At 37.1% G+C, this 144179-nt stretch overlaps 1 protein-coding gene across 3 annotated transcripts; it reads left to right on the top strand.

Annotated features, from left to right (window-relative positions):
• The first annotated feature begins 31586 nt into the window (after positions 1-31586).
• On the top strand, positions 31587-90434 carry AHR (aryl hydrocarbon receptor). 3 transcript variants are annotated; one of them, XR_016513025.1, is made up of 12 exons: positions 31587-32276; positions 42626-42813; positions 58102-58205; positions 58484-58573; positions 60734-60857; positions 61832-61962; positions 63747-63949; positions 64656-64765; positions 65349-65490; positions 67196-68438; positions 73026-75638; positions 76397-76564. XR_016513025.1 is itself a non-coding variant. In XM_090287136.1 (11 exons), exons 1-11 carry the CDS (start codon positions 32212-32214, stop codon positions 90352-90354), a joined length of 2514 nt encoding a protein of 837 aa, XP_090143262.1. In that variant the 5' UTR covers positions 31587-32211; the 3' UTR covers positions 90355-90434. The 3 variants fall into 3 exon arrangements, 2 of the variants coding, with proteins under 2 accessions (XP_090143262.1, XP_090143261.1); XM_090287136.1 differs by lacking the exons at positions 73026-75638; positions 76397-76564 and adding an exon at positions 90241-90434; XM_090287135.1 differs by having other exon boundaries at positions 73026-76564.
• The last annotated feature ends 53745 nt before the right edge of the window (positions 90435-144179 follow it).

Genomic DNA, 144179 nt, shown 5'->3' with positions numbered 1-144179 from the left:
GGCTAAAGGACAGTGTGGAGGGGGACCTTACTTTCCAGTACACCTTTTGTAGATTTTGGAGTTTGTCCCATACACTGCCTTTTCAAAAATAAATACATTAAGGAAATAAACACTCAAAGTAATAAAAAATAAAATGAAACTATTATAAATAATCTTATAAAGATATAAGCTATTGTTTTGTCACTAGAAACTGCATAGCTATATCATATAATCCAAACCTATCTGAAATTGTTTTATAGAATTACACTTCAGTGTTATGCCATAGACTTTAACTGAGAAATAATTTCAGCAATAAACAAAAGTTCCTGTACATGCCTCTGTATTCTTCTGAAAACTTGGTATTTTTAAAAATATCCCATAGCTTAAAAATTACTCCCAGGATCCTGAACCAGGAAAAATATATTATTATTTTTTAATTATATGATTTCTCAAATGAGTCATTTATCATATTAAACCTAATAAGTCATGCAGATTGGTCAATCTAAAGCCCATGCCTTATCCCAATATGAAAAACGGGTATCTATGGAGCTGCTCTGGTTGACTCAGAGCTAAAAGAGGCTCAGGCTCTGGCTAGTTACTTGTCTTTAACCTTCCTTAGAGAGTACTAATTTGCGAGTCGCCATTCCAAACAATGAAAGTGAAGTAATCAGCGTGTGTCTTTTTCCCTTGTGAAGCAGGAACCTCAGAGCTAAGGTTTGTGTGTTATAGTTTCTGTGTGGGATGTTGAGATAGCGTTTCTCCTCTCCCCTTTGTTTCCCGTTACTATTTCAAATTAGTGTATCTGTGCCTAGAAGTGACAACAGTCTCAAATCCGTTAAGTCGATTGTATATACATTAATAAATCAATCATTTGTTCTTTCAATTCGATGGAAACAGACTCAGTTACACTGTCCCCAACAGTCAGAAGCTTTCCCATCCTCCCCAGGAGCTTTCCACAGAGCACATGCGCCGGGGCAACTAGGGGCTGATACGGGGCACACAGACCCCTCCACGCTTCTAATAGTATCAGCTGGACTCTGGGATCCAAAATGAAAACAATGCGATGAATTAGGGAGTTAAAATACAAAATCCTTGCTGAATTCTGCATTTGTGGAACAAAACAGATTGATCATTGTGTGTTTTTTTTAAAAACACCCCTTGAGAAAAACATTTGTCCATACCAGTTACTACACCCAAAAGACAACAAATGATACATATAACCTGAAGCCAGTAAAACTGGTGACAGATATATCTATTTAAGACTATGGATTGTGACTCCCAGAGAGCTGGAGAATGATTTACTGGAACACTTGCTAAATACAGTAGCTGCCTTGATCAACATTATAACAATTGGCAATAACTATGTCCATAGTGAAGCATGAGCTCAGGAAACTGGCAATGTCATGTCTCAAAGCTAGGTTTGTAAAGGGGGCCTACGTGATGTTCAATCAAATAAACATCAGCTTGAAAAGTCATCAATGTGACAGCTAACCCTGGAACTTTACAATTCTTTTTTAAAAGATCTGCAATTTTGCAATAGGTACTGATCTGAAAGGAGAAAAAATGGAATATTAAAAAGATCTCTTCAGTTGTAATGAGTATTCAATTCAATATATTTTTTATGTTTTGGTGAGAACCTAACATTTGCTAGACATTTGATTGAAGATAAGATGTTCAAGATTTACAAGATGAACAGACATTTCAATAATATGTAGACCTCCCAAGAAAAGAATAAGAAGAAAAATAGAAAATAAGCAAGAATGCTAGAATTCGGGCATTTAGTTCAGTATCGTTCCTCATTTTCTACCTAGTATGACGCCACTGCTCTTAGCACTAGCTAAGAATCTTATTAGCGGTTCTTCTCTCGCCTTCAACTTTTCCCTCTTAAAGCTACTGTTATTTAAGCACCTATTAAAGCACAAGTGCTAAATTCTGTCCTTTTAACCTAGTTTAAAAAGTAGTAGAATTGAACTGGAAGGCTACATATTTAACAAGACTTAGAAGGCAGCTTTCCTGTGAAACTAGTTCAGATGTTCCTGAGGAGCCAGGCATTACTCCGTGGCCTTCTGCTGTGGGATGTAAACACTAAGAACAATTCAAAATTCAAGAACCCCAAATTAGATCTATCACAATCCTTGATTCATCACCACCTTCATCATTGGTCCTGTGATTTAGCTGGTAGAAAACAGTATCAGTCATCCCTGTATCAGATCAACGGTGTCATGAAAACAAGGGGACAATCCCCATGGGCCTACATACTGCCTTCTGTATAACTCATATGTGAATTTAGACTCAGTATAACCAACTGTCCTGTTTGCCTGGGACTGTCCGTGAGCGCTGAAAGCCTTAGGTTAGTAAAACCCAGCCTCTGGCAAACCAGGTGAGCTGGTCACGCTATATCATATGCTACATGGCCTCAGATAGTTCATTTTTCTCTATTTAAACTTAGCCAGAGCCTGCAGTTAACATTTAATCATTAGTAGGTTCTCAATATGGGTCATATTGTATTCTAACCATTTGAGAAAGATACTATTCTTAAACCCACTTTACTCATGAAGACATCTGGCACTAGGTCTCACAACTAAGACAGATATCAGTGTCCACATCCTTAAGGACTTTGCACGATGCCTGGAAACAAATTAAGTGATGCATCAGTGTCTTTATTCCTTGATGTGCCTACTTTTCTTCACTGGCAAAACAAACATGTATGCTGTGGATTACATTGTGAGAGTATTCAGCCTAAGTAACAGTCTGAAGAATATGACCCTATTTAAATTGTCATTGTATAGCATAGCCCATTTTAAAATAGTAACAAATAGTATTTTTGTCAGTTACCTCACAGAGCAAGGAAGCAGAAGGTAATTGGAAACACAATATTCTGGGTTTTAAGATTGATATGTATTAGGATCTGGGGCTCTTAAAGAAAGCGTAATAACATTGGCATGATATTGGGACCATTCTTCTTTTCAGTTTCATAGCCTGAATTTTGTTTGCCTTTGTTCTAATGAAAGACCATTGTCTTATCTTTAAATGTATTTAGGCACACACTGAGACAGTTTGTTATCCTGTACTTCTTCACAAGTGATTTGTTTAGTGCCCATCTCTCTGAGGAGAGTATAAGCTTCGTCAGAGCAAGGATGCTATTGGTTGTGCTCAGTATTTTATTATTAGTGTCTGACACAGGGCCTGGTTTAGAGTGGGCACCGGTAAATATTTGTTGAGTAAAAGAATGTTGGAGTAATTCAACAAATGGACATTTAGAAGAGTTATAAGCACTGAGTCAGAAATGAAAAAAAAAAATATGGCTGTTGAGAACTAATAAAAAATAATTTAAAGTTGTAGAAATGAAAATGAACACCGTAAGATGGTGTTGTAACATAAAATTTATGTTATTTTATTATGGTAGTTAACATTTATTGGGTGCTTATTATGTGATAAACACTGTACTGAGTGCTTTTTTAAAAAAAACTAATCCTCATAACAAACCTGTGAAGCAGGGTATTATTATTGGCTAGTTTTACGTAAGAGGAAATGAGCCTTTGAGAGCTTAAGCAACATTATTTCGATCTCACTGCCAACAGGTAGTGGACGCAACTGAGATGGTAATATTAATACCATATGCAGCCACAGAACGCTCTCCTTCCCTTTCATGATACTCCTCAAGCTTCTTTGTAATCGCTGGTTTAGTATCTGTCTTTCCCACTCCAGGAAGGCAGTGTGTGTGTCTAGCATATGTAATATTTTATTCTCAGAACCAAAGGACCTGGTATCCTGTAGTGGCAGCTCAATATTTCTCAGATGAATGAATCCATTAAGTTGGAGAATCAATGTGCTTATGAAACAACAGAACTTAAAAACTATATAAAAATAATAAATTACTAACATTTTTCTCAGGTTACAATATAAATGCCTATTCCCTGAAATGATTACCCACACTTGGCTTTTTAAAAAAGATTGCAGCTATAAATTCCACAGCACAATGCATAGATTTGGCACGGAAGCTAGCCTCTCCAAGCAGTGCAGCCAATGACATGTTGTTTGAAGCAGTACTATGTAGAGGGAAGTAACTCTGGCCAAATCTAGAATTGAAAACTAGAGACTATAAATTAATAGTTTTTATGAATGAGTGTGACCTTGATATCAGAACACTATTAAATAAACTAGCATTGTAAGGGGATATTTTTCTCCACTTTTTTTATTCTTCACTGAGTTGCTCCCAACCCAATTAAGAACAAAGGACAGGCTGGTCTCTACTGTACTGATCTCACCCCTTTGTAACAGAAAAGTTGAGTATGTGTTGCTTAATTTAGAATAAAGTCAGGCTAAAAGCAGGTGAGGACTTGCAATACTACCAAGTATAACTACTTAATAAACTCAGGAAGACTTAATATACTTAATCCAGTAAAACCTAGCAATGAGGGTTTCTTTCATAGATCATTTATAAGTAGGTTTGTCTGGAGGAATATTAACCAGGGGATGATAGTGGGTCAGTGGATGGATGGATAGATTCTACATTCTACATCTGATGACAGCAGGTCCAGAAATAAAGACATTCACTAAGAAAACATAGGAAAAAAATAAAACATTTTACACTTCTTCAAATATGCTTTTTAAAGTAGGAGCAAAATTGGTTGAATTGCAAACAATTAGTAATTTGTAGTTCATTTATTCTAAACAGTATATTAGAAAGGGGCATGGCTTAGTGGAATGGTGATTTTAGTTTTAGGTATGTTAAATTAAGATATGGCAAGAGATTAAGAGAACAACTGGAATTACAAGATTAGAATATTCATTAGAGATCAGCACAAGAGACCAAGATTTTGGGAACATCAACATGGACATTATTATTCAAACTATCAGCATTGGCAAATTTGTTGAAAGAGAAGGTGAGAAAACCAGTGAGCCTTAGAAATATTTACAGAAAAGGAACAGAAGGATGGTGTGTAATTGGAGGAGAGGTCAGGAGGTTGTGGTTTAGCATTATAGAATTCAAGTGATGAAAGAGATTCAAGAAGGGTTACAGTAAAATATGACAAAGGAATCAAGAAGGAGAAAATTAAGAAAAGACATTTGAATTTGTCTAGCAGACAAGTCCCTGACAGTCAGAATATTGTTTTATGGAAATCAGCCAAAAAGCAAACTAAGGAGTGAAAGGTAAAGTGAAGGGAGGTGGTAAGCATATAAGAGTCATTTAAGGACTTTGGGTATAAAAGGAAGGAAAGAAGTATAATGGCAGGAAATGTTGGGGGCATTAGGTTAACAAAATAAAGGGACACTGTTATAATAAAGAAGAAGCTAATCTTCCTGAATTCTGAGCTACTCCCTCATAGTAAATTAGTAGCCTTGGGAGGTTCATTAACTCCTTGAGGGCACTAAAGCATTATTCAATGCATTGCATTTACAATGTGTGACAGGCATAGAGGCTATTATTCATAGCTTTAGGAAAAGCACTTCCTGTCACATTGGAGAGACTCCCTAGGTAATAAGAAACAGAAGCATATGTATCTGATTTTCCAGAAGAAAGATATATTTGAAGATAACTGCAAAAGCAAAAAGTTAATCTGCCAATATCAGGTTTTAAACCACTAGGCCATTCCTGCCTCATCTTTATGTCTCAGTTTCTACATCTGTGAAATAAGGAGTTTAGAGTGGATGATCTATAAGAAAACTTTTAGCTTTCAAAATCTATGTTTCCTCATCCTTTTCCTTCTCAGACACCATTACATTTAAAGAACAGAAGGGTATTCATAATATAAAATGCAATGATAAAATTAAGAATGAACAGAGGAAGCTTCTCTTATTTTTCTTTTCCCTTTCTTTACATTATTCTTTATTTTACCTGTTTAGGTTTTAAAAAATGCATCTTAAAAATTTCATGCATTATGGATTTTATGAATGCTAAAGAATATAAAATATTATTCAAAGCAGTCATTGATTTTTAAAATATATTTTATATATTATGTAGCTCCTAGGATTCTTGAAAATAGTACTATTATTAGCTACAATATCAGAAGAGTAGTAATAAGTCACAGTAGTTACGTACAGGAGCTAAACTAATGTGGGATGCAAATGTCCATGTTTCTAACAACTTTTATATAGCTTAAAATATGCATAAGTATGCACCTGATCCCTCTGTATCTCATGCCTGGTAGCCCCAGGGCAGAGGACAGGAGATAGGTTACCTTGGTCTACACCTCCCAGGAGGCCCCAGAGTCAGCACACCAGGTGGCCAGCTTCGGACCACCCTGAAGCACCAATCACCTCTACCATCAATACACTCCAGAGGCAGACGCAGAGGGCATCAGAGCCGTGATGAAGTAAGTCCTGCTCTGTGGGGTGGGGCCCTGTACAGCTCATCCTCCACAGTGGTCCGTGGTTGTAGCCAGTCCTTGCAGAAAATCAGCCTGAGGGTAAATCCCTCCCCCTGATGTGCCAACAGCAACCAAAACTTAACTACAAAAAACAACAACAACAACAAAAAAAAACCAGTGTACACAGCCCACAAAGAGGAGGGGGCACAACTTGACTACCCAGATTGGGTGATCAGGGGCTGTACACTATACAACTACAGAACACCTACTACATAAGGCCACTCTATTAAGACCAGGAGATGTAGCAGACCTACCTAATACATAGAAGCAAACACAGGGAGGCTGCCAAAATGAGGAGACAAAGAAATATTTCCCAAATGAAAGAACAGAACAAAAGTCCAGGAAAATAACTAAATAAAACTGAGATAAATAATCTAGATGCAGAATTCAATGATAGTTATAAGGATGCTCAATAAACTTAGCGAGAACTTCAACAGCATAAAAAATGATATAGAAACCATAAGAAAGAACCAGTCATAAATTCAGCATACACTAACTGAACTGAATAATTTACAGAAAATCAACAGCACTGTAGATTAAGCTGAGAATCAAATCAGCATTTTAGAATATAAGGAAGCAAAAAACACCCAATCAGATTGACAAAAAGAAAAAAGAATCCAAAAAAGGAGAATAGGGTATGGAGCCTCTGGAACAACTGCAAGCATACCAACATTCACATCTCAGGGGTGCTAGAAGGAGAAGAGCAACAGCAAAAAATTGAAAATCTATTTGAAAAAAAAATGATGGAAAATGTTCCTAACTTGATAAAGAAAATAGATATACAAGTCTAAGATGTGCAGAGTACCGAACAAGATGAACTGAAAGAGCCCCACACCAAGACACGTCATAATTAAAATGCAAAAGTTTAAAGATAAAGAAAGAATTTTAAAAGCAGCAAAAAAAAAGCAGTTAGTTACCTACAAGGGAGCTCCCATAAGACTGTCAGCTGATTTCCTCAACAGAAACTTTGTGGGCCAGAAGAGATTACAAGGAATATTCAAAATGATGAAAAGCAAGGACCTACAACCAAGATCACTCTACCTTGTTTAGAATCAAAGGACAGAAAAAGAGCTTCCCATATAAGAAAAAGCTAAAAGAGTTTATCACCACCAATGTAGTATAGGATGAAATGTTAAAGGGTATTTTTTAAGTAGTAGTAGTAGTAGAAGAGCCCTGGCTGGTTTGGCTCAGTGGATTGAGCGTCGGCCTGCGAGCTAAGTGTCGCTGGTTCGATCTTCCAGTCAGGGCACATCAGAGAAGGAAAACTCTGACTCCAAAAAACCTCCGCTGCCTTGCGGCATACCTCTTCAGGGGAAAGGCTAGGGGAGTAAACCCCGACAGAAAATCCGGAGCTGGAGTCCCTAAGGCGGTTTGACGTTGTAGTCAACACCGGCAACTCCTGCGGCGCACCTGAACCCAAGCTGTATCGACTCCGTCTTTCCCTTGGACCCTTCAGCTGCGAAGAGAGGGGGGGTCTGCTGCATGGGCAACAGCAGACCCTCCATATTACCCTGCCCAGGCTCTGTAGCTTCAGCGTCATCGCGGGATGTCGATTCAACACGGGAGGAGACAGATGCCGTGTCGCTCCCAAGTCGGACTGCACGGCCCATTCTCGGCGGTGCAGATGGACTCTTAAGAAGCTACACCATCGTCTCTCGAGACGGACGGCTGCCGACGAGTAGTAGAAGAAGAAGAAGAAGAAGAAGAAGAAGAAGAAGAAGAAGAAGAAGAAGAAGAAGAAGAAGAAGAAGAAGAAGAAGAAGAAAGATCTAAAATATGAACAATATACTGGCAATAAATATTACATAGTCATCAATGATTGACTCTAAAAAACAAAATGAACAAGCAGAACAGACCCAGTCTTGTAGATACAAGAACATTTTGACAGTTGCCAGAGGGCATGAATGAAAAAGATGAAGGGATTAAAAAATACAAATTGTAAAAGTAAAGGGTGGAGATCCAAGATGGTGGAAGAGTAAATGGAAGCTATACTAACCTCCTCTCAGGATCGATCTGAAACTAAATTGTAGAGGAATCATCCAGAATAACCAACTGAACACTAGCTGGAGAGAAACCTTTAAACCAAGGACAGAAAAAACAACTTCATCACATCAAGACTGGTAGGCAGTGCAGAAGAGGCATGAGAGGGATGGTTGGGTTCCCACAAATTTTGGAGGGATATTTCGGTGGCTGGGTTGTTCCCCTGAGAAGTGTGGTGTCTAAACCCGAAGCTGGGCTCCCAGTCGACAGCATCAGAGCTGGAAGAAATCCTGATAATATCTAGCTGTAAAAATCAGCAGGGTTTCTGTCTGCCAGGAAGAGACAGCTGGAGATAGAGAGAGCCTCTTAAAGGGCCAATGCACAGAATTTCATTTGTAGCCTCTTACCCTGGGCTCAAGCAGAGGCATGGCCGAGTGTATTAGAGATGCTTGAGAAGAGTCTAGGACTGGTGGCTCTGGAGAGATGAGTAAAGGAACAGTGACCAGCATTCCTATGCTGAGTCATTCCCCATACTGCAGAAGTCATCTTTCTCAGGCAAAGCACTCTTCTCCAAGTGGCATCAGCATGAGGGGAAGCAACAGCCCTGCCCACAGAAATTACTCTGCCCCATCCTATGGTTCATAAGCCTGAATGCCATTAAAGCTCGATTAAATAACAATTGATTAGTTTAACACCTAAGGCAGAAAATATAAAGAAGCAGCCAAAATGGGAAGACAAAGAGACAGACCCCAAATGAATGAACAAGAGAACTCTCCAGAAAAACTAGGTGAAATGGAGGCAAGCAGTTTATCAGATAGAGAGTTTAGAATAATGATTATAAGGATATTCAACAGTGTGAAAAAGACATAGAAACCATAAAAAAGGACCAGTCAGAAATAAAGAGTGTAATATCTGAGATAAATAATACACTGAAGGAATAAACAGTAGGTTAGATGAAGCAGAAGACAGAATCAGTGTTTTGGAAGAAGACAAGGTAGGAAAAAACACTCAGGCAGAGCAACAACAAAAAAAAAAAGAAGAATTTTTAAAAATTAGGAGAACTAAGAAACATTTTGGACAACACAAAACATAACATCTGCATTATGGGAATACCAGAAGAAGAAGAGAATGAGCATGGGATGAAGAACCTATTTGAAGAAATAATGACCAAAAACTTCCCTAATCTGGTGAAGGAAAAGGCCACACACGTGCAGGAAGCTCAGAGTCCCAAACAAGTAGGACCAAAGAGACCTACATTGAGACACATCATAATTAAAATGACAAGGCTTAAAGACAAAGAGACAACCCTAAAAGCCACAAGAAAAAAGCAGGTAATTACCTACAAGGGAGGACCAATTAGTCTGGCATCTGATTACTCAACAGAAACATTGCAGGCCAGAACAGAGTAGCATGGAATATTCAAGGTGATGAAAAGCAAGGATCTGCAACTGAGGTTACTTTACCCAGCAAAGCCATCATTTAATACCGAAGGAGAAATAAGGAACTTCCCAGACAAGAAAAAGCTAAAGGAGTTGGTAGTGCCACAAATGTTAAAGTGCTTGCTTTAAGAAAAGGAAGAAAAAGAGAAAGAAAAAAACAACAGAGAAAAAGTCTAACAATAAAATGGCACTATATATGTGTCTAAGGTGATAATAATCACCTTAAATGTAAATAGCTTAAATGCTCCAACCAAAAGACATAGGATATTTGAATGTATAAGAAAACAAGACCCACATATGCTGCCTTCAAGAGAACTATCTCAGATCAAAAGATACACACAGAGTAAAAGTAAGGTGTTAGGAAAAGATATTTCATGCAAATGGAAAAGAAAAAAAAAGCTGGAGTAGCAGTACTTATATCTGACAAAATACACTTTAAAACCAAGGCTATAGTAAGAGACAAAGGTGGACACTACCTAATGATAAAGGGAACAATCCACCAAGAGGATACGATGCCAGTAAACATTTATGCACCCAATATAGGAGCACCTAAATGCGTGAAGCAAATCCTGATGGATATAAATGGAGAGATTGACAGAAATACAGTCATAGTTGGGGATTTTAACACTCCATTGGCTTCAATGGAACTACCTTCCAGGCAGAAAATCAACAAGGAGACAGTGGCCTTAAATAACACACTAGATCAAACTGATTTATGATGTCTTCAGAGCATTTTACCCCAAAGCAGCAAAATATACATACTTTTCAAGTGCACGTGGAATGCTTTCTAGGATAGACCATATGTTAGAACACAAAACAAATCTCAGTAAATTTAAAAAGATTGAAATCATATCAAGCATCTTCTCTCACTATAATGCTATGAAAGTAGAAATCAATCACAAGAACATTGAAAAATACACAAAGGCATGGAAGCTAAATAACAAGTTATTAAACAATGAATGGGTTAACAATGAGATCAAGAACGAAATCAAAATATACCTTGAAACAAATGAAAATGAGGACACAACAATCCAAAATCTGTGGGACACTGGGAAAGCAATCATAAGAGGGAAATTCATAACATTACAGGCCTATCTCAGAAAAAACAAAAAACAAACAAACAAAAAAAACAAAAAGAAAACAGGAAAAAGCTCAGGTAAACCCACTAACTTCACACTTAAAGGAACTTGAAGAAGAACAACAAACAAAGCCCAACATGGATTAAAAAAGAAAATAATACAGATCAGAGCAGAAATAAATGAAGTAGAGTCTAAAAAAAAAACAAAAAAAAAAAAAACAAAAAAACCATACAAAAGATCAATGAATCCAAGAGCTGGCTCTTTGAAAACAGAAATGAGATTGACAAATCTTTAACCAGATGCATCAAGAAAAAAAGGGAAAGGACCCAAATAAATAAAAGCAGAAGTGAAAGAGAAGAAATAACAACTGACACCAAAGAAATACAAAGGACTGTAAGAAAATATTTGTAAAAATTATATGCCAACAAACTGGACAACCTAGGTGAAATGGATAAATTCCCAGAAACATACCATATTCCAAAAATAAATCAGGAAGAATAAAAGAATCTAAATAGACAGAATTACACCTAATAAAATTGAATCAGTAATAAAATAAAACTCTCCCCAAAACAAATGCCTTGGACCAGATGGCTTCACAGGTGAATTTTACCAAACATTCTGAGAGAAACTAACACTTCTCCTTCTCAAGCTACTTCATAAAATTTAAGAGGAGGGAAGGCTCCCACACTCATTCTATGAGGCCAGCATTATTCTCATTCCAAAGCCAGATAAAGTCACTACAAAGAAAGGAAATTATAGGCCAATATCCTTGATGAACATAGATGCTAAAATCCTCAACAAAATATTCGTCGTCGGCGTCGGCAGCCGTCCGTCTCGAGAGACGATGGCGTAGCTTCTTGAGAGTCTATCTGCACCGCCGAGAATGGCTGTGCAGTCCGACTCGGGAGTGACAATCCCTGCCGCACTTGTTACAGGTGAAGGCAGATGGCCGTTGTTGCTGCTGTTGATGCTGCTTCCGCCTCGATCTTTTCTGGACCGCCTCCTCGTTGCGCGCAGCCTCTGCCCGTGACGTACCTTGCCTGACCGCGAGCCTCCAGGCTAGGCGGTCGTCTGCTTGAACTTCCCATGTGTTGAGATTGATGGAGCATTGTGCCATGTCCTTTTTGCAGATGTCTTTGAACCGCAGTTTTGGGCGCCCTGTCATCCTCTGGCCTTCTGCTAGCTCGCCGTAGAGGAGGTCTTTGGGAATACGGCCTGCATCCATTCTTTTGACGTGGCCGAGCCACCTGAGGCGTCTCTCACTAAGAACTGCATGCAAACTGCTCATGTTGGCTCGCTTCAGCACCTCGGTGTTGGGGACCTTATCCTGCCAGGCGACATGCAGGACGCGTCGCAGGCACCTCATGTGGAAGCTGTTGAGTTTCCTTTCGTGCCTTGCGTAGGTGGTCCACGTCTCGCTGCCATAGAGGAGAGTGCTGAGTACGCAGGCTTGGTAGATGCGCAGTCTGGTTTTCTCAGTGAGGCTGGAATTGTTCCACGCTCGCCGGTTCAGTTTGGCCATAACTGACCCCCCCCTCTCTTCGCAGCTGAAGGGTCCAAGGGAAAGACGGAGTCAATACAGCTTGGCTTCAGGTGCGCCGCAGGAGTTGCCGGTGTTGACTACAACGTCAAACCGCCTTAGGGACTCCGGCTCCGGATTTTCTGTTGGGGTTTACTCCCTTAGCCTTTCCCCTGAAGAGGTATGCCGCAAGGCAGCGGAGGTTTTTTGGAATCAGAGTTTTCCTTCTCTGCAACAAAATATTAGTAAACTGAATATAGCAATGCATCCAAAAGCTCATGCATCATAATCAAGTGGGATTTATTTGGGAAATGCAAATTTGATACACCATTTGCAAATCAATAATGTGATTCACCTCATAAACAAAATGAAGGATAAAGACCACATGATCATATCAATAGATACAAAAAAAACTTTTGATAAAATCCAGCATCGACTTATGATAAAAAAAGCTCTCAGCAAAGAAAGAACAGAGGGAACATATCTAAACATAATAAAGGCCATATATGACAAACTCACTACCAACATCACACTCCATAGGCAAAAACTTCAAGTGTTTCCCCTTCAGTTTGGAAACATGACAGGGATGTCTGCTTTTACCTCTTTTATTCAACATCATACTGGAAGTTTTAGCCATACCAATTAGACAATAAGAAGAAATAAAAGGCATTCAAGTTGAAAAGAAGAAGTAAAACTGTCTTTATTTCCAGATGACATGATACTGTGCATAGAGAACCCCAAAGATTCCACCAAGAAAGTGCTAGAACTGCTAAATGAAATCAGCAAAGTAGCAGGATACAAAAGTAATATCCAGAAATCAGTATCATTTTTGTATAACAATAATGAACTAAGAAAAAGGGAAATTAAGAAAACAATCCCATTCACAATTGCTTTGAAAAGAATAAAATACCTAGGAATAAACCTAACCAAGGATGTAAAAGACCTGTATTTGGAAAATTATGAGGCACTAGACTTCTGGCCAAGATGCAGGTGTAGGTATACATGCTTTGCCTTCTTGTGCAACCACTAAAAAGAATTACAACTAAATCTCAAAAGAAATTACACCCAGAACTGTCAGAAAATCAATCTGTATGGAAGTCTGATAACAAGGATTTAAAGAAGACACATTCATCCCGACAGGTAAGGAGGGCAGAGACATGGAGATGGGGCACAGAGGCGAGGAGACACAGTGTGGTGCAATGAGGCAGTAGAAGTGGCACAACAGGCATGGGCAGTCCCACGTTCACATAGGGTGGATAAAAATCGGGAGGGGTACCTTGGGAGTGAGTGATCCCAGCCCCAGGCCAGATCACACCGCCCAGTATTTCAGCACTGAGAAGATAAATCCCCATATCTTCTAGCTGTAAAAGCCAGTGGGGGTTGGGGTGGCAGAATAAACAGCTGTGTTTTCAGAAAACTTCACTTAAAGGGCACACATAGTCTTAAAAGGTATGCAAAGCCGCCCACTCTGGGATTTAACACCAGGGCAACAGCTGGAAGACACCAGTGGCATATGGGGAGTGGGTGAAATGACTGGAAATGGGGCAAGTGTTGGACAAACCCCTAGAAGCCAGTCAGTGGCACAGTCCCCTGTCTAAGCCCACCCCCCACACAGAGGCACAAAGTGGTGAAGTGGTGAAGTGGGTTTCCCCACCATGGCAATTACGTAAGTCTCTGCCCCACACAATTCACAGGTGCCTTTTACAGGGAGTCAAAGCAGCTCTATCTAATACACAGAAACAAACTCAGGGAGGCAGCCAAAATGAGGGGACAAAGAAACATGTCCAAATGAAAGAACAGGACAAAGTGAAGGCAATCTACCAGATACAGAGTTTAAAACACTGGTTATAAGGATGCTCGATGAACTTAGGGGAAAAGTAGATTAATTTATTGAGGACTTCCACAAAGAGATGGGAAATATAAAAAAGAACCAGTCAGAAATGAAGAATACAATAACTGAAATAAAGAATTCATTATAGGGATTCAACAGTGCAATAAATGAAGCAGATGATTTGGAAGATGGGGATGCAGAAAACACCCAATCAGAATAGTGAAAAAAAATTTTTTTTTTTTAAATGTGGATAGTTTAAGGAGTCACTAGGGCAACTGTAAGCTTACCAACATTTGCATTATGGGGGTGCCTGGTGGAGAAGATAGAAAGCAAAGAATCAAAAACCTATTTGAAAAAATAATGATGGGAAACTTCCCTAACCTCATAAAGGAAACAGACATACAAGTCCAGGAAGCACAGAGAGTCCCAAACAAGATGAACCCAATGAAGCCCACACCAAGACATATCATAATTAAAATGGCAAAGGTTAAAAACAAAGGAAAAATATTTTAATCAGATATACTTGAATGATATTGGTAAATAAAATTATATAGGTCTCAAATGTACAATACTTTTTTTTGCATGATAAAAGTCTCATAGTCAAAATATATAAAGAACTCTTATAACACAATAATAAAATTGGGCATAGAATTTGAACAGTCATTTCTCCAAAGAAGATATACAAAAAGCCAATGAACACACGAAAAGATGATCAACATCATTATTTATTAGGGAAATGAAAATCAAATCCACAATGAAATATCCGCCCCCCCACTTCTTATTAAGATGGCTGTAGTAAAAAGAACAATAATAACATGCATTGACAAGGTTGGAACTATCATAAATTGCTGGTGGGAATGTAAAATGGTACCATTACTTGAAAAACAGTTTGGCAGTTTCTCATGAAGTTATACACAGAATTAGCATATGACCCAGCAATTTTACTTCTAGATATAGATCCAAGAGAAATGAAAACATATGTCCACACAAAAATTTGTACATGAATGTTCATAGTAATAGTATTCAAATTAGCCAGAAAGTGAAAACAATTTGATTGTCCATTAGCTGATAATTGGAATGAAATACTGACAAATGCAACAATGTGGGTGAAAACATTATGCCACATAAAAAAAAGTTAATTCAAAAGGCCATGTATATGAAATGTATATAAATGATTTATCCAGAATAAGACAGTGGTTTTGTAAGAGCCGGTGGGAATGGGAATAGAGACGGCTAATGAGTATGGGGTTTCTTTCGGGGGTGGTAAAAATGTTCAGGAATAACATAGCATTGATGGTTTTATAAGCTTGCAAATACACTAAAATCCACTCAGTTGTAGACTTTAACGTGATGAATTTTATTTCAGGTCTTTTTAAAAGGTACCTGTTTCATAGCGTTGTTGTAAGACTAAATGAAGATATGTAAAATGCACAGGGCTATATTAAATAAATACTAATTCTTATTTTTTAAAAAAGGATTGAATGGGAAAGATAGTTGTATTCATTTTTGAAAATTGATAACAATTGCAGTTTACATTAGCTATGTGAAAAGTAAATGCAAATACATTAAAACTTTTTTTTTATTTCTCTCTTTTTTTTGTAAAGTTAGTTATTCACATAATCATTTATTTATTTATTTATTTATTTATTTATTTATTTACTTACTTACTTACTTACTTACTTATTTTTAGAGAGAGGGGAAGGGAGAAAGAGAGGGAGAGAAACTTCACTGTGTGGTTGCCTCTCACTCGCGCCCCCAACTGGGGACCTGACGTGCAACCTAGTCATGTGCCCTGACTGGGAATCAAACCAGTGGCACTTGGTTCGCAGGCTGACGTTCAATCCACTGAGCCACAGCAGCCAGGACATGTTAAAACTTCTTTATCGAAAACATTTACAGAGGTAATGAATCACAGGAAGACAAAGGACCACTTTAACCATATTTTTCTGATTAGTGCACTTGGTGCTAACATAAGTGCACCGAGTTGTTTGTGCTCCTTAAAAAAAAATCTCCACAATAACAAACACAGGTCATTGGTCTAGGGATGGACACCGCACCCAATCCAACAAGTGAGTAAGCCAATTACTGAATTACCACTATGAATAATATTTTGATTGCATCATCACACAACAGATATTTTTAAAATACAATACAATTGTAATAATTATGTTAGAGCTTCATATCATCAATGGAGCCACTGTCTGTAACAAGAAAGTTTAAAATTACTAGCTAAATTATGCCAGCCTATACTTTTCATGGGTGCAATGTGTAGTGTTGCGCATGTAATTTTAAAGAGTAGCACAGCACCTTGTAAAAGATACCTTATGTCATAAGAGGTGTGTGCAACTAATTGTTTATGGTTCTGCATTCCTGAAAGATGTGCCTGTGACATGAAATGTTTAATGTGTCCTTGCCCAAAGGAGAATGCAATATATTTGATGGCAAGCTGACTCCATACAAAAATTGGTAAGTAACTTAGCTAAGTATAACAATTTTAGGAAATCCTGTTCCCTACTTTGTGAGACCTCTAAGGAACTTATCTCTCTAATAAATGTCATTTCAAAGAACATTTTATAAACTCATCAAAGTTTAATGATGAAGAAACATGATAAATGTTATTCAGTTTACTGGACAGGGAAGGATACCTTGGAAGTGAATGCCAAAGACTAAAATCCAGAGCAGGCCACAGTCATGAAATGGCCTACAAACTTTTAGGTGAATGAAAAAAATTAAAGCATATCCAATTTCCTGCAACACTTTGATTCTTCTGGGTTTCAGGTTTAGCTTTGGTTATCTTATGACAGAAGAGTGACAATACTGGGGAAAGAAAGAAGGAAAGACGAGAAAGGAAAGGATGAAGGGAGCGAGGGAAAGAAGAGAGAGAAATGAAAGTAAAAAGAGAAAAACAGAAGTAAAAAAAAAAAAAAAAACATAGGAAGAAAAACTAAAGGAAATAAACCGAACCTTTGTCTAAAAAAGAAAGAAAGAAATTAAGAAAGAAGGAAAGAAAGAAAGAAAGAAGAGAGAGAGAGAAAACAAAAAACTATAAAACAGTTTATCACAATGTGCCTTTCTAACCTAATGGCTAATATCTGCTTTGGCAGGTTTCATGTATATAATAAAACTGAGAAAATATGACTCCAATCACACCAAAACAGAAATTATGTCACATAGATGTAGTTTAGGCTAAATATACAGTATGTCCTCATTTAATGTTGTTAATAGATTCTAGAACTTGAAGTAATGTTATAACAAAACCAATTTTATTATGGGTTCATTGATATAAACATGAGTTAAGTTCCTATATCAGTGTTATAACAAAATGACATTGAATGCAACAATGTCGTTCAAGGATCTGATGTATAGTATATAACGCCTTTATTCTCTAAATTACTTTTCTAAAATCACCAAAACCAATGAAATCTCATGACACACAAAAGTACACTAGACATTAGCACAAGTATGTTTTTGTTAGAACTCAAACTCCCTAAAATGTAAGAAATAAGGTTCGCCGGGGCCTGTTATTTTTCTCTCCAGAGCCCCTTTGCCAGCGGCTACACACAGCTGTACCTGCTTCCCAGATGCTCTGAGTGCTGCTGGCTGACAAGGCTCACTGCTTCCCTTTCTCCTTAAATTGTTCCTGTGCTCTACAGAAACCACAGCAGCCCGCATCCAGGAGGCTATCCTCCCTATTGTCCTCCCTAATAAGCAGCCAGACTTCTTGCCTCCACGTGGGACCAACTCTGTCATGCAACGCATGCTCCAAAGTCACCCACAGGACCAGTGGGCTCTAGCTGAAGCACATTCCTGCTTAGCTCCCTCCCCTGTCCTGTTCTACTTCCCATAACCCCTCCTCCTGAGAGTGCTCCCCAATAAAAACTCTTAGCAATGTGACCTAATGCAGAAGGAAAAATAGTTTTTTTCCCCTTGCAAATATTTTAGGAATAATAATTTATGAGATATTATTTTAAAAATATTCTTAGCATATTCTTTTGGTTTGAGTTAATTTTTCTAGATTTTAAAATATGAACTGGAATCATAGAAAATGTGAATCAGAACTAAATAGGCCAGCAGGCAATTTTAAGTAATTAACTTAACTTTTCCTATGTCTCTAAGTGTTTTGCATGTCAAACAAGACTTTCTTTCACTGCCTTCCGATCTTGCCCAGGTTTCCTCTAACCTTCTCAAGCCTTGTTTGCTGAGGTGATGCCTACTCTTCAGGGGCCAGCTTGTCACTTCAGACTCCCTGAGGTTAGATTAGGCAGCAGTTCTATGTGCTATCAGGGTACCTTGCGCTAAACCATAATCCTCAAACTCAACATACTCCATGATGATTTCCTGCTCACTCCCCTCACCCTGCATGCCTTGTAGGTTTTCTGAATGTGAGGCAAGAATCCTGTTGTGTTCTTTATGCTGTCCGTGCGACTCAGTATTTATTTATTGCATGAATGCATCCTGTATGCCTATCAAATGAATATTATACTCTACCATCAGTGAAACGATCTGGCTTCAGCATATAAACTAAATTACATAGTTCATCTTGAGTTACAACTAATATAGAAGACTTGTTATGGACATCTGAACAAAGAGACACTGTAGCTGAGGAAACTTATGAGTGACCGAACCAACAATTAAACATAACATGAATGTAATTTTTAGAATGTTTAATTCCAACAAGGAAATGTTCAGGTTATGTTGAATTAAATTATATATATATATATATATATATATATATATATATATATATATATATTCAACTCAATTAAAGACATATTGATTAAGCCCTTACTATTGCACCAGCATCTTCTTCAATTAGATTGGAACTATGGTTTATTAATGAAATCATAACTAATAAAGATAAAATGTAAGTTAATGTGAAGAAGACAAAGCACAAGGAAGTACTTAATGGGATCAATGGGTTCAATTTGATGTGAGTAAATGGAGAGCAGGGTTTTTAACTAAACACAATGAAGAGGAAAGTATGAATTTGACAGAGTCAGGAAATCCTAAGAAAATTGGTCTGATTGACATAGAGGGCATGTGTTAGGGAACAGGGAAGATACAATTATATAGGATAGTAAAGTTAGATGAGTTGATGCAATATGTTTGGATGGCTATTTAAAATTGATTTAATGGAGAAAGAAGAATTATGGGTTATTGAAAAGGGAAGTGACATGTATTCAGAACAAAACTTGTGTTAGCATTTCAGATGGGATGAGAAAATTCAAGGCAAATCTGAAAATTAAGAACTATTGTATTAAGGTTAGAATTGGCCTATAGAGAAATGATAAATGGCATCATGAAAGTAGGGTTATATGATGGAATTTATATATATGTGCAAGTAAATAAATAAGCTTTTATCCACAGAACACTAGAAAATTTGATATATCCAATGGTTTATTCTGTTAAATATTTAAAACTAGGTAAGAAAGTAATGGGGGCTCAGTGTAATTCTCTTGTTTTCTGAATTCTCTTCCTGAAGACATCTGGAAGGTGTTTATCATAACTGAGGTCAAAATGAATTTAAATCCTAAGGCCCTAGACTAGGAAAACAAGAGTCTCAAGGAAAAAAAAATAAGCGAGTGGAACAAGTTCTTTTCGGAGAAGCAGAACAGCACTAATTACAAGTCCAAAGTGCACAGAAGACACAAACAGAGATAGAGACACTCAGGAGCCAGGCTGAGGACAGAGAGAAACAAACCCTGCCAGGAAATCACTGATCTGGTGCCTTAGCTGGTGTTGGGCATGTGGACTGGTTTAGAGGCAAAAAGTCTCTTGGTTCCACAGATTTAACAACAAATGTTTCTGAAAACACACACACACACACACACACACGGTGATTAAAAAGGATTATTTCTTCCTTTAGTATAATAAGTATGAGGTCAGAGAACACAGAGCAACATTTTTCCAAATCTGCTAAAAATTTTGACAGACATGGAGTCATGTACATCTGTCTATTTCCACTTAGAAAATTAGCCTTAGTGGTTCTAATTATTACCATTCTAAAAATGTGACAATAATAAGAAAATATAAAATTGAAATGAAAACTATTTTAATTATTAAAAAGGTATCATTCTAACTCATGGACAGTCTTAGGAACTAGAGATTTATAATATCTAGATACCTATTGATATGCAGTGGCTTCTTCTTGTGTCATTTGCCCAATGTAACCAATACATGCTTCACAAAATGTTTTTAGACCAATACTATCTAAATAAAATTAATGACAGAAAAATACCATGAATCAAGTTTAACAGCTGCTTGTGTCAGGAATACCCGTCTTTTTTAAAAAGAGGAAATTATATTAAACAGATAGTGCAGTTTGGTCTTTTCAATGACCCTATGAGGTATGAATACAATTTGCACATGTATGTACCACCTAGAGTTTAGTACAGGAAACTCTGGGTACTTTAAGTAGACAGAAACTTAATACAGGGAATTAAAAGCTTACAAAATAATTGGAAAGGCTAGATATTGAGGCTCTAGGGTGGGCATCCAGGAATGTTTCCAGACCACTGCAGAAATGACCTTTTGAGGAACAACAACTTCTGCTTCAGTCATAAAGGTGAGGAATCCAGAAGTCACTATTACAGAATTTATTAAGTTCAAAAACACACCACTGTCACTACAAGGGATAAGAAAACCACTACTGCTGCCACCACAATACCCTCTCGAAACCCTTGAACTTGGATGCTGGAACCTATCACACAATCTCACTTATTGGCAGAAAACAATGCAAACAGCAGGAAGAAGACCTCAACTTGACTTCTGCTTTCCAAATCTCAAGAAGTGCATCTAATTGGCTGAACCTAATTTGCATCTGCTGCTTTGATAGCTCAGGGATGTGGAAATGCAGTGTTTTAGCTTTCCAGCTTCTGCAGTGCAGAAAAACATACTCTACAGGGGAAAATGGTTGCCAACGGGCCACATCCACCATACTGCCCTTCAGAGACTAGAATTTGACACCTGAGGTCACAGAACTAGTGGGTTCGAGAGCAACAAACTTGAATTCAGAGATTTTGGCCCCTTGCCCAGTGCTCTTTCCACTACATCAGTCTACAGCACTGATTACGCTCTGAAGACATTTGCCAAAGGAGACTTATTTTCAAATCTTGTGTTAATTATATTTTTCACTGACCCATTAATTAAAACATCTGAATATTGTTACCTTTTAGTCTTATGTCAATTCTCATTCTTCTTCCAAACTCAGACTTAATCTTATTTTACAGTACTTACAGTTAAACCAACACCGCAAGGGTTTAATGCCTTTGAGTATTTTTCTCAGCCGGCTTGCTGCTTAATCCATTTAATGTCAGAACAACACAAACCTTCTTATTAAAATGAGGGAAAGGACATTATTGGAGATGGCATTAGTGGCTCTCTTTCTGCTGGATTAAAGCTGCCAATATGGCAATATTTTTACCTTATCTTAGTTTGTGTTTTCTGCTAAACATATACAGAAAAACATTAAAAAGAAAAGAAGCTGGGATGTCAAATCCTGTTGAATTTTAGTCGTGCATAGAAGAAAAATAGAAGGATGAAAATTCTCTTAGGAAAATCTTCCTAAATTTGAACTTCAATATTAAAAATACAAAATATGCAAATAAAATATTTGGATAAATGGAAACATTTTAATGCATCAGTAATTTCATTAATATCAATTAAATCATAACTTTAATTACAAATGCTTTTTAAAGTTGTCCTATGAACACATTGTTATATGCACATACAATGGATCTAACTACAGACATTCCTTATCTGTACATTAACAGATGAATATAAATTACTGGATACATTTCTATTTAGACTTGCCAATGATACTATGTTACAATTAAAGGAAAAGTTAAATTTGTATTTTGTGTTACTGCATAAAAAAATCAGTTCCTACTTAAGTTAACATTTGATTCTGAGCTGTTCAAGAATCACTAAAAAGAGTTTCAGTTTGCCTTTAAATCTTTCATATACTTTCTATATACCATCTAATGCACTCCAGCAGGATTCGGATTGCTGTTTTTTTCTTAATATAGGTATATGTTGACTTTTTTTTTTGGTGGTGGTGGTGGTAGTGGTGATGACTTGCTTCTAAGGATCACATAAAAAGTTGGCATGAATCTGTGTGCTCATAAAATCTTATTTTATACAAGTATGAAAAAATAAGGTATCTAACTATTATCTGAAAATCCTGATTTCTAGGGAATTTAGATATAATTATTTACATTATAAAATAAATCTATTTAATATGTACTCTAAAATAGTAATTTGATTTCCTTCTTTTTTTTTTTTTTTTTTTCAGAAACACATTTACTTTTTCTGAGTCTTTATTTATAGATTCAGATAACCAGAATGGATTCAACCTAAAGCAGGGATTGAAAGAATGTAAGAAATTTGTCCCAAATTGGGAATTGTTTTCACTCATTTCCATCAGGACATCTTGCCTCTGTAAAGGCAGATGGGAAGTCAATCTATGTTCAGGCAGGAAAGCAGCTCAAGTGAAGTTTAAAGTTTTACAAGGGAAATTCTTCTACCCTGCCTTAGGAGGGAAGGGTGGAGAACAGGACACTCCACCCTCAGCTACATCCCCTTGATTAATTATGTAACCAGATCTCCTTTATCATTATCAACTTACCAATCAGGTAATGGCAGATTTTCCGAATGCTTAGTATAGAGTTTAAGGGGGGCCCTGAGACCATTATTTATTATAATTGTTTTACGTTGCATTAATGTGAACAGATTTAACTTGGGGTGTAAGTTAACACTTTTCCCCAAACATTCTCAGAAAGCTACTACTTTAGCATGTATGCCTTACAGATACAAATCCTGGTTACTGATGCATGGCAAAGTCTTACATAAGTCAAGGAGTATATGCAAGAAAGTGGATAGAAAAGAAATTGCAAATTTATAGTATAAGAATAAGTGAAAATTATTTGTAAGGTATTAGAAACTATTAGCATTCTAGTATATATAACTGACTGGTGAATATAACAAAATGAATAATTTGTGGTTAGTATAAACCAGCTAAATTCTTGAAATGGACTATTAACTACACATATATTCCTTAGTCCCCAGTTGCTGCAAAATGGGGATTTGGGCTTCTAAGTTTGTTTTCAACCCAGAGGAGTGCAGGAGTTTCATTTGAGCCTTTCACTTATCTTCCATCTGTTTCCTGGAATCTCAAGGGTTAGAGCAAGTTTGAAAGCTTTATCTTATTTAAGAGCTGCATGATTAGTATATCAGTTCTGGCCTCACCTCTCAGTGAAACAGTTATGAGGCTTGAGATAATTATTTTGTCTCTGAATTTTAAACTTGAAGATAAATGGCTATTTGTTTTCATTCTTTTATTTCTCTCTTTTTATTGGGAAAATTTTAAACATATGGAAAAGTTGAAAGAACAATATAACTTGTAAACCCTTCACAGCTGTGTACGAATGAGGTCTGTCCAGAAAATACCTAGCCATGTAATATGAAAAAGAGACATTTATTGAACAAGATACAAGAAACATCTTACACAGGACAAGGACGCCTCAATTCCCTTCAAAATAAGCACCTTGTGACCTCATACAGTTCTGCCAGCATCATTGATAACTGTAGCATGATGTTCCTTCTACTCTGGTAGCAGAAGCAGTGGAACAAATTTTGCCATGACACGTTTCATGCCAAGATCTTGCATCAAAATCTTGGCAGATTTTGGAATCCCCAGATCAGCTTCTAGTTCTCACACTGCCAGTTGCCAATTTTGGTTGATTGCAGTGCAAACACGTTCAACATTCTCAGGTGTTCTGCTTGTCCTAGGCCTTCCAGAACATGGATCACTTTGAATAGATTCTCAACCATCTTTGTAGTGTCTGTGCCACACCTTTATTTGTCCTGTACTCATTGCATCATCCTTAAAGCTTTCTGAATCATCCGAATAGTTTCCACAGAGGAATGTTCAAGCTGAACGCAAAAGTCGATGCAGATTTGTTGCTCTACTCTCTGTCATTTTGTTGTTGTTTTGTTTTAGACTTAATTATACTACTTCCATTACCATTTAGTCCCCTTATACCACCCCCAGCAATCACACACTGTTGTTCATGTCCATGAGTCCTTTTTCCCTCCAGCCCCTCACCTCCTGCTCCCACTAACTGTCATCCTGTTCTCCATCTATGAGTCTGTTCCTATTTTTCTTGCTAGTTCAGTTTGTTCATTTGATTCCACATATGAATGACTCATAGAGTTTTTATCTTTGTCTGACTGTCTTATTTCACTTGGCATAATGTTCTCTAGGCATTTTGAATGCGACAGCCACACAGTACAAATGCTCACTCAACAGTGTCTACCACCCCCACTGACTACAGTGAAGTCATCATTGTTCACACATGCCCATTCCAGTTCACTCTCCTTGGCTATCAGGTTACATCAAAGTCGTGCAAACCGTTCTTGTTATATTAATAATGGCTGGACTTTTTCTGGACAGACTTTGTATGCATAAATATGTGTGTGTGTGTGTGTGTGTTGCTAGACCATTTTTCAATTAAATTTACTGGGGCAACACTGACCAATAGGGTCAGAGAGGTGTCATGTGTACATTTCTATGATACATCATTTGTATATTGCATTGTGTGCCCACCACCTAAAGTCAAATCACCTTCAATCACAATATATTTGGCCCTCTTGAACCTTTATTCCCTCCCCAGCCCCTTCCTTCTGGTAACAAGCATACTGTTGTCTGTGTCTGAATTTTAGTTTTATATTTGACATCAGTGACCATTTTTAGTAAGCCGCCAACACCAGGTATTTCACACTTAAATGTTGCTAGCATGCACTTCCTGAAAGTGAGGATTTTTCTTTTGCATGACTATAGTATAATTATTACCCCCCAAAATCCTGATACCCTGGCCACAACCTTTACCAACTAAACCAAAATTTCTAGTAGGCATCAATATTTCTTATAGCTCCCAGGTGATTACAATATACAGTAGAAGTTGAGAACCACTGTTTATAGACTGATTAAATTTAAGTTAAACATTTTCAAGAAGAATATGTTGTTTTTATTTTTTAATAAGCATAAGAATGTGCAGCTTTCTAAAGTTTAACAGATCTAAATTATAGATTTTAAGTCAGGTGTTACAATAATTTACATTTCCTTAAGTTTTTCTTATTATGTTAATGCAATTTAAAAAAATATTTATTTAATAAAATGTATTTGATCTTTATTTCTTCTACATCATGATTCAAAATGCATAAAATATGTGTTGTTATGTATATCCCAAATATATATATATAAAGCTAAGTGACTTTTAACAAATATTTTATTCATATGTTATTTGTTAAAATGTTTAACAAATCATTTAATCATAGCATATGAAACATAAAGTTTCTTCATAGAATTTCCCATAATTACATTTCACATTTATAAGAATAAAAGGTCCAGTAAGCAAAAATCAAAATCTAAGCCTGATACATATTAATATTTTGACAGATTAGGTTCTCTCATGTGTTAAAAATCTTTGTTTCTTATAAAAAAACTGTAATAAAAATAATTTTGACTAATCACAAGTTATTCCTATATTTTATTATAGTTTCCTGCATTAGCCTAAAAAATTTTTCCAAAATTCTTCAACACCTATTACTTTTTTTTTTGGCTTCTATTACATTGTTATAAAATATCCAAGAAAGAAGGTCTTAAACATTTATAAATAGCACTTAGATATGGATGTCTGTTCTTTAAGATTAGAGTCAAGGTCAGCAATGCGTAAACTGATTACAGAAACGAATCAAACTAGTCATTGTGAGAGAAATCGTGTTTTTGACTGGACTAGAAGGCACAAGACCTGAATTCCAGGCTGTGATGAGCAAGCCGCCTTGTTTCTCTGGGCCTGAGGTACTTCAGCTGTTAAGTGAATTATGCCTGAGATTCCCAGACTGGGCCAGCTAGCTCATGGCACTCTTAGCGTCTCAGTCACTTTCCGTGGTGCCGCATGCTGAAAGAAAACACCTAACAATTTCATATATTAACTAGTTATGTCCAAACTTATGACGCACGTCTGTTCAAACAACTTAGTAGCTGTTTTAAAAAATAATATACAAAAATTTTTAAAAATTATTTCATTCTTCATAGGATGTACATATCTGGTAGACACTTCATAACTTCTCAGACCCTGGAATTGAACTGGAAACCAATACCCTCATTTCGTGTCCTTGTGTTTCATAACAGCAACTTACAAAAACCCAGCTTCCCAAAGGTAAGGTGACATCAAAAGGAATGAGTATGATTTAATGGTGACGTTCTGAGCTAACCAAAGCTAGTGGTTGTCATGGTGTTCAACTGAGGTCATTGGGTTGGCCTTGAAAATTTTAAATATTCTATGCTGATGCCCCTTTGTTTGTTGTGGTGCCCTTCGTCTGCCTCAGTACACAGTTTGTGTGCTCTCTAAAATATTTGCTATGCCCTGGCCTGGTGGCTCATTTGATTGGCGCATCATCCCATACACCATACGGCTGCAGGTTCACTCCCTGGTCAGGGCACATGCCCAGGTTGTGGGATTGATTCCTGGTTGGAGCTCAAACAGGAGGTAACCAATCTATCTTTCTCTCTCATATCGATGTTTCTCTCTCAATGTATCTCTCTCTCTCTCACTCCCTCCCTCTTCCTCGCTCTCTAAAATCAACAGAAACATAATCCTTCTGTGAGGATTAAAAAATTTTAAAAAATAAAATATTTGCTATAATTATATTGTGTGTTCTAAGATGTAAAACAGAATATGAGTGAAGTAAATCATTTTAAGTGCCTGGGGTAAGGAACTGCAAGATTGAAGAGGAAATAAAAATTGTGATAAATGTTCTATTGCCATGGAATGCCCTTCTCTCCCACTTCACCTACAAAATGCCTACCCATGATGTAGAATTCAGCCCAAGCCTGTTCAGGCCAACCTCCCACAACCAAGTAAAATTCACCTGTTATATATGCTCAGAGTACTCATTTTCTAGCACTTATCACAGTTGCAAATATACATATGTTTATATAACTACTTGATTAATTCTTGGGTCTCCTATTGGAATGTAAGTTCTAAGAGGGTAGGAATATGTCTGATACCACCAATGTTCCCACAGTGACTGGTATATTACAGGAGCTAAAACACCTTGCTGAGTGAAATGAATGAATGTATGTACTATGACAAAATAAGTTTAACATTCATTTTGATTACTTTTCTTTATTCTAGAACAATTCTTATTTATAATAGCATTCTTAAGATATTTATTTTTTCTCATAATATTTATCAGAAAAAAGGAACCCATAGACAGATATACAGCTGCATCTGAAGCTTCAGAAAGTAATCTTACCTTAACTAAATTAAAGGATAACATTGCTTTGGATAAGGCAATCAAATATCCATAAATTCTGATAGGCAAATTAATTGTTACAAAAAAAACCATGTTACCACATAAAAATTGCTAAAAGAACATTTAAAAGCCTTAGCAGTGACCACAAATCACACTTTGAGAGCCATGCTCTATAATGGTGATATTAGGAGTAGAAAGTGATAGTTTCCAGAAAGTGACAACTCATTCTTTTTTTTTTTTTTTTTGTCTTAAATGACATTACACTAGAAAGACTGATTTGATTGACATACTAAGCAAAATATGTTAAGGGAAGTTTATGGTGTCACTATTAAAATGAATTCTAAAAATCTTATTGATATTTTTATCTTGACTATTCAAAGATCCATTATATAACTAAGTCTGGACTGTAACAAAGCAGGATATCACTGCTGGGTAATGAAAATAACCCTAAAGTCAAACAGAAAATAAGGGTATGGAAGTAGGACAAAATGAGACAGAAAGTGATTGTTCCAAATCACTGATTTAAGAGCAATTCATGGGAATCGGTACATTTAGTATATCCTTTTTCTGAAAAGGAAGTTTAAACTACAGAATTGACAAGTCATGTTTTGACATGCATTTTTCATTCTTCAAGCTTCTATGCTAGAAGGAAATTATTTGTCCATACTTTATACCTTTTAGGTAGAATGGCTATGGATGTGAAAAAATGAAAGGGAAGGTAAGAGAGATGGTTGACTCTGTGGCCCTGGAGTAGCTTATCCATATACAGCAAATTGCCCTACATGCACTGCCTTCTGTGGGAAGTGGCTCTATGTTTTTTTGCCTTAAACTGAAAGTTGGCTCTCTCTGAGGCTCTCATCTTCCTGACAGTTGGGAAGTTCTCCAAAATGGTGCCTAATTATTTTCTTTCATCAACCATTGAAGATACAGGGTTATGTCCACCTAGTTTCCTGTTGCCACTTCCCAGATGCCTTTTACTTTGTAGTCTTGTAAAGTTGAAATGTAAAACAAAACCATCAATCACAAAACACACCTGTTTCTTTGTAGCTCATGCTGTAATACCCTTCCCACGTTTCCTTCATCTTTCTGATCCTACATGACTAGCCTGCTACATTCACCTACCACCCTCCTTTTCTCCAGCTTCTGTAAAGCAGTGCACCTCAAACTTTACGTATATTTGAATTATCTGGGAGATCTTATTAAAATTTGACTCAGAAAGGAAACTGAGAGATTCTTATAACTCCTGTGAGAAGCCGTGGAACACTTTGAAAAGTAAAGCAGTAGATGAGCTATTTCTGCTATTTGGTAATCTACTATAATCTTAATTCCCTGTTTGTGCTTTGGCACTTATTCCTTCCTGTTTCTAAATATCTATGGTTCCTTTACTTCTTTTCTTTCTTACACAGTCAATCTCCATCTCTCTCTCTCTCTCTCTCTCTCTCTCTCTCTCTCTCTCAACTGCTTAACTATCAGCTGTTAAAAAACAAAACAAAACAAACAAACAAAAAAAGAAGTTAACTCTTTACGCCCCCTAGCTACCATCCTAGGTGTCTCTCTTTCACAGCCAAACTTAAAAATATATATATTGTTTGCCAATGTCATTTCTTCTCCAATCTGAATTGCAGGTCTATTAGCCCACCAACGTAGTGTCCCCAAAAGTGGCCAATGGCCCCATGCTGAGAAGTCAGAAAAGACATTTTTTAGTTCTCATCTTATTTGAACCTCTCAACAGTATTTGTTAACTGCTCCTGACATTTCTCTGTGACATGACAGTCCCCTTATTTTCCTCTTAGCATTCTAGCAACTCTTTTCCAATTGGTTCTGCAGGACCATCATCTAACCAGTTGTTAGATATTACATATTAAAGTTCTTCAGAGTCCATTCCTTCTTTTCTAGTATATACTCACACCCTACAACCTCCATGCTCTGGTCACCTAAATGCCAATGACTTCTGAACTTGTCTCCAGTTTATACATCTTCTTAGAGATACAAACCCAAATATCCTATGGCCTACTTGACATCTTCTTTTAGATGTCTCAAAGGTAACTCAAACAGGAGAATCCAAAGCTAAATTAATAATTTTCCACCAGCACATGCCATTACCAAATAGCCAGATACATAGTCCATAAACCTATTATGTTTTTGACACATTCTTTTTCCTCACTCTCACATATCCATTCCATCTTCTGATACCTGCCAAATATCTTTGGAATCTATCCAATTTTCTTCATTTCCACAATCACCTCCACAGTAGTATCAATAATTGCCATCTCTTGGCTGGGCTACTGCAGATGATTTCCTAAGGACTGCTACTTACATCCATTCCATTCTGCTCCTACCTCCTTATTCTGTTCTACACCCAGACATGGTGTTTTTTTTTGAAACACAAATTTAATAATTTGTGCCTTTCTCCCCTGATTATACTGAACTGGTTTTAGTCCCTCATACCTGCCAGGTTCCTTCCCCCTATAGGGATATTGCTTGTACTGACTCATTGGAATTACTGTCCAACGCATCTCTTGATTTAATTGATGTGTAGAGGAGAAAATATCAGTTGAGGAATCCCTAATGGTATGGCATTTAGCTGGACAGGTTCTCTCTGATATTATTAAAGAATAAGTTGGAGGGAGATGAATTATAAACAATGCAAAGAACAAAATTTAATAGTATTTGCTAGAATATTTACATATAAGTGGTAGGGCTAGTTGAAGATGATTCATAGGTTGATCTGGAGAATGGCAGAATCAACGAAAAAGTTTCAGCAAAGGAAAACGATAAGTTTAATTTACTGATGAACTGAATTTGAAGTAACATACTAAGTAGAAATGGCTTCAAGGTATTTTGAACTTTAGGAACAGGCGTGGCTCAGTTGTTTGGAGTGTCATCCGAAACCAAAAGGTTGTAGGTTCCATCCCAGTGGGGGCAGATGCCTTGGTGGCGGCTTTGACCCCTGGTCCGGGTGCATTTGGGAGGCGTTGATGTTTCTCTCTCTCCCTTCCCCTCACCCTGAAAACAATGAAATAAAAAACAATTTGGCAATGGATATGGTGTGAGATGTCATCCGTATGCCTTTCTGTTCCTGACAGACGAAACATACTCCCCTGTGTTCACTATCTTGGTTAACAGCACCGAAAGTCAAAAATTTTGGAGACATTTAAGATTGCTCTCTCTTCCTCTATTTCCTTATTCTTTTATATTGTCTTTCGTCCATCCCTGCCACTTCCCTGCAGTATTTCAACCCTAACTACTCTTTCTTCAACCAGTTTTGATTTCCTGTTATCTAGTTTCCACTTTCCTCCCAGAGAAACTTTTCCAAGACACCAGAATGTCACTTTCCTGCTAAATATCTTTAAAAGCTTTTCTTTGCCTACAGAATAAAATCCAAACCCTTTATCAAGGCTTTATGATTTGATCCTAAAGTTCCTCAACGCCACTTCCAGCCCCTCCCGTCCGGCCGTATCAGACTACTTATTATCCCCCAACGTCTCCTGCTTCTTCCCTCTTCCTTATTTTCAACCTAATTGAAATGTGACTATAGAACGGCAAAGTTATTCTGGCTGGGGAAAAGATATTATCTAGTATAAAGACACAAAAAAAAAAAAAAAAAAAAAAAGCCAAGGAAACGCCTAGCTTTTCAATTCCTCCTCAGATATAGCCTTCTGAAGCCTTCCCCTGTAGAAAAATGTGGAGTCCCACTGGTTATCTGTCAGCTCACTGCAATTCTTAGCCAACAGTTAGGTGAGTCACTCTGTTTCATATAGGTGACGTTAAGCTCATTATTTAGCATGTCTACCCTTTAAGTCTAGCTACAAAGAGTTCAGCTACACAGATCTTGTTGTCACACCTCTTTCAGAGCTGGAACTGCAGCCACAGAACCCGCCCCTTGACCTCAAGAAGATGGCTACTGCGGGACGTCGTTACGTTTTTCGTCATCACGGGCCGGGAAGGTGGGGCCCTCAAGGGAGTTGGTGAGGGGCGGGGCCAAGTCTGACGGGGCGGAGCTATAAGGGGCTGGGCGGGGCCGGAGACGGGTAGGGGCGCTTCTGCAATTCAGCTGGTTCGCGCGGCGGCGCGAGCCATTGCCGGGAGGGTCCACTTGACGCTTAGTCCAGGAGCGTGCCCTGGACCACCAGCTCAGAGCAGGGACAGTTGCATAGCCAAACGAAAGCCGGTGGCACCGGAGTGGCGTCCAGAGCCCGACTTGCACGGGCGGGAAGCACCCAGGATTGGGGAAGACCCGGGAGTAGCGCTGCTGCGCCTCCCTTACCCAAGGGGCCGCGGCGGCGGTCACAGGGCGCGGCACCACAGCGCACGACCCAGGCCGGGATTCCAAACGGGCGGCTCAGGCTCCTCCTCCGCCCTGGACGCCTCACCTGCGGGCTGTGCCGCACCGCCTCCGCCGGGGTAGACGGCACCTGCGCCGCCTCGCTCACAGGTCTCCGCCCGTCGCCGCCCCCCTCCCACCCACTTTGGCGCCAGGCCCCGGCAGCGCACCTAGAACCAAGGGGCTGTGGGAGCCTAGGCTCGGAGGACCCGGTGTCTTCCCACCGTTCGGGAGGACGCAGGTGGAGCGAGCGCAACTTCGTGGAACCCGGCGCCCGCTGCCGCTATCGTCGTCCCAGCAGCGGACGAGTCCCGGAGACCTGGCGGTCGGTGTCCGCGCCTGGGGAGGAGGCACCGGCGGCTGGGCACCATGAATGGTAGCAGCGCCAACATCACCTACGCAAGTCGTAAGCGGCGGAAACCCGTGCAGAAAACGTGAGTGTCCGGAGCGAATCTTCGGCGCGGGGGCAGCGCGCTCAGGCACGCGGGTGCGGGAGGCAACCCCACCCCGCCCCCAGTTTCCCGCGGTCTGGGGATTAGGTCCCTTTCCGACACAGTGGAATAAGAATTCGGGGCCGAGTCGAGACACCCAAACTTTGGATTTTCCCATTTTTAATCATTGTAGTTTAAAAATTGTCACCCTGTCCCCAGTGCACACGCACCCCCTCACACTCCCACCCACTTGCAGCTGTTTTCTCTGGTCCTAATTTGTTGACAGCTCTGGTGTGCCTGTAGGGCTGGTGGCCAAGTTATCATAAACCCGTCTTGAAATCCCCTTCCACGTTTAATATCCTCTTAGATTAGGTAGGAGGACGGTCATAACTCTCATTCCTGGCAGGGCGAGGTGTTTCAAAGAGCTAAACACGCGCCACCTGCAAGAAAGGGGCTTAGTGCCTCTAAAGGTACTTTTTGGTCAGGTACAACTGGCTTTCTGTTGTGTTCTTATTTACTTATTTGGAAGTAATTTTGTAGTGCCCACCGTCACCATATCGGTAAAATATATAGAGATGGCAACAGGTATGAGTGAGTTTAGTGGGCAAGGTACAGTGGGAGATTTGTTTTTTTGAACTGCCTTTTTGGGGAACTTATCACTTGCTCTGGTTGTAGGGTATGTAAAGTAACAGATTTGAAACTGGGAATTAGCAAAACAGAGGTTTTCATTCTTGGTATCTTTCTCTAGTTCCCTTTTCCTCCTACCAAAGTTTTGTCAATAATAATAGAGTGATTACAAACAGATTTTTGTTTGTTTGTTTTGGTGGGTATTTGCATGAAATGGCAAATACTTTAAAATAATTTTTTTCAGAAACAAATTCGTGTTTGAGACAGATTTACTTCTGTGAGTCACTGTATTCATGTGTTTATTCCTATTATCTCCGAGTTAGTTTGCTTCACATTTTTCAAATTTTCGAAAAGAATTTTAAGAGCACATTAAAGTCTTAATCAATGCCAGTTAGATATATTCTGCTTAAAACTTAATATAGGTTTCAAGTCAGCACTTATATTTAAAACCACTAACTGGTTTGAAAGTTTCATTATTCTGGAATTTTAATTTCCTTTTAGAATTTCAGTTTGAAAATCATGGTTCTCAGATCTAGACTTGGCATTAACAAAAGCTATTTATCTATATATAAATAGACTGATTAAAATTTGCAAGTCTTATCCTTCAATGTGACTGACATTAGGAATACTGCCGAGTCAGCAGTTTTCTGTCATGGCAGTTCTGTGACATTGATTTACAAACTTGCATTTTGTAGAGTGATTTTTTTATATGAAAATGTATTTGTCTAGTTTGACTTTGTTCTTCATGGGTAAAATTGATAGGCATCCCAAATGCCTGTTTTATGTATTTACTGTACACTTAGGATAATTTTTAATACAGGTATTATGGGTTTTATATGTATAGTCATAAAATTTGAAGATCTCCCTAATGGATTTTTAAATTACTGTGTAGTCAGAGTGTTACATAAAAACCTGGATGACTTAAAATAAAAAGTCAAGTGCCTTATTTTTGTATTTATTATAAAGTTTAACATTTTGGGCTTTTAGTTAGCATTTTTAAAAGATCTTCCTTTTAAATGTATTATATTTTTCTTCTCTTTATGTAAGCTGTACCTTGTATAATTTTATCTTAAATTTAAAATACTTCCTAATATTTTGTTATATTTGCATTTATTAATCTCTTGTAATACAGTGTCACTAAAGCTTTACCATATTACCTTTATTTTATTTAGTTCACATAGATGTTTTTCAGCTCTTTATTGAGCACCATGTATTGCTTCTAGTCCCATAAATGCCTTAAAATGTCACTACAGTGCACCATAAGAAAAGCCTAGTGCTGGTTGGCATTTCCAGAATCACGTGAAATTGTTTATAAATTATTTTTACTGGAATAAAAAATGTTTAGCTTCATAATGCAGTAAATCAAAATTCATTTTAGGAATGTGGCCATTAAACCTAATATTAAGTTTAATGTCGATTTTTTAAAAGTTAAATTACTTCTTTGTAGCTGAGGTCTGAAATACATCAACAATGTCAGAAAAATATATCTTGTTTAATAAGCTGAAAATGCTGTTGCGATTTAACGTTGATCCTGTAAGTGAAAGCCATTTTATTTTACTTAAAGAGAAAATATGCTGTAGCATAAGTATAGGGCTGTTGATAAGATGCCCATTTAAATATGCAATTCCCTAAAATTTTGGAATCAAGTATGTGACAGAATTTTAACCTGAATCTCTTCCCAACCTTCAATTGAATTAATTAAACAAGATAAGCTCCCTCTAGTGGCAAGTCTAATATTGAAAATTATCTTTATTTGTAATATATTGTAAATGTGTTAATTTTAATCCCACTGAGGTATGTTGTACACAGTAGATGCTCAGTAAATGTTTCCTTCCTTTTCTGAGTAATGAAAGTTAGGAAATTAAAGGAGCTGGAGCAGCCTTGCATGTAATCCATGTTCCTTCCTACCTCAGGAAGACATTTTCATGATAACTTTAGGCATAGATTCTACTGTAACTTTCCTTAAAATGTTGTTCCATATTTAACCCTCCTCAAACCAAAACACAAATTATTTTTTATTTAAATATTTTTCTTGTTTTATTTTCTTCGGAGATGATAGCATTTTTTGTCTATTTGTTGAGTTATGTGGTCTCATGAAGATAGGTGAAAAGTGTACCATTGAATTAAGTAGAATCTCTTTGTTTTTTCCTCTAGTGGTAATAATTTCGGATATGCTTTTGAAGTTTTATTAATACAGAAAAAGTTTTAATGGTATTTCATTGACTGTATTGCTAGTACTGTTGACAAATAACAGGTGCTGCATAAATGACTTCTACCCTTAAAAGTGGCATGAGCAGTAGTGATGAAGCCAACCTTCAAGTGTCAGGACCGGAAATAACTTGTGAGCCTTAGCTGATCCTTTTCACTTTGTTAAAATACTCACAATGCATTGTGTTCCTTACTGCTTTTGCTCAGTTGCTGTTCATTCTAGTTAAATCTCAGAAATGTCGTTATATAATACCTATTTAGTAGAATAAAATTATGCAATGTTTTCCTGAAAATGTTTCATATAACTGTAGTATGATACCATTTTCCAAATAGCCTGTAAAATAAAAGGATAGGCTTTTTTTTCAGTTATAATTATTTCTCCACCATCTTTTTCTTCAGATAGCTTTATTTAGATAACTTATATGTAGAGACTGTGGAGGCTCTTACATATTGAAACTATAAAATGAGTAAGTGAAAATGTTCAATTATTGGTAATATTTATTAAAAATGGCAAAAAAGAGGAAACAGTGAGATATAAATGGAAATAGTACTATGTCTGAACTAAAAGATAATGTCTAGTTTTCTTGTTTTTGTAGCTCTGGGCAAATTCTTGACCAACATAGCAGGATAGTCAACACCTACAACTAAAATGCCACTCTCACAGCTAAACTTAGCAGAACAAAAGCATTTTATATACGGTAAAGACCGCTAAAGATATAAATGGAACAGAGACATAAATTCTATTCTTTAAATAATTTTAGCTTACATTATCCCAGAACAATCAGTTCTTTTGTGAAACAGTAAGAGGCAGTATATGATTATGTTCTCAATTCTGGGTATGGCAGAAATGTGCTACTTTACTGGTGAATAAACTTACATAGTACATGCTTATTTATGTAAGTAATTAAGACACGTAGGAATAAGTATCATGTAAACCTTTAAAAACAGTACTTTTTTTTACTTTCACACTTACGTAAAAACATTTTTTTGTAGTGGTTTAATATAACAAAAAAAAACCCACTTCTGTTCATTAGCACTTCCTATGATATAAACATGTATGGTGCTTTGTATATATATATCATTTTTTTCAGCTTAGTACTATGAAAAGGTAATTTTTCAGTTTTATAGACAGGGACCTGAGGTTCAGATTCAGAATTGTCAGGTAGCAAATGAAAAAGCTGAGTTTGAATACTGGGTTCCAAAACTTAGGTTTTTACCAACTTCACACTACTTACTACCCAGGCAAGGAAGTTCAGTAGTACATATGGTACATCTGTATCCTAGGTATGGCCTTATTGTTCACTGTTCTCAAATAGTTAACTTTCTGAAATAAGTTATTTACTATTTCCTGTAGATAATTTGATACTTAAATTCATATTTGTATTCATACCCTTTTTTAAGAGTCTTCTTTCCCCCTCCTTCTTACTGATTTGCTCCCTCCCTCCCCTCCTTTGAAACATTGCTCTTAATGGCTGCATAGTACTCTGTTCTTTTGGTGTTCCATAATTTACCTATTTTTCTTTTAGGGGGAGTATGTGTGTGGAGTTCTGTTTTTTCCAACCTTTAAATATTTTAACTAGTTTTTCAGAGAATACATTTGAGTTATGTGAATTTCTATGCAAATTCTTAGTTATTTTCTTAGAAAAAATTATACTTTTAAAGTTGAGGCACATATTAAGCTCTGAGACATAGTGTCACATTGCTCTGCAAAAAGTTTATGTTCTCTTTGGTTGTCTGTCCCTTGCATTTTTGCTTAAAAAGATTAACTTTGACAATTGACTTTCATAGACAAAAATGGTGGGGTAGGTAATTGAACTTATCGTTGGGGGTGTGTGGGGGGCGGGTAGTGAGGTGTTTGAAGATATTTCTATTTGAGATGTCCTTTACATATTGATTTGCTTTGTCTTATATTTTTTAGTCATTTTTACTTTGCTCCTTTCTTCCTTTTTGGTTGTTTAAAAACTTTCCTATTCAATAATTACATGCACATTAAAAATTCAATAATATGTATATGCTGTCTACATTTTAGCATGTTAGGTGAGATCTGTTGATGTTTATTGTGATAATTAAGGTTATTAGCGCTATTTTATCTCTCCTTCACCTTGCTTCATCCTTCCAATATAATGTCATCACTTTTTAAAATAAATCCATTTTCACTGTTTCATAATTTTTTAAACGATCAGCCTTATTTACTCTTCCACTAAGTAATATACTATGATTGCACGTCCCTTCCTGTTCTGTGTTGTCATTCATTTCTTTTCTACCTGTTTTTCATCTTCATAGTTATTTGCATCTGGGTCTGGCTGGAGACAGACTTTGTATTTCTGTCTCTTGTTTTCCTTGTTTGGTGTGATTTTAAAAGAGAAGGGTACTTGCAGAAAGCTGTGCACCCTGACATCATGAAATCAAAAGTGACTTATCTGTCTTTTAAGACCTGATTTAGATGCCACATCTCCACGAAACCCTCTTTTATTATTCTACCTGAGCTAATCTTACTTTCCTGAACTCTTGACCACACTTTTATAGCACCTACAACATTGAGTAATACATTATGCTTGATTTTGTCTTGTTACAGAATGTATCTCCCCCTAGTACAAAAGATATGCTACTTAGAGAAAGGCCTATCTTTTGTGTTTGCATCTACCAGAGCTTTCTAGTACCATGCATATAGTAGGTATTGGAGAGTTATTCATTCATTTAACAATTGACCTCTACTTAAGACGTTCCTGCTAATGTTTTAGTGATTTTGGTGTAGTAGGTACTTTTTAGGTGGGTTTAAAGGGAAATACTGGGGAAAAAATTGCATATTAATACAAGATGAAAAAGGGAACATTTTTAGATTTTTTTTTCAGGATTATGGAAGTAACAGTGATTTCTAGGGCATATTTCATGTTGTAGGTTTTCACTAAAGTCGGTACTAGATACTTACTATATGCTGTTTGTACCTCATCGCCTCTCCTTAGGTTAAAAGATAAATAAATAAGGAAAAGGACTAACCCATCTTAACTCTAGAGCCAGTGGCAGGAGAGGGGCCATAGAATTCTGACTCATTGCAAGTGACATCCAGCCACGATTCTTAGACGATGTTATAAATGTTTCTGTCTCATATGGGGAAGCAAAATATCCAGATGTATTAAGCCTAACAATGAAATTTAACATTATTTGAGCCACAGATCACCTTTGTGTATGACTATAAGTATTCAACATTTATATTGAGAGGAAATGAAGAATGTGTAGGTTTAAAAGCTTCATTGGGTGTAGTTGGTCTGGTAGAGAGATTTCCTGGATGTTGGATGCCGAGTAGTATCACAGTACACGCAGAGCAAGAGGGAGCCCAAGTTCAGGGAGACAGAATGAGAGGACATTCAGGTGCAGGACAGGACCTGAGATAAAGATAAACAAGTTACTTGTAAGTAGCCTGAAGCAGTGAGAGTGGATCAAATCACCTAGAGGAAAAAGCTGAGAAAGCAAACCCGGTGCTGGGATAGGTAATCTAACTATATCTTTGCCTGTCATTTGCGATTTTATGGTAAATGTCATATAAAAATATGAACACAAGCACAGTAACTTAAACTGGGTGGCTAAATTTTTCAGCTTTGTTCAAACACTGGGCAAAAGTGATGGGCCTACCAAACATTTTAGACTGGGATATGAAAAATGAAGGCTTTGAAGATAACATTCAAACTGGCACTGGGCATGCCAGTGGGCCTGTCACCACCAGTACTTAGAGCGTGCAGGGCTTCTAACACAGAAGCATGGCATGCAGTCAGCTGGAGTCTTGATTTCACAACAGTTTGGTTACAGGTTGGAACAAGATTTTTGAGGTTAAGGTTTAAAAAATAATAATTTTTTTTCTTTGCCTGATCAACATCTTACAGTCTATTTCAGCAGACTTCTGAATTCCAGATGCCCCAAATCCAATCTCAATGGAACATTTATTTATATTTCAAATAGGCCTTTTATTTAAATAGATGCTTCCAAGTATATTTTGGCATAGATGTAAAGACAAAAGTAAAAGTACTAGCATAACTGAGGTCAGGTGTAATTGATGTAAACTTACTATTTTTAATTCTGTACATCTTCAATATGTATGGATAAGCATGAAATATTTTCACAAGATGGTTCTGAATATTTCTCACGAAATCGGGGAACAAGTATGTCAAAGCTATTACTTTAGTTTTAACAGCATTGGGTTTGAAAATGTCAAGCCCAGTGCATACTTCTCAATCCTGAACTTATTTAATGCCTCTGTGCATTTAACTTCATTCTGTCATCTCCAAAATAGTCTACGCTGTTTCTTTTCCTTTCTGTCTTATTCCTCCTCTGTCATCTTGGCCTGTGCCTCCTCCTCAGCTTTACAGGTCTGTGCTCAAGTCTCTTTTATCTTGTTTGATATACCTTGCATTGGGAAATACATTTGTTATCCTTAGCTACAAACTCCTATAGTCATTGGCAACCTCCCTTTCCTCAATGTTTTCCTCTCCCTTACTTCCTATACCTAGTTGGTCAGCAGTTGAGTTTAATTCAGTGAACATCTGAGCTTGGCTATGTACCCAGCTTTGTCATAGGCACCAAGTGCTATGTTTATATATCTCAAGCTAGTCTATACTTACTATCCATACCATTACTGCCATTGGTCAGGCTCGTATCATTTGTTTTCTCGACATTTCTGATCAAACATTGAGAGTCCACTCTCTGTGAAGTACTGTGCTGAGCAGTGAGGATACAGAAATGATTAAGCTTTTATAGTAATAAGAGCAACAAACTAGTATTGCAATATAGATTACATAACACTTGACTTAGGAAATGTAAGCTCATAGTAAATATTCCGTCATGGGCATAATAATACAGTAGCGCTGTGGACAGGTTTGCACTGTGTAAAGAGGCGGTCTCATCTAGTGCAGGGTTGAATACTGCGAAGAGCCCCCACAAGATAGGCAGCAGGGCTACCTGTCCGTCTCATTCTTCCACTGTTACTGTTCCTCCCTGTGTCCCATCAGCTTGTCTTCAATTTTGTTTCACTGTTTTCTCCCCCGTGTTTTGACTGGAAAGCTACCAAGACTGCAGGGCTGGATTTCATTTGTAATTTATGGGAAATCTTATCTGCACAGAATATTCCTTAATGGAATGGTTGTGTAAGACGTCTGCATAAGATGTGTAAGGTACAGAAGTAGTACGGTAGGAAACCATTGTGAGTAGGTCAGGGAAGACTTTACGGAAGTGATCAAATTGAGTAGGGCTTTGAAGTTGGTGACAGAGAGCAGGTGAGTAGCCTATATGAAAGCACCAAAGTACATATTAGTAGCTGTAAGTAATTTCCTAGCTCTGAATTATAATGGACAAGAAAGGCTTTGGCTGGAAACAGTGAGGGGCAGAGGAATAGTTAGGGGCCATAGAAAGATCAAAAAGCATTTTGTTTTCTAGGCCAAGGAATATGGGCCATGGGGGCTACTGAAAGGTTTGAATCAGAAGAGGGAGCTGGGTTTACACTTTAGAAAGAAACGCCACCCTCCGTGAGATCTGCCCTGAATACAGTCCTCTCCATTACCAGTGTCGGCTTAGTAAAAACACAAGACTGGTCATGTAAATCCCAGCTGAAAGCTTAGGATGACTCCCAGATTCCACAGTCCAATTGTGTATCATTTTTAAGGAGAGTGGCTGCATCCTCTGCCTCAAACATCTTTTCATCAGACACCCACATGGCTCACTCCTTTGTCGTGTTCATGTCTGTGCTGAAAGATTGCACAGGAGGGACCTTGCCTGGCTGTCAGAACCAGGACGCCTGTCACTCCTTAGTTCCTTTCCTTGCTTTGTTTTTCTTCTAGCCTGAAAGTTACATGTTTAAGTCTGTATGTATCCTCCCACTGGAAAGGAGCTTTGTGAAAAGAAGAGTTTTAGTGTGTTTTGTTCGCTGCTGAAAGTTCTGTGCTTGGCACGTGGTGGGTGGTCCATATTGGTTGAAAGAATGTGGTCCCAACCAGCTTCCCTTCTCCTCTCTGGAACCCTGTGCTTTACACTTTAGACAGGGGACTCCCACCACAGTTCACCACTCCTCAGCCATGTTTCCTCCTGAGATCCTGTTCATATTTCAAAATTCATTTCATATACCACCTTTTCTGTAAAATCTTTTTTCAAGTAGTTGCTCCCAGTAGTTAGCTCCCACAGCACTTTTCAAATGTGTAGGAGGAGTGTTTTCATGGACTGCCCAGGACATGAAAATAGGTCCAAGTAAATATTTGTGTTAACAAGTGATTGATTGGTAGGGAATTAGTAGATATGCATTATAGGTAAAAGCTGAAATTCAGTTGATTAACTGGAGAAATGTAGTAATTAGGTGTGACTCGAATTTGATTATAAATGCAATATAATTAAGTGAAGATAGAGAAACGGTAACCAATTTCTATTAATTATACAATTACACAAAGTCTGGCGATAGCTTTACTGGCTTATTTTGTATGTATGCCATTTTACCAATTTAGTATTCTTTTTTTCTGTAGAAATAACAAACTATAGTAGGAAAAAATAGAAATAGGCAAGTTCCAAAGAAATTACTTGTTAGGGACAGTGTAAAAAATGTTAAAATTTCATACTTTTTGCATAAAGTATTATTTCTCCACAGATAACATGGAAAACAAATTAGGAATATTTTGATTGCATCAAATTAATAGCACTATACTCAAGACAACTTCTGCTTTTTAAAGATACTATCATTTGAATTGTCAAAAATGTCTTTATCGTTAAAACTGGAAAAAAAGTCTTTGTGATATGAATACTTCAGATAAGCCTTTATCTGTCAAATGAAAATGTACAGAGGCATGATCTAAAACTTACTTTGTTTGCTTTGTACTAGTTTCTCTATTTCTGTTTCAGCATGGATGTCTGATGATCTGTCAGTTCACTTCACATAGTGAATTTCTGCTGTGAATTCCTGGCTAAGGCCTTTGTGTGAAGTAGCCCAACTTCTCATTGCTAAACTCCTGTTCTACTCCTCACCATTAAATGTCTTTTTCCTCACCTGGAAATCATACCAAGTGTTGTGAGTTTCATTGACTTTTCTAATTGAGGCACAAACTGTGGATGCTGCTAATAAAGTAGCAGTCATAAAAACAAAATTGTTCAATAACCACAGTTAACCTCTCATACATGTCATTCAACAAATATAAATATCTGAAGTCAAATGTTTTCTTGTTTTACTATTGGAGGATCCCATTAGATAGATGGTGGTAGAAAAATCTGGAGGTTTCAAAAGGCCTTGACAAATTGTCACTGACAGGATGAAATTGTTAAATACAGGAAGCTGGGATGATGAATATAAGTTATTTAGGGTTGTGCTCATTTATCTGCAACACAGATGACGCCAAGATGCTTCTTGTGGAAGATTGCGAAGCATGATTTTTTAAAGTAGATTTCAGATGTTCATTTTATGAGAGAAATGTTTGAGGAGGTACTATAAGGCAATAGAAATGTTTGCTTTATATGTATTTAGAGTATTCTGTGGTATTTTATTTGTTTTTCAGTGTCAAGCCAATCCCACCTGAAGGAATCAAGTCAAATCCTTCCAAGCGACACAGAGATCGGCTCAACACGGAGCTGGACCGTTTGGCGAGCCTGCTGCCTTTCCCACAGGACGTTATTAATAAGCTGGACAAACTTTCCGTTCTTAGGCTCAGTGTCAGTTACCTAAGAGCCAAGAGCTTCTTTGATGGTAAGACAAAAAGGTTTAATTTTTCTGTAATCACTTATGAAACACTCACATTGAATTTGGCTGTTTCTGCTTCCGTGTTGAAAACTGCAAAAATCAGCCATATGTGAAAAAGTTTTGTGTATTGCTGTATAGTAAAAGCGAAATTTTGGATATTTCCGAAAGCCAGTTTTCTAGATTTATTCACTAAACAGATGCTGCCATTAAATGATAATATGGCGTCATTCTTTGAAAAATGATGTATTTGGAAATTATGCTCATATTAAGTATGTCAGTTCGCATTTCCACTTCTTTTTCCAGTTTACTTTTTAAAAGTTTTTTTTAATGGAAAGAGTAAAACATTAATTATTATCGATTTCCTTCAGTATGTTTTATAGATATGTCATTTTCATTTATTCTTTCATAATTAGGTCTACTTCTGCTTTGTATTAACTATATGCTTATCTAGGGAAATGTAATTAAATTTTTTCTTTTTCCCTGAAAAGTCCATTTAATTATAGGAGTTAGTAGAATTGGATTTCATTATCCACTGTGCTACTATTTGACTTAGCAAACCAGATTTCATCCTGGTACCTCAGTTTACTCAGCTGTAAAGTTAGGGACTTGAGCTAGGTGATATTTGTTACCTTTAATCATACAGTGTTCCCTAGTCATGGAACATTTTAAGTGGAAGTTTTTGTTTCAAAATGTCTCCATGTGTCTTCTCATTTAAAATCATTTCTTGGTTTCTCTTTTTAACTGTTTCTATGCAAACAGATTTTTCTTTTCAGGAAATGCTCAGTCTTATATCATGTTATTTTACAAATTGTGGTCAAGAACTAATGATAAAATCTCACCTATATCAGTGCTGCCTCTCAGACTTCAATGTGCTTACAGATCACATAGGGATCTTGTGAAGATGAAGGGTTTTATGCGGTAGGTTTAGGTGTGGCCAGATATTGATATTTCTAGTGTGTTCTCAATGATGCTGATTCTGCTGACCTAGACACATTTACAGACACTTGAATTTGTAATTTATGTTTAGAATATTGCAAAACAGTTATTTCCCTTTAGGTTTATATTTAGATGGTTTGGTGTGTTTAGTCTGAACCTCTTTTTAAAATTTTTTCTTTGTTTCCTGTATGTTCCTTATTTTGGATAAAAGCTATAAGGTTTAATAGTTATGACCTGGGTAGTAAACACTGATTTGAGGGTAATAATTTCAGGGATTCATAGTAGATGCTTAAATTTTCTCTTATCTTTATAGTCCTTGAATTTTCAGTTTCCAGCTATATCAAACCCTTCATCTTCTAGATGAATTATGTGATATTCATGAGTGTGTGTGTGTATGAGCTATATAGCCATTTTATGATAGAGCTGAAACTAAGACCCAGGTTTCCAGATTTCCTATATTGTCTTTCCTGACCATGTCTCAGTTACTTCTTTTTTCTGAGGGCCATTTATATAGCAAAACCCTGAGAAATTTTTTCTAGATCCTCCGTTCTCAAACTGTAGTCTGCAGACAAGCAGCATTGGCATCTCCTAGGAGCTGTGGGAAATGCCAGATCTTGGGCCCCATCCCGTCCCATAAACTCTGGTGGCGGGGCTAGATCCGCATGTGGAAGTCTAGGAGTCCTGTGGTTGACTGTAACGCAAGGCCACTTCCAGCATTATCCAGTGTTGTCCCGATCGCCAGCACTTACTCTCCTTGCTGTGCTTACTGCTTGACCTTGTGGTCGGGGTTCCATGACGTGCCAGGTGTGGTCTCTGCACTTAGAGTTAACAATTTAGAAGCCAGGGAGGCATTATTCCTTGATTCTCGGAAAGATGTGTTGATGTGAGTCATTTGCCTTTTCATTTCCTGCTGCTCTATAATGAGAAGTCAAACTGTATGTGAAAAAGAGAAAAAAATACATACGTTGTTCCCTGTTCAGAAGTAGCGGAGCAGAACCAAAGCTGCTTAGTGAGTATGCAGCCAGCATGCCATTTAATACTAACATAATTACTGCTTTTCTAGGCTGTTTGTATGCGTACACACATACATACATATACAGACATTAATGTGCTTGTATATTTAGTGTATACATTTATACATTTTTTTTCATGATTAGACCTGTAGGCCCTGTTCAGTAACTCAAATAGTTTCCAAAGAATTCCATAGTTTAGTTGGAGTTCTTACTTGTTACCAAATATTTTCTTAGCTCTTCATTAATAAGTTTTTTTTTTAATTTTATTCTGGTTTGGTGTATTTTATAGTAGGCTCTTATTCCCTTATTTGCACCATTACTTTATCAATTATATTATCTTGAATTTTAGGTCCTTTGCAATACTGGTGTTCATGTTATCAGAATAACCTGAAGAGCTTCTTACGCATGCGCATTCTGAAGCATCCCCTTTTATGCTAATTCTACATAGATTCTATGTAGAACCCAGGAATCTGTATTTTTAATAAGCACCCTACATGAGTCTGAGGCAGTGCTATAACCTGGCCTTAAATACACCCTGAATTGTTTTTTAAAAACATGGTTTGCATTTGCCTTCTCAAAGACAAATCCAAATGTACAAAATATAGGAAGACTATAAATGTGTTTGCTTGGGTTTCAGCGGGACGCGTTCCCTAAGGGGTTTCTTAGGCTGTTCAGATACAAGAACAGAGTTGGATGGGAGGTGAGGGCAATAATCAATAAAAAGATCCCAAAGTCATGTTCAGACCACTGGTGGTCTAGGGTGGGAATGCAGTCTTTAAGAGAACACAGAGTAGAAGTTTTAAGGTAATCCTCACGCCCTGGAGAAACACTAAAGGCAAACACAGAAACTTGGAGCACACTGACCGTGATGAGGACTTTTGTGTGCTAAAGCGACTGTTAGGGAAACAGTATAGCGAAGTGAAGGGAAGCTCTAAGTGAATAACAGGATGCAAACAGGGGGTGTGTGAATTCCTGCGGAAAGAACAATATAAACGAGTAATCATACAATCTTGTTAGAAAGGAAGCTCAAGTTTTACTGTAACAATAGATATTTTTCCAAGAAAATACATCTATTTATTGCAAGTTTAAATAATCCAACTTGGATGAATCTTCTTAAACATTGGAGCCAGGACTATCCTGCTTAAGCAATACTGAAAAGTTTTTAAGTACAACACTAATATTTATCCATATGTAATTATTAATTAAAACATCCTAAAATATACCTTTGAAGTGCTTGAAAAAGACAGCCATTTTTCAGTTATGGTAAGGTTAGAAGCAGTTTGTTTACAATATTAAGTTAAAATTAATTTATAATAAATTGTGTAATTCAAGATTATGCTTCATTCTAAGCACTGTGCAGATTCTGAATTAACAAAGAAGAAAGAGGGAAAAAGCATTTCTGCCCTCTAATAGCTCAAGGTCTAGTATCTCAGAAACTGACATATGGTATGTGAAAACTTTTAAAGATGTACATATTAAATATTTGTAATGGAACATTGAAGAAGCATTCTCAAGGGAAATAAAATGCTACTTAAATGATACTTAATAAATGTTAGTTATTAGTTTGGATTTAAACTAAAGAAACAATTGAAGGAAACTTCAAATGTTGAATCTTTGAAAACTCTTGAACTATATATATTCCAGACAGTAAAGCTCAGAGAATTTTTCAGTTTGTACTCTCTGTTTATGCTACAGATGAAGTAATCATTATAAAATGTTTTATAATATAGTGCTTGATTTTTGGGGGTGCACTTCAACAGGCCATATATTGCCTATTTCTCTTGCTAGAATGGAAGTGCCTTGAGAATGTTGTGTTTACTGCTGTATGTTAAACTCTTAAAACAGTGCCTGCCACATAGTAGGCATTTGATAAACATTTATCAACTTAATTTCACTAACTTATGTCTGAAAAACAATGTAAAGTCCATATTGAATATTCTGGATGACGTATTTAGAAACATATTTCTGAGACTTGGTTTAAGATATTAATTTTTTATCATTTCCAGATAATCTTTCTGTGAGTAGCCCATCTGTGATTATTGGTTGCATCAGTTATTTTATTCATGCTCTATAATTATCCAGATGCAAGAAATCATTTGTTTTATTGAATTGTTGCAGTTAGACATTTTTTGCATGATCTCTGATTGGCTGGATCAGAGAGGGAAGCATGTCCGAATGTTGGAGAACTCCAGTGTGAAGGCCCTGTCATCCTCTTGAACCGACTGGTATCATTTGTGTCCTTTCTCGGTTCTTTCAGCACAGCACAGCCCTTCGCGTTCTTAGCTGTAGTCTTTACTCCTTTGCCATCACTTTATGTTCATCATCCTGTTCCTGGGCCACTGCACCTCTTCTTCTTTGCTGGATATTCCTTTTGTAGTTCCCAGCAGTCTGGCAATCTTGTTACTCTTTTTATTCTTGTCAGAGGCAGTGGGATGTACAAATAGGACTCTAGGTTAAAAAAAAAAAAAAATCACCCCCTTTGTGAATTTGGGATATGAAAAATTCCAGAATAAGGTAATAGTGTATTGCTTATTTCTGCATAATGGACACAGACATGTTTTAGGATTAATAATATATTAATAACAAATAATAAATTAATTAAAATAGTAGAATCTGTTTACGTTCTATTCACTTTCCTCAGGGCACTGCCCTTCTGTGTTACCTCCTATTCTTCCTTGCTTATTTTTATTTTTTAAAGACTTCTCTTGATTATTGACTTCTCTAAATTATTTTATCTTTGAAGTGATTCTGGAGAGTCTTTTTTGTTTTTAGCAAATAACAAGAATCTAAAATTGCTGTTTCCTGATGCTGGCAATTAAACACGGTCAAGTGCAGTTTTTCACCTCTCAAGACAGATTAAATCAAATTAGCCGGGAGTCTGAGGACAGCTAAGTGACCAGTTGGAGCTGGGACTTGACAAGTCAGTGTACACTTAGTGTCCTGGAAGTACAGACTGGAAGAGGTTCCCCAATCCTCAACATCATGTTCACCAAATCTCAGAATGTTAAGATGTCATTAACTTTTTTTAATATAAAAAGAAAAAAGGGGAACATAAAAGGAAGAAACAACTCACAAAATGAGTATTAAACTCAAATAACATGTTACCTCTGAGATGGAAGACATTTACTAAGCTTAAATAACTTAATAATTGTGATCAACAAAAGTGTATTAAGGGAGGCTAGGATTTGAGTGGTTACAACCCAGCCTTTGAAATTGGTTGATCCTAAGAGAAAGGACTGTTTCCTTCTATACTGTGTCTCTCAGTGCCAGAATCAAACAGTGGGTATTGGGCTTGTTGGTCATCTGATAGGTATGGTAATGTTTTATTCTTAGTAAGAGTAACTTCAGCTGGCTGGTTTGGCTCAGTGGATTGAGCGTCGGCCTGCGAGCTAAGTGTCGCTGGTTCGATCTTCCAGTCAGGGCACATCAGAGAAGGAAAACTCTGATTCCAAAAAACCTCCGCTGCCTTGCGGCATACCTCTTCAGGGGAAAGGCTAAGGGAGTAAACCCCGACAGAAAATCCGGAGCCGGAGTCCCTAAGGCGGTTTGACGTTGTAGTCAACACCGGCAACTCCTGCGGCGCACCTGAAGCCAAGCTGTATTGACTTCGTCTTTCCCTTGGACCCTTCAGCTGCGAAGAGAGGGGGGGGGTCTGCTGCATGGGCAACAGCAGACCCTCCATATCACCCTGCCCAGGCTCTGTAGCTTCAGCTTCACTGGAGAGGACACCCCAGCGTCATCGCAAGATGTCGATTCAACACGGGAGGAGACAGATACCGTGTCACTCCCGAGTCGGACTGCACAACCATTCTCGGCGGTGCAGATAGACTCTTAAGAAGCTACACCATCGTCTCTCAAGACGCACGGCTGCCGAAAAGAGTAACTTCAGCATATAAAAATTTGAATTAGATTTCATTACCACCTTTTAAAATACTCATCATCATATAAGTATTGTGTTTAAATTATTCTCCTTTTTGACAGCAACCCCAGAATGAAAGAATTGGGAATGACTAATCCATGTTCTCTGTTGAGACACAAATATCTAATGAGGTAAAAAGGCAGAAAAGTTTTCTTTCTATGAGACAGTAGTAGGGGTCAATGGCATGTAATATGTGATAATTCAGTAAAATATTCATAGTATTGCATCATTTAAAATATAATTATTAACTGTGAAATCTTCTACATTCCCCATGCTGAGTCATGGGTTATTCTGTATGACTTTTTAAATATTGAGATGTATAAATTTACTTTGTGGAAAGTTTTCCTTTCCATAGGAAGCAAAAAGATGCTTTTGTTTGGTGTAAGTTACATTAGGCCCGACAAAAGTAAGTTTGGGGATCTGAGTTTCTAATTCCAAAATCCTGCAATTGCAAATGTCATAGGGAAAGCTCTTCTGGTTATTAAAAAAACTAGGTAATGTAGGGGAATATCTATGTCTTTAGTCATTATACATGCTTAAAATGATCACCATTTTTTAAAGTGTAGTTAGTATTATTTACATGCAGGAATCTCATGAAGTCTAAACATGCTCTATGAAGGGAGGATGACCGCAGTTAACAACACATGACGATTTAACAGTTATTTGATCTCATTGTTTACTGTGGATCTTTGTTGACTTTTATTTTAAATTAAAAATTATATGTGCTCTCTTCTTAGTCTTCCTTTGGTAGATGCTTTAACAGTTCATTCCCAGTTCATTAGGGTTTTTAAAGAGAGCTATTGTGTTTATTCATTTGTAGCTTGTGTGTTTCTCTGGATTTCAATCCCGTTCTAGTATCTGTGTAACAAGAACATTATCTTGAAAAACAAACATATATGCCTGTATAAATGCCAAGAATGAGCTTGAACAAGCAGTAAAACTGAATGAAGTAAAAAGCCTTTTTAAGGGTTGATGTTTTATAACGTTTAATGGGTCTGTATCTGTCACTGTACAAAGTTATTACCAAATTATTGACTGTTGCCCCTGCTGTACATTACATCCCCATAACTTATTTATTTTATAATTGCAAGTTTTTATTTCTTATTCTCCTAATTCTAGAAATGTTCATTGTGGATTTGTTTGATTAAAAGACCAGCACATCTGAAATCATCAAATAGTAGACAGTTTCATTCACCCATGGTATTATCCATCTTAGATTGTAATTCAGCTATGTATTGTTCTCCCAGAAGTCACACTCTAAAACATGAAAAACTATAGCATTTGTGACACTTTCCATAACTAAAATTTAGAGTCTTTTGAATTTTAATTTATGAACTTTAGACAATCAAATCCATGCAAATTGAAACATGAACGAATAAAAAGAATAGTATTCTTACTGAATCAGTTTGAAGTGGTAGTCAAATCTTGGCTCTTACATTTAATAACACAACCTCTTTGGATCAGGAATTTAAATTTTTTTTCATCATATATTCTAACTTACAGTTTGAGATTCATTAGACTCTATGAATAAATTTAATGTTTTATGATTTTATAGGACACTTTCATTTCATCTCTGAGTGTTTATGACAAGTTTTTTTTATTTTAAACAATAGTAACAAATACATATTAAAGATTTATACAGTAATTAAAACTAATTACATCTTTTATTTTATGTTTTGCTTCTTTCCTTTAAAATTGACTGCTTTAATGGGTTTTTCTCTTTAATCATTACTAAGTGTTCTATGACTCTAGGATCCTTAATTGCTTGGCCATGAACAGGTCCAGCAGATCATAAATGTGCTCCTATTTTGGGGGGGGTGGGGGTATGTAATATTAAAGCCAGCCAACTTTTGGAAATTTTTCCTTTTTTTTTTTTCCCAAAATATAGGTTTTAAATGTCTTGAATTAAGTCATTTGATGCTTTTTTTAGTATTTTCTCTTTTATTGTATTTTTTTCTATTACCATTTATCCCACTTAAACCCTCTCCCATCCCTCCCCCACCACAGTCACCACACCGTTGCCCATGTCCGTGAGTCCTTTTTCCTTTTTGCAAAATCATTTGATTTCTTGTGATGCTCTGTGACCTGGTTAGTGGAAAATTATATCTTCATGTTACAGTGTTTTAGAAACTACGTTCACGTAATATGAAATTAATCACTTTAAGGTCTGTAATGAAACACATTATGACTAATCATTATTTACTAATCATTTTATGTGTTATTTTTAAATCTTTCACTTACAGCCTTTTGACTTTTTGATGAATCAGTTTTAGTCAGTAGCTCAAATTCATGTATTTCTTCATAGCTGAGATTTAGATTTTAGAGTCATTATAATAGAGTTGGGATAATATTTTAAAGCATGGAAGTGAATAAAATTTTCCAGTAGAAAATATATAGAATAAGAGGGAAAATACCGAAGGCGAAATGTTTTAAGGATGGACAGAGGTGGAAGAAAGCAAATTTGTGTGTGTGTGGAATATGAAACCATGGTAAGGTAATAAATGAATACGCTTCAAGACACCTTCACTGGGTGTTTCAAGTTCTTAAATTAGAGGGCCAAAGAGAAAATGGCACATGAAAGTGTAAACAAAAATGAAATTAAAGTCCATAAAGAAAAATAACACCAGAGGTTCTAGGCTGCCTGCAGTAGTCATAAAACCACTCAGGTCTCAGCAGTGGGTGGTAAGAGGGAGATACGCAGTCAGATTGGGCTGACTTAACCTAGATTTGTTCGTACTGAATTCATTCAGTTTCTTCTAGCTTTACATTTGTCCACATGATGTGGGGGTGCCTTTTGTGGTGAGTTTTACAGAATATTTTTGTGTCAACTGGATTCGTGACAGTGTCTAGTTTCAGGTACCGAGTCTGTGTTACAGAGACAGCATTCCCTCTATGTATCTCGCACGGTACAGGGAGAGTGTGGACTGGACCCAAAGCACCGGCAGGCAGGCAGGGGACATGGCGGCCAGTTCAGCCAACTCATCTAGTAGCCTCACGAAGACCTTTAACCTCCTGTCCACATTGTCTTCCTCATCCCCTCAGCATGGGCAGTAAGAAGGCTTGCCTGCCTGATGTTTGAAGTTGGTAGTGGATTTGTCCTAAAAATAAGAGATTTGTGAAGGAAATTTTACAGTTGAAATTGTTTTATAAATGGTAATGATTTCCTGTAGGATACTGATATTTAACTTTATTTAATGGTGAATTTTGCTGTTGAATATACATAGAGGCCTCTTTGGACCTGTTGCTAATACCATCTGAGAATCCCTTGGCTGAATTAATTTTGTATTTTGAGTTAACAATTGAAATTTGCTAATAAACTTTTCAGCCTTTTGATAGAATACCTTTTTCAGAAGTGGCACACACTCAACTCTGGACACTTAGGGAGAAGTGACGTAGTTTGCTTGAGTGAGAATATAAACTGGATACAGTGTGCTTGCTACTGGTTCTCTGTGTGTACCTACAGAGGTTTTTGTTATTGCCCTGTGTTTCAACCTTACGTGGTGTGCTTCTGTTTTCATCTTTATAAAGATGGGATTAGAGTTATTTCCTGAAGACATTCATTTTAATAAGTGCACGCTAAGCAAGGAATGGTCCTTTTAGAAGATATGAGACAGTGAGATCCAGAACATTTTAAGTTATTTCTAAATCCTGATGTTTTAAGTCACTAGTTCTCAAAATGGAACCTTGGAAGCAGCACAAACTGGGGGCCCTATCTTAGACCCACTGAATCGGAAACTCCAGAGGGTGAGGTCCAGCATCGTGTTTCAATAGCCTTCCAGATGATTCTCACGTCTACAGAAGATGGAGAAGTACTGTTCCAGCCAATTAAGTTCTGCCTAGAATGCAATTTGAATTCCACTCTTGTATGTGTGGAAAGCTCAATGCAACTCATTCCCCACTGAAAAGATAAGTTAACTGCTCGTGTTGATTTCATTAATCCAGAAACCTAACATATAGTTATAGTAGAATCACATAACTACATGTAAAACTAGAAAAATGTTAAGTAACATATCTGGAAGTCAGTTTTCACTTAATTGATGGTAGGAATAGATCTAAATTTAAGGACTTTTTTTTTCCAGATTCAGGATGATTTTTTTTTTTTTTTTTAGATTTGCTAAGAAAGACAGTAGCCACCAATTACACAACCTACATTTATCCATAAAGATATAAATTTACATTCACATTTAAAAATGAATTTATTTTGCCTTAGGGATTTTTTGCCTAGAAATTTATAACCTGTCAATATCATCAAAAAGTACAGAACTGTGTAGACCTAATCTTTGTCTCCTAAAAACTTAGAATATAAGGTTTCTTTAATTTCAGTTTGTTTCTTCTTTCCCTCAAAAGAAGAATACTTCATTTACAAAAGAAAACTTCATGTATTGAAATGAAGTATCTATCTTTTGCCCCAAGGTATGTAGAAGAAACACTCTATAGGTACACTTAATATATTATTTTGAAAATTATTTATATAAGTACTCATCCGTACCAGACTATACTAAAAATATTTTCCTTGTAGTTACAAAATTCATTACTTAACCCTATCTAATTTATGAAAGTTTATGTATTTGGTTGAATTTTGTAATAAGTGATAGCTTTGCTCTCTTTTATGCTTATATCAATGTGGGAATGAAATTTCCTTGCAGAAGTAATAAAGGATAAGTTTTTTTTTTTTTTAAATTGAATTTATATCAACAATCAGATTTAAAAGGCTTATGCTTTTCCCTGGGAAGACATTTATGATGTCATCATTCTGTTTAAATACAAACTATATAGCAACAAAATACAGTTTACTACATGCCAGTATTTCTTCCTCATGACTTTCTTTAACAAATCAGAGCATGTGTTTTTGAAGAGGGACTATTTGGCTTGTAGGGAGCAATGGAAATCTGAGCTTAGATGTATAAGGAAAAAAAGTGCCATGTTAGGAAATACAGATACAGGTAAATGCATGTGGGAAGAAGACTTGAATCAGCCTGTAACGGGACAGTCTGACAATGCTGTAAATATATTTACACTTAAATTCCATCACCAATTAAATTTTTACTTGTGTCATTGCTTCTTGAGTCTCTCAATGAAGAAACACAGCAGTCCCTGTCTGTATCGTGGTTCACTTACCACGGCCTCACTGTATCGCGGGACTTTAAAAAATATTCTATTTAATTATATATCGTGGATTTTTCGCTATATCGCGGATTTTGTGGTACTGTATACGTATGTTGTTAAAGTTACGTAGGTTTAAGAGTGTAGAATATGTTTAAGAACATAAGTAGTGTTTATAAAAGTGTCAAAAAGGTTAATAAGGGAGTGGGAAAGGTTAATAAGGGACTGGGAACGGTTTATAAGTGTGTGGGAAGGTTTATAAAGCCTTAAAATATAAATAAATACTAAAATAAATGTAAGGTTCCTACTTCACGGATTTTCACCTATCACGGGGGGTCTAGAATGTAATACCTGCAATAAGTGAGGGAATACTGTAGTTGAAATACTTTGACAGTTGATAATATCTTACCATTCCCCAGAATGTTCAGTGTCACACCTCCACGCTTTGGGAGGTGTGCTATTCCCACAGAAGGGATTTGTAACAAATGTCCAGTACACGAAATGCTCCCCCAGTAGCAGAAGCAGTTGGTGACTTTTTTTTCAGAGATTACATTTTGTTTCTGTGAACTGTCGTGTATTTCATTCTAGTGGTGTGATGTTAAAAGTGTCCAGTGCATCTGGTTAGGCATATACTTTTTTATAACAATTGACTGTCTTGAAGTACTTTCAGATCTTTGTTGTAGATACACTGTAGGCATCACAGCAGTCCTGCTGGATGCTCATTAGTGCTCTCTGTTTAGCGATGAGGAAAGACTCAATGGTTCCTGCTGTGCGCTTTGTGTCAGCTAAACTCAGCATATAGCCCATTATCTCCTTCACTGGCAGTTGTAGATTCCAGGTACTATTACTCAGATACGCTACACGTTATTTTAGCCCTCACAGGAATTTATCTCCAGAGGTATCATCATCCTCATTTAAAGATAGAGAAACTAAAGGTCAAAGGTAGTTAGCATAGGGGCAGAAGTCTGGTCCGTGGTTAATAACAGCACACACACTGAGGGTCAGGCTACCCGGGTGCTATCTGGGCTCTGCCACTTAAAGCTCTACGACCTTGGGAAAGTTTCTTAACCTCCCTAAGTCTCAGTTTCCTAATATGTTGAAAGGTCATGAATGTCCAGTCTCATAGGACTGTTATGAAGATTAAATAAGATATGATACATGGAAACTGCTTGGCATACAATATGTGCTCAGTAGGTATCATAATACTACTAAGGAAATTACTGAAGGCCTCTCAGATGCTAGGAGGAAGCACTGGTGACGGTATCCTAGGTCACTTTCTTACTCTTCTATTGCTTTCTAGTTAATGCAAGAAATGTAGGTGTGAAAGTGAGTAGAATTAATATAGCTTCTCGTAAGTGAAGAAGGGAGAGGTAGTAGGTATGATATCAAGAAAGATCAAACTTCTCAGAAGGCATAAATTCCCTAGTTTGGATTGAGAGGCCAGGACATAAAATTAATTTCCTAAAAAGTCACATTAGTATTTTTTTAGATGAGAATGGGAAGGGAGTTCACCCTTCCTGGACTCACCTTTGCACAATATTTACTTAAATCCTTTACTGATTATTAACCTTAAAAATGAGAACAACAGAAATATTTATTTTTGGAAGAACCCTCCAGGGATCCTTCCTCACGTGTCACTTTTCCTACTTAAGCAGTAGTTACACATATTTAAATATTATCCTTTCAACATTTAGAATTGTAGGCATTGTTGTTTAGAAAGAGCTTGTTCTTTGTTTTTTTCTCTTTCAAGTTCCTCTAGTATTTTAATTAAATCTAATTCTGGTACTTAGTATTTTTGACATTCTTTTCTAGTTCTTTATTTCCATAGCTTAGATTCACTACTTAAAGGCAGTCTGTTCAATGTCTAATTAAATTGGCTGATAATCCCCAATACAAGGCCAGAAACAGATTGTAAATTACTCTGAGATGAATGATCTCTTTCATTTCTTATTCATCTCAGTGGCTCAATAACTCTAGTTGGAACTGACATCAGTTCCATAGATTAAAAATTAATTTTAAAAGATTCCTAATAAGATAATTTAGACAGTTTCAGCTTGACACTGTTAATATCCAGTTTTTCAAGATTACTTTGCTTGTTTCATAATGTAAGGGTTTTGGTTTTGTTATTTTAATAGCAAATCTTACTGCTATTTGGTATAACTCTTAAGTTGTGCTGCAATGCATACTGGAGATGTTGGAAAAGTAGTGGAGTGTAGTTAACCCTGACATTGTGAGGTTTCGGTGCATTCAAGCAAATCTGGCCATTAGAGAGCAAGCAGCCACAATGAACTTACAGAACAGAAAGGGAGAAAAGGCCTTTCTCCTGCTTTTCAATGAGAAAAGATTAAGCATTTCCTTTGGTCTTGATTAACTGTTAGATCAATTAATTTACCTCAAACTATTTTTTTGGCCTAAGGAAATCTGCTCTCTGGCCTTTTGAAATTGTTATATTCGGAGACCAGACTTCTGGCCCCTTCTTTCAGAGACACGTTTCAAGTTCTGCAAAGGCAATGACTTGGCATGAGATTCCAGTGTGACACATGCACTTGATGATTAACCAGAATATATACTTCAAACCAGAAAAGGTTTTGTATGTGATGCTTTGCTCAGACTGAGAGAAAGTCTGGTTATTAGCAAGTCTCCAGCTTTTCACCAAACCTCATTATCTTTCTCACATAAACATTTAATGAAATAAGGTGTCTTAAAAGTAATGTCAAAGTCAGTTTTGTTTAATGGTTTCTCTTATTTAAATATCACAGGTTAAAAGGGAATAGAAAAATTAGAGGATATTGTGGCTGTATCTAAAAGGTTACACTGTATAATTAATTAGCCCATAAGCTCTGGGAAATACAGCTAATCATTGAAGCTTGCATTTATTGAATGGTTGAGCTGCTGTACGGCAGGAACTTCACTTATATTCCCATTATTCTTCACAACAATCCCGTAGGATGTTTTTGTTTTTTTTTTAATCCTCACCCAAGGATATGTTTCATTGATTTTAGAAGAAGGGGTAGAGGGAGAGCCAGAGGGAGTGAAAGAGGGAGAGGAGAGGGTGAGAGAGGAGAAAGGGGAGAAGGGGAGAGAGAGAGAAAGAGAAAGAGTAGAAACAGACATATGGATGGGTTGCCTCCTGTACACGCCCTGACTGGGGACTGAACCTGCATGCCAGGTATGTGCCCTGACTGGGAATCAAACCTGCAACCTTTTGATCCATAGGAAATGCTCCAACCAACTAAACCACCTGGCCAGGGTGCAGGGTGTTGTTGTTGTTTTTTTTAAACTACCACTTTGAATATTAGGAGACAGGCTGTAAGAGCTCACACATTAAGTGGCTGACTAAGCACTAAACTTAATTCTGTGCGACACCAACACTCACATGCTTTTAAATAAGAATATTTGAGAGTCCTTGGGAAAATTCTAAATAAGGACATAGTAATTATTATTTCTGTTTAGCTGTGTTGCCTCCCAGACTAAAAATACACACAGACACACACGAGTGTGCACACACACGATGAGAAAGAGAGATGGGGAGAGAGGGGAAGAGAGGAGAGAGCATTATTATATTGTCACTCCCAAGAGTAAAGCATTTCACCATGCCACAGCATTTCTTTCATATATGTTAGCCACAAGCAGTTAGAAGGTAGTAATGAAGGAAAAGTCACTTTACGAGATGCCTGATAACTTAGGATTAAACACAAAAAATTAATATGTGAATCTTTTTTCTGGATAACTTCAACACACTCTACTCAGACAAAAAATAGACTTGAGCAAATGAAAAACATAAATGTTCTTGGATAGAACGGTACATCATAAATACGATAATTCATAACAAGTTAATTTATAGATGTAGCGTGTGCCCAATAATAATACTAAGAGTTTTTTTACCCTAAAACTAGATGATTCTAAACTTAATGGTGTATGGTTGATTCTTTCTCTACACCATCACTAGTTCATTGATATTTAGATAAATATATAGAGGTATTAAAATAGTTATTTTTATGGGTAATGTTCTGATGAACCTAACTCTCATTAGTAGATAGGAATGGGAGGAGTATTTATAGCAGCACTATGCAATTCCTTGAAACTTCTAAGTTATATACCAAAAATAATATAGTGAACCCATCAAAAATTATTTTTAAGAATCTGTCATCTGTGTTGGAAGTCACCCATTGGCAAAGGGTTATTTACTATTATTACAGTGCCAGTACACAGCATTTCTTACTGTTTCTCTGTTTGGTGTATAGAGGTTGCCCATCACAGCCCTTGGAACCCACTTATTTTTGAAACTATTTACTGTGTCATTGTTTTTGCCTTTTTCCATAGTTGCATTAAAATCCTCCCTGGCCGACAGAAATGGAGTCCAGGATAACTGTGGGACAAAATTTGGGGATGGCCTGAGCTTTCATGAAGGAGAATTCTTATTACAGGTAAATTTTAGTAAATACTGTTCCTTATAATTAGGATGATAATTGTAAATGGCGAATTCATCAGTCAGCTGTCTGATTATGTCCAGTTTACTGGCCACTTTGTCTGTGATGCTGCACTCCGCATCCGTGTCGTGTGTCTGAGTTGGTAATTTGTAGGCATTTTAGCCATTTAAAGAGAAGACTTTTTTAGCAGTAGAAGTAACAGCCTAATGGAAGTCAATATTTATGAGTGACAGAAGTCAGTCTCATTATTAATTCTGTCACTTCTTTTCTTGTAGGCTCTGAACGGCTTTGTGTTGGTTGTCACTACAGATGCTTTGGTCTTTTATGCTTCTTCTACGATACAAGATTATCTGGGATTTCAGCAGGTAAATACTGTTTTCTTAGGTCATTAAATTTTTTTAAATGAACTTTCTACTTTCTATGTATCTTATACTTTAGGGTTACAATCAATAATTTGTATATATAAAATATCAATTAAAATACATGCTATAGAGTAACATGTATTTTCAGCTGTGTTTTTATACTATTAATAATTTACTACATTAACATTTCCTTAAATGTTTATGAGATTTATAGATATACTGTGTTTCTTCTTTCACTTATTAGGGAACGCTTATATAAAAGAAACATTCAGGTAGGGGGCAGACAGGGTTTGAATGAGGGCAGACAAGAGGGTATTTGCTGTCTAATTAATGCGAATGCTGGGGGGCATAATGGCAACTGTGAAATGAATAAGGTGACGTGTAAAGGAACAAGCAAACTACCATGGCTGACACCTTTAATCATTTGCACTGTGTATAGATCATAGCTTAATCTTCAGAAGATATATGGGGATTAGGGACGCTTTCCTGAAGGAAAGTGTAGGATTCAGATGGGTGGACAGTTGTGTGGGGAGCACAAGGAAGAAAAGACAGGGGTACTGTAAGCGGTTTACTGGAAGCCCTTGAAGGAGGTGAGCGTGTCTGGTTTGTTCCATGTTATTGAGTGAAGAGTGTATAAGTGGCATGCTAAGTAAGGTGTTTGGTATATTTGAGGGAAAAGAATATGAGACATGACTTGGGGACAGTTAGTAAGTGCACCTGAATGGTAGCTATACTTATGTATCAATAGTTCCTAAATTGTAACCTGCATACGACTCACCTCAATAACTTGATAAAATTTTACAATCTCTTTAGGCCTCAAACCCCGGTATTCTGATTCAGTAGATCATAGTAGAGCCCACGAATTTTCATCTCTACAAGCTCACGGGCAATGTCAAGGCTGATGGCTTAAGGAGCACTGCTTACACGGCTATATAAGCTGAAGATTAAGCTGTGATCTATACACAGTGCAAACGATTAAAGGCCTTGGTTAAGGGAAGGTGTACGTTCCAATCTGTGTCTCAGATGATAACTGGCAATTGTGTTAACGGATGCACAGAGATGCTTTAATGCTAGAAGATCAAGTTTGTAGGGAGATTTTCTCCAGGTAGCTAGCATCGTGGAGTCTGGCTACTACAAAAATTTCTGAAGGTATTCCTGAAGATAAGTTTGCCAACCCAGAGGTAGAATTCTTCTCAGACATTTTGAATTGCAAAGAAAATGTACTAATGTCCATAGAAAGGCCTGTTTGAAACTTATCTACCTAGTTACATTAATTATTATTTGATAATGTGATTCCTAACAGTTACGAAATCAAAGAGATCAGCTATTTCCCAATCTAAATTTTTCTCATAGGTACACATTAGTCTAGATGTTATTTAAGAAAACATGTATGTGTCTGGCATGGGTTGTGGTTTAGGCACCACTTAACTGCAAGTTGTCACTCCTTACTGGGTAATGATGATGATATAGTATATCAACCATTCATTTTAGTTGCTTTGAATGGAATAAAATGGAAGACAATGTTATCACACAAAGTGTTTTGTGAAACAGTTTTCTGTGTGTGTATATGCACACATGTTATGGATGGAAAAATGTATTCAGTGCCATGAGTTAAACTAAAAAAGAATAAGTTAGAAAAATGCTTGTTTAGGGGTTAAGGGCTCAGCACTGTAATAAATGCTTAAAAGCAAGAGGAGGAGGAAGGGTTCTGACCCAGTAAAGGCAGAGCCCTTACTCTTACAGAGTCTATTGGGACTAATTCAATCTGAAGACAACTGTTAGGGAACAGTGAGAAAACACATAATGATTACTGTTAAGCTTACAGAAGTCAACTGGGTGTTCAGATAAGGTTTTGTGGGGAAAAAAACATGACTTACAAGATGAAAGAGGGATTAAAATAATCAGAGCTTAATATGTTGCAGTTAAGGAGTGGAGAGGTAGCTTATTCGGCTGAAAAACATTCATGTTGGCTTATAAATTACAGTGCTAATCTTTTTGTAATTTTTCCAGTCCTGGATGAATGGAGAGTTTTGCAATCCACTTGATTTATTCTTCATCACAATCACTCACTAATCTAGCTAGGTTCTGAAATTACTTTAATAAGTCATATTTAACTTTCAGTCAATACTTTTGTTTTATTCCCTTGTATTTGTTTTTCCTTAGTCTGATGTCATACATCAGAGTGTGTATGAACTGATCCATACTGAAGACCGAGCTGAATTTCAGCGTCAACTACACTGGGTATTAAACCCTTCACAGTGTACAGACTCTGGACAAAGAATTGATGGTAAGATTGTTTATCAAAATATAGCTACAGGTCCTGGCTGGGTTGCTTAGTTGATCAGAGCATTGTCCCAGTACACCAAGGTTACGGGTTTGATCCCCAGTCAGGGCACATACACGAATCAACCAATAAATGCATAAAAAAGCAGAACAACATAGCAGTGTTCCCCTCTTTCTCTCACAATAAATTTTTTAAAAAATAGCTTTGGTGTTTTTATTAGATTTCTGTGAAAGGAGGCAGAGAACCTCTAGGGGTATAGGACTCCATGGTAAAGGTAGAAAAGTAGTGGAAAACCATGTGTCTGTAGCTGTAGGTCACAAAGAGGCTGAGGAACTTAAGAAATGTTTTTTTCCTCCAAAAATGAATGATTTTTTATTATTTTAAAATTTTGTTTAATTCATTTTATTTATATGATTTTGATATTAATAAAAACGAATAAATCTAAGGATTATTGGGACAACCATTGATGACAATCAAGCAAGAAAGTGTTGCCATATTCAGTAATATACTTTATAATATTACTCATTGTACTGTTGTGAAAGATGGGAAGGAATGTGTACTGGGTTGATACTGGGATGTGTGTAAATTGTTCTGTGTTTAAAAGGCACAAAATTAAAAAAAAAACAAAAACTAGCATGTCCAAGTATTAAAAAAAAACTTCTCAATGCAAACAGTGTTTTCAGAAGTTCGTGGAAGTGTTAAAAAGAAAAAAAAAATGGTGTTAAAGTGTGGCAGTTGTTGGCAGTTATAGGTCAATAGAAATAAAAACAAAACTGAACGGGTCAAGTTCTGTGAAGTACAAATAAGTGATCTTCAGGAACTTACTTTCTTTTCATTAGCTTCCCTTCTGAAAATGATTAACTTTTTGTAGTTTGAATACTGACTCCAATTTAGAAATTAACACACATTTCAGCTTTCCAAACACTTAATTTGACAGCAGAATGGAAAGTAAAATTGTGTTGCTGTCATTTCTGCAGAAGCGAATGGCCTCCCACAGCCAGCTGTCTACCTAAACCCAGACCAGCTTCCTCCAGAAAACTCTGCGTTTATGGAGAGGAGCTTCATTTGCCGACTACGGTGCCTGCTGGATAATTCGTCTGGTTTTCTGGTAAGGTGCAAAATCTTATGATTCTGGCCTTTACTATTAATTAAGAGAAATAGATTAAATGAAACCAATATTCTCTGGTTATCTTTGAGTTTGGTTTTAAAACTGCATCAAATAAGTTGATAAAGGATTGTAACTTTTAAAATATTATTTCTGATTTTTGAATCTTTCCTGTAATTATCCTTTCCAAACCCTTTCCTTTAGGATGCAGTCACAAAAATTGAGGGCAGTGACATAGAAGCTTGTATTCTGCCTATTTTGGGGACTTTTTAGGTAGATGATAGAGAACTATGCAGCCCTTCTCTGACAACAGAAGGCGTACCCTCTTCGGATGTAATGCCTGCTAGACTGAACAATTACCCTGGCCTTTTCCACGTGGCTAGAATAACTGCCATGTACACAAACAGCTGTATATTCATGAATGCAGAACCACTGTGTGACAGGAGGTGCCGTTTTGTGGTCTGAACGTCTGGGTAGGATAACCACGGAGCAGTTCAGGCAGGTACTGAGGGTGCAGAGGGTCTGTCCTTTCTGGTCTCTGTACCCTTAAGATAGCACCCCGTCCTCCAACTCCCCGCCCCCTAAAAGAGTGCTGAAATATGTTTAGGAGACAGTTAGTTCTCAAGTGTAATGTAAGTGGCTTTTCTCACTGCAGGACTTTCCAGAGCCTTTACAAAAGGGCGTGGGATGCTATGACTCCCAGGGGAGTTGGACCCTTTGTTCTTTGACGGTTTAGTCCCATTCCTATTCACGCTCTTCATCAGGATGGGTGTTCAGCATCTTCGGCTGCCTCTCACACCTGGAAGAGGTGTGAAAATCTTTGTCAAACCTTGCCCTGTTTTTTATTCAGAAAATAAAGGGTAGCATACCTATGCCAGAGTGTACCCAACCCCCCCCCCCCCAAAAAAAAAGATGGCCCACACAGTCCACCAGCACAGGAGAAAGAGACCACAAGGCACACTGGATATTACTTTTGTGAATTATCAGGAATTTGAAACAGATAATCAAATGTTAAATATTAGCAAACAATGATTTTTGTTTGTTTTTGAAGATAATTTTGTTTGAGAGAGTTTTCTTTAGTACTGATGATCAATTAGTATGTATTTTCTTTAGTACTGATGATCAGTTAGTATGCATTTTCTGAGATGGAGTCTGTGTGTAATTGGGTCTTATCTTTCTTGTGCTGTTATACTGATAGAATTAGCCCTTGGCCTGGTTATTAGTTTTAAATAACTAAACTTAATCATGCTCATGCTTACATTGTCTTTGTTTCCTCTGTCTTCTAAAATTATTCTTTATCTTTAATAGAGCCCTGGATTCTTGTGATTTCATGATGAGTCACTAATGTTTTAATAAAATTGTATTTTATCTCTATATGAAAATTACCATGAGTTGTGAAATATACTATGAGCTGTGGAATATAGCTCATGCACATTTGAAAATGAATATGGACTTGATGACTTGATCACTACTCATTCAGGTGGGAAATATATACTAAGTGCACAGTTTGCAAGGAGTTGTGCTGGGTGTCAGTGAGGGGACACTTGCAAAGTTAGAAAATGATACAGGTATTTTTGTTGTGACCATTAAAAAGCCAAGAGTGGTTTATCCCTTTAGTTAGGTCTTCATCCTGTGTCTCAGGATCACTTTAATGGGCTTAACTTAAAGCAATGAAAGAAGGCAGGTTTCAGACTCAAGAACCTTGGATGTGGCCATGACTGAGCCTTGTAAAAAGGAAGGATTTTAAACTTAATTTTAATGAACTGTTTTTTGTTTTTGTTTTTAAGGCAATGAATTTCCAAGGGAGGTTAAAGTATCTTCATGGCCAGAACAAGAAAGGGAAAGATGGATCAATACTTCCCCCTCAGTTAGCTTTGTTTGCGATAGCAACTCCACTTCAGCCTCCATCTATACTTGAAATCAGAACCAAAAATTTCATCTTTAGAACAAAACACAAACTAGACTTTACCCCTACTGGTTGTGATGCAAAGTAAGTAAAACTTTTTCAGTTTTATATGCATATATTGTACAATGCAGTAAGTCTCTCTTAGCTTGTAAAATATAGTGTAGATTCTGATATTGTATATTATTATTTTATACTCTTTCAGTATAGTCTTCCTTTTAAGGTAATTTTATCAGGCTCACAAATCATCTCATTATATATTTTTTACAATACTTGCCCCAGTTTCTATTTTATAAAGACAATGTACTTAATTAGTAAAATCATTGGTTTGTTTATATTTTTAAACTGCACAAACTTTATTTGACTTTTAGACCTATAAATTTAATAACTTTTAGAGAATTTTAGAGAATTATGTTAAGCATTCATTCTCCCAATACGGAAAATAGAGAGGTTTGAAAAATCCTGCTCCTCAGAAATGGAGTACAATCATTATAGAATGTGATTAAAGATTTTGTTGCTCCTACATAAGGTACTGTTAGATTTATCTGTAGCCATACTAACTTTGATGGTCTTTATTCAGGAAAAGAAAATAGTCTAAAACTGAAATCTACAGCCATAAGCAAGAAGAAATCAGTTAACATAGATTTGGTTAATTTTTTCTACCTGCTAATGTAAAATTCTGAATAGCAAGTAAAACCCATGGCAGAAAATAGCATATAGCTGAGGAATTTATGTTGGTTACTTCATTTATGTTCAATTTTAACTTCATCTTTTTTTTTTTTTTTTTTAACAGAGGAAAACTTGTTTTAGGCTATACTGAAGCAGAACTATGCATGAGAGGATCCGGGTACCAGTTTATTCACGCTGCTGATATGCTGTACTGTGCTGAGTACCACATCCGGAGTAAGTTCTCGGGGAGTGTGCCCGCGACAGCGGCCATGTGCTCCAGGACTAGTTTCAGAGTATTACGTAATGTCATGTGTTTGAGGAGACTGTTTCAATAATCTTCTACTGAGTGCCACACCATGACAAACCTGAATTAGGCTCTTTAACTGCACGACAGCTGCCACATAGTGTTGTTTAATTACTATGAAAATGATTACTGTATTGTTTTGCTCAGGAGTTTTATGATGGTATCATTATTTATTCATATTATTTATTCATAATATACATCAATATAGATTATATTTTTAAATTGTATAGACAGTATTAAGCTGTGGGAAACATTCCGTATTTAAAATTAAAACAATGCTTATCTCTTTTCCCCCAAACCGTACATTCTATAATTTCATGTATTAATGGAATTGTCTGTTACCTAGTCTTCCCCTTAACTTTTAAAATAAATTTAGTGTGAGATAACAACTCTGAAGAACTTAATTTCCATGAATTTTGATAGACTGTTAAAAAATTGTCAAGACATGTATATGGGGGGGCTTTGTTTTAGAGATTTTCTGAAATATGTTGTATTTTTTGTTTTGTTTTTTAGTGATTAAGACCGGAGAGAGTGGCATGATAGTGTTCAGGCTTCTCACCAAAAACAATCAGTGGACCTGGGTTCAGTCTAACGCACGCTTGATTTATAAAAACGGGAGACCAGATTATATCATTGCAACTCAGAGACCTCTAACGTAAGCACAGAGACTTAGAATGTTTGCTGCTAATGTTTTTTATTTTAATAATACTTTGGCTTACAAATGCTTTTACTTGGAAACTTAAATTCTAAGAGAATTTACTCTGCAAATAAGAATTGAAATATTAAAATAAGATGTATAGAAAGAGGACATAAGTGAAAGACATTGAGAAATTAGAATTGACAAACTTTACTGAACAACTAAAGATGTAGAATTATCCAACAATCGAAGAAAACTTCAAGGTTTTATCCTGGGTATATGCAGGATAGATGAAAAGTTAGTGCCAGCTGAAAAATCACTGCTTGCCTAGAAAACATATGCTAAGCAATGCACTGTTACATTCATATTTTAAAGTTTCTTATATATTCTGGAAGCGAGTATTTTGTCAACCACTTGCATTGTAAATTTTCTCTAGAGAACTGTTTTTTATATGTGGCTTTGAGTAAGGATCAGGATCAGTTTATTTTCCCTGTATTTATTAAAGCCTTCAATATTTAGGAAGCAGTGCCTCTAGCCGAACTTACAGTGACAGAGTTTATGTTTATATTTTAGGTTGTTGTAGGAAATTTTTTGCAGGGGTAATCATAAACATCCCAAATTATCCATGGTGAGTGTATTAATGGGTTAGGGTGCATTTTTAGATTAAAATGAAGTTTGTCTACTATTTTACCAACTTAAAAGAAGTTGGATGTGTATATTCAATTGACCAGTAACCTTTATTGAAAGACAACTTATTGAAAAGGCCAGCTTTTCTCCATTGCACTGCCTTTTGATCAGACAGTGTGTCTGTGATTCTGTTTCAGGTCTCTCTTACGTTCCATTGGGTAGTTGTCTGTTTTTGCACTAACAACACATTTTTTAATTATTCTATAATAAGTCTTGGTAGCTATAAGTCTTGGTATCTGAGTGTATGCCATTCATTTTGTTTGCTTAGGATTTTTTGTTGTTCTCCCTTCAAGATCAGCTTGGCTCTTCTTGACTCCTTTATATTTTCATATACATTTTAGATATCAGTTGTCAATTCCCACCAGAAAATCTAAAGGGACTACATTGTAATCCCAACATTCCAAATCTGTATATGGGATTACTCTGAAACTATAGCTCATTTTGGGAGAATTAACATCTTTATAATACTTACCATTCCAACCTGTGAACGCGGTGAATGTTGTATGCAGGCACATACATATACTTAGGTAAATATACAACCATGTACCCCTGTGTCTTGATTTCAATAATGAGTTGTATTTTTCTTACATGAGTCTTTTATTGTCTTCGTAGATATTTGATGTTTTGTAGTGGTGTGTTAAATGATGTATGTATATAGACACATACAATTTTCAGATTGTGAATTATGCCAATCTTTATAGCTTCTGGGTTTTGCATTTTATTTAAAGATGCCTCTCCCACTCAGATTTCTACATTCTTATAGTTTGTTTTATATTTAGACCTTTATTCCACATGGAATTTTTTTTTTTTTTTTTGGCAGGATGTCAGGTAGGGACATAACCTGAGTGTGGGATTAGTGATTTACTGTTTTTGGACAGATTCTAAATCATTTAACTTTGTCTAAAAAACAATTTTATGGCACCAGTCATCAGAAATATTTATATTAAAATAACATTTTTGCCCTCTGTGGTCAATTACACTGTATTTTACTTTCTTTCTTTCTTTTTTTTTTTTTTTTTTTTTTTTTTTACTGTAGAGATGAAGAAGGAATAGAGCATTTAAAAAAACGAAATAAGAGCTTGCCTTTTATGTTTGCCACTGGAGAAGCTGTCTTGTATGAGATAAGCAGCCCCTTTCCTCCCATGATGGATCCCTTACCAGTAAGGACTAAAACTGGTGCTGGTGGAAAAGATTCTATTACCAAATCAACTCTAAATAAGGATTCTCTCCATCCCAGTTCTCTCTGGGGTGCCATGATGCAACAAGATGAGTCTATTTATCTGTCTCATGCTGCAAGTAGTGCACCTTTTGACAGAGATTTTTTTAACGAGTCTATGAATGAATGCAGTAGTTGGCAGGACAGTACTGCACCAGTGGGAAATGGTATCCTGAAACATGAGCAAATTGGTCAGTCTCAGGAAATGAACATGACACTCTTGGAGGGTCAAGTAGGGCTCTTTCCAGAAAATAAAAATAGTGACTTGTACAGCATTATGAAACACCTAGAGATTGATTTTGAAGATATTAAACATATGCAGCAGAATGAGGAATTTTTCAGAACTGACTTTTCTGGTGAGGATGACTTCCGAGACATTGACATAACAGATGAAATCCTGGCGTTCGTCCAGGATTCCCTAAACAAGTCTACCTTCGCGTGTCCAGGTTACCAGCAGCAACCATCCACGGCACTGAACTCGAGCTGTATGGTCCAGGAGCACCTTCAGCTAGAGCAGCAGCAGGTGCAGCCCCATCCAAAGCACCCTGCCGTGGAGCAGCAGCAGCAGCTGTGCCAGAAAATGAAGCACATGCAAGTCAATGGCATGTTTGCAAATTGGAACTCGAACCAGCCCGTGCCTTTTAGTTGTCCTCGGCAAGACCTACAACAGTATAATGTCTTTTCAGGCTTACCTGGGACCAATCCAGAGTTTCCCTATAAATCTGAGGTTGAGACTATGCCTTATACCCAGAACTTTGTTCCCTGTAATCAGTCTGTGTTACCACAACAGTCCCAGGTGACACAGTTAGGCTTTCCCATAGGGAATTTTGAACCATCTCCATACCCTACAACTACTTCTAATTTAGAAGATTTTGTCACATGTTTACAAGTTCCTGAAAACCAAAAGCATGGACTAAATCCACAGTCAAACCTGGTGACTTCGCAGACTTGTTATGCCGGGGCTGTGTCAATGTACCCGTGTCAGCCGGAACCTCTGCAAAGCCATATGGCTCAGATGCAGTACAACCCAACAATGGCAGGCGCACAGGCATTTTTAACCAAGGTAAGGATGTTATCAAACTAAACCTTTTCAGTGATTCTTTATTAGAAATACATGATTATACATCCTCTGATGTCAGAACTGATTTATTCTATCATCTATAGCATTAATATCAGAGAACATTTCTAATTATGTCTGTGAATACTTTTTTAAAATAAGCCAGTACTTTTCCAGTGTGTTATGAACACAAGTATATCGTACTTACCTGAATTGTAAAGGAGAAACAAATCAAGAGCTAAGGCAGCATGAATATGTCCTTAAGTTGGTTACAAGGTGAAACTAGTTATAAGTACAGTGTTTAGAATAGGGATTTTGGTTTATTGTTCTTGATTCTTTAAAATTACATGCCTTTTCAAAATTCAAACTTGAAAAATATATTTGAAATTTTTAAGTGATTTTTCTCAGTGTTTTAATATATTGTTGGAATTGGGTTAAAAGCAACATTGGTGTGTTTCTTTGAATGCCTTTGCCCTAGATGATCCCTGGAATTTGGTCCTTGGTTCCATAAGTATTCTCCAGCAATCCCTCTGGCTTATCTGCCACATCCTTCTTTTATCCTTAAAGGTTTTCTTCTGACCTTCTTAAAAAAGGGGTATCTCAACTGGCTTTCCATCACGGGACTTGAGGCTGATACTATATTTTTGTTGTTTAAATGTATCATCAGAACCCTTCTAGCAGCAAGCACACTTTAAGTAGAAAAATAACTTAAAAAAAAAAAAAGTTAACATGATTATATCTGTTTTCTTTGGCCCCAGTAATGTAGCATCTTTGCATTTATGCTTTCCATTAGAAAACCATTTAAAAGTTTAGAAGAAAATCCTAAGATTAAGTTCATTGGTTTCTATGTACTATGTATTGGAGTATAGTAATTACCTAAATCTTTATCCCTAATTTTGTTTTTGTTTTTCATTTGATTTGGTCTGATTATATACAAGCTTTCTAATAGAAGACAGCAGGAAAGAAAAGGTCATTGAAGGTTTTTCTTATTCTCATTCCTGACATACTTTATATTAAAATTTAATATTCAGTTACAACCTATTTCACAACATTGCTGTAAAGTTAATCATGGGTAGGTACCTTAACTCTTACATACTCTTGAGTATATTGTAGAGAACTTATTATGTAATATTACATTTTGAACAGAGCTTTTATTCTCTCATGAGTTCTTTACAGTGATCCCTTTCTCTATTTCATGTTACTTCTTTATGAATAATAAGAATTCTCTAGACCTATAACTCTCCTCCCTCTGCAGGGTAGCCACTCTGTATGTGGCTAGTCCTAGATGAGATGCACTGTAAAATATACACCAATTTTGGAGATTTAATTTGAAAAAAATGTAAAATATCTTTTTTTTTATTGATTTATGTTGAAAATGATAAATTTTAGCCATATTAGGTTAAGTAAAATGTATTAAAATTACATATGTGGTTTATGTATTTCTATTGAGCAGCACTGCTCTAGACAATATAAAAAGAATTGCTGGCATATGTTATGACTGATGAGAGTAATTTATTTAAGACCAAACGTTCTCTGGGAAAGTAATATTACCTTCCACTTGAAGACCTGACAGAGTTGCCATTCATTTAAATCTAAATTATGTGGCTTTTACTACATGTTTAATATATGTTTTGGAAGACCTCTGATGTAGTCAACATTTTGACTACTGAAGCCTCCTATTACATAGGCTTTAGAAAGGTAGATTTTATTTGAAGGAATTAAGGGTATGATGTGAGTCGATTTGAGTTTCTACAACTCTTACTAACCACATACTATAAAGGCTCTATAATCTGTAAGTTTCTACAGAACTATCTCTGTGTCCTTCCTTTTTATCCCCTAGTAGCAGTTAGAAAAACCAGACAAACTTCATTGTAAGATGACAAGAAAGAGCATTTTATTTTAATAATTTAATTCTGTAATTATGACAGTAATTATAGTGGTACTTACTGCTTAAAAGTATAGTACAGACTTCTGGCCAAGATGGAGCTGTAGACAGATATGCTGCGTCTCCCTCCACAACTAAGAAGGAATACAACTACCTCAAAACTAGAAACTACCAGAAGTTCCAGAAAATCGACGTGCATGGAAGTCCAACAAACAAAGACATAAAGAAGAAATACTCATCCAGACAAGTAGGAGGGGTGAAGCCAGAGCAGAGAGGACGCGGTGTGGTGGCGGCAGGCCAGCGGAAAGCACAGTTACGAGTTTTAAAAAGTCGGGAAGGACATCTGAGGGAGCGTTCCCAGCCCCAGACGAGACCACACAGCTCACAGTCCCAGTGCTGGGAAAATCAAGCCTCATTGCTTCTGACTGTGCAAACCAGTCGGGGTTGGGGCGGAGGAAGAAACTGGCGGTATCTAAGCAGAGTCCACTTGTTTAAAGGGTCCCCATGGTCCTAGAATGTACGCAGACCCACCCACTCCAGGAACGATGGCCAGGGCAACAGCTAGAGAGGCGCCAGGCCCATATAGAGGTGGGAGAAGTGCCTAGAAAAGGGGCCAGTGCTGAGCAAGCAGCATTGTTTCTTCTCAGACTCTTCCCCTACACATAGTACCACAACGTGGTGAAACGGGTCATCCTGTACTGATGAATACCTAAGGCTCCACCCCTTACAACATAACAGGAGCAACAGTTTACCTAAGACACAGAGGCAGACAAACACAGGAGCCTGTCAAGATGAGGAAACAGAGAAGTATGGCCCAAAAGAGGGAATGGATCAAGGTTCCAGTGGGAGAACCAAGCGACAAGAAGATAGCCGACCTAACAGACACAGAGTTCAAAACACTGGTGATAAGCATCCTTGAGTACAGCAGATGCATAAGGAAGAAGTGAAGGCTATGCTAAATGCAATGAAGGATAATTCCCACAAAACCAATGGTGAAGGGAAGGAAACTGGGGTTCAAATCAATTATCTGGAACATAAGGAAGAAAAAAAGTCAACCAATACAGAATGAGGAAACAAGAATTGAAAAAAATGAGGAGAGGCTTAAGAACCTCTGGGACAACTTTAAACATGCCAACATCTGAATCATAGGGGTGCCAGAAGGAAAAGAGGAAGAGCAAGAAATTGAAAGCTTATGTGAAAAAAAATAAGAAAAACTTCCCAAATTTGGTGAAGGAAACAGACATACAAGTCCAGGAAGCACAGAGAGTCCCAAACAAGCTAGACCCAAAGAGGACCACACCAAGACACTGCGTCATTAAAATGCCAAGAGTGAAAGATAAAGAGAGAATCTTAAAAGCAGCAAGAGAAAAGCAGGGAGTTACCTACAGAGGGGTGCCTATAAGACTTTCAGCTGATTTCTCAAAAGAAATTTGCAGGCAAAAAGGGACTGGCAAGAAGTATTCAAGGTGATGAAAAGCAAGGATTTACAACCAAGATTACTCTAATCCAGCAAAGCTATCATTTAGAATGGAAGGGCACATGAAGTGCTTCCCAGACAAGGTAAAGCTAAAGGAATTCATCATCACCAAGCCATTATTATATGAGATGTTAAAGGGACTTATTTAAGAAAAACACAATCAAAATTATGAACACTAAAATGACAACAAAATCACAGCTATCAACAACTGAATCTAAAAAATAAAGACAAAATCCAACTAAGCAAACCAGAATAGGAACAGAATCATAGGTATGAGGATCATTTGGGAGGTTATCAGCTGGGAGGGGGAAGGGGAGAAATGGGGAAATGGTGCAGGGATTAAGAAGCATAATTGTTTGGTACAAAATAGACAAGGGGAAGTTAAGGATAATATAGGAAAGGGTGAAGCCAAAGAACTTATATACACGACCCATGGACATGAACTAATGGGGACGGGATTGCTGGAGGGAAGGGGGTTACTGGGCAGAGAGGAGCAAAGGGGAAAAAAATTGGGACTACTGTAACAACATAGTCAATAAAATACACTTAAAAAAATAATAGTACAAATAAGAAAATGGTTTAGGAAATCATACCCATAATATAATATTATTTTAGGAATAGTAGGAAACCTCTGACAAATCAGAACTAGCCTCTTTTGGAAAAGTCATAGCTCATCTGCAGCTCCATTGTAGTAATCTCAAATGTAATAAATTCCCTGGTCCCCAGAATTAGATTGAGATGAAATCTGGTCAAAGCAAATTTATTACAAAAAATATACAGGGAGAGGCAAAAGTAGATTTACAGTTGTTCATATGAAAATGAATACAAGAATATAGTCTGTATGCTGCACACTCATAACTGGAAACCTGCTTCTACCCAACCCTGTATAACTATGATTTACAACTGCTACTCTTTGATTCATCAGGTCCTATCCAAAACTGAAGGTATACTGATCAAATACTCCCTTGATATATGGAAAGCCAAATCTGAATTGAAAAAGATGATACAGATAGATAATAAATGATTGTAGAAACCAAAAGGTTATAAACATACTAATATATATGTGCTCAGTATGTTTTCATTGGATGATTTAAATCTTAGCAGCAATAAAGTAATTTGAAGTTTAACATCATGTAGGATGAAGATTTTAAAAATGCATTTTAATATATTATTTAATGGGTGAAGATACTTAAAGATCCATTCTAATAATTGCCTTCTATTTTGTTTTCAGTTTCAGAATGGAGTTTTAAGTGAAATCTATCCAGCTGAACTAAACACTATAAATAACACTCAGACTACCACAAATCTTCAGTCCCTTCATCATCCACCAGAAGCCAGACCTTTCCCCGATTTGACATCCAGTAGATTCCTGTAATCCCACACTCAATTTTTACCTTGTTTTGGTTTAAATTAGTTTGCAAAAGATTATAGTTACTAAACTGTCAGTGTTGGACATCAGCAAGTTCACATGGAGGCATGGATGTATATTGTTCCCACAGTTAATACCAAGTCACATTTGAATGCTTTTCAGGGGAGTTAAAAACATATCAGAATTACATATTACAGTCATTCAACTACGAAGTGTGCTGCCACAGACTGGTGAGAGATACCAGCTACATTTCACGTTCTGAGTACCAGAAACGAAGCAAAATTTACTCAGGGTCACTTTTTAAGAAAATTTTCTCTATTGGAATTATTTCTGTCAGAATAAAAAAGAAATGCTTTGAGTTTTCAACTTTTGACTTAGTTCTCCAAGTACAGAGTTACCAAACTAAACTATCGCCCATATTTTTAAGTTCTACATTTATCTCAGATGTTAAAATAAGTGGTTTGGTGATAATACATATATTTTAATCCTCACCCGAGGATATGTTTATTGATCTTAGAGAGATATATCAATTGGTTGCCTCCCATATGTGCCCTGGGGATGGAAACCGCAATCTAGGTATGTGCCCTGACGGAGATTCAAAGCCACAACCTTTTGGTGTAAGGCACGGTGCTCCAACCGAGTGACCCAGTCAAGGTGGTTTGGTGCTTTTATAGAAAGATAATCTTAATGATTTCCTTCTTCATTGTCAATGTTGCTCCAACCGAGTGACCCAGTCAAGGTGGTTTGGTGCTTTTATAGAAAGATAATCTTAATGATTTCCTTCTTCATTGTCAATGTTAAGTGCCTCACAGTTTTTTCTGCCTATAACACTGTAGGGTGTACACTTTATATAAAACACGCTTTTTAAAAAAGATTAATATTCTACACATAAATATTATTTGTATTTCTTAAATTCAGTCATCTTTTAGTTAATCCAGGCATGTTTTAACTGCACTACTCACCCTCTTTCTTCAGGTAAAAAACAATAATTGAAATGATTATTTATTATATAACCTAGTTGTCTCTAGACTTTAAATGTTGCTATGTGCCTTAACATTGAAAAAATTTGAAAGTAAAATGTCTTTTCAAATTATTTAATTATTATATACATATTAAGACAGCAGCACTAAAATTTCAACAGAGTTTTCAGAAGAAAGAGATACACCAGTGTTTACCTCTACTAAGATCTCCACCATGGTAGTTGAATGTTGCAGTGTGAAAAATCTGCTGTTATAAAGGCAACCATGTTTATTAATTTGCAATGAAGAGGAGGAGTTTTGTTTCTGGGTCATTCATTAAATTAAAGCAAAGCACCCATTTCAATGTGTAATAATTTTTTACAGACTTTAAATTTCACTTCTTAGCACAGTGGAAACTTTGTTTTTCTCATATTTGAGAAATGTTAAGGCTGAATATAGCAATGTTTGGTGCAAAGCATTTGTTATGAGTGAAATGATTGGTGCATTGTATGTTTTATAATGAACAAAATTATTTGTAAAAAATTTTGAGTTTTTCATTTAAAAAATAGTCCGTATTTTATATGCACATAAATTGTTTGGGTTTTACATACTTTTATCAGTCTTAAGAAATCAAATAGTGAATGCAGCTGCTTTTATGTTGGTATTAAGAGAAAGACAGTGGTGCCATTTTATTAATTTCAAACATTATCAGTAAGGCAAATTAATCACCCTACTAACTACTGTCCTCAGGTGATTTTAAAAAGTGCCCCACCTGCCAATCTCTTATTCAGTGGTGATGTCTGAAGGGCTTCACGTATTTTGCATGTATTATATAAAAACATGATGGAATCCCAAATTGAGATGTAGTATTAAAACTTTTTTTTTTCCTTAATAAGTTAATGTACATAAAAGTGGCTTCAGACAATTATGTATGTGAGTTCTATGCATTTTCAGTAAAAATTTTGAATTTCTAAAATCAGTAAGTGTTGAAAACAGCGAATTTGTCTAAAGCATTTCATAATTTGTTTCCAGCATGAGGTATCACTAAAGATTTAGACCCATGGTCTAGATAAAAGTCTTCCTGTGAGTCATTTTTGTTAGTCTTTCCCCATATCACTGGATGAATTTTTTAGTGGAAAATAGGCTTTTCATATTGTGAATATGATGACAATCAATTATAGACTTATAAAATTTAAAAAATTAAAGCAATATTATATATTTTTATCTATATAAAATAACTAAAGCTTACCTAAGAATAATAAAATCACATTAAACCAAATACACCTTTGTCTGCATTGCTGAGTATACCAAAACAGAGACAACTTTGCATACTGCCATGTGGAGAGATTTGTTTTTAGGTGTACACTTCTAAGGACCTGGATGTGTCTACTTTAAGCTTTTTCTTTCCCGGCTTTTCTCATAGTACCTGAAGATGTACCGGTGTTCTGATGTATTATAAAGCTTTCAATCACTATGATGCACAAACTTAGTGTTTTTCAGTATTACTAAATTTTAGGTAAATGTTTTCGTGGCTTTTTGCTTTCCTTTGAAATGTTATTGCTTTACATATGCCATGCATACATTTTTGTTTAAAATACAATTTATAATGTCCTTATTCTTATTGAACAAAATTGTATATAGCAATATATATATGGTAATAAAATAATTACCAAGTGTTAATATGTTTTAATGTAAATTCTTTCTGTTTCACATAAAGGACATTAGTATTTGTAGTATAGTATTATAACTATGTTCCTTAAAGGCTATCTGTATTTAAGGATATGTTAAGTCAGTAGTTCATCATCAATTTCTTACTGTGTTGTGCCCATGGATACATTGGCTTTTATGTGAATATAAAAAAAAAACATACTTCTAGTAACTTCAGAGATTTAAAATGCTTCTGAAATGGATGATTCTAAACCTAACCCGTGTTAGCTATATCTTGTGCTTAGATTAGAAAACATTACCCACCACCAGTACTCTCTAACATGTAAATGCAACATTATGCCTTTCGATGTCAAATTCATAACTGCTAAACACTCAACAAGAATTCTGTAACTAAAATTATCTGAAGAGATGGTCCTAAGAAAAGCAGTGGTTTATTCTAGTAGTGATTATTTGTATGTTTTATGTTTATCCTTTACAATCATTGTTTCAACAACCTCATATAAACAGCAAGTTAGCATCATACTTAATTCTGAACACGTTAGAAAAACAGTTTATTGTCAAGTAAAAATATAGAAAATCATATTTCTGATCTCTGCTTTCACTCAGATGGCTTCTACCAGTGTGCATGACCTCAGCTTGCCCCATTTTCACCACGCCTGCCCAACAATGCCCCAGGGATGCTGGCTCCCTACACGACTAGTTAATACTCATTTTCTCCCAATGTGTGCAGATGAACTTTGTTTTACTAATAAAATTAAGACCATCAAATAAAAATCCATATCATCCTAAGTGTGTCTGTACCTTCAACTCAACAATACCCCTATCCTTGGTCCCTTGGGCTCACCCCCAACATATGAGGCAAGATTAATAACCCTTCCTTTCTGGTTCTCATGCATTGACATTTCCCTTGTCCAGAGTCGTTCTTCTCTCCTTTTCTATAGACCTGGCAAAAAAGCTACTCCCTTCTGCATCTCTTTTGTATTAAATTACTTCTTTATCTCCTGTCTCTAAAACCACTTTTCATCTCCCAGAATCTGGTTTTATTTTCTGCCCTTCTATACTGTTTTGCTGAAGTTTACTTAAGTCCCTTCTTTCCATAGGCGGATTCTCTGTGGCCCTGCAACCAAATTGATTGAACCCTCAATGAACTCTTTTTTTTTCCCCCTTAGCTTCCATGATATTAATGGTCTTGCAACCTTTCACTGTTCTTTGTTAGCTACTTCCCTTCCCACATGGCCTCCTCACACCCAGTAACAGGCTTAGCTGTGACCATTTGTGGTACTTTATCTACATACTGTCTCTTTGGAAGCTCATCCTTTCTGCAGCTACTACCTTTATGATCACTTCCCTCAAAATCTTTTCTCTCACCTCTTTAAAAACACGAGATAAGAAGATAACCTTATCTCTGATGCTCATGGAACATTCTTTTCCTTTGACAGCATAGCAAAACTAAGCACACACACTCTGGAGTCAGACTTCTGGCTTCAACACATATAGGATATGAATGATTCGGAAGGTTTCTTACTCTCAGCTCAAGTTTCCTTTACTACAAAATAAGGATAATGCTCATACCTGCCTTACTGGATTATTGGAGTCAATAAATAATTTATTTAAAAACACTTTTAGTGCCTAATGCTCAAAATGAACAATTTGAGGACCAAATAGTAAAATACCCTTAGGTTCATCCTGATATAAATAAATAATTGAAAAGGGAGAAATAATTGAATGAGGGAGAAAAGACAAGTCTTTAAGAAAAATCTCAATATTTGTAGATACTATACCCTCCAATAGATGGAGCTTATTAAACCTCCCTCTGGAGTGTGGGCTAGGCCCTCAGCAACTTGCTTCCAAAGAATAGAACACAGAAAGGGAAAAAACAAAGAGTACATTGTAGAAATATAGCAAGTGTTGCTTTAAGTGAGTGTTCAAGGGTAAGTAACACCACCTAATCATGGTAGTACAGCTTCTCTAATGTGATTTTACGACAAGCACATTTCAACTCAATATAGTCTCAAAATCACATAACACCAGTCTAACCATGAGAAAAGATCAGATAGAACCATATTGAGGGACATTACACAAAATTTCTGAGAATATAAAATGTCAAGGTTATGAAAAATAAAGAGACCTAGACATTGTCACAGATCAGAGGAGACTAAGGAAACCTGACTAAATACAGTACGGTATCTTGGATTGTATCCTATAAAGAGTACTAGAACACAGATGCAGAAATGTGAATGAAGTTTAGTTTTATAATAGTAACTAAGAAATTTTCTAGTTTTGACCTATACGCTATGCCTATGTAAGACATTAACTTACAGGAACCAGGATGAAGGGAATAAAGTTTCTATATCTTGATAATTTTTCTGTAAATTAAAATTATTTTAAAATAATTTATTTAAATCGTTTTATATGCTTTGCTCATGGATTGGAAATATTAATATGGTTAAAATGTCCTTAAAAATAATTCTAAAATTTATGTGGAAACACAAAAATCACCAAATAAAACAATCTCAAGAAAGAACAAAGGAGGTATCAGACTCTCTCATGTCAAACTATACTACAAAGCTACCACAATTAAAACAGTATGGTACTGGACTAAAAACATATATAGACGAATGGAATAGAATATAGTCAGGAAATAAATTCCTGCTTTTATGGCCAATCTGACAAAGGAGGCAGGGATATACAATGGAGTAAGAATTTTTTTCAATATGTGGTGTTGGCAAAACTGGACAGACAAATGCAAAAAAAAAAAAAAGAAAAATAAAAGAAATTGGGCCACCTTATACCATATACAAAAATGAACAAAATAATGGATTAAAGACTGAAATGTTAGACCTGAAACTATAAAACTTCTAGAAGAAAATGTAGCAGTAAACTCTTTGACATTGCTCTTAGCAATATATTGTTTTGGATACATTTCCTTGTACAAAGGAAACAAATAAAAAATAAATGAAATTTAAATTTTTTCACAGAGAAGGAAGCCATCAACAAAATGAAAACACAGCCAACTGAGTGGGAGAAGATATTCACGAATGATACATCTATTCATGGGTTAACTTCCAAAATACATAAAGAACTCATACAACGTAACACCAAAAAAACTAATCCAATTGAAAATGGGCAAAGGACCTGAACAGACATTTCTCCCAAGAGGGCACCTGGCCAACAGATATATGAAAAGATGCTCATGCTCAGGAAATGCAAACTAAAACCAGAACGAGATACTGCACCTGACAGAATGGCTGTCATCATCAATCAGCAAATGACAAGGGCTGGTGAGGATGTGGAGGAAAGGAAACCCTCATACACTATTAGTGGGACTGTAAATTAGTGCAGCCACTATGAAGACAGTATAGAGATTCCTCAAAAAATTAAAAATAGAGCTTCCATGTGATCCAACAGTTCTATTTCTGAATACCCAATAAAAACACAAACACCAATTTGAAAAGTTAAATGCACCCCTATGTTCTTTGCAACATTACTAGTAATAACAGACAGAACATGGAAATAGCCCAGATGTCCATCAATAGGTGAATGGATAAAGAAGATGTGGTACATATATAAAATGGAATATTATTCAGCAATAAAAAGGAGTGAAATCTTGTCATTTGCAACATGGATGGATGTGAAGGGTATTATGCTAAGTGAAATAAGTCAGAAAAAGACAAATACTGTATGACTGTACTTATATGCAGAATCTTAGAAAACAAATGAATAAACAAAAACAGGCCCATAGAGAACAAGCTGATGATTACCAAAGGGGAGGGATCAGTGGACGGGGCTAAAAATACATAATAAAAATAAAAATAATTTTTAAGTTAAAAAATAGTTTTCTGACTGTCACATAGCAATAAATATTTGCCATTACTATGGCCGTGCAAGATCAAAAATCTTATTTCAAATGGAGGTAAATCTGTGCACTGACCCCAATCCTTCTCATTCTGTTTCCTGCTGACTTGATGAGATCTTGGTTTTCAGTCTCCAATTCAATGGTCTCTTCCACTTTGATCTCCTGCCATCATCCTTTTCAATGCCCTTGTTTCCAAAGCTCCTATATGTCAACGATAATAACTTGTTTTCCATGCCAGTGAAGTGCAGCCACACCTCAGGCTGAGCATTGGTAACTGCCTTAACTTCTGTCCACTTGAAATTCCCTCTTCTAATCACAGCCTCTTTTTCTTCCCAATCCTTTCTTTGTTCCACCAGGTCTTCACCCTGAGGACACATTGTTCTTTTTCAGCCCATTAGCTTAGACCTTAGGATCAGGATTTCAGCAATATTTTTGCTTATATTCTGGAATTGCCTACTTCCTTATTGGTAAAAGCCACTCTTAACCATAGCCCTGGCCAAACACTTTCTGATAAGCATTCTTGCTAGAAAAAGTGACAAAAGTGAAACAGTCTTACCAAAAACTTTTACCATGTGTGTGGCCAAGACTTAACCGACATCATTATCATCTCTTCCTTCTTAGCAAGAGATCCCTAACTTTTCTCTGGTCAGTCTGAGGATTAAAAAGACTATATTTCCAGCCTCTTTTGTGTAATAGGTGTAACTAATATCATTTAGAACAAATATATGAAAGCCAAGTTTGTGTGATGCTTCCAGAAGGTTGCTTAAAAAGACTTAATGCAGCTGGAGCCTCCCCCCGCCCCCCACCTTTCTGCTTTTTCTCACTTCCCAGGCAGCGCATGTGGCTCTGATGATGGATGGAGAGCAAGCAGCTATCTTGAATTGTGAAGGCAAATAGCCATAAACAAGGATGATGAAACCAAAATGCGCTGAACTAGGGTTCCTCTGACTTGGGGTCACCAAACTTGTTTCTGCTTGCCTCTGGACCTCTTCTATACAAGAAAAAAGAGGCTTCTGCCTCAGCTGATGGACCTTTCTCTACCTTCCCCCCTCCCCTGTAATATACTACTCATCTTTTCACTCAGCAATGACATCATCTCCAACATAACTAAAAATAGGTTAGGGTCGCTCATCCCTTCTCTTGGAAACCTGAGCAATGGGAAGATTTCTCTGTCCAAAACATCACCACCAGCACCACTACCATTATTGTTATTATAAAGCAACCCAATTTTGTAAAAATGAAAATCTGTTTATTGCCCTTTCCACTGTCCATTTTATTCAGGGGTTTCTATGAGATGCAGAACTAAGTCAGAGTTTAGACTAGAAAAAGACTTCTGGCAAAGCGCTATATAGTTTAGATCAATTACCTCTATGTGCTGCCTGGAAGCAGAGTTCAGATTTTTACATCAAGGCAACAGTTCCTTCTGCCTTTATTTCAGCGAAGTGATTGGTGCTCTTTGGCCTTACTGCTATCTCTACTTTATTTGTCACTTCTCTCTTGATATCATCAATTTTTTGGTATGTTTTCATGTGAGTTGCCACAATTCTGTTAAGGCTGTAGTTCTAGTAAGGATCTATATTATTTTTTAATAAAGGTACAGTCAGTAGATACAGTGATGTACAGAAACTATTGAAGAGAAATATGCAACCCAAGAGTAGTTTAAGATAAAATGGGGATCAGTGAACCCTGAGGGGCATTTCCAGGAGAGAGATTGGCTCAGTAAAGTAGCACCTTAAGATAAAAGAATAAAGACTGTGAGTAATGATTGCACTCCTGTCTGCCTTTCCAGAAGCTATCACATGTTTTCCATAATCATTCCCTTGGACATTGCTAAAGTTATGTGCAATGTCCATGAAATTATTTGCCTTTTTTGGCCCTTCTAATAGTCCCAGTCATCATTGTCTTACATTTTCTATTTCCTGTCCTTCCCACTATGTTTTCTTTGCTGGACTGGAGTAAACTGAAAGGGCCCAGAGCTGAACGACCTGAGAGAGTGATGTGTGGATCCATGTGAAACACTCCCCTTAATACTTCTGTAAATAAGCAGGCTAGGCCGTGGAGAGGTTGTGAGTCCTTTCTTTTGAAGATGGGCTCACATGGAAACTTGGGTCATCCCTGCCAATTCTCACAGGCTGCTAAGAAAACAAGTGACACCCTAGAGGTGAGGAAATTGAGGCCAACGAGGCAAAGTGGCCTAGTCAGGTCACACAGGCAGCAGTGGAGACAGAGTCTGGGATTTGCACCTCTGAATTAAGAGTTCTGTCAGAGTTGGTCTTCTAACAGCCATCATGCAAACGCTTTGCTATGCTGCTTCATTAGGGTTCTCTCATCGACTCACTATACTTCCATGAGGTAAATGTACCAATCCCAATTTTATACATGATAAAACTATATTTTAAAAAGTAATCAGACTGATGGTTCAGGTAGATAGAATAATGATCGCACCCCCCCCCCCAAAGATGTTCCTATTCTAATCAGATTAGATGGCAAGATCTTCTTCACAGATGGTTTTAAGGTAAGGACCTAGAGATTAGAAAGGTACCCCGGATTCTGTCAGCAGGCCCAGTGTAATCACAAGAGTCCATATAAGAGGAAAACAAGAGGGTCAGAGCCAGAAAAGGGGATGTGGTAACAGAAGCGGGGGTTACACACACAAGAAGAGAGAGAGAGAGAGAGAGGTTGGTTTGAGTATGCTCTGCTGCTGGGCTGAAGGTGGTGGGCCCCAGGCTGGGTGTGCTGCAGCCTCAGGAAGCTGGCAAACACAGAGCACCGATTGTCCCCTAGTGCCTTCAGAAGGAACACAGCCCTGCCAGCATCTCGAGATTAGTACTGCTTACCTCCAATACTGTATTATAATAATTTTACTATGTTTTTAAGGCACTAAGTTTGTGGTAACTTGTTATAGCAGCAATAGGAAACTCATACAGTGGTTATAGCTTTTAAGAAGACAAGGGAGCTATTTGGGAAGAAGACATTTACTTCTCTATTATAATCATTTCTAAAAAATAGAAAAGGTGTCCTCTGTACCTCTCCCTGGCATTTCTATGAGGGAGGACCTGGGAGGTCTGGTGGTCTGGTGGTGTTCCCCCATCACCCTTCTTCTTCCTCAGCCATGCCTGCAGAAGAACCTCCACTCTATGAGGCTCTATGAGATGACAGTGGTGCCTGATGGGCTGCAGTCTTGCTTTGGCGCTGCAAAGAAATGTGGAGGAACACAGCCAACTCCCAGTTTCATTGCAGCTTTGCCTGTTGCAGATGTTTGGATTGTGTCAGGAGCCAGCAAACACACTGCTTACAGCCTCACATGTGCTTCTGAAGAAGGGTCTCTTGGTAAAAGTGTCTGGTCTTTACAAATAACCCTAATTTTTTTTTTCAGGAAAAACTGATTCCTAGAAGTAAAATAGCTTTACTATATAGCAAGTCAGACATTACACAAGCAGTGTGTGTGATACATCTTTAAGTATTTGTACTGCTCTTTCACTTAGCAAAGCTCTTTTGAGGGTGCCTTTTGAAGCCCCGCATCTAAATGCCTGTGTGTGAAAGAAGGTCAGTTTTTATCTATGCTATGATGTTAGTATTTTGTAGGGTCTAACAAAAGACCATTAAAGGAAACTGAATGACCCAAAACCGTCAGAAAAGCTCTTCTTGTCTGAGCACAGTGCAGTATACATCTGTTCACTGCTTTATTCTCACAGCAGTCCATGTCCATGACTAGAATTAATTCTGACTACTACACTATAAAGGCAAGTTTGTATGGATAAGGAAGAATCCAAGGAGATTGTTCCACACCACATAGCTAGTAACTGGTAGCATCAAAAATTGCACTTGTCCTGGCTGGTGTGCCTCAGTGGATTGAGTGCTGTCCTGTGAACCAAAGGGTTGCCGGTTCAACTCCCTGCCAGGGTACATGCTTGGGTTTCAGGCTAGGTCCCCCGTTGGGGGCATATTGATGTAGCTCTCACACATCGATGTTTCTCTCCCTTTCTCCCTCCCTTCTCTCTAAAAATAAATTTTTTTTTTTAAAAAAAGATTGCACTCAAGTCATCCAACTTCCAAGTTCAAACAGTTTTTAGTCTTTCAGGATGGTCTTCAGTAGGCTACATACAGCAAGAGCTGAATCATTGGTTTAACTACCTGCATCAAGCAGTGACAATTTCCCTTGAAGTTCATATGCTGGACTGTGGGTTTAAACTTTAGCCAATAAGGTAGTATTACTACTGTGAAATGTATTGTGGAGTTACTATTGAGGAATTATTATTCCTGCAATAAAGGAAACTGAGACTAGAATGTGAGATACTTAATACTTGTTCTACCTAAATTGTCCCTCATTTGTCTAGTAAGTTAACATAACCAGATTTAATAATAATTTGGCAAGTTGGGGTCCTGCCTGCTGTGGCTCAGTGGATTGAGCATCGGCCTGCGAACCAAATGTCGCTGTTTCGATTCCCAGTCAGGGCACATGACTAGGTTGCACGTCAGGTCCCCAGTTTGGAGCGCGAGTGAGATGCAACCACACAGTGATGTTTCTCTCCCTCTTTCTCCTTTCCCCTCTCTCTAAAAAATAAATAAATATACAAATAAATAAATTACTTAAAAAATAATTTGGCAATTTGACTAATCTTTTAGGAGGTTTCTTTCTTTGAATCCAGTGAGATACAAAATTAATGTCTTCCATTGAACATTCATAATCAGCTAGGATATTCTGGATGGCTCATTGCTCTTGACAGAATTTTATCTTTCCTGGAAAATTAGTGTGTACTTCAGCACAAAGTCCATTTACATAATTTATTCTTACACTTGTGTATGTATTAAAGAAATGTCCTTAACTCAAAATTAGACATTTAAAAAGTTATGAGTCTACCCCGTTTAAAACAAAAATATGAGAACATTTAGATAATAGATTTTCATGTAGTTTTCACAAACTACAGCATTTCGAAATTTATTAAAAAATCAAGTTACTGGGAGAAAGAGGTGAAGGGACTAAGAAGTAGAAACTGTTAGTAACAAAATAGTCATAGGAATGTAGAGTAAAGCATAGGGAATATAATCAATAACATGTATGGTGCCAGTTGGATACTGGAACTATTGAGAACACTATGTAAAGTATATGATTGTCTAACCACTAAGCTGTATATCTGAAGCCAAAACAAAATAATATTGAAAGTAAATGGAAACTGAAAAATAAATAAAAATAAAAATAAATTTCCCAAACAGGTTTTATAGTACAGAATAGAACTTTGACTTCTGATTATCTTTCATGTTCTAGACATTCAATAACTACATTTTCACTCACCTTTTATGATTCTGAGGATGCTATACTTCCATCTTATACTTGTTTGAAATAGATATACCAGAATCTGAATCTGGCTGTGGGTGTGCAAGAGCTTTGAGTTAATGTCTGCTATTCTGTTTCCTAGAATATTCTTCAAAATGACAATTTCAAGATGATTTTAATCTTACTAGCAAAGCACATTGAGTCTATGTCTTCAGAAACTGCATGTTTTTCAATGTGTGTTTTATAGAATATTAGTCACATGTGATGTTACCTTGTGTATCTGATATCAAATAAGTTTAGGAAACACTGTGGAAAGAAAAGTGAATCAGATTTCTTTCCTGCTGATTTCTAAGGTGTTACTGTGCATCATACTTTTCCAAGAAATGCAACTGCTGTGCAATATTTTTCCAAGTTCTTTGACCTTGGAAACAGTTTCAGAGCTCATCATATGATGTTAATATTCTGAGGAAAATACTTGGAGAAAATCTGATCAATGGGGAAAGATCTCAGTCTCTTCTATTAGATTGTTCTTATGACTCAGAGTCTTTCTTTTATAGACAGGATTTGGAACACCCATGATACTACAAATCCACAATGTACTTATTTGCCATTTCTCTGCTTAAGCACACAGTTTCCTCAATTTAGCCTTTCACTGTGTGGAAGAGTTTAATGCTGTTTCCACTACTCAGTTACTCACTGTATGGTCTCTTCTCTATCACCTATAAATTCATGCTTAATTTTTCTTTTCATCAAGCTTGATGTAATATAGCCATATTATTCTCGACCATTTGCCGAAAAAGTTTTACTGAATTTTGTTTTGGTGTTTTTGGTCTTAGTTTTTGTTGAGGGGTTCTAGGCAAAGAAGTCTTATGAGAGATATTGTGGCATTTACTATAGAGATTGTATTTAAGTCCCTTAGAAAAGATCCATATGCTTTTTTAGTGTCAGAACTTGAAAAACAGCATGTTTTAGCCTCAAACTACAATTGATTCTCTTTTGATTTTGAACACCAGCAAGCTTAAACCCAAATGAATGTACAATTAGAGCAATAATTTGTGCTCTTACAGCCTACACATGTTATATTTTCACTTCTCCCTTACATGTATTAACCTTATACTCTAAGTTATATTTTCTCTACTGTTGTTTTGCATTTACATTTCTCTTCATGCTGTATACTATTTTATGTGTTCTTGTTTGAATCAAATTTATTTTTCCTTTTTGGAATTATTTGAAAAAATAACAAAACAAAAATGTTAAAAAAGGAAGAAAAATAATTATATTCCAACCCAAATTACTAGAAGCTGTTATGGACTCTTGAGAAGAAAATTTCATTTGATTTGAACCCCAAATAGGAATTTATCTGCTGAGATGGATTCATCATGGCCAACTAAGGGTCCACATTTTATGATCAATAAGAGTGTAGCAGCCATTTGCTGATAGAGGTCCTCAGGTACTTTGTATACTGAGAAGAACCTTAGACTGAACTCTCAGCTCCCTGCACCATGCCCTGATTGTTTATGCCATCTGAGTCAACCCTTGCAGAGAAACCCTGGTTTTTTGTCCTGTCCAATGAGAACTGCACAATTTGGATACCTCATTTACATAAAATGGACCTAACCGAGAACCTGGGCAGGAAATTTACCTATAAAAGGTGGCCTCCCCTTTGTCTCAGTGGAACACAATTTAGGTTACTGTCTGAATCTATGTCTCCTGGGCTGCAGTTCCCTTTGTTCAAAAAAAAAATACTTATATTTCTTTATTACAGTCCAAAATTAACGTTGGTTTACACTGTGGTATCAGATATAACTGGTGCTGGGAGAACATTTAACATTCAGAGTTCAATTTGGAATACATGTCAACGAAGTTCATGGTAGCTGATCTTTTTACGGTTTTGTAATGGTGCCAGTGTATACCTTAGAGTGTCCAAATTCTTCAAATCTCCTTAATTGCGCCAATAAAAAAATGCAAGCGTATCTAAAGGTTTGACATAAACCATCAACATAGGTATAGGGACGTCCACTAAAATGGCATCATAAAAGGTCCCTGAATTCCTCACCTCCCCCCACCACAAAATCTACAGCTCCACACAGAGCAACTACCTCTAGAAAACATCCAGAAGCTAACGCAAGACTCCTACACATCAGGTGAATGAGAAAATACCTACCTCAAATAGGTAAGAAAGGCTGAGACACACTCTTGGCATAAACCCCATTCTCAGCACAACACCGTATAATTGGGAGGGAACTCCCAGCTTTTCCCTAATGAACAAATGGTTGGGACCCAACATTTAGTACCCCCAATTTTAAGACATCTAGTTCTTAAAGCCAACAAGGCTAGTGTCCATAAAACTACAGCAAACAAAGGAGCCACTGTTAAGGGGCCAAGCCCTTGCCATAGGGCTGTTACCCTGGAGCGTAGTGCAGCAGGAGCAAGCAAAGTTGCTAGTTTCCTAGTCTTTCCCAGGAAAAGGTCCATCTGCTTACTTTGCAAGTTGCTGCCTGTGGGCCAGGCTTCTAATTTAGCACACAAATAGGGGCTGGCTGGCTGCACCCCTCTTGGAGATCAGGGAAACTGACGGGCACCTCTCCCACTGACTCCATGTAGTCTGCTTCAAGTCACCAGTACCTTCCTGGAAGGAGCTTGTACCCGTGTCTGTGCCCTAGCGTTTACAGCTGCCGCCAAGGAGTGAGTCCCTGCTGTGCCTGGCTCTCATAGCCAATGGGCCCTCCATTCTCAAGTTCAACAAAACTGTAGCAATCAGGAGCACCCCACTGCCGCTATACATCTGGACCTGGTGCAGAGGAAGCAAAAAAAAAAAAAAAAAAAAAAAAAAAGCCCATCTACAAGTTTCTCCCTAGAAGAGGTTTAACAACATACATTTTCAGCTGCTGCCTAAGGGTCTATCTTCCATTTAGCCTGCATTTAGGCACGGAATGTGACCCTTTCCTTGGGGACATTGACGGGTTTTGGCCCACGTTCAACTATTGGGAATCACTAAGAACAAAGAAGGCAGCCTGGGCAATCACAAAGGCTTGAGAGAAAACCTGAAGCTCAGGCTGGGCTGATTGATAAGGTTCATCTCCTACACGATGCCACTCTCTCAAGACTGGGCAAGGGGGCTGCTTTTTCCTAAAGCATGGAAACCAACACAGAGAATCAAGGAAAACGAAAAAATGGAAATACATATACCAAACACAAGAAAAAGAGAACTGTCTAGAAACAGATCTTAATGAATGGATATAAACGTTCAAAATAATGGTCATAAAAAGGCTCACCAAAGTCAGGAGAACAATGTAGGAAACAACTGAAAATTTCAACCAAGAGATAGGCATCCTCCTACCCTATTGGTGGGAATGTAAATGGGTACAGCCACTTCGGGAAATAGTGTGGAAGTGTCTCAAGAAACTAAAAATAAAACTACTGTATGATCCATCAAACCCACTTCTAGGTATATAACTAAAGGATATGAAACCATGATCTTGAAGAGACCTCTGTACTCTCTTGTTCATTGCCGCGTTGATCACAAAAGCTACAGAATAGGAACAACCTCAGTGTTCCTTGATGGATGTATGGGTCAAGAAAATGTAGCATGTATTCAGCCTTAAAAAAGAAGGAAATCCTGTCAGTGGCAACAGCATGGGTGACCCTGGACGGCATTACGCTAAGTGAAACAAGCCAAGCAGAGAAAGAAAAATATTGCATGGTTTCACTTATATGATGAATCAAAAAAAAAAAAAAAAAAGTCAAATTCATAGAAACACGAGAATAGAAAAGTGGTTGCAGTGGCGCAGGGGTGGAGGCAATAGAGGACGGTAAAATGGTACAAACTTTCAGTTATAAAATTAATAAAGTCTGAGGACCTAATATGCAATAAACTGATGACACTGTACTCTATAACTGAAATTTTCTAAGAGAACAGAAATGAAATGTTTTCACCAAGGGGGAAAAATGGGGTGGAGAGGTGGGATGGAGTAAATATGTGAGGTGATGGATGTGTTAATTAACTAGATGGTGGGAATCCTTACACAATATATATGCTTATCAAATTCTAATGTTTCAAATTGTAAATATATTACAATTTTATTTGTAAATTTTAGCTCAATAAAGCTGGACAATAAAAAGAGAGCTGGTAGAAGCTGACTTTATGAGGCAAGCAAGCATAAAGTTCCCCCATCAGTTTAAAAGGAATGCCTTTCTTTGTCTTGATGGGGACTAGAATTTCTCACTCATGGCACTATTGACATCTTGGGACAGACGTTCTTCCTTGTGGGGAGGGCTGTGCTGTTGCCTTGTAGGATACTTTGCAGCATCCCTGGCCTCTACCCAAAAGATGCCAGTAACAGCCCTACCTACAGGTGTGGCAATCCTGACTTTATCCAGATATTGCCAAATGCCTCTTAGCATGCAGGGCTGGCTGCCCTTGGTTGAAAACCACTAATAGAAAAAGGAACATTTCCAAAAGAACACAGTTTCATGTGTTGGAGATGGTCAGGAAATGGAGTTAAATGGTGGTGTTCTGAGAGGTTCTACCTACCTCCTGTAGCTTTCTCTTTATCAACTGCCCCCATGAAATTATTGGGTTGGCCAGAAAGTTCATTTAGTTTTTTCCATAAAAGACACATTTTTCACTTTCATCAATAAGTATTGATTTGGATATTTTGAGTATGTCAGCTCTCTCCTGCTACTGGCTTCTAGTGGGCAGAGGCCAGGGGCGCTGCTAAACATCTTCCAATGCACAAGACAGCCCCATAGCAAAGAATCATTTGGCCAGAACATAAATATCACCAAGAAACTTTGCAAACCACTTGTGACACATTTGATCAGTTACAGCACCTTTTCCATACACTGCACAATTTTTTTTTCAGTTGTGTTTTTACATTCTTGAAATAATAAAGAATATGCCAAAAATGTTATTTTCTTCCACCTTCAATATTAAAATGGCTGCACAAAAATTCACCAATTTTGATAATTTTTAAAAATGCACATTGATATGACAGTTATCTCAATACAACCTAACAAAATTGTTTCAAATGAAGTTAAAGACAACTAAGCACTACTGGAGCCATCATTCGGAAAAAACTAAGTGAACTTTTTGGCCAACCCAATAGCTTTTGCTCTGTGGAGCCTACTGAGATCACCTGGCAGAGAGTCAATTAGAAGGGAACAAATTATTCATACAGAGATCAAGAAGAGAGGCCTCTGATATAATAAATTATGCACGATGAGTAAGGCTTGACAATAATATACTGATTACAAAACAGTAGTTGAATTGATAATATTATGTAATTAAAAATTGTTCATCTTCATTGTTCATTTCAGCTTACAGAAGCAATGTATGTCCAATGTAAAAAGCCAAACATTGATTATGCTTGCAAAAGAAGTTACCTGCTATTGAGAAAAATTCAGAATGAAGGACTGCATAAAACAAAGTGAACATATCATCTTCCCAAAACATTCTCCATCGGTAGCCATTTTTAATGGCCTGCTGTATTGATGTGTATACTTTCATATTCTGTTCATATGCGATCATTTCCATGTCGTGTATGTGTGTGTGTGTGTGTGTGTGTAAAGCTTTTTCACTCAACATATTGTCAAATGTGTCAGGGCCCAGGGCAGGCTGTCCCCAAGATGACCCACAATGACATATTGATTATTTTGAACTAAAATCACCTGAAAAGCAGCAAGAGCAGGAAAAGCTCTCTGACTCTCCTGTGTCCCTCTTAAAAGCATAAACTATATCTCCATGACATGTCCCCTGCCCACTTCTGAAGGACTGAGAGACAACCTTACCACCAGAATTATAAAATGCAGAGTCAAAAAGCATGTATAAACAAGCCTGTGATGCCTTTACTAATCAAACCTTGTTTAAATTCCTTACTAAGGAAGACCCAAACCTGCTTAGATTCCTTTCTCATACCACTAACTTCTTTTGTCCTGTCAATTTCTCAAAAATTTGTTTGTCTAAAAATTATAAAAAGATGCCCAGTCCGGTCACTTCTTTGAGCCTCATTTTATGATCTGAGAATCACATTATTAGTCTTTTGTATGCATATATTAAATTGTTTTTCTCTCCCGTTAATCTCGTTTTGTGTCTATTTTATTATTTTATAGCTAGTTAAGCCAGAAGAAATAAAGAAGGATAGGGTGGGGAAATTCTCTACCACTCCCCAGCAACTGCATGATTATACATATAATTCCATTTTTCTTTTCTAGGATTTGGGTAGTGATTTACTGTGTTCATGTACCACCCACTATCCAATCCCCTATTAATGGAAATTTAATGTGTTTATAACTTTTTAAATATTTTACAAACAATGCAAAGATAATCAGCCTTATAGGTATGTCTAGTGCACTTCTGAAAATATTTGTGTTTGATAAATTCTTAGTATTGGAATTTTGGCATCAAATAATGTGTCCATTTAAAATACTGCCAGATAACTGCCAGATTGCCCTCCAGAAAGATTGTAGCAACACAAGTCCTTCTATATAGTGTTTAAAATGCACAAAGTATTAAGCACTTTATAATTTTTAGCATTACGATAGAAGATAGACATTTTTTTTCCCCAACATGTACTTATTTTTAAAAAAAGAAACAATCTTAGATAAATTAAGTTCTTTGTGCCAGAGTTCATAGGGATAGTAAGTGGCAGAGCTGGATAGCAACCCTGGGCTATTTGGTCCCCAATTTCATGCTTTTCTCCTCCAGTGATTCCAAAGCCAGGCCACGCATCTGAAACACCCACGGAGCTTTGAAAAAATATTGCTTAGCCTCCATCAATGCATCTGTATTTTTTAAGCTCTCTAGTTGACTCAGAGGGTCAGCTGTGGAGAACATTCTCAAGTCAACATTCAAAGTGGAGCAGACGGACCCACTGGGAGCTAACCCTTCATTTACGTGTCTCCTCTGGGTGTGCCCATCACTGTACCTTTTCCATGGAGGTGCTTGAGGAGGTGGCTTGGCAACTCATTAGCAAGGGGGAAAAAAAGATCAAATTTTTCCTTCTTGTGGGATTGGAAGGACTAGTCTTTTTTATTCCTAGGGTCCAACCTCTTCCTAATGAGACAGTGGAGTGAACTAATGCACCTCCGAGAGCCCCACTGGCCCAGTAGGAAGCTGACGGCACGGGGCCGTGAGACCCATCGCCAGCACGTCTGAGAGCAGAGTGACATGGGGAGCAGTGCCAGGTCTATAGGAGCCACCAGTCTGGATGCCACCCAAGCCTCCCACCTCACCACCTGCCACAAAAACGTGGCGCAAGTCCTCTGAGTTCTTGAACGACCTGGAGCAAGGAAGTAATACCAGGCTTTTGGCTGGTCTGGTGGTTGGCAGCTGAGCCTGGTTCTAATCTGATTTGGGAAATGAAGAAAGGTGACATTGTTTCCCTTCTAGATCGTAGAGCAGTTTACACTGGCTACCGACACAATAATAAACGATTGATTTTTATGTCCCGGCTTACAGCAAAAATAAATTTAACTTTTCAGATTTAATTATTTCTTCTTTTCTAGAGGAAAAAAAATCCCTTTGAAGGTCCTTCCTGTACTTCATGGGAGGAGAGGCGTGGCTTGCAGCTGTGATCTCGTAGTCTCTTGAATTATGCAAACAAAAAAGCAGAAGCACCATCTCCCCAGTCACTCTCCAGAGGTAGCCCTTCGAAGAAATCGAATTGCAGACACTTTTCCTCTTTGTGCTGAAAGATCTTCCTAAGCCCAGCCTTTCTGTTTCCAAATGGGACTGGCTAGAAGGTGGCTGGTAACCCCTCCTTGGGGACTCCAATGGGATGACCAGGGGCAAGTAAGCATTGCACAGGACTCCCTCACCCCCACCCCTACCCAAGGCTGGCACTTGATGATAATGGGTTAATAATCCATGATGTTCAGGCCACCAGCCAGGCAAAGAAGGCCACTGCAAAGAGTAGGCCCAAGTGCCAACGGAGAGGCACACCCTTGACTTCAGGAGGCTCAGATCCAGGGTCGGGGGTGAAATATTTTGCATAAGAAATCGGTGACAGGTAACATGGGTCTATGTATCTGGTATGTACTGGCCAGAGACCCTCTTTTTCTGAATTTTACACTCAGCAAGACAGCTCAGATATAAATTATGTTTACCCTGAAGGGAAAAAAAATTCTATTTCCTATGATGTCAAGAGTGGAAAAGAACTTAAGAGATCGTCTCCTGTTTGCTCTCTTTTTACAAATGAGAATACCAGAGCCCATAAGGTGAACCAACTTGCCCAATCTGACATAGCCAGTCACAAACAAATGCCCACCTATTTTGATGAGCTAAATCCATTTTGTTCACAGCCTCAAAAATTAGGGCTTTATTACCATAGAATGAAGATCATCAAGCAGGGCTTCTTAATCTTTCAAGTGAACAGCAATTCCCCCGCCCACTCCCACCTTGTTACCATGCAGGTTCTCAGCAGGTCCAGGCTGGGCCTGAGATTCTGCATTTCTAATGAGCTCTCAGGGGGTCCCCAAGCTGCTGGTCTATACTTTTAATATCAAGCACTTATAGGCAATGCCCTGACCTGATGTGTGAGGACCTGAGCCTGCAGCAGAAAGGGATGCGGCACTTTCCAGTGAGAAGTCTTCCCTGGTGAGGAGTTCCCATCAGAGAATTCTTTGGCTATGCCTAAGGCAAATGGAATTTCTTGTGTGTGTGTTGGGGGTGGGGGGGCCGGCTGAGGAGATGGATCATTTAAATGTTGTCTGTTTGTGTAAATGCACAAATTGTAGTCCTGAGTGTCCTTGGCAGAGAAACTTTCTCATAATTAAGAAAGTTCACATCTGCACCTCCCACTCAATCTGAGACTGCTTTGCTTCCTCTTAAGTAATAATCAACATTGCAAAATTGCAACTAGGCAACTAGCAAAACGTTCCCAGGAAATACAAGGGCTGGCTTTTGCTCATAATAAGTTCCCTTTCCCTAAGCCACGTGGTTCTCTCCGGCATGTGCCCATTCATGGGTTTCTCAACCTCAGCACTTCTGATGCTGTGGGACCAATCGCTCTTTGTTGTGAGGAGCTGCCCTACACCACGAAGGATGTTCAGCAGCATCTCTGTGCTCTAGCTGTGTCTTAGTTTGAGTACTATAACAGAGGAGGTGGTTTACACACCACCCATTTAGTCGTCACTGTTCTGGAGGCTGGAAAACCATGAGCAGAGTGCTAGCATGGTTGAGTGTCTTGGTAAAGGCCCTTTTCCTGGCTTAGGCACAGCTATCTTCTTTTCTCTTTTTTCTTCTTCTTCTTTTTTTTTTTTTCAGTGAATATGTATTTTTTAATTTTTGATTTATTTATTGTTTTTCTATTACAGTTGACCCACTTTTTCCCTCATTTCTCCACCCCCACCCAGCCCACCCCTTCTCCCCCAGTCAATCCCCACCCCATTGTCCATGTCCATGGGTCATTCATGCTTGTTCCTTAACTAGACCCTTCCCCTTCTTACCCCCTTCATCTCCCTCCCCACTCTCCCCTGGTAACTATTAATCTGTTCCTTGTTTACATGCCTCTGGTTCAATTTTGTGTGTTTGTTTGTGTTGTTCATTAGTTTCCTGTATTAGGTGATATATGGTATTTGTCTTTTATCGCCTGGATTATTTCGCTAAGCATAATTCTCTCTAGTTCCATCCATATTATTGCAAATGGCAGGAGTTCCTTCTTTCTTTCTACTACATAGTACTCCATTGTGTAAATGTACCACAGTTTGTTGATCCACTCATCTACAGACGGGCACTTAAGCTGATTCCAGCTCCTGGCTATTGTAAACAGTGCTGCTACGAACATAGGGGTGCATAGATTCTTTTGAATTGGGGTTTCAGGATTCTTTGGGTATAATCCTAGCAATGGAATCACTGGTTACAGTTATCTTCTTATTGTAGCCTCACATGGTGGAGAGAGAGAACAAGAGCTCTCTCTTAATAAGGACAGTAATGCCGTCATAGGGAGTCATGACCTAATTACCTCCCAAAGGCCCCACCTCCAAATACCATATTAGGCATGGAAATGATAAGGCGTATGAACTTTGGAATGGGGGGAAGCATTTCTATCCACACCAATGACTAGATGCCAATAATATCCCACTGCCAGTTGTGACAATAATAAATGTATCCAGATATTGCCAAATATCCCCTAGGATGGAAAATCACTCCCAGTTAGAAACCACTGCTTTAAAAAAATAAATAATACTATGTTGGAAAAGACAATGAGTTTAAAACATACAATTATACAATTTTCGATCTGAAAGGAATCTTAGTGCTCATTTGCATTTTGGGGTCACACATTGAATTTAGGTTAGAAAAACCATTATTACTATTGGGCATGATGCTTTCTGTACAAGTGATGAATTTGAGGTTTTATCAATGTTCCATTTTTCAAAGGCACAAACTTCAGTTAAGGAAAGCCTCAGATTCCATGTCTAGATTGAGTCTTTGCTGATGTGGTAAGAAGTGGGAGGGAACCCACACTTTCCTCCATTGTCATCAGTACAAGATTAGAAAAGGTAAAACCACAGCTACATGGAGGTTCCAACACGTCTCTGATCAGGGGCCATCCAGCTGGGTTGTGAACAGTCTTCAGTCTTGCGTAAAGTGCAAATGTACAAATAGCACTTCAGGATAAATTCCCTAAATCCTACTCACAAGGGCTTAGCCATTTAATTAGCTAAGTTCTGGAGCAGCTTGTGTTGACATTCAGTGACAGTAGGTCAGCTTACAATATGCTCTACATGATTTCAAGAGAGGCTGCCTCACCGCATGTTAGCGGAAAGCATTTACTAATACCCCTCTGACAACAGAGACAGTGGGGAGAGACATTAATCAGCTCTCTGCCTTTTGGCAAATGCTGCACAAGGATCTACTAGAGCAACCACTTAGATCTGTTGTCTCGTGGATAAGAGAACTTGGAAGCAAAACACATTATGTACTTAAAAATTCATCTTGTGTTCAGAGATTCTCTGACATTAAAATGTGAAGGTCTAGAGTATGCCAGTATCAAGTTATTTCTGTAGCTAATAGTAATAGTTTGAGGCCCTGGCACAGGGCTAGAGTGATGGGGCCCCTTTCCCCCCCTGCTTTACTGAAAAAAACATGAAAAGCCAGTCTCCCTACACTAAGCGAGGGGTGATATCCATGACTTCCAATACACAGCTGCTACCACCACCTCTATTCACACTCAACTAAGATCTCTTATACACCTACCATGTGACAGATACTAATCCAGGCACTTTGGCATAACTTATCTTACTTAACTTATACAACTCCATATATTTGGACACTATTGAGGAATCGAAGGAAAAGCATTAAGGCTAATAATACTGAGCCTATTTTAGAGTTCTTTGTGCTCAAATAAAATTCCTTTCACTTTTAAGTTTTATTTTATTTGTCCTTTATATATCAGTCAATTCTTTCCTTGCTTGATTTCTTTATGCAATAGATGTGCTCCCAAAATTTGGAAGCAATTCGCAATTTTCTGAGTTGACTCACTTTTGAAATGTTTTAGTGTGGCTCAATACTTAAGACTCATTTGCCTTTGATAAACAAAACATATTTTGCTAAAATGACTAGCCACCCCTTTATCAGACTTTTCATTCTGAATTTCTACTTAGAAGTTTTCTCAAAGACAGACATATTTTCTCAAGTCACCAATGAAATCTTAAACCAACAGACTGTATTTTTACAATAATGCAGTAAACTTAGATATTTGGTGTAGCAATCAAATATTAACACTAATATGCAGACCAGTCTAATGAAAGGTGTAGCTATATATCTTGAATGTTTTTATTAGTTTCCTATTGATGCTGTAACAAATTGCCAGGAACTTAGTAACTTAAAAAAAATATTATCTAACAGTTCTAAAGGTCATAGACCCAAAATTAGTCTCATCGGGCTAACGTCAAGGTGCTGGCAGGGTTTGTTCCTACTGGAACAGGGGGAGAGTCTATTTCCTTGCCTTTGTCACTTTCTAGAGGCCACCTGCAATCTTTGGCTCCTGACTCCAGCACATCTCTTTAGCCTCTTGCTTCTGTTTACTCACTGATCTCCTGCCTGCCTCTCATGAGGACTCTTGTGTTCACATTGGGCCCATCCAGATATTCTGGGCTAATTTCCCATCTCAAGATCCTTAACTTCATCACATCTGCAAAGTCTCCTTTATCAGGTTCTGGAGATTAGGACTTGGACATCTTTGGGGGACTATCACTCATCAAAATTCTGAAACAAACCTCAAACTAAACTTAGTAAAGAATTGGTAGGAGGCCAACAAATTACTTCAACAATTTAAGTAAATAAGAAATAGATCTGGAAAAATTTCAATGAGTGATGAATTCTAATTCAATGTACTAATGCAAATCTGGAACTTCCCATTATTACACAGGCTTGACATTTCAGTCAAGGACAGACCGCGCATACGGAAGTGGTCCCATAAGGTTCTGATGAAGCTGAATTTCTTGTAAGAAATGGAAGGATATGTGACTCAGAAGGATTTATTTTTCTCTGATGGGAACAATATCTGTGGGGCTTGGCAATAGATTCCTTGTAACTCACAGCATCTCAATTTAAAAAAAAATAATTTGTTTATTTTTAGAGAGAGCGGAAAGGAGAAAGAGAGGGAGAGAAACATCACTGCATGGTTGCCTCTCACTCACGCCCCCAACTGGGGACCTGACGTGCAACCTAGTCATGTGCCCTGACTGGGAATCAAACCAGCAACACTTGGTTCGCAGGCCGCACAGCATTTCAATTTTGAGAGCACAGATTACATCTCAATCAGTCAGCCGCTGACCTGTTTTGGCACAGAGGAGCCTGTCCCTTATTCAGAGAGCACTACAGCTCTCCCAGATCTAGTCTGATGGTCCTTAGGGTACATTGACATGGATTCTTGTTGGTTCTGCACAAGGACACATATCCACAGGTGCTACCTTAATGAGTATTAAATGCCACTGTCACTTTAGTAGAAGCTTTCTGTGGTTAGTGTGGAGCCAGGCTGTCCTGTACTTTGAAAATGTTTTCATATTGGAATGATGTCAAGTATAGATAAGTTTTATTTTATCCATCAATTCAATGCCAGAGAGAGCCCTTTATGCCAGGTAGGGTCAATGAAACCAAAAACAAGTTTTCAAAGTCAAAATACTAAGTCTTCAGTTTTACATCCTCTCCATGTTAAATACCTTCTTTGTTATGAATACCAAGAAGTTCCTTCATCCAACCACTGCTCCAGCATGCAATAGCCAAAGCCACATTGCTATGACAGTCTCCTGTGATCCTTTGTGTCTCCACCCGTATTTTTTATTCCTACTGACCCTCGGGCCACCATTCACTGCCCCCTGAGAGCCACTATAATGGAGATCTACACCTTGCCCCGCCAGTTTCTCTTTGATATTTCTAATCAATCCAGCCCATATTCCCGCTCATGGAGCAGCAGTGACAGCTTTCATGTTCTATTTCTGACCCTGTCAGAAGGAAGGAGGGGGAGGGCTCATGAGACAGTGTTTATAAAGGCTACAGTAATGTCCTTTACATTCACTTCCTGGCTCACGCAGAGCAACGCCCAGTCCTGCAGTCTCCACTTAGGGTAAGTGCACTATACAAGTGTACCATTTTTAATCTCTTATACCATATTTCCACTGTATCTTTTTTTTATGTTTAAATATGAAAATACTTAACCATTGTGTTCACAACTACCTCCAGTATTTAGTGCAGTAACATGCTATACAGGTTCGTAGTCGAGGAGCAATAGGCTATATAGCATATGGCCTATGTGTGTAGTAGGCTACTCCATCTAGGTTTTTGTAAGTGCACTCTGTGATGTTTGCACAACTGCAAAATTGCGTAACAATGTACTTCTCAGAATGAAACCCAAGAGTGAGACTTCCCGAAAACATTATTGAGATGCTGTGTCATTTTCACTTGTTCCGTGGAAATAAAATGAAAGCTAAAACACTATCCAGAAAACCCAGCACTTCACTTTGTTTATCAAAGATATTGATAAGTAAATACTATATAACATTGGCTTTGGGTTATTTTCTAGATACATTGATTAGCTTGATTTGTACCATTATTTTTACCCAGACCCTGTTTATAACAATGCTTTTCATTTGTGGAAAACTGGTTTGAGAGTAAAGAATGGTGTGGATACCTTCTAAGTTCTCTGCTCTGACCATCCTGAGTGAATTTACTTAGACATTTGCTTGCTAAGCAAGGTGCATGTTAAAGGATACAGTTCGGTTATCTTTCTTTAGAAGTTTATATATATTTTCCTGTCCTCAACTGAGGACATGTTTATTGATTTTAGAGAGAGGGGAAGGGAGGGTGAGAGAGAGGGAGAGAAACATTAGCATGAGAAAGAAACACCTCTCAGTTGCCTCTTGTAAGTGCCCCGACTTGGGACTGAACCTGCGGCCCAGGCATGTGCCCCGACCAGGAATCAAACCCGTGACCTTTTGGTTGGACAACACTCCAACCAAAGGAGGCACACTGGCCGGGACTAGATATTTATAAACTATATAGAGCATTAGCTATACTAGTTCATTCAATAAATATTTAAAAGGTTCCTATTAAAAAGGGCAGTATGTACTTTGTGGGAGACAGAAAGATGCATTTTATCTCCTTGAACCTACAAAGCACTTGTAGGGTTTTCTGTCCTCCTCCTGACTCTGGGCAGGTTTGTGTTTGCGTCAACCTATAGAGTTCAGCAAAAGTGGTGCAAAGTGACTGTCCAGGGCTAGGACAGGAAGATCAGGGAGACCAGGAGACTGGGAAGGCCTTGGACGTTAGGTACAACATCCACTCTCAGACGCCTGAGCTGCCCAGAAGGCGAGGCTGCCAAGATGTGAGGAAGCCAACGCCCCGTGGGGTGCCCATGTGTAAGCGTGGCCGGTGACAGTCCCAGCTGCAGCCAGCATTCAAGTCACTCCAGCCCGGACACCAAATATATGAGTGAAGAAGCCTCCAGAGGATTCCCACCCACCACCACTCAAATCACCAGCAGCTGTCTGAGCCTTCCCTGCTGAGGCCGCTCCACCGTGGAGCAGAGATGAGCCATCCCTGCCCAAACCCCTGACCCATGGCAGCTGAGGGCACAAGGAAAGGTGGTGTTTTCTGCTGGAAGTTTTGGTGTGATTTGTTATACAGCAATAGATAACCAGAAAATTCTTCAAGGTGAGTAAAAATGAATGTAAAGGGGCGGGTAAATGAAACTTTTTGTGCTAACCTAGAATTGTAACAGAAGCCATAAAGCTGGAAAAGTGAGGTGTTTGTAAGTATATCAATTATATTGAGAGCTATCAAAAACAGTGGCAGACTCATGGGCAGTAGAACAGGCCATTCTACAAGCACCTAATCCTCAGGGTATTTAAAGACCGCACTGAGATACAGGCGCAGGGGTGGGGGTGGGAGGGGGTGTTGTGGCAGAGGACTGTCACAGGGCTCTGTGGTTTGTAATGAGCAGCGTTCCCCTCCTCTTCCTCTGGTCCTCCCCGATGAATCCAAGCCAGGTGAACGGTGGTTCTAAGAGATAGTGGCCATGCCTACCAAAAAGAAGACATAAAACTGAAACAACTTCAGTTGTCTTAGCCCAATCATCTGTGCGTGGGGGCGGGGGGGCGGGTAGGAGTGGAGGTAGAGTAGTAGGGGAAGATTATGTCACATCCTGAGATGACAATAAACCCAAAAGATGAGACTTAGGGCATTTATTTTGCAAAGCATCCTTTATCACTAAAAATAAAGAAGCCCTTGCCTCATGTCCACAGCTTCTCAGCCTAGGAAGATTCTTAAAAATGCAGATTCCACGTTCCTCTCCAGGGGAACAGAATCAGAATCTCTGCGACTGGGGGTGGGGGGTGGGGGGGGGGGGGGAGGTAAAACCAAAAAACATTTTTTTAGAACTGTCCAGGTGATTCTAATGTGCCAACTGATTTTATTATAATTGCAAGCAAAAACAGCTCAGGGAAACTGTCCCAGGATGAGGATCAGTGGTGTGAACTAAAAATACTAGAGATGATAAATTTCATCCCAGGAGAAAGTATGGCATCTTGGTCTGGTCTTCTGCTGGCTAGCCCTACAATCTTGACCTTGGGGACTCAGATTCTTGTTTTTAAAATGGTCCTGATACCACCTCCCTCTGAGTTGCATTGAGGAACACTGAGGCCACCCACATAAGCTGTGAGCCGTTCCTGCTTTTGTTACGTAACCGAAAATGAGCTGCCAGTAGTGTAAGGTTTGGGAAGTTTACACTGAAATACTGCCATGTAACACAATCCTTTAGTTTTTTAAGCACTTTATAAGTGTATTTTATTTCAACTACATTTTAGTATCCGAACAACCATACCAGACTGCCAATGCTATTTATCAGATTTTTCTCAATATCAGGAAAAACTGTGCTTTGCCCCAGCATCTAGGCTGTTTTCACATTACTTTTATTTTACTTTGGATGCTATGAATCTTGTGGTCAATTTCTTGCTTTGTTTTGGGGGGGCTAGAGAACTAATGTAACACAAACTTCAGAACTAAATACAACTGACTTTAGTATATTTTTCCCTCCTCTCCCTCTTTAATATATCAGCTTTGATTTTATACTTTTATATAATATCTATGTACATTTTATATCCATAACATTTTATGCATTTTTGCAAAAACATCTGTGTTTTTATAAGATGATTCAAGTACTTTGTAGAATGGGACCAGCATAAGTTAATTACATTAGAAGAAGTTTTCTATGACAAAATCCAGATTAATAGGTAATTGGTTAATTGGAAAAAAATGCAGGGAGTCTTGAAAACATGATGTATACACACCTTTAAATTTTTATTTTAACTTAAAACATACATATATGCATCTTTTAATTGATCTTTTGATATACAGCCAAGCCTTTGTTTTTAGAAATAGATCTACCCATGGAACATGTCACTGTCTTTCTTATCATATTTATAATTAGCCACCATGCCCACTTTAATAGAATGAGAATTCAGAGGCACTCAAAGAAAGAACAATGCAGAATCTCTATAGAATGTTGATATTTTCCTGTGTAATTTCTTTCAGCTTTCTCACCCACACCTAACTCAAAAGCTTTTTTAAATGACCTCCTTGCTTAAAACATTTAAACATTTTGCCCTGAATGGTGTGGCTTAATTGGTTGGGTATCATCACACAAGACCAAAGATCACCGGTTCAATTCGCACTCAGGGCACATGCCTGGGTTGCGGGTTGTGGGTTTGGTCCCCAGCTGGGGTGCATATAAGAGGCAACAGATAGATGTTTCTCTGACACTGATGTTTCTCTTTCTCCCTCCCTTCCCCTCTCTCTAAAAATAAGTAAATAAAACATTTTTTAAAAATTTAAAAACTTTTACCTGAATTTTCATAGGCACAGCAATACTGCACCTTATTGAACTTATTTCACTTGTAATATTTACAATTACAGGTTTGGGATTAATAAAAATGAATCTCATCAAGATGCAGCTCAACTGGTGGAAACAAAAAGAACACATGGCCTTTTAATTGTGAATTGTCTGTGTTCTAGAGCTTTGGTCTGTATGTTTTAGACAGAGTGGAGGGCTTTATATAAGTTGTTGACATGGGAAAAGAGCTTAATGAATAGGCCATATTAAAGCTATAGCTAAACTTAGCAAAGAGGACATTCAGAGGTGCCCACATATACACAGATGTGGAGAAACATGAGTGGATTGTCATGGGTTACTTACTGTTTGTGTATGTTTGGATGTGCATGTGTTTCCCCACAGAAGGTTATTTTCCTTCTATCTCTCTCAAGTGATTGCTGTTGCAAGGAACTGGCAATATCTTTCATTTGCTTGCCGTTTTCAGAATTGATACAACTTTAGTTTTTATATTGGTGCCATATAATTGGAAAGGTATTTTCTAAACTGATATTTACTGTTCTGTAATCTTCTGGGAATATTTCAGGATATTTTTCCCCAAAGTTTTATTTTACTTTTTTTAAAAGAAAGAATATATAACAGGGCATGCTTGGTAGAGAACAATGTTCCTCTTCATGGGCTCTTTTTAAAAACATTTCTAGACCACTGTGCCTCAAATTACAAAGTAAATAATTCTCCACTTAGAGGATTAACTACATAAAATAATGGCTCTCCTTAAACTGTCAGGTACATTCAGCACTGACTGAGCAATGGAAATTACTAAATATTAAGGGACCGGTTCAAGTTCTACCCCTTCTGCCAGCCAAGCATTACACAGAGCAACATGTTGCCCGAGACTCTAAGCATCTCATAGGAAAGGCAATTTAAGGGCGGGGGGAAGGAAAGGTCCTGTCGATGGCTGTGGAATTCTTTGAGGTGTACTCAAAGTGAGAATTGTACCTAAACTGCAAAGCACTAAAGGCAAAAGGTTTTATCTAATGGCCATTACAGCAATCAGGCACATCTATAGAAACATATATATTTTTAGTTCTTTTAAAGTATCATGAAATTTGGACCAAGCATAGGCACCTTGGAACCCAGACTGTCAAGTTTAAAAATGTAATTTAAAGAAAAGTTACACAAGGTTACCAAATAATGAAGCACTCTTACCTTCTCTGTACCAAACAGGAAGGCACATACACTCTAGATCTCTCTGCATCCTCCACTGCCCATCTTAATAACCAGCATGACAAAGTGAAATGGAAATTTGCAGAAATGTAACTTAACCATATCAAGCTGAATCACAGAGTTCAACTGGATTAGTGCCAGTCTCTCAGCTTTGACAATACAGTACTATTGATCACACTATACAGGGTTCTGAGGACTATTGGGCAGCACGTCTAACAGACTGTATTTTGCTATTTTGATAACACAGCTCTTAGTGTGGAGGTTTGATGATAAATCCTAAGATTTATTCCAAGGCATTTTCTTCCAATGAAGTTTTCAGTTTGTTAATATTCTATCAGTATTATATTCCATTAATGATGTCTTTCTATTCATTATAAGTTAGAACATATATCCCCAAATACTTTTTAAACCTGGGAAGAATTACATACAAAATACAGTCAGGAATATTTATTTTTCTTCCCCAGAGACCAAAACATTAATATCAGTATATTAAATGGATAATATATTATATTAAGACAAGAGTTGATCATTATTCACAGGAGGAATGTTAGTCAGATGAATAATTAATATTTGGATCAGAGCCTAATATTTTATTCATGGACTGAAGATTTACAGTAACCTGATCTTAGATCCTAGGATTTTATTTATTTTTTATTTACTGATTTAAGAGAGACAGACACAAAGGGAGGGAGAGAGAAACATTGATTTGTTGTTCCACTTATTTATGCATTCATTGGTTGCTTGTTGTGTGTGCCCTGACGAGAGATCAAACCTGTAACCTTGGTATATCAGGATGACACTCTAACCAACTGAGCTACCTGGCCAGGACCTAGATCTTAGGATTTTAAAGCACAAAAACACCTAAGAGCATTAGTCTCTAAAATCCTGTTTTAAGAGAGACAGACACAAAGGGAGGGAGAGAGAAACATTGATTTGTTGTTCCACTTATTTATGCATTCATTGGTTGCTTGTTGTGTGTGCCCTGACGAGAGATCAAACCTGTAACCTTGGTATATCAGGATGACACTCTAACCAACTGAGCTACCTGGCCAGGACCTAGATCTTAGGATTTTAAAGCACAAAAACACCTAAGAGCATTAGTCTCCCAGGAAATGCATCAAAGAACCCAATGGGGTCACAGAGTTAATACCAGAATTTAGATTTAACGTTACTTAAAAAAAAAAAAAATCCTCACTCGAGAATACATTTATTGATTTTAGAGAGAGGGGATAGGGGATAAGGGAGAGGGAAGGGGAGTGGGAGTAGGGGAGGGGGGAAGAGAGAGAGAGGAGAGGAGGGGGGGAGGGCAAAGGAGGAGAAAACAGAGGAGAGGAGAAGAGGAAGGAGAGGGAGAAAAGAGAGAGAGAAAGAGGAGAAACATCATGGGGTTGTTTCTCTTATGTACCCCAACCAGGGACGAAACCCCAAACCCATAACCCTTCAGTGCATGGGTGAGGCTGTAACCAATACCACCAGCCAGGGCTTGAAGTTCCTTTTCCTAATAGAAAACAAGCTACATTTTACTAATATTTGGTCCACTGTTTGACACTGACAGCCTTGTTCTTGGAGCACTTCTGAAGCTGCAAGTCATGGACTGCATGCCAGTGTCCCAAGGGCTTGGCAGTTCTCTCAACAACCCAGCAGTGTTCTTAGTCATTCACTGCCTGTGAGAATTTAGAGATGCATTGCGGTTACCTATGGAAATGTTTTTGCTAAAATATTATTCCAGATGGCAGAATCATTTATCTTAATTTTACTAACGTGACTACTTTTATTTATATTTAATAATTTTATTTACATTTCCCTTAGCTTTTAAATTTTTCTCTATTTTTTATTGTATTTTTTCTATTACACTTTGCCTCCCTTACCCCCCCTGCTCCCACAATCAGCACATTGTTGACCATGTCCGTGAGCCCCTTTTCCATGATCCTTCCCACCTGCTAAAGCCCCGGTAACTGCATCCTGCTCTCTATCTATGCACTGGCCCCTGTTTTGCTTGTTAGTTCCAGTTTGTTCATTAGAACCCACATATGAGTGAAATCACACATTAAGATAGTTCAAAAAAGTATCTGTACTGAGCAACCCCCAAAAATAAATAAATAAACAAACAAATAAATAAATAAAATAGTTAATTTAAAAAAAAGAATCTGTACTTTCACATGTTTTGTTGAAATGTTCCAAAATACCTTTATAATTTGCCGTTTAAAATGGTATATTTGAGCTTTATTAACTTTTAAAATACATGTTACTTCTTGAGTTTGAGGTTTTCTTCTATCTTTAAAAATCTTCTTAGAAGTTCTCCACACAAAAAATTATAACGATGTATGGTGGCGAATGTTAACTAGACTTATTATGGTGGTCATTTTGCAATATATACATATATAGACTCATTATGTTGTACACCTGAAACTATTGTTATATGTCAGTTATATCTCAATGAAAAAATAAATAAAAAATATATCATTGTACTATCTTCCAAGGCCCAAAAAACTTTGCAATGGGTAGACAATCTTGTTATATTTAGATTCTTTAAAGGAAAATCCAGGTTGACATGTGTATTTAAAATACACCATTTTAACTATTGAAAAATATGTAAATAGTCCACAAGTTCAGGCTGTTCCTGAGGTGGTTCTTCTTCTCAAGAGATTTAGAGAATGAGCTGCTTGTGGACATTCTATTTTTAAGTGTATTTAAGGGAAAACTATCTGTCTTTCATTACAGCTATACAACCAAAAGAGTAATTATGAATGTCGCCAGTTGGTCAGTGGAAAGGCATAATTGACCAGAGCGTCTTTGTTAAGCAAAGTCACAGATAGGTTTTTAGTTGGGGGAAAAAAAGTTAAAAAAGAATATACAATGGCATAAAGACAGCCTAGTCAAAAAATGGTGTTGGGAAAATTGAACAGATATATGCAGAAAAACAAAATTAGATGATGTTTTTATGCCACAGTCAAGAGTAAATTCAAAATGGATTAAAGACATAAATGTTAGACCTGAAATCATAAAGATCCTAGAAGAAAACACAGGCAGTAAAATCTTAGACATTGCTTGTAGCAATATTTTTTCTGATATATCTCCTCAAGCAAGGGAGACAAAAGAAAAAATAAACAACTGGAACTACATCAAACTAAAAAGGTTTTGTACAGCAAAGGAAACCAATAGCAAAATAAAAAGACAATCCACTGAATGGGAGAACAGATTTGCCAATGACACATCTAAGAAGGGGTTAATATCCAAAATTTATAAAGACCAAAAAAACCAGGCAATCCAATTAAAAAATGGGCAGAGGACCTGAATAGACACTTCTCCAAACAGGACATATAGATGGCCAATAAACATATGATAAGATGCTCAATGTCACTAATCATCAGAGAAATGCAAATTAAAACCACAGTGAGATATCATCTCACACCTGTCAAAATGGCTCTCATCAATAAATCAACAAACAACAAGTATTGGCAAGGATGTGGAGAAAGGAGAACCCTTTTGTACTATTGGTGGGAATGCAGACTGGTGCAGCCACTGTGGAAAGCAGTATGGAGGTACTTCAAAAACTTAAAAATAGAACTCCCTTATGACCTAGTGATTCCACTTCTGGGAACTTATCTGAAGAAACCCAAAACATTAATTCAAAAGAACATATGCACCCCTGTTTCATTGCAGTGCTAATCATAATCACCAAGATATGGAAGCAGCCCAGTGTCCATTCATAGATGAATGGATAAAGCAACTATGGGACATTTACACAATGGAATACTACTTGGCCATAAAAAAAAAAAAGAAGAAAATTTGATCCTTTTGACAGCATGGATGGACCTGGATAACATTATGCTATGTGAAATAAGCCAGTCAGAAAAAGACAAATACCATAAGATTTCACTCATAAGTGGAATCTGAACTAACAAGCAAAATAGAGACAGACTTACACATAAAGAGCAGGCTGACAGCTAGGGGTGGGGGAGGGGAGGGGGTGGACGGATTGAACAAAAGAAAAAGGACTCATGGACAGAGATAACAGTGTGGCGACTGCAGGGGGGAGGGTGGTATAAGGGGGGTAAATGGTAGTGGAAAAATACAATAAAAAGGTATTTAAAAATTAATAAAAAGGTTTAAAAACTCATTCATAGGGTTGTCCATTTTAGTAACTACACACAATAATCACCAGTGATTGCTGCTTGTCACATCAAGAGCAAAATCTTCAATAATGCACTTATATTTGATGTTTAATTACTCTGTTTTATTTACTGCTTCATCTTGTTCATGTTTTCCAATTGTTTTGATAAATTACATAAGTTCTTTTTTCCCAGCAACCTTTATAAAAATAGATCTGAATCTTCAATTTATTTAATGATTCTATGATTTCTGTGAAATTTTAATTATTTGAAGAATGCCATATTTGTGTCATGCTCGCTGAAGGACAAATGTTTTCTCATTTATAAATGTAATAACTGCAATAACCCCTTTTAGTACTCAAAATAATAACAAATGCTTTGTCACTTCTAATAGTCAAGATGTTAGTCTGATATATTTTTATTTGATTTACATGTAATCCAAGCAAAAAGTATTCTTTCTTATCTGTCCTACCAAGACTTTGTGAGGTTCCTTGGTCTACAGAAAGCACACAGACCTGTCTGCTTTATAAACTGCTTGAAATCACAGATTTGGTATCTTCAGAGAAGTTTAAAAAAATTTTTTGTAACAGTAGATGCATCTGAAAGAAAACTGAGTAAACTGAAAGGTTTAATATAAATGTTCTTATAAACCTTCAATTTTAATTAAAGTTTCAGCCAAGTGAGCCCCTTATGACTCTAAATCTATCTGCTTTTCATTAAAAGGTAAGATCTGATAGAACTTCAGAGATCAGATAAATCCTAAAAAATCCCTTAGGCAAAGCTGAACTAAAGCAAAATTTTGCAGAAAGTGACTTTTCCCACTGGTCTTCCTCCAAAACATTCAACCCTCCTTTTTCTATAGCCCCAAAGGTGTACTTAATCCGGATCCCACACATGTTCAATTTCAATGTTGTGGTGCAACTGCTCATAAAAATGTAGCCCAGTAGAGTTGAAAGTTTCTTCCGTCTTCTGCCAAAGAAAGTTTGAATTGTTAACTTTTCATTATTTGCAAAGCAATAGCTCCTTTTTCCATAGACTTTCTGCATCTTTAGTGAATTAACCAGCTGTGTGGTTCTAATCACAATTCTCTCTGCTGCCACAGCAAACAGCCAGTGTTTGGAGATTAAATCAAATTGATTTAAATAAAAAGAAACTGAAAATAGCTATATAGCGTGATTTCAAATGTGTGTTTTCCCTTGGATCATTTATTAACCTCTTATCAGATAGTGGACCAAAGACCAAAGTTCTTATTTCACTTGGAAGAAATGTGATGATTCAGTGAGTTGTTCCCTGCAGAATCAACAGAAGGCAGATGGTTTATTTTTCCTCCCTGGCAATTGGTACTGTAAGTCCTGTGCATAAGATCGTGTATGGTATGTTCGAATCTAGTTTTGGGTGTGTGTTATTGGAAGTCATGTTAAGGATTGCTGCCCCACTCCCATTTGATTTTAACAGTAAGTGTGCTGCATTTTGTTTATCATAACTTTGACCCAAAATAAATTTGCCCCAATCTGCCCAGTCTAGACCTAGTTCCTTTAGCAAATGTGCAACTTTAAACTATCCTTATGCTTCCGTAGACTATTTCATCTGGGTTAAATGAATTATTTCCCAATCAAAGACAACAGCAAGGCAAGATAAGAATGATCTATAAACTAGGCTGTTTTAATCATGCCGTTGGCAAAGCATGCTCTGCTTGTTTTCAGATTAAGGCTTTATCTTGGTTACTGTGTGCAATCATTTTGGGAGACTGCCACTTACAGCACATAGATGGAAGTGGTATTTTATTATTATACTAGCTTTTCCTTTTTTATATACAGGAGTCCCTCTCTATATCGCGGTTCACTTATCGCGGCCTCACTGTATCACGGGATTTAAAAAAAAATATTATATTTAATTACTTATCGCGGATTTTTCGCTCTATCGCGGGATTTTGCAGTACTGTATACGTGTGTTGTTAAAGTTATGCAGGTTTAAGAGTGTAGAATAAATGTAAGGTTCCTATTTCGCAGGGGCGGGGGCTGTAGAACGTAATACCTGCGATAAGTGAGGGAATATTGTAATTAATCCTTGTTGACTGTAGAAGAATAAATTATTACAGGTAAGCAAATACAATAAAATAAAAACTGATCTGCAGCTTCACCAGTAGAAAATAAGCATTATTACTTAGCATTCCGACACACCTGTTTCCAGACATCATAAGCTCACCCTCCTCCTAAGGTCTTTGCTGTTTCTTTAGCTCAGAATGTTCTCTCCTCAGATCTCTATGCACCTGCCTCACTCAGGTCTCAATTCAAATGTCATCTCTGTAGAGACCTCCCTTGACGAGTCCAGACAAAGCAGCCCTTTATTGCTTTCCAGTCACTCTCTCTTACATCAGTCTCTTTACCTTCTTTATACTCCTCAGCAGTACCTGGATTTCATTGGTTGGTGGTTGTATCGCTTCCTGCCACTTCTATGTCAACTGTCCTCTCAAGAGCCTATAACCAGTGTCAGGCACATTTTTGTTTTTCAGGAAGTTACTTGTTGGTCTGTTCATTGGAACTGACTATACCAAGAACATTTTTCCATGTCAGAAAAGACTTTTCCAGAACACCATGAGGATAGCTATCCCTAGTGGCTATGTGTGTCCTAAATGATTTTTATCAATCATTCTAAAATTGCAGGACATGTTGGTGTTTTCTGACTTTTCCACCGTGCTAATCATGCAGTGATAAGCTTCTCGATAGCTGCATTTGTGTGCACATCCAGGGATTACTTCCTTAGGAGAAATTCCTAGAAGTAGCATGGCTATATTAAAGAGCATACATTTTTAAAACCTCTGACAATATGTATTAAGTTATACTTCAGAAATATGGAACCAATCAACACTTTCACTAGCCATAGTAGGAAAGTGCTCATTCACTACACCCTTGCCACTCTCTGAGCATTGACATTTTAAAATCTTTGTTGGGGCTATTTTTAACATAAAAGCAAATATTTCATATACATGTTTGTAGTCAAGGTAGCACTGAAGAAAACTGATCAGACAAGTCTCAATTTTGCTTCTTGGGACATTCATCATGACATGCCTTTAACTGAGCATCCTCCTACTGAAAACTGGGCCTCTTCTTAGTTTTATTTTTAATCTTTCTTTATTGGTTATAAAGTTGAAGCTGAAATTTCACTCTCTCCAAATTAACTGCTTTAAACAGTAAATATTATCCAATGCGTTTAAATCCAGTAATGTTGTAAATATAGATCTAATTATTTTTATTTACATCTAAAAATCACACAAGGAAAAATAATCTTAGGGAAATTTTTTAAAAAATGGTTTGGCTACAGTATTTGGGAATTATTGCTAAATCTAAAACTCTTTATAATAATTGCAGAAACTCTAATAACATCTGAAAATCACATGGGTTAAATGGGAAAATGAAGTCTATTTCCTGAATGACCTGAGCAGAAACAGAATGGGATACATTAAATGAGCTCTTTGTGGATCCAGAGTGTTGCTCAGTAATTCATTGCCTGGGCTAAAAAATGCTTAGCACTGGAAAATGAGCTGATCACTAACTCTGTGTAAAAGATTGTACATGGAAGACACCAAGAACATCACAATTGGATCCTAAACCCAAACAGGCTGCTAATGCCTATAAATAACAGGCCAAAAAATAAGTTTTAAGGCATGAATATTGAGAGAACATAAGGGAATACACAAAGACTGAATTTATGTGTCTTGGAAGACAGAAAGCACAGAGAGTTACAGAGGATTGCTCTGGCAGAGGAGGAACTAGAAACTGAGCTGAGTGGAAATTTGCCTTTTCTCTGAAAGAGAAGTAGGAAGGCAAAGGGGTTTCTTGACCAAAGTTGGAAGTGTGTGGGAAGGGGTATCTGTTCAGGAGATAGATGGCAGACCAGCAGGTGTGGGTAAACAGGGAGAAAAAACTGGGGATGTTGGGTGCAGGCAGACCCCCAAGGACCTTAGCTACTAATGTGAGCAAGTTTACTGAGAAGCTTATGCATGAAGGAGAATCAAAGAGTTAAGTAATATATATTTTTTATGGTTTAATATTTTTCGGTAGAAGACAGTATTTCAATAAGAGTTAAACATCATCCATATTTCTCTAGATAGGTGTTGGATAATAACTTGTCATTTAAGACCTCCCGCTATGGATTCCAAACTGCCATTTCAATTTTTTGTCGCTTTAAGGTTCAACATGATCCAACTAATCCAGTGACTGGTCAGCATCTGTTCCTTTCACAGTGGTACATTTACCTTCATTATTTTCTCAGTCTGAAAAGTATATATCCTTCCATGTGCTAAAATTTAATACAGGCAGCCTAATCAAATGCTACCTTCCCTGTGAGGTAGCTCTTCTGTCCTCTGGTGGATCAATTTCCTACTTTCTTCATGCTAGTAATTAACACATTCGGCCCCTACGTGACAGTTGTTCCTATTCTTAATTTTAGTCCTCTGTTGAGTTCTTAACTTCATGAGGGCAGATAGCATGACCTTCTATCTTAAATTAAATGTTTCAATAATTTCTCCTATTTTAAACTAACATAATTATAAAATGTTAGAAATATAAAGTCAAAGATTACCCACTGTTCTAACAATGAAAGACATCTATTTAAATTGTTGGATACTTACTTTTAGCTTTTTTTTTTTTTCCCCAATGCCTTTTTATTATGATCTTCCCAAACATATGCTTTTATAGAATTATAATAACAATAGCTAATATTTGTTAAATCAGTACTTGGCTCATAGTAAGCATTTAAGTTACTCATACATTAATTAAATGTCTTCGCAAGAACTATATGAAGTAGTTAGCATTTTAATTCCCCTTTACAGGTGAAGAAAATGGCCCAGTGAGGTTATGTCACTTGGCCAAAAACACACACCTACTAAGTGGAGACTTGAAAAATGACAGGCTGCAGATGACACTGCTTTCTAAAAGACCCAAATATCTTTTTAACTGGAAACAAAAGGTTCCCCCATGCTGATGTACCCTAATTTACTTAACTATTTTTCTTGATATTGAGATTTAAGTTGCTTTTATTTCTGTCATTTAAAATGGCACTGTAACTATGTGCCCAAGACTTATTTTTTAAGATAATGTAACAACAAAGTGAATTATTAGATCAAAAGACATGATTGTTTGGAGGTTTATGATTCATATTACCAAATTGTTTTCCCGAAGAGTTATAAAAATCATGGATCCTGGAGCAGTCACTGAAGAGTACTCTACTGACCACATATCACTAACATTCAGTTTTTAAAATAAATTTAATTGATTAATTCCATGGGCCAGCATATTCTTATTACACATATTTGTATCTCTTCCATTGCTAGTGGAGATACATTCTTTTATACAAATTTCCCTTTTATATCTTCTTTTGTGAAGCCCATTCCAATCTTTTGCCCATTAATTTATTGAATATCTTAGTGTTCTTTTTTTTTTTTCTTTTTTTTTTTTAGAATGCCAAATTCTGGAGGTATCAGATAGGGAGAAAATATATACAGTGTGAAGGAAAATCCTTGTCCTTCTAATATTCACTGAACTTGCATTTCTATTCTTTATATTTTTATTTTTCCCCCCACTAAAAATTTTTTTGTTTGTTTTTCCATTACAGTTGTCTCACTTTTTTCCCTCTCTTGCTTCCCTACACCCTGCCCCCCCTTCTTCCACATTCAGTCCCCACCCAGTTGTCCATGTCCATGGGTCATTTATACATGTTCTTTGACTAGACCCTTCCCATTCTTACCCCTTCTCTCCCTCCCATCTCCCCTTTGTTACTGTTAGTTTATTCCTCGTTTACATACCTCTGGTTCAATTTTGCTCATTTGTTTGTGTTGTTTATTAGTTTCCTGTAACAGGTGATAGCATAAGGTAATTTTCTTTTGTTGCCTGGCTTATTTTGCTAAGCATAATTCTCAATAGTTCCAATCATGTTGTTGCAAATGGTAGAAGTTCCTTCTTTCTTTCAGTACTTATTCATTGTCATTTTCCCCCTTTGTGCTTGTGTTCCTCTCTGTCTCTCTCTGTTTCTTCATCTTCTTAAAGCAGACCCTTTAGCATCTCTTGCAATGCTGGTTTGGTGGAGATGTATTCTTTTAGCCTTCTTTTGTCTTGGAAACTCCTTATTTCACCTTCCATTTTGAATGAGAGCCTTGCTGGGTAGAGTATTCTTGGTTGTAGGCCTTTGTTTTTCATTACTTGGAATATATTTTGCCATTCCCTTCTGGCTTGTAGTGTTTCTGCTGAGAAATCTGATGATAGCCTTATTGGAGCTCCCTTGTATGTTATTAGTTGTTTCTCTCTTGCTGCTTTTAGGATTCTCTCTTTGTCTTTGAATGTTGGCATTTTAATTATGATGTGTCTTGAAGTGGGCCTGTTGGGGTTCATCTTCATTGGGACCCTCTGTGCTTCCTGGACTTGCGTGACTCTTTCTCTCGTCATGTTAGGGAAGTTTTCTGTCATTAGTTTTTCAAAGAGGTTTTCTATCCCTTGCTCTTCTTCTTCTCCTTCTGGAATTCCTATGATACGGATATTATTACATTTCATGTTGTCCTGCAGCTGTCTTAGAGCTTCTTCAGTCTTGTTCAGTCTTTTTTCGTTTCGTTGCACTGTCTGTGAGTTTTTGTCTACATTGTCCTCCAGCTCGCTGATCCGATCTTCTGCTTCCTCTGGCCTGTTTTTAATTCCTTCTACTGTGTTCTTCAATTCAGAGATCGTATTCTTCATTTCCTCCTGGCTCTTATTGATAGCTTCCATGTCCTTTTTGATGCTGGTATAATTCTCAGTAAGTTCCTTATAGTTCTTCTGGAGTTCACTGTAGTTTTTCTTTAGTATTCTTTTATAAGCTTGAATAATGAGCTCTATAATAAAAGTGATATAATATGCCTATTGGAATTACTACAGACCATATCTGTGTTTAATAGTTTGATTATTTCAGTTATTTCTAGGAATATAAAAGTTTAAAATTTTTATCTTTTGGTTTTTCAATTATGATTTATTCTACCTTTTTTAAATCTATGAAGCCCTTGCCCCTTTAGAGACATAAAATATTCATTTCTATTTTCTTTTAACTAAAAAAAGTAGATACAGTTGGCTTTTTAAAATTAACTAATTCTTATTCTACCTCTAATCAATTTATTAATTTGGTAGGATGATTAAGAAAATTATCAAAATTTAAGAAAAATCAATTTTCTCCAATTATTTAGTTAACACCAAGAGCTCTGTCTTGGTCCTGTATGTGCATTGTGGGGCTCAATACAAAGACTTACAGAATCCAGGCATGACATAAAAGTTTGCTATACTTGGCCTGGGACTTTTGTTTTTATGACATTGACGGTGATTTGAAGAAACACACTAACGCCAAGAGTTGTTGGTGCTGGTGCAGTATTCTATTGAATGTCACATCTTGGGCTTTGACATTTCTTCCAAGGAGAAATGGAAGATTTCTCTTCTTTTAAGAAATTAAGTAGAATACCTGAATAAATATTGTGATGTTTTTGTAAGAAAAAAATATGTGCTAAAATGGCAGGGATTTTTGTCATTCTCTGAGCTTACTTTCCATTATCTTATGCTATAATAAATATGTGTTTAGATTACTAAACAGTGCAGTCATGGTGTCTTTGACATTCACGCAAAATAAGGACAAACTTTTACAAAATAAAAGCCATATAACTAATAGCAAAACATCAAACATGTTAAATAACATGTACGCTAGGTTTAACAATACTCTATTTGGAATGCAGAATTTTAAGGACTCACGGACATGGACAACTTTGGGGTGATTGAGGGGCATAAGGTGAATAAGTGGTAATGGAAAAAATGCAACAAAACAACAACAACAAAAGAAACAGAATAAAAAATAAAATCAGCTAATGTGTCAAGTTTAAATGTGAGCATTAACGAAAATTTCTGGAAATATATGCAATATTTATGAGTAGGACATATTTATATTAGGTTAGACTATAAAGCAGTAAGACCATATTTAAATACTTTGAGAAATGATAGCATCAATTTATAATGATTATTTTGAAGGTGCACAGCTACTTTGCATTTAAGTTCTGAAATCTTCATTAACAATTAATTTATTCAAATATTAAATGTACATAAGAAACTTCTGATCATTAATTTGAGCCCTTACATATTCCTACCAGTCCTTCTCCAAATATTTGACCCCAATTCCTTTATTGTTAGAAGTATGCAAGGAAAAATATTTTGCCAACAATGGATTATTAATTCTAGGTAAACAAACAAAGAAAAACTTCACTCGTTATTAAAAGACAAACAAAAGGACCCCTAAAGTATCTTTTTTTTTAACTTTCCATACAGTTTATAAAAGAAAGTGAAAAGAACTTTAACAATCAACTAAAGTATATTTTCCTTGTTTTTTTTTTTTTTTTTTTTTTTTTTGGTTTTTCAATTACAGTTGTCCCCTTTTCCCCTAATTTCTCTCCCCCACCCAACCCACCCCCTCTCCCGCAATCATATCCCTCCCCGTTGTCCATGTCCATGAGTCTTTCATACAGGCTCTTTAATTAATCCCTTCCCTTACTTATCCCCCTTCTCTCCCTCTCCCCTCCCCCCTATTGACTGCTATTCTGCTCTTTGTTCTATTTAGTTCCTTTGTAAAGTATCTTGTCTGAGGTTGAATACATAAACTTTTAAGAATGGAAGAGAGAATAGACTGTAAAACTCTAATTAGAATTTTAAATTTAATACTCAGACAGAGTTGATTAATTTTAATAATAAAGAATGGTATAAATAATTATAGAAATACTATCATATGAAACATACTCTCAAATGCATACCTATCACACCTACATAAATACATTAAGACGATGTACTGAGATATACAAAAAATAAAAGATCAATTTAGGTGTGGTATTTACTGAATGAATTCTAATCTGAAGTATTTGTCAAAAAAAAGTTCTCGATGGCAGAAGAATTATGGCCATTTCATTTGGAACACAGGCACCAAAATGCATGGTACGTGGCTCATCCTCTCTCAGTCCCTTATGTCTCTTATTTGTCATCAGAGGTTGGTTTCTAAGGAAATCTGTGATTTAAAATGACACCAATTCTTTTTCCATCTTGTGTCCTCTGAAGTCTTGCTCTGGCTTCAGAGTTGAATTAGGGCTGGAAGCCCTCTGAGCAGCAGTCAGCTCGATATTTTCCGCTCCCATGCTACATTAAGAATATTTTTATTATGTATCCTGTAATGACACTAATAATCTTTCTGAAGACTGAACCTTTTGCTGCCATCTCCTGAAGCTTAACTTATAAGATTTTCCTAGTCATGTCTTATCCAAATGACTTTTTCCTTTGAAGGTCTCATGATTTTCAAATTAACTTAAGTCTTTGTTAACTACATTATCTGCCTCTATAAAGCATAATACACATTCCATGTGAACAAAGTCTCTGTCTTATTTACCACCATTTTCCCAGTGCTTGGCATGTAAATATTTATGTAATGAATGAAGAAACGTATACTTTTATTCCAATGATGTAGCATTTTCAAAGCATTCTTTGTAGGTTGTCCTGTCTCCATCACCCATTCTTTTCATAACTGTCTTCAGAATTCTTCACACGAGAGCACTGAATATGATGCCTCTTTCCTAAATCCCAGGCTTCCTCACCCTAGACAGGCAGATCTCAAAGAATGGTCCAGGGACCCCCGGAGGGGTTCCTGAGATCCTTTCAGGAGGTTCATGATATCAAAACTGTTTTCACAATAATCCCAAGATGCTGTCTGCCTCTTGCACATGTTTTCTCATGAGTGCACAATGAGTTTTCTAGAGGGTGCATCTGATGTCTAATGGAACAGGTACTTGTATACTCTTGTGTTTTAAAAATTTTGTTTTAATATGTTAAATATTAATAATTGTGACCCACAGACACATAGGTCTTTGAGATCCCTTCTGAACCTCATGCATGGTGATTACACATGGTTTTTAGGAAACATCATCTCAATGTTCCAAATTAGTAACTCACAGTGGGCCCTTAGAAATATCACTGATGTCCTGTTTATGTATGGGATAAGATGTTAACTTAGACCTTCACTGTTGTCAAAGATTTAGCGGATATCCCTAAAATCAATAAGTTCCAAGAAACTCAAATGAAGGGGCAAGACCATCTATGCAGCACATGCTAAAGTGTACAACAGATAATCCACATTTAGATTATATAGAACAGATCCTTGCATGAAGAAGGTAGTAATTAATAACTTTGAAGCAAGTAGTAACTGTGTTATGCATTTACCATGGGGGAGGGGAAGGATATTCTTCCCATTCATCTCAAAACAAGTGAACGGAACTTGAAAAAAACCACTTGGAGAACTTGTCATGTTTCCCTTGGAATGTGAGCCTAGGGGACAGTCTAAAAATAGTCCAGAGCAAAAAGCTGGCAGCATCTGAGAAGGCAAAGAGAGAAAGGGCTACCCTTCAACAGTGAATAAAGATATATGTTTGCCAGGGGCTAGATAGGGAGTTGGCTGCAAGCTCACTGGAAAAGCAAGAAGGCTTCTGGCTGTGAGCACATCAAACGCCCATTAATAAAACCCAGGGAATGTGTGAGCTGGGGCGGCACCAGGCGAAAGCAGTAGAAAGGCTGAGAGGTGAGGAGGGAGGGGACAGGGTCCAAGGAACTCTCGAAAGACTCCCCAAAGCAAGGGGCAGCTGCTGTTATCCGCTACACTAGCGGCTACCTGTGCCCTAGTAACTGTGCTGATCAAATAAGCTTCCCTTAATGGAAGGGAGAAGAGATTTGAAAAATAATCTATATGAGATGATGACTGTTAACCCACTTATGTGGCAATCATTTTGCTATGTATGTAAATCAAGTCATTATATTGTATACCTTCAATGTATATGATGCTGTATGTCAACTATATTTCAATAAAACTGAAGGAAAAGAATTCCTGAGGTGGGGGGAAACTAGGGCCAGATGACTGCACTCATGAATTCTACCGAACATTCAAGGAAGAAGTAAACTCTTCCAGAATATAGAAGAGGAGGGATACCTTGTCAAATCATATTATGGTCCAGTACCAATTTTATAGCAACCCAGACAAGGATATCACAAGAGAAGGTAGCTTCAAACACCACACGGAGAACATCCACTCTGTCTGCTGAAACTGAAAATTCTCATACATTGCTGATGGGAATACAAAATGGTAAAGCCATTTTGGAAAATATTTTGGCAGTTTCTTATATAAAGGTAAGTATATATTTATCATATAAACCAGCAATTCCACTTAAGTATTAAACCAAGAGAACTGAAAACATATTTCAACACAAAAACCTATATGTGCATGTTTATAGCAGCTTTGTTTCCTAAGAGTCAAAAACTAAAATCAACTCAAATGTGCGTCAGCTGGTAAATGGATGAATGAGTAAAACGTATATCCTGCAATGGCATACTACTTAGCAATAAAGAAAAAGGACTGATACACCCAACAACCTGGACACATATCCAAAGCATTATGCTAGGAAAAAAAGCCCAAGAGAAAAAAAGGACTCTAGAATTTCATTTATATAACATTTAAATAAAAATTATAGGGAGAGAAATCAGATTAGTGATTGACAGGGCCTGGGAGCAGGAATAGACCACAAAGGGACAAAAGAAAGCTTTATGTTGTAGTGGAAATGATCTATAACATGATAATGGTGACTATAGGACAATATAAATGTGTTAAAACCCATTGAACTGTACATTTGAACACTGTGAAATTTGTTTATATATATAAAATAGCTCAATAGCCCTGAAATGAAAATTACACTAGATGAAAATTATTAAGTGTATAAAAATTTTTGAAAAAAGATTCTAGACTCAATGCAGAAGATACATTATAAATTAGTTGACAACACTGAGTTTTAATAGTTTAATACCTGGCATTTAATATCTATACAAGGAGACTACTTATTTATTACCTGTGTAAGCTATCAGATCTACCTATGATTCCACTCAGAAGTGGGAGGACGAAGTCCACACAGATTATTCCAAGGGACAGAAGAAAAAAAAGGGCATCTTCCTCTAGGATATATAAAAAATGTCTTAGTCATATGTTCAAGGAGAAACGTTGGAGACAGGCTAACTCCTGTTAAATTTATGACAACTTTTCATCCTGGCTTTCAATATGACCATAACCTCTCTTTCCAGCACTTTCTCTCTTAAATCACTTTCATCTTTTTTTTTTTTGTCAGCATTTCTATTTACCCTTCCCTCAACCTGCTCCATTCTTCTGTACACCTGTATATGCACGATTTCCTCTCTTTCTAGAATGTTCCTTATTTCTGCTATTTGAAATCTTTTGTGACTTTCAAGGTTAACTTCAAAAGCTCTTACATAAAGCTTTTATAAAGCAGAAACAGCTGGGATGCCAAATCCTAAAACCCTTTACGAGCCGCCAGTGGCATATGACACCATCTCTGCTTGATTTTTGAGGGTTATTTTCATGGGATTCCCTCCAAACAAGGAGAGGCTCTTGATTTTCAGATAGGGATTAGTACCAGATCGTGAGCTCTCTCCCATGCCAGCACAAAGAGCTGGGCCATCTGTACTTTACCCATTGCCCTTTTATCCCTTCACTACAATACCCAGAGGAAGAGGTGCCCCATTTCTAAAACGGCCTGTGCAGGGTGTTGCTACAGAACCCTGGACACTTCCACTAAAGACTACATCAGCCATCTGAGATGGAAGAGGGCACCAAAAGCAGGAGACTGAAACTCCTATTCTCTCATGGAATGAATGAATGCTTCGCTAAGTATTGTAGTATCTTAAATAAGCATACTTCAGGATTTCATTTTCTCTGTTCTATAGTCACTATCATGTTAGTCTTCTATCTATTTATTTATTAATTTGTGTTTTGGCGTTGGTTAGGAGAATGGGAATAGTTAGCTCCTCCCTAGAGATTAGGGATGGACACCAATAAAGCCTTTCTTTAATCCATTACCTGGAACATAATATTTTACCTCTGTTATTAAACTTATTTGCTTATAGAACTGTTATGGCTAAATGCCTACCTGGGACACCACAAGAACATAGATACTACAAAAATAGAGTGTGTTTACTTACTGATATTTGTATCCTCTGTAAATACCAGCTCATAGGAGGTATTTACTTAATATTTATTAATACTAAAGTATTTAAAATATTGCTATAATGCAACCCTCTTGAATATAATTTAAGATAAAGCATGACTTTTGTGAATAAGATTCAAGAGATACATCTATGGGTGTTTTGGGGATCCTTCTCTACAAAACAATCTCTTCATATATGGAATCTAAAAAGGTTAAGAGTAGAATTCAACCTAGTGAGTTGCTTATCACCTCATTATATATAGTGCTTAGAAAGTCTGTTACCCATTGTGAAGTTCTTGTGAAAGTGCATGGGCCAATTTCATTCTACGACTCTTTTGCCAAGTTCAAAACCACAATATCTTAGCAGCTTTTATTTTTCTTCCAAACACCATAAGTTATTACACTATATGGTGCATTGCATACTTGCCAAAGCATTTCAGCCAGATTTTTTTATTACATAAGCACAAAAGCATCCAAAACTAATAAACCTCTATTTTCTTTCCACTTCTACATAAAGTCAAAGAACAAATGCACACAGCTATGCCCTTGAGTTAGAAAAATTTAAAAAGCAATTACTAATATTTGAAAAGTATTGTGCCAAGCCAAAATTTTGAGATATGTTCCTCAACAAACTTTTTTCTAACTATAATTTGCCTGGTATTAGGGAAGTCTTGTGACAATTTTTTCTTGGTCACACATCTGAAATGTGCTGATGGCTTTTCTTTTCTTAGTCTGTTTGCTTATTTTTTTTAAAATACAATATGTTTGAGTCAGGAATTGGCTTTTTGTTTTGTTAGCTCAGCTACAAGGTTAATTGTATGTATCAATGTTTATAAATTGAAACGTACACATATATACACTATTTGAACAATAATCTGGGAATTTTCCTCAACCATCTAACGAACTATGAAATTTTTCTAACAACAAATGCAGCTTAACAAGCAGCAGTCCAAATCTTGCCTAAAGAGTTTGCATACATTCCTCTAAGGTTTGTATACCCTCTGCACCAACTTATTCTACATATTTTTTATAAGAAAATACTAGTTTCTTTTTTTAAGGCTTGCACATTAATCTGAAAAGTAGGTTTACCACAAGGAAATGACAAGGACTATTGAATTCGCAACTATGGGAGAGTTAGCAATGGGAGCAGCTCTGCAGTGAGGAAGCAGCGTGAGAACGCACCACGGAGGAAAGAGACGTCATTCTGAAGAACGAATCTGCAGTGCATCAAGAGTTACTCTTCATTTTCCTAAAGCTCACTCAGAAGGTGTTTGCAACACAGTGAGGAATGTTATTCTGTCTGAATCAATATGGCAATGAACATACGTTAAATGATCCAACTTGCAGTTTTCAAAGAAATGATGGAAACATTCTCTAAAATTCTTCAGGGAGACATTAACTGACAGGTGTGCCTTAATGAGCAGCAGCCGTCACCAACAGGACCATTTTGAAATAGGACACATTAAGAGTGACCACTCTGCAGAGTATCTGAAGCTAAAGGCAGGGCCAATATGACATCAAAAGAGTGAAAAAGAAAGCTTTTGGCCAACCTGCCCCTTGATTTGCACACTAAAAACCACCAATTTAACTGGTTTTGTTTGCTACTTGTCTATTATGAGTATGAGTTGGGGAGCCAATCTGGTTGACAGTTGCGGACAAAGTGACCATTACGGTGTAATAAAATCTGAGTTTTAAGGTCTGGGCTGACCCTGCCCACAATAAAATCTCAGATAATCACAATGGCCAGACTGACCAAAATTAAGGGTTGCAATTCTTCAGGAAAAATTACATGGCTAGCGAGTTAACTGGTTAACTGCTAGTTTCCTTGATTAACTAGTTATTTTTGTCTTATACATACACCAACAGATAAGCTGGGTGTCTCATATAGCTTCACTTCATTGTTAACTTCACTATGATTTCAGAGAGTCTTGTGAGATATCTGGAGGCAATCTGAGGTGAAAAAATGGAGAAGAATTAGAAGCCTGAAATAATTTTTGAAAGGAAGCTGATTAATTAAGATTATTGCACACACACGTGCACTGGTATCAAAGGCAGTGCTAGGTTCCGAGCATACAACGGAAAATAAAGCCTTCTTTTAAATTATGTTCTAGGAGAAGAGACCTACTTAAAACAAGTAGATGCAAAAATACATGCTTAAACAAGAGTTATAAAGGAAGAGGACAGGGTATCATGAGAGAATAGCAGTGAGAGGCTCACTTTAAATTGAATGGATATGGGTGGTTTTTCTGAGAAAGTAACTAGAAAAAATGAAGAGATAGTCATTTAAAAAAAAATGTAGGCCAACAAAAGGCCAAAAGACAGAAACAAGTTTGGCCTTGAGAGAAAAAGCAAGGAAACCACAGCAGTATAAGGTCATGAGCCAAGGGCTGGATAAAACAAGATGAGCTGAAGTTGTAAATGAAGCCAAGTCACACCAGGCCTTGAAGGCCATAGGATAGGCAAGATACGATTTCTATTTTTGAAGAAATTACTCTAGCTGTTGAGTGATATATAGTAGAGGCAGGGGTCAGGTCAAAGCTGGAAGGCGTGTGTGTGTGTTTATCTGTACACATGAATGTAATGTGTATTTTCTGCAGTCAGGATGTTAAAGCACTTTCCAGGCCCTTAAAAAACATTTTTGTTTTGGAACAAATGGCAAAATAATCATGTCAAAAAGTACTTAGAAGAGAGGAAAGCTTTTAGGGGTTAGGTTCCAGATATTTCTTTAGAAAAAACAATAGTTTTCTCATACCCAGGGTCTGCTGACTTCCACACATTCTTTGTACTTGTGTGTCATATTTTTAGATGTCCATAAAGGAATGCACGGGGCATGTTGTGCATTTGGGGAATTATGGTCTCCTATGTGGACTTGTTCCTTGGGGCAGCATTTGCCATTCTTGCTTTTCTAAGTTTAATCGGGTTGCAATACTATTTCTTCTCATTACATGTTGTCAGATTATCCCTGACCATAATGTGTGTGGTAGTATTTTTTTGACAGGCAATTGTTCAAAGTAAATATTTTATCCACGTTGCGGCATCTGTTAAGGGACTTTCAGGAACTCTACATTCTTAGACCCCCTGGCTGGTTTGGCTCAGTGGATTGAGCGTCGGCCTGCGAGCTAAGTGTCGCTGGTTCGATCTTCCAGTCAGGGCACATCAGAGAAGGAAAACTCTGACTCCAAAAAACCTCCGCTGCCTTGCGGCATACCTCTTCAGGGGAAAGGCTAAGGGAGTAAACCCCAACAGAAAATCCGGAGCCGGAGTCCCTAAGGCGGTTTGACGTTGTAGTCAACACCGGCAACTCCTGCGGCGCACCTGAAGCCAAGCTGTATTGACTCCGTCTTTCCCTTGGACCCTTCAGCTGCGAAGAGAGGGGGGGTCTGCTGCACGGGCAACAGCAGACCCTCCATATCACCCTGCCCAGGCTCTGTAGCTTCAGCTTCACTGGAGAGGACACTCCAGCGTCATCGCAAGATGTTGATTTAACACGGGAGGAGACAGATACCGTGTCACTCCCGAGTCGGACTGCACAGCCATTCTCGGTGGTGCAGATAGACTCTTAAGAAGCTACACCATCGTCTCTCGAGATGGACAGCTGCCGACGACGACATTCTTAGACTTTGAGAACTACTAGATGTTTGTACTTCAGAGTGTTAAAAAATAGTGACTTCAATGTAAAAACATAAAACCGTGTTTTATTATATGTGTGTGTGTGTGTATGTCTTTGTGGTATGTGTGATATGCATCCTTATGGAGAATCAGAGGAGCAACTGAAATGTGTGTGTAGGTGTGTGCATGCATGAATAGAAAGATAGACATTCACTAAAATGTCAAGATCTAAAGACAAGAAACACCCTTTTTCTTCCATATACTCATTTATTTCTTAGCCATCTGGATGAATGTGATATTGTCTTTTAAGTCCACGTGTAGATCTACAAATGCCAAGTTTTGAAACTGGAATGAGAAGCAACAAATAGAACTTCTTGTGCATCTTTGGTCCATTTTATCGTATCTTGAAAATAACTGATGTCACATTTCAGGACACCTGCCTTTTTAAAATGATGAATAATAGGGACCCTATTCTAGTATTCTGATTGTCTCTAGAATCACTTAGATTTGGAAAGAGAAGGGAATAAGTGAATCCCACAACATAAAATCTTTCCATTTAACTAGAAGGGTACAAGGAATAGCGTTAAAGAAAAGGAAACATTTTCCAACCTCAGATCCCTTTCCAGACACATCTCTTTAGGATGAAGCTCTAGTGACATGATCAAAATATCATCTTTCCTACAAAGGACAACAGTGTAACTTTTCCAGTAGAAAGCTGGTCCAATCAATTCAAAGACACAATTTGGGCCATGATTGTGCTTTTAAAATCTAAGTACCTGTTTTAAAACTTCAAAGACAAAATCATCGATAGTTCCATTTTCAGATTAATACATGTAAGCCTGACCCCCCAGGCTTAGGGGTCAGGCAGCTTCCATTCAATTCTTGGCTTAGTCACTTATTCACTGTGTGACTGGGCAAATTGTTACATTTCTGTGTCTCCGTGTCTTCAGCCTTTATATGGGGACAGAAGTAATACTGCTCTCATAGAGTTCTTAGAAGGATTCAACTATCTCATGCCTCACTCTTAGCATGACTCCTTATATAATTATAATCACCCAATAACAATAAATATTATTAGAATAACAACTAAGGTAATAAAGCATTATGTTCAAAGAATTAAATTATTTAACTCTGTACTGTCAAGACCTAAACTGTTGAGTGACTTCCAAGTATTTTAAACTATTCTTCAGGAGTATGTGATCCCCACTATGACAGGGCAGATAAAAATTATGTGAGTCATATACAGCTAGACCTTTTTACGTCTTCATTACAGCCTCCTTCCATGTTCTACACCAATGCCTACAAACTGCCATGGAAAAGAAGTTTCTCTATGGAAGCATCTTGAAGAGCATCCAAGAGTCATGTGACTGTGATGCAAAAAAATATTTTTAAATTCTCTTTTCCCATCACTCCTGTAACTGTCACACCAAAAAGGTAGCTGCCTCCCCTTTGCTCCTTTTGACCCAAACTCTCACCTAGTCTAGTCCAAGCTGGCTCCTCTCGTCTCTCTGAACTGAGATAGCTATCCTAACTATTTTCAGTTTCTATTCAATAACTCTTTGCTCTTTCTAGTCCAAATCAAATCAAGCCACAATGGACAATTTTGAAATTTAATTCTCTTTCTCCTCTTGTTCATTCTTTGCCCCTCTTCTCTCAACTATTATTCAACATCTATACAATAAAGCTTTAAAAACATAGAAATACTACCTAGTAACCTGGATACTAAAGTCAACAACCATTTTAACATCCATCTGAGCTGGTGGAGTAAATGGGGAGACTATGCTGCTCATATGTATTGATTTGAAGCATATGTACTACTATTTACTCCTTGGATCATTTTCTCCTAAGGCAGAGCTTAAGCAATACATAACAAATATAAAAGGAATGTGTTCATTTTGTTATTTTCCTCTTACATGGAATTTTTTTAAAAGCTACATGGAAAGGTCACTAAATTCTGCCTGTCTTCAAAAATGGAAAATGACAAGCAGTCCCAAAGAGCACACCCAGCTTCCTTTCCAAAAAGTGCTGATAGGGATGAATACAGCTGCTTCCTGTTCCCAGGTGCTGAAACTGAAACTACCTAAAGTCCTGAAGGTATTCTCTGAGGTGGTTATAAACGGACTGGCCTTGCCTTCTGCCAATGTAGTAGTGGACACGTCAATTTTATTTTATTTTATCACGAGGGCAAGTTTATTGAGTTGGCTTTCATCCACCCCCATGACATCCCAACTTCTTTTTTTTTATATGTGCAAAATGTTTTTCTACTTCTGTCTCTCAGGAATAGGTTTTTAGTAGTTCACTTATTTCCCACACTTTTACCTAAACATTGGCAGTCTCCCAGAGACACCCTCCGCCTATTTTTCTCAGAAGTTGTGAAAACCATTGACTGGAGTTATGAGGGGGAAGTGGTTGGTGCAGAAAGTTGCCAAAGGGGTGGTGCAAAGTTCTTTATTGATTTAAAAATGACAACTCATTTATTTTTTGACCATGGCAATATAGGACTGAAGTCCCTCTTCATTCCTTCACCACGAGGAGAAAGTGAGGGAGATGTTGGTTTCTAGGTTCTAGGAAGTCAAATGTTTGGGGTCATTTTTCTTCCTGCCTATCTTCTCCATTACTTACATACTTCCTATTGGCTTTGTATTTCTCAGTAAACCTATTTTTCAAATTAAGCAATTTTAGTGATAAGCTTTCTTTAATATATACATTAATATTGTTATAAAAGGAGGCCTTTATCGCTATCTGGATTTATAGCCAAGTAAAGGTAAAGAGGAATTTCGAAATTACAACCCATTTTTAACTTCTTTATGCTAAGGCAAAGAATGGAACATCTCATACATCAGAAACTACTGAAGTTATGGACAAAATTAAAACTAATAATAAAGCAGGACTAGTTATTTTTGGTCATTTTTAGGCTTCAATTTTATGGAACAGTGTGAAAGGAGTGAGCCAGTGAGATTTTAGGAGGCGCTGACGCAATGCAACTAACAGCTGACTTCTAGTGTGGAGAGTTCACTTTCAGTCACGTTGAATTTTAGGTGCCAATAAAAGGAGACAATCAGGAAGAACTTCACATTGTACCTTAATTCAGGTGGGCATCAGGGCTAATAACACACCTATGAGAGTCATCAGGGTAATCTGGTGACTGATGACAAGAACTGCACAAAAGGAGATCAGTAGTGTGAGGGAGCTGATGACAGAGCAGACACTGAACAAAGAACCAGTGAAGGAATCTGAAAATAAGCTGGAGAGGAAGGAAACTTCTGGGTATATCTACTTCTGGCCAGAGGGGGCGCTCCTCAGCACAGGGTTTGCCCCAGTTTCCTCCGATTTAAAAAAAAAAAAAAATATTGAATTGATTGGGGTGACAGTGGTTAATAAAACTATATAGATTTCAGATTTACAATTCTACAATACATCTGTCCATTTTCTTGCCAACTGTTAAAGCAAGTCCTGATTGTAGTATTTGATCCAATTTACTAACATCCCCTAAGTTTGCTGAAAGAAAAGTAATGCTTCCAATTAAATATCATTTAAGCAACATTATTTGTGAATTTTAACTAAAAAGAAATTTTACTACAAAACATGGAGAAGCAGGTCCATAAACATTAGGAGAGATCAAACTGGCACCAAGCTATCTCCTTTACTAGTCATTGCTGAAGAGTCACTGGTGAGTCCACATCCTGCCTCAGGGATGCAGCTAAAAATCAAACCTTGACTTGATACTCTGGTTGTAAAGTGACTTACGACTCTAGAACCTTCCACCCCAGTCATTCCAACAGCAGCTTTATTGAAGCTGAATTTTATAGTTTCTATAGAATTAGAAGGTTACCATTGAAAATGGCACCTAGCTATTTTTTCACCATTAATTTGAAGCTGATAAATCAATGAGAAAGCAGGGGCACAATAAAATCAGCAAGTAATAGAGTTTTAATTAGCAGGCAACTTTGAAGATGGGCTGTTGCATTTTTACAATAGATTAACATCAGAGAAGTCTTGTGAGACAAATGGTTCTTGCAACAGGTAATAGAATTGTTGAGATGTATGTTCCATGTCCCACTAGACAGAAAAGGATCAAAGAACGTTTCTTTAGTTTGGTAATATTTTTTAGTATACCTTATTAGGATAAAAATCAGTATGAAAATATTCTAAGAGCCAAGTTAGTATGTGTGTCCGTGTGCATGCCTATGTAACATGAGGGGATGTCAGGTAATACAGGGGAGAAGAGTGACTCATGGAGAAAGTAGACAATAGTTTTCAAGACTCCACAGTAAGAAAAGACCTGATGAACATTTACTTTATTTAGAAACTATGATGTCACTGGTGACCTGAGCAAGGGCAAACTTTGGTTACAGGAAGGTGAAGAGTAGACAGAGACTTCCTTTTCCAATAGTATTGGCAGAGTAAATATCCTGAAAAACTATCCTACTGCAAAGCTCCTAAAAGTAGTAGATACAGAGTTAAAAACCTATTTTAATGCATGGTTGAGTCGGAGGGAGTAAGAGAAACTATCAGAATCAACAGAGGCAAAAGTTCTAGGAAGAACGAATTCGAAGAGTTGTGATCAACAAAAGCATCTGCTACTTCCAATAGCCTAGAACTTCAGTTTTGACCTTGACAAACTGGGGTCAGCATTGACAGGAGAGTTGGATTCTAGTTCTGTGAACTATAAAGAATTGTACCTATAATAAAAGTGTGAATTAGAAAAAATAAAAAACAAAAATAAAATATGTCTTGAATGAAGAAACAAACAAAATGTCCCCTGAGAATTAATAAGCCAGAGCTAGTCCTCAGACGGTCAGGATGTAACATTTCACTGCCTGCATGGTCTGAAAAAAATTCAAGTAGCCCCAGGCTTGATCTTCCATAAGTGCCCATTCAAAGCAAATAATAATTTTCTCTAAAGGAATCAACCATCAATTCAATCTTCAGAGAATTTCTAGATATAAAGTTGTTATGGAATCTCAGAATTTTAAAAATTCTGAAAGAAAAAAGGAATAGGAATAAATATCAGCACAAAATAAACAGAATCAGATCTAAAAAGAGTTCAGCTATTCCAATGGTCACTTTCACAATATAAGATGAGTGTGTAATTTGTTTAAATTAAAAACCAAATCAAATGTATAAATAAGGAAGACGTGACTATAAACATGATTGGGCATTTGAAATGAAAATGAAAAATAAATTGGCCACATAGAAATGAAAAATACAGAAATTAAAATAAAAATTCAATTTGTGTGCAACTTAGCCAATTAGATATAACTGAAGAGCAACTCAACTGAAATAAAGGTCTGAAGCACAGACAGAGCTGGAAGATAAAAGCAGCTGATGGACAAACGAGAGAGTGATAAGATGGAACATGAGTCAAATCAAATTCCAAAACAAATAACAGAGAAATAGGAGCAAGAGGATTTTGAGTGACAAAATGGCCAGGAAATTCCAGATGACATGAATTCTTGGGGTCAGGAAGCAAAACAATTCCATTTTTTAACCTTAAAAGATTATGATTTTTTAATTTTATTTTTCAATGACAGTTAACATTCAATATTATTTTGTATTATTTTCAGGTGTACAGTATAGTGGTTAGACAATCATATTTTACAAAGTGTTTTCCCTGATATTTCCAGTCCCCACTTGGTACCATACAGACTTATCACAATATTATTGACTATATGCCTTAACTATACATTACTATTGTATAACTACCCATTTGTACTTCTTAATTGTAACTAAACTGCAGAATATAAATGCAAAAGACCTTTAAAAAGGGTCCAGGGAAAACAGATTACCTCCACGTAAAAAGTTGAGAGAACTGAATTATAAATGACAACAATGGAAGCCAGAAAACTTAGATAATATCAAAGTTATGAAAAAATATTTACAGCTACATACTGAGAATTTTAGAGTAGTATAATGTCACTTTGAGGTAAAAGAAAAAATTTCCACAAGCAGCTCTTTCCCATGAGGGCTTCTAAAATATATACTTCAAGAATAAGGAAAAATTATTTCAGAAAAAGTACTGAGTTCAAGAAGAAAAAAATATGCAAATAAAGTGGAAAATGTGGGTGAATCTAAACAAATATTAACTCTGTAAAACAATAGCAATAAAGTCTAATTTGAAAGTATATTAGTTTTCCAATGCTATGTAACAGAGTACCACGCATTTAGCGGCTTAAAACCACATATATGTGTTATCTTGTTTCTAAGGATCATGAGTCTGGACACAGCTTAATGCATCCTCTGATTTGGGTCTCACAAGGCTGCAGTTAAGGCTGAAACAAGCTATGTTCTCATCTGGAGGGGCCACTGAGTAAGGATCCACGGTCAAGCTCATTCCATTATTAGCAGAATTATTTCTTTGAGGCTGCACAGCTAAGGGTTCTGACCTTTTACTGGCTCTCAGCTGGAGGCTGTCCTTGTTCCTAGAGGCCACCCCATTCCATAGACCCGTTCACAATGTAACAGCTACCTTCTTCAAGCCAGTAAGGAGACTGTCTCTCCAGTCTGTATACCGTAGTTGAAATGACATCCCTGTCACCTCTGCCACATAATGTAATCTAATCAAGGAAGTGACATCCCATTACTTTTGTAATATTCTGTTGGTTAGAAGCAAGTCACAAGTTCTACCCACACTCAAGGGAAGACAATAATGCAAAGGCATGACTCACTGGGGGAGAGGGGGTCACTTTAAGATGCATTCAGACCAGACAGGCTAGAAAAAACAGTAAGGAAGAACTAAAACAATGAATAAATGAGGGCACGATAAGAGTTAAATAATGCTAACAGCCCTGTATGAAGTGCAGAATGATACAAATTAATCCTAAACTGTACTAAGTAAGACCAGAAAGCACAAATAAGATGGTAGAAATAAATCAAAACATACCAAGAGTTTAAAATATAAATACATGAACATTTTTAAGTGTAACTGTGAATAGGTATAAGTTAATGTGGGTATAGTACTATCAGATAAAAGAGACCATAAGGTAAAAAGCATTATTTCAGAGTGTCACTATATAATGATAAAAAATCCCATGTTCCATATTTTACAACTCAAAATGTATATAGCAAAATGAGCAGAAAAGATTCAACATTATAGTGGGTGTTTTGAGACATACTTCTTGGCAACTGATAGATCAAGCAGACAAAAAAAATCAGTAAGATATAAGAGACTTTGAGAATACCAGTAACATGCTTGAACTAATTGCATAATGTAGAATAAAGCATGAAACAATTAAATATTAATATCAAGTACACATGACACTTATTTACTATTGGCATATAGAGACCACATAAACTATAAAACTAGTTTTAACAAATATGAAAGATTTGATATGATACAGGTCATGTTTTCTAATTACAACAGAATTCAGTTTAAAGTCAATAATAATATGAAAAATCTTATGTTTAGAAATTGGAAAACACTTCTAAATAAAGCAAAGCAATCAAAATGAATATTAGAACATTTTAGAGCTAAACAATTATATATAGACATTTTAATCAAAACATGTAGGTAACTGATAAAATAGTTCACAGAGAAAAATGTTTAGCCTTATGTACCTGTATTAGAAACGCTGGAAATTAAGCATCTACCTTGATTTTTAAAATATACTGACAACACAAACCCAGAAAGTAGAAGGCAATAACAAAGATAAAAACATAAATTAATAAAGTAGGGAAAAAGCCACAATGGGGGAAAAAACACAAATCTGTTTTTTGAAAATACAATAAAATCCAAATGTCTCTGATAAAATTGATCAGGAAAATAGGGGAAAGATACAAACAGAGTAAAAGGAAACACATCCTCAGAAAAACCAAAGACTAGGAGGAGAGCACAATGTTGTACTCAACTTTAGATGACAATGGCAACTTAGATAAAATGGGCACATTTCTAGAAAATTGTCTCTTACAAAAATTGACTTATGAAAGAACTAAAAAACTGATGTGGTCCTACAACCACTGAAGAAATTAAACTGCTTCTTATGAAAAAGTCCAAGTCCACAGTTTGAGAACAAATTCTACTAGATACTTAAGGAGCAAATAATGCCAATATCACATACATTCTTCCAGAGCAGGAAAGATAATGGCACAGTTCTCTTTTTATTTGTCTTATGAAGTCATTATTATAATCTTGATTTCAAAACCCAATAATGAAAGTTTCAAAAGGAAAATTATAGGTCAGTCTCAATTCTGAATCACAGGTTGAAAAATTCTATAAAACATTGTGGCAAACTAAGTCCAGCAATATAGTAAAAACACACAAATACACACATAAATTACTAAGCTGACTTTATCCAAAAGATAAAAGGCTAATTAACATGGGAAACTATTAATATAAATTAACATAAATACTAAAAACCCATAAAATCATCTTATTTTTAGGCAGATAAACACCATATACAATATTCATCCATATTATAAACTCTTAGCAAACTCATAATTAAAATAAACACAATATTCATCCATATTAGAAACTCTCGGCTAACTCAGAATTAAAGGAAACTTTTCTAAGTGGCAAGAGAATCTATAAAAATCTCATAGGAAACATCAGTCACTGGCAAAATGGCAAAATCTTTTTTTGCAAGAGAGCAACAACAACAACTTGCCCACTATTACCACACATATTCAACATTAAACTGAGGATCCCAGAAAGCACATGAAAATAAGAAAATGAAATAAAATATGTAAGGATAAGAAAAGAATTAGAAAAATAATCTCATTATTTGCAGAAGACATGATGGTTTTCATAGAATACCTGAAAGAATATTTGAAGTTGTTCAAGTTAATAAAAGCTTAGTTCAGTGACTATATAAGATTAATATATAAAAGTTAACAGAAAATATAATTTGTGGAACCAAATATAGGTAATTAGGAATTTAACAAAATATGGTCAATTATTTTACTTTTTGTTTTAAAATATACTTTAAAAGACCTAAATCAAAATACATATTCATAAATAACAAGATTCAATATTTTCAATATGTCAGTTATCCCCAAATTGATATACAGAGTTAACAACATTTCTTTTAAAATCTCAACTGGATTTTCTTTGCAATTTAAAAGACTCATTTGGAAATTTAAGTATTGGGTTGTCCAAAAGTTTGTTTATCATAAGATGGCTCTAGGAGCATTTAGTTGTCTTTAACTTTTACATGCAGACTAGGACCTGATCTTCATGATTGTAGAGTGGAGAAGAATTTATTTAACAACAACAACAACAACAACAACAAAAAAAAAACTAAGTTAATTGGTAAATTTGACTCCGTTAACATTAAGAACACTATGGTTTTCATTAAAAGACACCATAAAAATCAAGCAGTAAAAAATATGCCACAACTGGAAAGATATATTTGCAATATGTATTATTGAAAGATAATCAATTAGTAACTAGAACTTTAGATAATTCTCACTGAACAGAAAAAGGTGCACATAAACAGAAGAGGAAGAAACACAAATGGCCAATTAAAATATGAAAAGATACACAGCCTTATTACTAATCAGGAAAATGAAAATTAAAAACATAATAAAAGCCCATTCTACATGTAAGGAGCTGGGAAGACGCCACTTCATACTGACTAACAAGTGAAAGCTGAACAAACTGAAAATTCAACCATTTCTCTCGAATCCTTAAAAGAGTGGGGCACAAAAGGGAAACCGCTCCCCACCACCCTATTGAGACAGACAGGTGAATGAACACGGTGTCATCACTTACCTGCCCGGGGACTCACTCGTGAAACGTTTCTGGAAGCAGTGGCGCGGGTAGGAAAGGCTGAGCCGTCTCTACAGGCTTGTGGGAGGCACAGGGTGCGCGCCCGGGAGGGTGAGAAGCTCTGGGGGGGGGGGGGGGAGGCAGTCATGGCCGGGTGTCCACACTGTGGGGACATTTGCTTCCAGGAGCTCCCAGGATCCCATAGTAAACATCAGAGAGAAAGCCCCTCCTGCTAATGTCAGGGAGAGGCGGGGGGGGGGGGGGGGGAACATTTTGAAACACACCGGAACACCTGTGTTCTTCTTAACCCAGCCTGAGCTCAGGGGAGACTAGTTAACCAGCCTCTAATCTGCCGGGGCATAATTAGAGCCTAAATGACCTGGAAGGGAGATGCCCAACTCGAGTCAGTACTTTCCACGTGGGAGAAGGGAACTAGCTGACTCCAGTTGGCTCTGACACCTTGTTGCACCTAAGGGGGGAGAAAAAAACATATATACTTGTGAAGTGCACAGTAAAAGACAAGACTGAAAGCTAATCACTCAACAATAAGAAAATAAGCAACTCCATTAAAATCGGCCAAAGACCTAACAGACTCCTCACCAAAGAAGAAACACAACCGGTAAATAAGCATATAAGTAAGCGTATGAAAAGGTGCTCCCCATCACAAAACCCTGCCTGCAGATGCTTAGAGCAACTTTATTCATAATTGCCATCAAGGAGATGCAAATTAAAACGAGATATACCACTAGGCACCTATTAGAATGGTCAGAACTTGGTACACAATAAATATCAAACGATGGCGAGAATGTGGAGCAACGAGAACTCTAATTCACTGCTGGTGGGAATGCAAAATAGTATGGCCGCTGTGGAAGACGTTTTGGTGGCTTGTTACAAAATGACACTTACTCCTGCTATATCATGCAGCAATCACTTGCCTTGGTGTTTGCACAAATCAGCTGAAAAATTACTTCCACAGGAAAATCTGCCTGCAGACGCTTATAGCAGCTTTATTCATAATTGCCAAAACTTGGAGGCAACAAAGATGTCTTTCAGTAGGTGAATGGATGGCCAGTGGTACATCCAGACAATGGGGAAATATTCAGTGCTGAAAAGAAATGATCTGTCAAGCCATGAAAAGAAAATGGAGAAACCTTAAGTTAATATTACTAAATGAAAGGTCAATCTGAAAAGGGTACACACTGTACGATTCCACCTATAGTACATTCTGGAAAAAGCAAACCTATGGAGACAGTGGAAAGATTGGTGGTTGTCAGGGGCTGGGGGAAAGGAGGGCTGAATAGATGGATTGCAGAGGATCTTCAGGGCAGTAAAAATATACTCTGTATCACAGGATAATGATGGCTACATGGCATTATAGATTTGTCCAAACCCACAAAAATCACAACAGGGAGAGTGAACCCTAATGTAAACTGCGGACTTGGAGTGATGGTGATGTGGCAAATGTAGGTTCATCGACTCTAACAAATATATCACTCTGGTGGGAGATGTTGAAAATGGGGGATGCTGTGCACGTGTAGGGACAAGGAGTACATGGGAAATCTCTGAACCTTCCTCTTAATTTTGCTGTGAACCTGAAATTGCTCTAAAAAAGTAAAAACAATAGAAAGTGTTTTAACAGTGAAATATAATTTTGCATCTATCAGACTGGCAGTTTTTTTCCTCTTAAGAGTGAGAAGCAACGGAAGGCATTTATACACTGGTGATAGTGATACTAACTGGAACAATAATTTAGAAAAATAATTTTGACATTATGTAGTAAATCTGGAGATGCTTAGACTGTTGGAACTATGAATGCTACCCTGGCCCTAGTGAAGTTCTCCCACAGCATAAGGACTCATGTATGAGAAAGTTTGCAGCCGTTTTTTTTTTTTTTTTTTTGTATATGATAAACTACATAAAATCATGATAATAAAATATATATTCAACCTACAAAAACTGAAATTTCATGCAATTCAGTGTAATAATAGCAACAACTAGAAACAATGTCTATTTATAGTAAATTCCTAAGACATGATGCATTGTGAACCTTGGCTGCTCTGTTTACCAATAAGTTGCACAAAGCTAGTATGCAGCCAAAACAGCAAACAAAGCCAAGTGACAGAAGAACACCGACAGTATGATAGAATTTATATAAATTCAAAATACGTAAAACTAAGCCATATATTGTCGAGGTATGTATAAATTATAGAGAAACAAGTACAAATCAAACAAAAACTCATGGCTGTTCTTATGGGGGAAGAAAGTGAGTTAGGAAGGGAAACCCAAGTTTATTTTAAAGGCATTGATAATAGCCTGTTTCTAAGATGAACTGTGGATACATTTTAATTGTCATTTATATCTTATGTATGAATATTATTTTATACATATGAAATATTTTACAATAAAATCTGATAAAGTTTAAATGGAAGTCGAGGAAGTGGAGGCTAAGAGTGCAAACTAATTTCATTGTGGACACGCAGGTGTGAAAGGAAGAGAAGGGAGGGAAGGGGCTGGAGGAGGAAATAGTCAGAAAAGGGTCTCAGTTTTTCAGCTGAGAGAAATTTTAGTTCTGTTAATACAATCCTACTTTGGAGATATTGTGGGTTCAGTCCAGATTATCACAGTAAAGTGAATATCACAATAAAACGAGTCATATACGTTTTGCTGGTGGAGGGTCTTGCCTTCCATTTGTAAAAAAAAAAGAAAAAAAATGTAACATCTATAAAGCTCCATGAAGCAAAGTACAATAAAACAAGGTACATGGTACCCCGGAAAGGGGAGGCTGACTACAGAAGAGAGGGGGAGATTGATGAGTCAGGTGACTGAGGATATGGAAGGAAATGAGAACCAGATAAAGGTGAGGTGAATAGAGAATAGAGAAAAGAGATGACAAGAAAAGGCTGAAAGGATAGAGGGAAAATGGGGAGTAAAAGTTTGGGGTGGGGGCTCTTAATGTGGCCTAATAACTGGTGAGCTGAAATTAAGGGGTCGAGAGAAATGTGAGGATAAGGAAGGAATGGCCAAGAGTTTAAGAATTCACATCAGGAAACGAGGAGGGTCTGTTGTGCGTGGCAGGAGAGGCTGAGTGGTGCTGGTCCCTGGGATGGAAGAGACCCAGGAGCTGCGAACATTTGTCGGGTGGGGTTGTCTGCATGGACATTGAAATTGGCTAGGAAGACAGTGGCAAGAAAATGATCCCTGTGCTAAGGTTCCTGATAAACGTGGAGGAATGACCAGGTTTTGGTAAACGAGAACAAGGAGCATGGTGGAAGGTATCTGGATGGCAGGAGCCCCAGAGGGAGAGACGTTTTTATCTGAGGAATTTTTGGGAATGAATGACTTGCGTCATGGAGCGAGGAGGCTGTAATGCCCACCTTGGTGTGGGGTGCACAGTAAGGGACAATAACCTCCCCTCCCCTGGGGATGGAGAACGCCAGCTCTTAGCGCTATAATGTTTTCAAATGTGGTAGGATGAGCCCCCGGACTTCGCTCTTATTTTCAATTTTTAAATCTTCTTCCTAGATATCTTCCAACTCTAATTTATCTTTGCACTTTGCACTTACCTCCCTTTGGGACCTAATCACAATGCATTGTAATAGAGTTATATGTACGTCTGCCTTGGCCACTAGATTGCACTCTGCTTAAGGACAAAGAGCATGTAATATTTACCTTCATCTCCACAATACTTAGCATAATGTACAGTATATAAAGGTTGCACAGTAAATCTTTATTGAATATATGAATGGAAGGAATAGAATAATATGAACAAATGGAAAAAGTTGTGAAAGCAAAGGAAAAACAGCTGTGTGTTGTGTTTGGGGATGAGAGAGAGAGAGAGAGAGAGAGAGAGAGAGAGAGAGAGAGTGTGTGTTGCATGAGTTATTAAAGATAAAAAATGCCCCAGAGGGCAATTACAAAGTCTATTCACCTGAGAGACTTCGGAAAAGCCAGCAGAGAAATAATAAAGCATTACAGAAGAGATAAAACCATCGTGATCACTTTGTGAACAGCAACAAAGAGGAAAATGCTAATATAGTTACCACTGGTATGTTCTGAAATAAATAATAATCTAAAGTACCTCCTATGAGGTTTTTCATTAGAAACATACTTCCATAATCCAAGTACTATAGACTACAAATTCAACAAAGAAAGCCTTATTTTATAGTGTTGAAAATTAGAGTCCTATGAAATCAAGTTTCTCTTTAGAAGTGGGTTTCAAGAAAACCAAAAGGATTGGTAATAGTAAAGTAAATATGGAACAGATGTTGCCTCTAGCACGGTCCTGGATAAGATTGTGTTTTGATATAAAACTCATGAACAAGGGTAGTGTCATTGTTATAAATTTTGCAAAATTTATACATTGGTTTTGTAATCTGTAGTGTGTAACTTCCTTTCCACCTCATGACCAGCTGAACCATTTTAATAAGTATTAGGTATTTGAATTTAGATTTAATAGCTTATATATTTTACCAAAAAAAAAATAAAAATACTAGATGAGATTTTTGGAAGTAAAAATCTTGCTCTTGGTTCAATAGAAGCATTTCTCATTAAACAACTTATTCTGGTTCTTATAATTAAGTCTGCCTCGAAGATATGCTTAAAGAGATAATAAACAATAACCTAAGAGTGTAAATGATATGTGAGCATGTTTGTAAACTAAAGTACAACGTGACGTTGTAACAGCAGTGGCTAGATATCCTGTAGAGATTTAAAGATACATAAACAGTAAAGAGATTATACCCTCTTCTCCAATACATACAAAATTTATGGAACTTTAGAAATGAGGTAAGTCTTATAGATATTTTGCTTCACTCCTCTAACTCTTTTGTATGAAAAAAAAAAAAAAGGAGTCAAAGGGAGATTTATAATTGGTTGATGGCAAAATGGGGAAAAGGTCAGATCATCTGCACTCCACGCTATATTTTTTCTCCTCTTTTGCTTTGGATTAAAAGGCTATTAATTATACTAACATTTGATATCTATATTGAAATACCTTGGGTTTTACACACAAGCAAAATGATTTTTAAAAATTAAAATTCAAATGTTGTTACAGAGGTATGGACTTCAATAGAATTAACAAGTAAAGAATCAAGGAAATAAAGTTTCAGGTGGAAACGGAATTGTGTCATTAGAATAATTGCCTCCAGAACCGGAAATCATAGTAGCCTAGACATAAAACTAAGCAGAGAATTGATATTCATAAAGGTGCGCCACTAAAATATTTACCTGATCTTCCCTTTTCCCCAAAACAAACACAAAATTTTCCCAATAAAGAGGCTTATATATGCAATGATATTATAATATTATAACTTGTTTAAAAGACTGCTAAAACCTTGGGTCCTAAGTTACACAAAACCAGAATTGACTACTTGGAGGCCTCTTTGTGATGGGAAGGATGAATGCTTAAATGGAGGCATGGCTAAAGCAAATCTATTGTTCTGACTTCCTCTGAAATTTCTTTATTTTTTTCCCCCTTTCTCCCCAAATTGAAGATCTGGAAGTTGGATTGAAAGCAGAATTTAGAATTTCAAACCCACAAAAATGTTATGGTTTGGGTATATTTAATCTTGGTAAACTGTTAAAAAGATCAGAGTAGGTATTTGGTTTTATTTGGGACTACCAGCAGACTCCAAACCAGAATAACTCATCAAGAAGTTTCACAGCCGCTTTAAATAAATGTTGACTTAAAAAAAAATTTCAAAGCAGATTTAAAAATGTACAGAGGTGGGGCAAAAGTAGGTTTACAGTTGTGAGTGCATGAAACACAGAGTTTATTCTTGTTTTATATTTATTAATGATTATATTATTTATTTGCATTAAAACTGTAAGCCTACTTTTGCCTATCCTTGCATCATATGATAAAGCATTATATTATACAACTATTTTGCATCGTTGAAATTTTGGAAAGTTCAAGAAAGTATACAATTTTGATTCCAAAATATTAAGGATTCTTAAAATCTATGTATTCCTATCTTTTTCCAAGAAAGAAGATAAAATTTAGTTCTTTAAGCTAAAAGAAACTTCCAGTCTAATCTTTGCTGTTCAAATTCTCCTTCCTGGTACAGGAACATTTAATTAACCTGTTCTAAGCAAAGCTATACAGTTTTCCTCTTTCCCTCCTACTTAAAATAACTTCTAAGAGTTTGGCTTCAAGAATATTATCCACAGGTTTTTATCAACTAAGAGTGGGTCATTTATCATTCACTTGGTGCCCTAATTGTAGAGCAAGGTGTACTTTATAGCCTGAGAAGTTTATAAAATAAAGACAGGGATCTTGAACCACTTTTTATACAGTTTACATGAATTAGCTCATCAAACCTCCTGAAAATGAAGTAATGGGGAAAAAATCAGAGCAAATTTCACTAGAATGTTGAGTTTCTTGAGACGAGTGCTATGCCTTACTCATTTCTTTATCCTGACCATAATGGACCAGATACATAGCTGTGTTCAATAAACAGTGGGTGAGGAAGAAATGAAGCGTTCCTTACTCATTATAAATCTGTGGTTGTCACCTTCAGCCAACATCACGGAGCCTTCCCTTATTTTATCTTCTCTACATGCTGTGGGCCACATATAGGAAGGAGGTTTGACAGCTGCTAAATGGACAGGAAAAATTAATGGATGACACTTTTTTCCTTTTCTGTTAAGAATGTCACTAAGTTCTACATTTATTGTTCACTTCCCAATAGAGTATGTTTGCATTGTTAATATCACCTTGGCCACCCTGCCAATGCTCTTGTTATTCACTTCACCCAGAAAGAAATATTATATACCTACTTGAATTTTTTCCTAAGGCAAGTGTCTACTGTTCTTCCTCCCACTAAAGAGAGCCATTATTACTACACATAGCAGACACTTGGAAGGGCTGATCCAATGTGTATTTCAAACCCATTTGGTCCCTGCCCACCACTACCACAGGACAGTAAGAGTTAAATGCAATTGCCCAGTATCTCTTTCAGCTGTGAGGGGTCAGGTGCTAGAGTTCTTGCCAATGAGATGCAAAGGAAGCTGATTACCAGCTGCTGATGCCTTCAGTTCCCCTGCCTCCTTCCTGCCTGGAGCATGGGCTGTAGAGTGGCCACCTTGCAAACATGAAGACTAAAATCATATGCTAGGATGGCAAGGCAAAAAGATGTGGCAAGACTAGGACAATGACCACATTGTGGGATCACTGCACTAGCCCTAGAGGACCTACCTGAACTTCTTTTTATGTAAGAAAAAGAAATAACTGAAAGTCTGGTTTTATATTACAGCCTGCTAAACACGATCCTAACTGATAAATTGGAATAATGTATTTTTGGTACTGAGCTCAGTGACCTTAGGATGACTTCCAAAATATAAAGTTACAGTTAATTTCTTTCTCTCCAATATGTAAGACAATAGAGATGTATATTAATATAATTTTTAAGAAAAAGAAGTTTCCCTTGTTTTGTTGAATATAGGCACCAGAATATTGATGGTAACCTCCATTTATCTAAACTAATAACAGGGGTTTCTATACTTAGGGCTCCATGAATCCAAATCAGAGATTTATTGAGAAGAACAATTGGATTAGCATACCCACTTCTATTTTCAACCTGTTGTAATATGTTATTTTGGCTGAAATACATAAAGAAAACCCACCTCACATTCAAATATGGTTGAAAATAGAGAAATGTTTTAATAATAGCTTTTTACAAAGTTATAGTATGGAATCTGAAAACTATCAGTGAACTTTTCCCACTCCCTTATGTTAAAGCCATTGGTCTATTTTGCACATTGACTAGATCTTCTACCCATGTACAACTTTGTAATGTTGTGCACAAGTCATTTTAGAAAATATTGGTCCAATGAGTTATGTCATCTTCCAAATGTCAACTCATTTTATCATGTAACATAAAACAAATCAAATTCAATAATACTAAATTATTTTTATCAGAAATCTTTAAGTATTGAGAAACTGTTAAACTCATGCTATACATACCAGTTTTCCAAAAGTCTAATTTGCACCAGAAACCTGATTTTATCACTAACAACAAATATTGCCCATTGTTTTCCTTAGAGTAACAGGCTCATGGGGTTACTTGTCAAGCAAATGTCAAATATCCAGATCTGACTAACCATCGTTTTCTGTCAGTCATTCTTTCAAGTGAAAATGGTGTTTCATGAAAAAAGTGACAGTTAGCCTGGGCTGGGTGGCTCAGGTGCTTGGAGCATCATCTCATGCACCAAAAGATTGTGGGTTATAACCCTGGTCAGGGCACGAATGGAAGGCAACTGATTGATCTTTCTCTTTCCCGTTCCCTTTCCCTCTCTCTCTGTCTGTCTCTCTCTCTCTCCATCTCTGCCCCTCTGCTCCTCCTTCCTCTAAAATCAATAAACATATCCGTAAGTGAGGATTTAAAAAAATAGTGACGTTCAGCTTAGAACTCAATGAACAGCACAAGTTCTTGTCCATAAGACAATCATCATACTTGGTGTGCTTTAGGCTGACTTCCTTTTGTGTCACAGGGAATATTAAAAACACGTGGTCTCAAAGACTGAGATTTAATAAAGTAATTTTTACTGCTTCCTGAAGCACATTCTGAAGTTTATATTTTTACTTTTTTTTCTTACAGTGAGTATATGTTAGCAAAGAATACACCTTGTACAGTTGTTTCCACCCCCTTGATTTGTGCTAAGACACCAGGAGTCTTATCTACTACTGCAGACGACAACAAAATGAAAAAAGGTAAACAGTGTCTTCGTATTATTATGAAAATAATTTTGAATCCAGGAACTTCCTGACATACGACACCACATTTGGAGTACCACTCCTATATAGAATACCCAACTGACCAACAATTAAACCAAAATGCAGAATATTTTAAGAAAAGCTATTGTCCAGAAACCCACATCATTCACTAATCAGCAGCAAGGATCACTGGTTCATAAAGAACAAACTCCCTTGCTGAAGGAATTGTATTTGTATTCCAGAAACATTATTACATTAAAATGTTTATTTTTTTTCTTCTAATATAAGTAATACACTTGGAAAAGCATGAATAAAAATGAGCTATGTCCCACCAACACCACAGAGTAACTATTGTTGATATCTGACATATTTTCTCACGATTATATTGTAAGCTTTAATGTTACATTTAAAATTCTCTCAAAACCTAACTTTTGTTGGCTGTATTCTGTTTTGAAGTGATACAATAATTTTCCAACAATTTCTATAGGGTTAGATAGGCATGTTATTTCCAATTTTTTGTTCTTATCAGCATTGCTACCAACATTGAATGTAGATACACATACTGACCATTATTTTGTATTGTTATACTTTTAAATTTAGTCACATTCTAATGTGTTCAGTGCTATTTCATTGTGGCTTTACTTTGCATTTCCTTGATAAATAATGACATTCAGCAAGTATATTTAATCTGCCTATTGCCATTCATATAGCTTCCTTGGTGTGTATTAACATTTTTAATACACTATTCTCCTGTATTTTTATAATACATGTTTTTTGAAAAGTTTGATTGTTTTATATGTGCCATTTTGTATCACAGCTCTTTTTCTTTACAGAACATATTTTGACTTATAGAATTAATAAACAGAGCTCATGGGAAATAGAGAAAAGTATGAAGAAATCGTAAAAGTTCCTCATAATCTGACCACTAAGAGATAACCACTGCCAACTCCTAAGTTTATTGTTCCTGTCTGTGCTTTATGCAGTTTTTCCATAACTGAGCCAATATTGTACATTTGATTTAGTATTCTACTTTTCTTTGTTTGTTTCAACACCATATCAGGAGCATTTTGTACATTGTGGAGTATTCTTCCCATATCACTCTCTCTTCTGCTGACACCACCCACAGGAAATTAAAGTTTACTTCGGGCAAATACATGCAAAATAATGAATAACAGTACTAAGTTTTACAAAGTAGGTACTAGAGAGTATGACTATGTTTATATGGTTGTTGTGGAATGCCATTGAGAGCTGGAGTCCTTGGGAAAGAGCAGTGAAGGTTAAAGATGCGCTGGGACTTGAGGAGGTGGCAACTCCGTGAACCACTGAGCACGGAGCGAATGTATCCAGGTGGAAGTGAGCGGGGCTGTGTCAGGGCCATTGAGATTTGGGAAAGGAGTCAGTAAGGAGAGCCGCATGACTGGTTGAAAAGAAATGGGAGTGGCCAAATTTCAGAGGTTGTCCCAAGTCTGGCAAATGAGCTGCTATTCTCTGC

The sequence above is a fragment of the Furipterus horrens genome, unplaced genomic scaffold, assembly GCF_987537825.1.
Source record: "Furipterus horrens unplaced genomic scaffold, mFurHor1.1.pri manual_scaffold_9, whole genome shotgun sequence".
Classification (NCBI taxonomy): domain Eukaryota; kingdom Metazoa; phylum Chordata; class Mammalia; order Chiroptera; family Furipteridae; genus Furipterus; species Furipterus horrens.
This window is presented reverse-complemented; position numbering and strand designations above follow the sequence as displayed.

Bases quoted from the DNA above. Each gene is read 5' to 3' on its own strand.
- AHR (XM_090287135.1), top strand. From the start codon at position 32,212: ATGAATGGTAGCAGCGCCAACATCACCTACGCAAGTCGTAAGCGGCGG. The intron at 32,277-42,625 runs GTGAGTGTCCGG...TTTGTTTTTCAG, and splicing joins CGGAAACCCGTGCAGAAAAC to TGTCAAGCCAATCCCACCTG. The intron at 65,491-67,195 runs GTAAGCACAGAG...TTTTTACTGTAG, and splicing joins GCAACTCAGAGACCTCTAAC to AGATGAAGAAGGAATAGAGC.